The sequence below is a fragment of the Cnephaeus nilssonii genome (assembly GCF_951640355.1).
Source record: "Cnephaeus nilssonii genome assembly, chromosome: 13".
In the NCBI taxonomy this organism is placed as follows: domain Eukaryota; kingdom Metazoa; phylum Chordata; class Mammalia; order Chiroptera; family Vespertilionidae; genus Cnephaeus; species Cnephaeus nilssonii.
The window spans coordinates 6,575,314-6,708,273 of record NC_137084.1 but is presented as its reverse complement, the minus strand read 5'-3'; the positions used below and the strand labels follow the sequence as shown (position 1 = coordinate 6,708,273).

Sequence of the window (132,960 nt, the reverse complement as noted above, 5' to 3'; positions counted from 1 at the left end):
TTGAGCTTAGACAGGTGGTGACTCAGGGCCAGGCCACTGGGGAATGGGTTGATAGGGTGCAGGCCTGGAGGCCAGGAGAGTGATGAGGAGGTGGCCACCTAGAGTCCAGACAAGAGGACGCTGATGGTGGGCCCCAGCTGATCCCGACCTCCCTCACTTCCTGCCCAGTCGGACCTCTTCCAGGATGATCTGTACCCTGACACGGCAGGGCCCGAGGCGGCCCTGGAGGCGGAGGAGTGGGTGAGCGGGCGGGATGCAGACCCCATCCTCATCTCCCTGCGGGAGGCCTACGTGCCCAGCAAACATCGGGACCTGAAGGTCAGCCGGCGCAACGTGCTATCTGACAGCCGGCCTGCCGCGGCCCCTGGCTCCACTCGCCCGGGGGCCTCCATACCTGCAGCCTCCACCAATACAGCCGCCCCCAGCAGCAGCCTCGCCGGAGCTGGGGTATGTGCTGGGCGGTCTGGGTGGTGTTGGGAAGCCCCGGTGTGCTGTGTGTGCCTGAACCATTTGCTGTTTATCTCTGAGCCTCAGGCCCCTCCCTGCCTGGTAATGATTGAGGGAGGGCTACAGCTCTGTGACCCCTGACCCCCCCCCCCCCCATGTCCCTGCAGGAGGCTGGTAAGCTGGAGGAGGTGATGCAGGAGCTGCGGGCACTCAGAGCACTGGTCAAGGAGCAAGGGGAGCGGATTGGCCGCCTGGAGGAGCAGCTGGGCCGCATGGAGAATGGGGACGCATAGGACCACAGGCCACAGGCCCGACGGATGCCATTCCCACCTCACCTCCTCCTCCTCTACCCCCTCCTCACTCAGCCTCTGCTATCAGGTCTCACTGCTGGCTGGCTGTCCCCTGCCCCCTGCTCAGGGCCTCTGGGGCAGGTTCAAGGGCCAGTCCACACCCTGACCCATCCTGTGGCCCAGGCTGGAGCTGCCTGGCTTTTGTCATTGTTACTGTGGAGGATTTTTGTACCAACACAAGCTTATACTCTGAGGGACCATCTCCCCACTCCTACCCAGCCCCCGCTCCCTCCTTGGAGGAGTAGGAGGGATGGGCTCTATATTTTCATTCCAAATAAAATTCTCTTTCTAAAAGCCAGTTTGCCATTCTGCTGCAGGTGGGGCTGGGAGAAGAAAAGGGGACAGATGAGGCCGCAGGGATCATCAACCTGAGAGAGGTCTGGGGGCCGTGAGCATCCCCCACCGTCAGCTTCCCTGAATTCTTCCCTGAAGACTGAGGCAGAAGACATGTGGGAACCTTTAGGGCCATATCCGGCTGAGCTGGCTGCCCACTTCCTCTTGGAGGCCTGGTCACAGGCCCCACAGCCCAGCCCGGCCCAGCGAGAGGCCTGTGAGGGTCAGGGTGGTCCCAAGAGGCTCAAGGGGCCTGTGGCGGAGAGGGCTGGGTGGGGTCTCGTGGGCAGGAAGCGGAAGCGTCAAGTAACCCCTAGCTGCAGCTGAGCGCGCGAGCTCACTTCTCACTCGGTACAGCTGGAGCTAGAGGTGGGCACCCAGCGCTGAGAAGCCTGCGGACCCATGGTGAGCGTTGGAGCCCGCTGGGTCCTTGGGTGGGGGTGACAGGAGGTCAGAGGGAGTTAAGGAAGGATTCCCCCCGTGGGGCTAAAAGCAACCGGTCCCGGCAGAGCACAGAACAGAGAGCCTGGACAGGTGTGGGGCAGAAGCTGAGCCTTTCTCTCCCTTCGCCTCAGAGCTGGGCCTCCCTGGGACTCAGGTTGTGACCCAGACCTGCTTAAAGACCCCCCGAGACCCTCCCCTGCTCTGCTGGTGAGCCTGCCCGGGAGGGAGTCTTGTTTGTACCTCTGCACCCTTCCCCCCAACACCCCCACCTGCCTTGTTCCAACCGCAGGCTTCCTCTGGCAGCTGCACCCGCCTCCCCCAGCCTCTGAGGCCCCCAGGGCAGAAAGTTAAACTGAACGGAAATGCTGTAGCTGGGGCAGTAGCAGAGCTGGGGGGAGAGGAGTCTCAGGGACCCCCTTTCTGGGACCTGGCCAAGTGGACAGTAAACAATTGCCTTGGGACTGGTTCCTCCATCCCAGGCCTCAGGAAAAGCCAGCCCCAATACCAACCTGCAGGCTCCCTCCCACCCCCACCCCTGCCCACCCGGCAGTCTGACAGTCTGCCATTTATTGAGCACCTACTATGTGCCAGGAATTTTTTAGGTGCTTGAGCCAGAAAGATCCCCGTCTTCCTGCAGTTAATTCTGGTGTGTGTGTGTGGGGGGGGGGGGGGGGGGGGGGGAGATAAACCTAATAAACAAGTAGCATTCCCATTGCGCTAGGAGTAGGGGTGGGTAGTGGATCTGGGCTGGGCTGCAGGGATGAGGGCAGGGTGGTGATCCAGGTCAGGTGAGGCCTCACTGAGGTTCTCAGAGCTAAGGTGAGGCGAGCCATGTGGCCGGCAGGAAGGGGAGGAGGGACGGGACATTCCGGCAGAGTCCGCCCTCTGAGCCCCCCACAGAGCAGGCTTATAAGGTGCAGTGGGAGGGAGGTGGACAGGTCTCACAGGGCAAGAGCCTCGTTGACCAAGCAAGGACTTGGGCTTTTCTGCTCCACTGTCCCCTTTTTGCCCAAAAGGCAACCGAGGACCCAGTCACCCAGCCTGCCCATGGCCTGGTGATGAGCCCTGCCTGTCTCCCCACAGGACCTGCCCTGTGCCCTCGGGCTTGGGACGCTGCTGGCCCTGCCAGGGGTCCTGGGCTCCGGTGGCAGTGCCAAGGACACCGTGGGCTCCAGCTCTGTCACTGTGGTCCTGCTGCTGCTGCTGCTCCTTCTGCTGGCCACCGGCCTGGCCCTGGCCTGGCGCCGCCTCAGCCGGGACTCCGGAGGCTACTACCACCCGGCCCGCCTGGGAGCTGCGCTGTGGGGCCGCACCCGCCGCTTGCTCTGGGCCAGTCCACCAGGCCGCTGGCTCCGGGCCCGGGCGGAGCTGGAGTCACCAGATGAGGACCCAGAGCAGCGGGAGGACGAGCAGGACGAGGAAGACTACAGCCTTGGTGGTGGCCCGGAGAAGGCCAAGCCCCAGGAAGAGGAGCAGCGGTGTGGAGAGCAGCACAGCCCACAGCGCGGCCCAGGGCCCGCACAGGAAGCACGCGGCCGTGACACGGGCGACACTGAAGGGGGCCTGGGCCTCAGCTCCAAGGAGCTGCAAGGCTCAGCCGGCAGCGCCGAGGCCCTGCTGAGCGACCTGCACGCCTTTGCTGGCAGCGCCGCCTGGGACGACAGCGCTGGGGCAGCTGGGGGCAAGGGCCTCCACGTCACCGCACTGTAGGGGCCAGCCCCGGGGTCACATCCCGGTCGCTGCGCCTCTGCTTCCCCAGCTGCCCTGACTGGAGACTGCCTGCCCTGGGCCCCACTGTCACCGCCACACGGAGAGCCTCAGACTGCCACTCCGCCCCTGTTTGTCCCCAAGGCTGCGCCTCTCTGCCCCTCCAGGAAGGGCACTCATCCCTGGGCCCGGAGCCGCCCTCTGAAATAAAGTCCTCCAGCCCTTGGCCCTGCGGTGACCCTTCTGTCCCTGAGCAGACGCTCCTCTGGCACGACCTTGCCCACTCCTGCCCCCAGACGGCCGAAGGAAGAGCCAGGTCGGTGCCATGATCTGATCCTTTATTTCTGCAAGCACACAGCTCAGCGGCTCATGATTCGGGGGCATGGCCACTCCCAACAGAGACACGCTCTCACACACACTCACTCCTGTACCCCAGTGTCCCCTGGGGTCCTTCTTGGCCTGCAGGGAGGAGCCTCAGTAGCTGGCTTCATCCCTGCCCACCCTCCTAGTGCCCAGGGTGCCCACGGCCCCTCTTGGACTTCTTTTTCCCTGAGGGGGGTCGGATGGGGAGGGGGACAGTGCTCGAGGGTGGTGGTGGCGGCGGTGGTGGCAGGAGAGGAGGTAGAGGGGGCTCCATGGGCTCTGGTGGGCCGGGGCTGGGCCGGAACCCCTCAAAGGGTGAGAACGTCAGGGGGCTGCAGGGGAAACCAAGGCAGAGTCAGCGCCTCCTGGCACCAGGGCAGGAGGGCTGACTTCCCCACCTGCCTGGGCACATAGGCTGAGAGGGCAAGTTCCCCCCAGGCAGCCCCTGCCACAGGTGTCCCCGAGGTGGGTGGGAAGCTGAGGCTAATGCTGGCTAAGAGCCTCAGCCAGGGCAGCCCTGGGCTTGAGGGCAGAGCCACAGCTCGAACTGGCCTCCTGGCCCAGCCTAGGCTCCCCTCTGCCCTGAGTACCTGATGGGGGTCCGGGGGCTGCTGTTGAGGCGCCTGGGGGAGCGCAGCTTGGGCTGGAAGGAGAAGCCCTCCTTGATGCTGTCCAGGACGGAGGGCGCCACGTACGTGAAGCCCTGGGGGCAGAGGCAGGGCAGGCGATGCTCAGCAGCCACTGCTCCTCAGCCAATCCCGCCCGGGTCCCCAGAACCTGCAGGCCGCCCAGACCATACCAGGAAGGCCTGGTTGGCGCTCTCACTGAGGGCCGTGTCGTCTGGACTGTCCACTGGTGTCTGCCGCGTGAAGTGGGTGTCAAACTGGCTCACGTCCTCTTCTGACTGCTGTGGGCAGACCCGAGTGGGGAGGGGTCAAGGGGTGTCCAAAATGGGGGTCCTCCACCCACCCCTGGGCCCATGGGACCACCACTCACCAGACTGGGCCTGAAAGGGGGGTCCACACGGCGGGCCAGGAGATCGTCCCAATTAATGTGCCGGAAAAAGGGGTGCCTCTGTGGGTAGAGCGCCCCCAAACATGCCAACAGTTCCCCCCCCTTGGCTCTCTCAGTAACTCTCTCTGCCCTCCAGCACCCCCCCTTATGGTGGTTCCAGACCCACCTGTACATCAGCAGCGTCCCCTGGGCCGCCCCCCATCCGTTGGCTGGGATTCCGCTTCAGAAACTAGAGGCCAGGACAGAGGGTGAGGGTCTGGGACAGAGGTAGTGCTCGGTGTCCCCGTGTTCCCAGGAGCTGGCTGGGGAGGGGACGGAGTGGAGAGGAGGGAGGAGTGGGCGGAGACGGCCTCTGGAGTGTGGTCTCTGCCTCCTGACGCTCAGACTTCCAAGGTTTGGCCCAATGGCCCCTTCTCCACGAAGCCTTTACAAAGGCCCATGGTTGCTGGCATCACCCCGGGTGCTTTGGTGGGGACCCAACTGCAAATCTGCGTGAGGGCCTACCCGGCCCTGTGCCCCTGGCCGCCTTTTCAATGGAAGAGCGGCTAGCTCATCACGAACGGTTTGCAAATTAGGACGAGGGACTTGGGGTCAGCAGCTGCTCTGCGTCAGAGCTAAGCCCCAAGCTCAGTGTCTGGGACCGCAAAGTGGGGCTCCTCCGTCCCAAAGGCGCCCTGCACAGCTGCAGTGTCTGGCTCCCCACGACCCAGAGGCACTCCGGAGCCCACGCAGGGCCTGGGAAAGGAGACGGGCCGGACCAAGGGCAGGCGGGAGCCCACCTTTTTGACGAGGTCCCGGGCATCCGGGGTGAGGTAAGGGGGCAGCGTCAGCTTCCCTTTGATGATCTTGTCCATGGTTTTCTTCCGATTCTCTGCAGTGAAGGGTGGCTGGAGGGCAGGAGGGGGAGAGGAGCCTTGTGGGCCTCCCTCCGGGCCCTGCCCCCGCCCCGGAGAGGGACCTCCTCCTGCCCTCCCTCCTGCCCTCCCGAGGAGGCTGGACTTGCCGATCCAGTGAGCATGTCGTACATCAGGGCCCCCAGGCTCCACCAGTCCACCGCCCGGTTGTGGCCGCTGCGCACCAGAATCTCAGGGGCCCTGGAAGCCGGGTAGAACCGTCAGTTGTGCCAGGCCCTTCCTGGCTGTCCTCCCGACCCTGGGCCTCGCCAGCTGCCCCTTACATGTACTCAATGGTGCCACAGAAGGTGTGGGTGACGACACCCTCGTGAATGGACTCCTTGCAGAGCCCGAAGTCCGTCAGTTTGATGTGGCCTGAGGAGGCATGTTGGAGGAGTGGTCAGGGCCCCAGGCCCCCCCACGGGCTCCTCAGCCCTCCCCGCAGGTTCTGACCGGTGGATACGACTGCACACGCGCACCCTGGATGTTAAGCATGATGTTCTCGGGTTTGAGGTCCCGGTAGATGATGCCTTGGGAGTGGAGGTGGCCCAGGGCCAGTGTGATCTCTGCCAGGTAGAAACTGCAGACACGGGACAGGGTGGGGGCAAGAGTGACGTGGGGAAGGCAGGCCCTCGCGCTCCCTGGAGCCCCAGGAGAGGCAGGAAGGAGCACCCACCAGGCCGTGTCTTCCAGGAAGATGCCCTCTCGCTCCAAGTGTGTGAAGAGCTCGCCGCCTGCGACACAAACACGTCAGCAGCTGTGTGCTGGGGCCCAGCTCCTTTGCTCTCCGAGTCTTGGTTTCTTCTTGGGGGAGTGGGGCTCACAATTCCCGCCCTACCTGCCTCACAGAGCTGCCGTGGGGTTCAATTCAATTCAGCAAACATCTACCGACGCCTACTCGGTGCCTGGCCCTGTGCTGGGTGAAGCTGGGGACAGAGATAAGAGACCCAGCCATTGCCCTCAGGATGCTCAGTCTAACGGGAGAAGACATGCCAGACGGAGGCGACAGCTCTGAGAGCTTAACCCCAAAATACCTCACAGAGGAGACAAAGGAGGACAAAATCGATCCCCAGGTGAGGGGACAGGAAGGCATGGCAGCAGTGGGACTTAAAGGGGACGCCGAGATGGCGCTCAGGGGCTGGAGCTCACAGGGCTCCTCGGTGCAGATGGGGTCGGGGGAAAGCAGGCCTGGACCGCTCCATGGCGAACAGGAGGCCCCAGGAGAGGCCAGGCCAAGCTCAGGCTGTATCCGGGCAGTTACAGGGAACCATGAATTCTGAGGAGTGTAGGGAACAATGCCAGGCTCTGAGGCGACGACCCTGGGAGTTAATGGAGGAGACACTAGGAGAGGCTGAGCCGGAGAAAGACACAACTGTGCCCACCCCGTGCCCCTGGGAGAGTGGAGAGGATGGAGGTCATGGCAGAGAATGGCCTAACTGGCTCCGGGACCTGACTGGATGCAGGACACACAGGAGGAAGGAACAGGACATGAAGGGACAGTGGAAATGGAGAACAGCCCTCTAGACTTCTACACAAATCCCACATTCCCATCCACCCCCAACACAGGCGAGGGACACAACAGGCATTCGATAGATGTTTGCTGAATGAATGAATGAACGAACAAACGAACGAATAAAGGGATGGACAGAGACTGACAGATGGGTGTGGGGGCCCCCTAGCTGTCCTACACACCACAGCTCTCCAGGCTTCCCTCAGACCCCCAGACCTCCCTGTGCTGGTTCCTGGGCCCGGCCCATGCCCTCGCCGGGCCCCCTCATACCACTGAGGCACTCGAGGATGAGGTAGAGTTTGCCACCAGTCTGGAAGGCATAGGCCAGTTCCACAATGAAGGGGTGTTTCACCGACTCCAGAATGTTTCGTTCAGCCCGTGTGTGTGCCGTGTCCTTGGCGTTGCGCACAATTTTGGCCTGGAGAGGCAGGAGTCGGTTAGAAGGTGGGTGCCTGGGGCTCCTTCGGTCCCTCCAGCCATTATCCTTCAGCCACCCTCTCTCAACCTCTAGCATTTTCTCAACCTCAGCACTGCCGACACCTTGGGCAGGCAGCTCCTTGGTGTGGGGGGCTGCCTTGTGCACTGCAGGATATTTAGCAGCGTCCCTGGTCTCTACCCACTGGGTACCATTAGCACCCTCTCTAGTCATGATTCCAAAATGTGTTCAGGCATTGCCAAATGTCCCCTGGGGGGCAAGACTGCCCACGGTCGAGAATTAATGCCCAAACAACACCCAGTCATGTGCTACATACTGACATTTCAGTCAACAACAAAGCACATCTATGATGGTGGTCCCATAGAGCATAATGAAGCTAAAAATTCCTATCTCCTAGCGACGAGGTAAAGTCCTAACACAACCCATTCCCCGAATGTTTGTGGTGATGCTGGTGTAAACAGACCCACTGTGCTGCCAGGTATATAAGAGTATAGCACTGCCCTGGCTGGTTTGGCTTGTTGGTTAGAGCATCGGCCCGAGGACTGAAGGGTCGTGGGTTCGATTCCCAGTCAAGGGCACGTGCCTCGGTTGAAGCCTCAATTCCTGGGTCTGGCTGGGGCATGTACAGGAGGCAACCAATCTATGCATCTCTCTCACATCGGTGTTTCTCTCCCTCCCTCCCTCCCTCCCTCCCTCCCTCCCTCCCTCCCTCCCTCTTTCACTCTGTCTAAAAATCAATGGAGAAATATCCTCTGGTGAGGATTTAAAAAAATATGGTACCCACAATTATGTAGAGTACATATTTGCGAACAATAATAAATGACTATGTTACTGACTTATGTATGTGCTATATACTATACTTTTTCTATTTTAGAGGGTGCTCTTTCTACTTATAAAAAAGTTTGCCATACAACAGTCTGCCCTGCGACACCGCAGCAGCCTCATACATCTCGTTTACGGCATCTTTGGATTGCATCACTTTCTCATGTGTTTGACTGAATCTTGTGCTGTTTTGTACAGTAATGTGCTGTACAGGCGGGTAGCCCAGGAGCGACAGGCTCTGCCATCTTGTCTGGCGTGCAGCCAGTGAGACCGTCTAGGTTTGTGTAAGTGCACTCTGTGATGTTCCTACGACAATGGGATTGCCTAACACTGCATTGCTCAGAATGTACGCCCTCATTAGGTGGGGCATGACTGTGATCACAACTGACAACAGACCAGCAAACGCCCAAGGCAGGGCCTGTCTCCTCCATCATGTTCCCTGCTGTCCTCCCCAAACCTAGCGCAGCACGTCGGGAATGGCAGGTGTGTTGGCTGAACGAATAACTCACCTTCCTCAGGACCTTCATGGCATAGATTTTGCCCAAGTTGGTGCCCTGCACCTTTCGCACCTGGAACACCTGTAGGGCAGGGAAGACAGGATCAACTTCCCTCTCTACACCCTATCTTCAAAAGGCCCCACCCCACCGCCAAAAAACGCCCCACCCTGGCCCTGACCGGTTTGGCTCAGTGGATAGAGCGTCGGCCTTCGAACTGAAGGGTCCCGGGTTCGATTCCGGTCAAGGGCATGTACCTTGGTTGTGGGCACATCCCCAATAGGAGGTGTGCAGGAGGCAGCTGATCGATATTTCTCTCTCATCAATGTTTCTAACGCTCTATTCCTCTCTGTAAAATATCAATAAAATATATATTTTTAAAAAAACACGCCCCACCCTGAAGCACGGGGACCCAGAGGCTGGTGCCCACCTCAGGGCGGGGCAGTAAAGATTTCAAGTCCGATTCTAAAAGGATTTTCCCTTCCACCCTTTATGCTTCTACCTCCGAGTTCTGTGGGAGGCTCCGATTTACAAGCCTCGCTTGTTGGACCCTTTGCTGCGAAGCCTGTGAGGAAGGAGGTGGGGCCAGTACCTTGCCATAGCCCCCCTTGCCCAGCACACGCAGCAGCTCAAAGCAGTGGGGCCCAATGCGCTCGGGGCCGGGGTTCACACTGGTCTCCGTCAGCTCCACCTCCTCGTAGTGCCCCACGGGCCTGTGGACACAGGAGGGCGATGGGGGCAAGGCTCCATACTCCCCAGGTTCCCTGTCCCAGGCCCTCCTCCCCCAACACGACCATCACTCACTCCAGGCCAGCCGCCCTCAAGTCGGCGAGGGGACACGCGTCCTGTGAGAAACCGAGGGGTCAGAGGCAAGGGAGGTGCCAGGATTCCGCCCCCACACGCTGGGCTGCTTGGCCCAGGAGAGGAAGGGGACAGGAAGGGGAGCTGGCAGGTGACGGGCCAGGACTGGGAGGACAGGATGAGAGCAGAGAAAAGGGAGGATCGGGGGTGGGTCCTGGAAGGCAGGTCGGGGTGACGGCGGGGAAGGAGCTAACAGGGGCCGGGATCTGAGAAAGATCGGGGTCTGCAGGAGCGGAGTCCACTCATGGGGGGAGCCGGGGCGATCCCATCGCCTGGTGCTGCGATCGGCTCTGGGATCCAGCCGCGCCCGGGAGGACCACTCACCGCAGGGCTGAACTCTGGCTCGCCCTCGCCCTCGCTGCCTTCCTCCGTCTCCAGGTCCAGGTCAAACACGGCCGCCATGGCGGCGCCGGCCCCGCGGGCCCCTCGGCGCGTACCCGCCGCGCAGTGACTGACAGCCCGGGCCGGGCCTCCACGTTATCTCTCGGCGACGTCGACGGCGGCCGCGCGCGCCGATAACGCAACACATCTCCCTCCCAGGAGTCGGCCGCTTTGCCCTAGCGAGGAGAAAATATGGCGTCCGTCGCAAGGCCTCTCGGGAATTGTAGTTCCAGGTTACCAGGATGCCAAAACCTGCGGAACCCTCTGTCGAAACCTTCCGTCTTCCCAGCACAGCTCTCCGGGAGAGGCACCGGGCCGGGCGGCCTGGGAGGCGCCCATCTTGGCTCTTAGAGAGTTTGAATGGGGCGGAGCCGGACGCGCATACAGGTGTGAGTGTAAATAAATGCAATTCCCAGCCCTGTTGAGCCTTTCGCTGCCAGGCGGGCTGGGTGGCGATTGGGCAGGTCACGTCTTCTCTCTGTTCGCCCCTGAAAGGGAGGCGGCTGCATCAGTGTCTCCCTAACGTGCCTCCGTACCTCCGTGTTCTGTCTCCGTGCCTCCGTGTTCCAGGACCCTGCAGGTCAGAGCATTTACTCGGTGACTGCTCCGTGCCCAACTTACTGCCAGGCTTTGTTGCCAGGTTCCTGCCAGAAAGGACTTGTGTCTCATTCATCCACCTGTAAATATAGGCTTGTGTTGGAATTTGCTCCGCTGCCAATTTAAGCACATTTTGTAATCCGGCTACCTGATATGGAATAGGCGCTTAATAAAACTTTGTTAAATGAATGAGTGAGCGAATGCATGAACGAACGAACACACCAAACCTGGTCTGTGACTTTAGATTTGGGCATGCACTCTTATTGGATGGGGCTCTGTGGGGGTGAATTGGACCAGATGAGGGCTGGGTGAGTAGATTTAAACTCGGATATACAGATCTCAGGGGTCTCCGTGCTGGAGGAGGGTCATCTGGTTGGATGTGACCCTGTGGGTGTAATCCCACCCTCAGGAGGCCCTCAAGTTTGGGTGCTGGTGCGGATTCTCCTGGCAGGCTCCCACAAAGGTCCACCCAAAAGCCTGGCCAGTGTGGCGGGTATCCTTCGCTCCAGATATTACAGGTACCCCCTAGCCACCCCTCACTTCTCCCTTCCCCATAGAGCTGAGCCTGAGCGATGCTGTCCAAGTCGCAAGAACCTATCGCAGACCCTGGACCTTTAGGTAGTCCTTAAGCCTTTATTTGGGGAGGGATGCTTGTGGAGCTGTCCATAGCTCCTATGCTGAGCACACAGGAGTTCTTACAGCAGTCTCCCCTGAGTTAAGGAGTGAGACTCCTCTGCCAATGCTAGTTAGGTGTACCAGAGCCAAAGCACCTAAGCATGGTGAAGATACATGATGCATGAGGGGCTATTCACATGTGCCAGGGCCACATATGAATCAGGGCAGGGAGGTTAGCAAGGCCTCGAAACTGAGTGGGCATGTAAGACAGTAAAAGCAGGAACCTGGACCCTACACCCATCCCTCAACATTCCACCCGCTGTGATATGACCTTCAGGCCATGGATTTTCCTCTTTGAGCCTCTTTCCTCGTCTAACGGGTCAATCATGTCTACCGGGAGGGGAGATGGTAACTGCTGACCTCAGGCCACCTGCTCAGGTCAGATGAGGCAGGTGCAGCCTTGCCTGAAGTTGTCAGCAGGCTCTACAACTGTCCTGGAATTCGTTAAGTGAGAGGGTGAGAGTAAGAGGACAGGGTGTTTAGTCTCAGGTTTTGTTGGGATTTGCCCAAGGCCAGGGCCTGCCAGGTTCTCTCCTGTAGATGGCAGGAGGACAGAGATGCGTGGAGGGGTGGCAGGCTGGGCTAGGTTTGGGCACACTCCCACCTCCCTGGGGGTGGTGTGTGTGTGTGTGTGTGTGTGTGTGTGTGTGTGCATGCACGCACACGCAGCTGTTGTCCCTTCTCCATGGCAAGAGTCCGGGGGCAGCTGTGGCCTGGACTGGGCCTTTGGGAGGGCAAGAGGGCCCAACGGCCCCCCAGTTGCTATCTTTTATGGCCCTTAATCCCAGGAGGCCTTGGTGTCAAAATGGCCGCCACTCTGGAATGGACTTGAGGCCTAGGAGTGGGCCAGGCCAGGGCTGGGACAGGGCTAGGGGTAGAGAGGCAGGGAGAGTATCAGGAAGCTGAAGGCAGCACCGCACCCCTCCAGCACTCTGGCCCTGCCCCCTGACACCAGTGCTATTTGAAGTGGGACAGGAAGTGGGCAACGGGGTAGTGGGGCCCATCGATGCCCAGGCCCTGGCAGAGTCCCAGCAGGCGGAGGCGGGCCTCGGCGGGGCTGGGCCCAGCGCAGGCCACGCTGCAGTAGGGCTCCTCATACTCGCCGGGCACCTGGGCCTCCTCTAAAGATGTAAACTGATTGAAGCGCACCAGGCCCCGGTCGTGAAGAGCCTGCAGAGCCTCCTGGCTGGCAGTGGAACGCAGCACCTGCAGGTGCTGGGACACTAGGCCAGTGACACCCACCAGGTAGCCACTGGCCCGTGGGTGCGGGGGCACGGCAGGTCGCAGGCCACAGGCCACCATAGCAGCAGCCAGCAGCAGGTCCACACCGTAGAGCTCCAGGATCCAGTCTCGAAGGTAGAAGCCACCCATGCGGGGGTTGATCTCGATGAGCCGAGGCCCGGCCCCAGTCAGCTTGAGCTCTACGTTGAAAACCCCATCCAGCAGCCCGCAGCCCAGGCAGCAGCGGAAGGCTGCCTGCACCAGCTGCGCCGCCTGCTCCGGAGCCAGCCCGCTGGGCATGCAGGCCGCCGTCTCAGTGAAGCCAGGCAGCCGCGTGGGGCCATTGTCAGAGACAAAGGCAGCCAGCAGCTTCCCACGGAACAGCACCAGGTCCACGTCGTGCTCAGTGCCCTCGATGAACTCCATCAGCAGCATGGAGTTGCCCCAGCCCAGCCCAATGCCCGGGTGGTCGGCCTCACCCTGTAGGTCACGGGCGATGCGTGAAAAGTGCTGGTGGCACTGCAGCGCATCCTCCACCAGCCGCACGCCCACTGCGCCCGCTCCGAACTCCAGCTTCATGACCCCGGGCAGGGGCACCTGGCGGACAGCCCTCTCCACGTCAGCCTCACTCTCCAGGGGGCAGCAAGGCACAGCGTGGAGGGAGGGCGAGGGCCAGGGCGGGCCTTGGCATCGCAGCAGGTGCAGCTGGGTGCGGCTCTTCTGCTTGGCCAGGCGCATGGCAGCCGGGGGGCTGCAGGGCAGCCCCAGCTCCTGGCAGAGCAAGGCTGTGAGCACCAGGCAGTCATCCCAGTAGGAGAAGCAGCCATCCAGCTGCAGGCCACGTGCCCGCACCAACTCCGCCAGCAGCCGCGCATTCTCCTCATCCCTCCGGTGCTCCGTCACGTCGAAGTGGATGAAGGTCTGCACCAGCTGGGATGCGAAGTGGTTGGGGTCTGACTCCACCAGGTGCAGCTGCAGAAACCACAGGAGGGCAACACACTCAGATCAGCCCGTGCTGGCCGCTGAGGAAGCAGAATGGAGCCCAGAAGGTGGCCTTGGCCCTCAAGGGAGACGGGTTTACCGACATTAGGTGCTCGAGAAATACTCGTGGATGACTGAGTAAACGGGAGGTGCAGAGGTGGGGCATGTAACCCAGCCTGGGGTGTGGGGAGAGACAGCACCCTAGAAGGGGCAGTGCTTAAGCTGGGAGCCAAGTAGGAGCCACCAGGGAAAGAGGGCTGTAGGAGGGGAGGGCGGAGGGGTGGGGTGCAGAGGGAAACCACCAGGTCTGGGGCTCGGACAGGGGGTCTGGTGTCTGGGCGTTACGCTCTTGGTCATCATTTATCCAATGTGTTCTGACACGGGGAGGTACGCACAGAAGAACCCAGTGGGCCCCACGCCTCCAAAGCTCACCGCCCGCTGGGGGAACAGACAGAGCAGCTGGAAGCCAGGGCAGAGCCGCCCTGAAGAGGGCAGGGAGGGTGGCTGTCTGCACGGTAACTGTGAGGAGTGCAGAGGCGTTCCAGGGGCACGTGTGTGCGAGGCAGGGAACGCGGAGGCACAGGAATGGCGGGGGGAGGGGGAGTACTGTACTGAGGGAGAGGGGACAGGAGGCCACTGTGGTGAGGGAGACTGGGACCAGGAAGAGCCTGGATATTTGGCCTCCGTTTTCTATCTGTTCAATGCGGGTAAGAATGTCCATTCTGCCTGCCTGGCTCCAGATTCTGTAAGGAGGCCACTTCTGTGAACTTGACTCGGGATCTGTAAGCTGCTCCCCGGCACCCTCCTGGTGCCCTAGGGGTTCCAGCTCAAAGGAAGCACCTGGCCTTTCTGCGGGATAGGCCCAGGCTCCTTAGCCCCGCATTCAGAGCCCGGGCCTGGCACTAATCCTGAACGCTCCCCCGCGCCTCCAGCCTGTCTGCCCTCCGCTCCGCCCAGAACTGCGGGGACAGAGCCGGCCGACCTATGAAACAGGAGTCGCGGTTTGATTCCGGCTCAGGGCACATGCCCGGGTTGCGGGCTCGGTCCCCAGTAGGGGGCGTGCAGGAGGCAGCCGATCAATGATTCTCATCACTGATGCTTCTCTCTTTCTCTCTCTCTCCCTCTCCCTTCCTCTCAGAAATCAATAAAAATAATAATAAAAACTGCGGGGTGCGGGGACAGAACTGGGCTAGACTTCTAACCCGGGCCAGGCGGCTGGCTCGGCCCCTAGGACTGGGGTCCAGCGCCCCAGAGAGATCGCGGGGCGCAGACACCGCCCCTAAGGCTGGCCCGCCCCCAGACCCGCCCACCCTTGCTTCGGGCCCGCCTCCACCACGCAGACCCCCGGCCTGAGCCCGGCTCCGCCCCGCGCCCCGCCCACCTTGAGCCCGTAGTCGCGCGCCGCCTCCCACACGAACTTCTTGCTGACACTGCCCCCGCCGACCACCAGCAGCTGCTTGCCCTCCATCAGGCAGCGCGCCGAGCGCCGCAGCATGGTCTCCACCAGCGGTGCGGCTGCCACCGCCTCCTCGGTCGCCGGCCCCGAGCGCGGGGCAGCCCAGAGCCCCTCGAGCGCACCGCACGCCTCCAGGCACAGGCCGCTGTTCAGCTCCAGAGCCACCGGGGTGAGCGCGCCACCCGCCACCGTCAGCGCGAAGTCCACGCCTGGGCCGGGTGCGGGGCGCGGGCTCAGCGCGGACCGCCCTCGGGCCGTGCCCCTCCCCGCCGATGTCCCCAGCCTCCGGCCCGGGCCGCCGCACTCACCGAGGAAGTCCGTGCCGGCCAGGCGCCCGCCGCGCTGCTCAACGCTCAAACCGGCTTCCAGGGCCAGCACAGCGGCCAGCGCAGCCTCGGCGGCCGTCTTGACGCTCCGCCGCACGGCCGCCACCTGAGCCGCCTCACCCAGGCCGCACTGGGCCAGCGCCACCTCCAGCGTGCGCGGCAGAGAGTTCTGGTGCCGGAGAGGCCGGTTCCCGCGGCCCACCGCGCACACCACCTGGGCAGGCTGTGGCTCAGGGACTGGCCCAGGAGGAGTCCTCCCAGGACACCCCACCCCATCCCCCCCCCTGCACCCTCCTCCCCCGTGAATGCTGCCCCCTGTGCCAAGATCCAGGCCAGACCCCTCGGGACATCCAAGAAGCCCAGTTCTCCGAAGTGACTTGCATTGCACAAACCACCTCCACAGCCACTGCCCAGCTGGTCCCTAGACCCCTGGGGGATTCCACTCGGGTTTCCATCCCAGCTGGGGTCTCTGCTCCCTGAGGGCTCCAAGCATGCTGGGCCCTAGCTCCTGCAGCCCTGGGACCTGTGCCACCCTGGTGTGCCCCAGCCCAGGAACTCCCTGAGGACAGGACTTAGCCTCTCCCTCTCAGCTTGGCCCAGAGCTGTACACCCAGGCGGGTCCCCAAGCCTTCCTGAGCTCCCCAGCTTGGAGGCCCCTCCTAAGGGCTCCAGGCACTGGAGGTTTGTCAGGGACCTGGGTCGGCCTCTCCTGTGGGCAAGAGCTCCTGGGGAAGAGGACTCAGCCCCACGCTCTGCGCGCAGCATGGGGATCAGTCAAGGCTCCTGATGTGGGAGGGGTGCAGGCAGGGTGGGAGGGGCGGGAAAAAGGGCCAGACCCAGGAGTCCTCCCAGAGGCAACCAAGGTCCCCCTCAAAGGTTTTGTCCTCTTGCCCTAGCTGGTGTGGCTCAGTTGGTTGGAGCGTTGTCCCAAACACCAAAAGGTGGTGGGTTTAATTCCTGGTCAGGGCACATATCCAGGTTGTGGATTCGATCCCCCAGTTGGGGTATGTGCAGGAGGCAACTGATTGATGTTTCCTCTCTCTCACATGGATGTTTCTCTCTCCCTTCCTCTCTAAAATCAATAAAAACATTAAAATGTTATAAAAAAATAAACATCTATAAAAATATATTTTTTAAAAGATTTTGTCCTCTCTGCCCAGGGGCCCTCATCAGCTCAGTGGGGCTAGACTGGGGTGCGGCAGCAGGGTCATGACCTAAACCTGGGCCACCCTCACCTTGCTCAGCAGGGGCCTGTCACCCTGTGTCCGGCACACCACAGCACAGATCCGCATAGCCAGCTCCGGACCTGGCGGGGGGTTTCCTGGGGGAAGACGGTGAGGCCTGAGCCCAGCACAGCAGCCAGGAGACCGAGCCAAGCTCCCACCCCTGGCCGGCTCAGGCGGCTCTCACCTGGGGAGGGCAGCCGGGCAGGTGGGCACACAGCCTCCACCAGGACACTCTCCTCCTCCTCCAGTTTCTCCAGCAATGCCACCACTGTGTCCGCCACTGTGCCCACCTCGGCTCGTGGGTGCAGACGTAGTGCCTGCTGCCCCCGCCAGCGCCAGCTGCTGAGCTTGATGGCCACCTGCAACCACAGAAAGGGGCAGGGGCTTCCTCACCACCCACGCGCCTGCGGGAGGAGATGTCACACCATAGGAGCCCATGAGTAAACTGAGACAGAAGGCAGAGGGTTGCCGCAGCAATGGGGCGGCAACAGGACACAAAGTCGGGGGTAGCTTCCCAGCAGGACTTGGTCCCATCCTGTGGCATCTACACGGACCTCCCGGGCAGGAGCCTGTTACCTGCAGGGCATCACCCAGGGCCTCCGAGTGCAGAAAGGCCCCCACTTCCTCCTTCACCAGCGTCTCCTGGCCCTCTCTGCCACTCAGCTCCACCAGCCGCAGCCCCGGGCCGCCAGCCCCTCCCCGAAGCAGCGCGGGCGGCTTGTAGGCGAAAGCCAGGGTAGCTGGCACAGCCACGCCACCTCGCTGGGCCAGCAAGAGCCTTGTCAGCAGCCGGTCCTCCAGCAGCCGGGCCAGCTCTGCTGAGGCTCCTGTAGGGCAGGTGAGGTCGCGAGCGAGCTCAGCTGCTTCCCTCCCCTGGCCGGGCCCCGGTCCCAGGCCCACCAGGAAGTAGGTGGCTTGGCGCTGGGGGACAAAGTCATCCAGGAAGCTCAGGCCCCCCGGATGGAAGCTCACTGCCTTGGAAACCAGCAGGGCCGCCTCTCCCGGCCGCCCTGGTGCCGGCACCTTTGTCAGCCACGCAGGGGACAGGCAAAGCAGCATGTTTCCTGTGGGCAGATGGGGAGAGCCGCTGGTCAGGGAAGGCTTCCTGTCCCATGCCCTCCTCCGCCAGCCCGGGCCCTGGGCCGTGGGGGCAGCTGGTCCCAGAACCCACCCCCGCTGTGAGCATGGCAGCTGGCACCCTGGAACGCTGGCAGTTGCCAGGGTTGGCGGGTATTTTGGGATGTGGCTGGGCCAGGGCAGGGCTGCCCTTTCTGTAGGAGGGGGTGGGGGAACTTGGGTGCGCACTCACCGGGACTCTGGACCCCACCCTCCAGCAGCACAGACAGAAAGGTGCTGGGGGATCCCAGAATGCACAGGGTCACCTCTGCCCCAGGGCAGCCTCGAGGGAAGAGAACACGCCAAGCTCACCAGGGGCTCCCTGCTTGTCTTTCTGCCCCCCTTTCCTGACCCCCGTGGCCCTTCTGGGTGTGGAAGAGAAGAGTTAAAGGGACCGAGGGGAAGCTAGAGAGGGAAGAGGAAGCTCTGCCCACCCCCACCCTGGGAGGCTAGCTCCCTTCTCTCTGCAGCTGGTCTAGAAGGCGCTGGAAGTTGGGTGACCAGAGACCTTGGCTCTGGCCTGAGCTCTGCCACTGACTTTCGTGGGACCCTTGGCCCCTGTGCAGGGGGGAGGAGGAGCCTCTGCACCTCGTTTTCCAGTCTGTACCACGCAGCCGAGGCTGGTTCTTCCTGCATTTTACAGCTTTGGGGGCCACGTGATATGTAAAATAGATAACGCAGGGAAGGAGGCTGGGGTCCCCACTGCTAGCTGCCTCCACTGCAGCTCCCAAGACAAGACACTTCCCTGGAAGCTGTGGCTCCAGAGACCATGGGTTGTGAATTCCGGGGCGGGATCCTCTGGGGGTGGAGGGAAGCTAGGTCTCTGACTTGACTGGTGCCAGAGGCCCGTGGAAACAATGCCTGCCTGCCTGCCTGCCCGAAATTGGCCCGGGCTTCAGACCTAGTCACAGCCTGGGGGAAGGGACTGACCTAGACAGGGATGGAAGCAGGCTGGGCTACGGACACCTCCCTCACCCCAGGGGTTCCCCTCCGTGGAGCCCTTGGGCACCTGTGCGGGGCACCTGGCTGCGGTCCTGGGTCTCCGGAAGGCCAGCTTGCTGCAGGCAGCTCTGCAGGAGGCTGTAGTAGTAGGCAGTCCAGGCCCGGGCCTCTGCCCCTTCGGGGGAGCCCTTGCAGTCCAGGCCCACGTCGAGGCGCCAGGAGCCAGGGAAGTAGTCTGGGGGTGGCAGGCCCGAGCCTCCTCCCCATGGGCCCTCCTTGTCCTCCAGGCCCTTGCAGCCCAGGAGGCAGTCCCACTTGGGACTCAGCTGATCCGAGGAGAGCTGGAGGGGGGGGGGGGGGGCACGAAAAGTGGTGGGTGTTGGGCGGGGTGAGCAAGGGGCGCATTAAGTCACTCAAGAGTGACTTAACCTTGGGTTACATTCAGGGCAGACCCCGTCCCAAGAACCGGGAGAGGATGAGGTTGGATTGGGGAATGAAGACCAGGAATGTGTAGGTGGGAATGCTTTGCAGACTGTACGTGCAGTGCCCGCCCCCCCCCGGCGGGGGGGCAGGGAGGGTGCTGCTGGCTGGACCACGCTTCCCCCACCCCACCCCCGCCAGGGCTTGGCCTAGCTTGGTTCACAGGGGCAGGGGGTTTTGTCTGTTTTGTTCTTCACTGCAGCCCTGGCACTAAAACAGTGCCTGACACGCTGGCTGCTCAGTGAATGTTTGTTGACAGAGCAAGTGAGCAGAATAGCCCAGCAATCATTCTTGGCTGCTGGTTTCCCTGGGCCTCCGTGACCCATCCACCTTCACGGAGCTCTGCCGAGACCTGGATTTATAGGTGAATCTGTTCCTTGCCGCCCCCAGGTCGGCCTCGAAGACTTCCTGTAAGCCCACCCCTAGGCTAGGTGTGGGGAGGGGAGAAGCCCCTCCTTTCAGGGCTGAGCCGCGGAAATGCTGTTTTTGGACGAAGTCTTACATCCTTGACTCCCACATGGGGCTGCTCAGAGGCTTCGCGCAAACACAGTGGGCCTCTCCTCCAGGGACCAGCTGGGCCACCTGGGCCAAGTCATGAGATTTCTTTGGACCATGTGGGCGCTAGGCGCCTGTCCTGTCCCACCCTTGGGTGCTGAGGAACCTTGGACCAAAAGCATCACCTCGGTGACGGGGGGACAGTGTGTTGCACGCGGCCAGGAGGGCAGAGGTCTGGGTCCCAGCTCACCCCGTCAGTGCCAAACTCTGAGCCTCATGCCCTCCCTTAGAAGGCGAACTCCCTGAGAGCCTAGACGGGGTTCACCATCACATCCCCCAAACCTAGAATGGTGCCAGGTGCCTGGGAGGTGCTCAGTAAATGTTGCAGAATGAATGGATGCCAAAGGAGACCAGCAGTGCCCACCTGCCAGGGCTGATGGGGAGGGGAGAGAGCCTGACACGCAGTAGCTGCTGGTCCCGGGACACAGGACGGGGAGGCGGGGGCATGTGCTGCGGAGGGGCCTGGGCCTGGGGGAGAAGCGGCCCTCCGGGCCCTCTGTCTGGGGGGGGGGGGGGGCTTGGGCCTTGGGGGAGGGCCCAGAGGGGACTCACCATCTTACAGGTGGAGAGAGGCTGGGAGCCTGAGGGAGACGGAAGGGAGAGAGACAGGACAGGGAGTCAGGGCCGCCTCTCCTCCCACAGCCCAGCCCCTAACAGTCGTGGGGGGGGGGGGGGGAGAGGTGGACCCCGCAGCGCTTCTCTCTTGTCCCTGCCAGGAGGTGCCCGAGCCTGACCCACCCCCACCCCCACCCCCAACCCCCAACCCCACCCCGAAGAGGCGGAGGGATTTTTGCCGCCCTGACCCCGGGACCGTGCCGCGGGGCTCACACATCACCCAGGGGCGTGTGAGCTCCTGCCCGGCGGCGCCGGGGGCCAGGCCCTCAGCCGGTCCCTTGGGGGCGCGCGCGGGTCGTGCGGCGGGTCCGCTGGGGGGCGGGGGCGCGGGCGCTCCAGGTCCCGGTGCCGCAGCCCCTGCCCCAAGGCGCTCCTCCCTGGCTTTCCCGGGCGCGGGCAGGAGCCGGGGTACCTGGTGGGGTGGGCGGCAGAGGTTCGGCGGGACTCGGCGGGGGTCGAGGACCAGATGGCGCTCGGCGAGGGCACGTTGGCGACGGCGCGGGGCTGAGACAGCAGCGCTTTATATAGAGGCGCCCGGGGCATGCCCAGTGCGGGAGGGGCGGCGCGGGCCCAACGGCCACCCCCGCTGCGCGGCCCGCCCCAGCCCGCCGCCCGCCCGCCCGCCGGGAAGCCTGGGGCAGGCTGGGTCCCTGGGATGGGAGGACGGAGGGCCGGGGAGAGCCCGACAGGGAGCACACGGCATCCTCAGAGACACAGGCCGGACCAGGGCGCCAGACCGGTGGCCAGGGACCGCCAGCGAGGGTGCCCGACATGGGCTGTGGCAAAGACAAGACAGCGATGAGGACAGGGACGCAGAGAGGACGTCCCCTAACGGAAGAGAAGGCTAGAGGAGCGGGGGGAGGTGGGGGAGCAGAGCCAACAGAGACTGGCACCAGGGCTGCCCTTGGGGCACCCAGTCCCCAGCTCTGTCCCTGGACGGTGTCCTCAGCCAGCAGCTCGGTCCCGCCACGGGCACTCTCCCAGAGACCCTCTCGGTCCCTGTGCACGGGGCCCGCCGCACCGCTCCCAGCCCCTGCCAGCGTGGTGACCGCTCAGTAAGGTGTCCCCACAAGGGCAGTCCCAGTTCCCTGGGACGCCCTCTGCCCTACTGGGGGCCAGAGGGAAGGGGGTGCCAGGCTGGGGGAGCGCCAGTGAGTGTGAGCCCCGGAAGAGGGTCATCTACAGGACCTGCCCTGCCCATCAACACCCAGGCCAGCTGACACCCACAGCCTCCCCGAGACACACACCCTCACACCCAGGCGCACCCACAGAAGCACACCCCGAGATCTGGCTCACAGCCAGAGACTCACACCCTCTACTCAAGTGTCAGTGTGCCCTAGCAGGCGGGGTCCAATCCTAGTTCCAGCGTGGGACCTGGGCACCTCCCCTTTCTGGTCTGAACCCCACTTACCTCCTGCCTAAGATGGGGCTAGATCCCGCCTCACCGGGCTGTTCCGGACGGGCACGTGCCAGCGCCCAGCACATGTAGGCTATGGCTACAATTCCTCACCTCACCCCCCAACCTCAGACCCCCTCCCTGGTGACCCCCGGGCTGTCCCCAGGTGCCTCCTGGGCTGGGGAGGGTCCTGAGGGGCCCGTGGCCCTTGGTGGGACAGAGTTGGCAGTTTGGGGTCCTTTCCAAGTGTATACAGAGCCGCCTATGAGGACCCACCCGTCTACCACTGGGGGACCTGGAGGGGAGGAGTGACCTAAACAGGGTCCCCCCGCCCGGCCCACATCCCCCACACAGCACTCCAGGGCTGGCTGCTGGGAGGCTCCCAGGCTCCCGGAACGAGGTGCCATGGCAGCGGGAGGGGGGCACGGAAGTCATTGAGGAGCAGGAGCTTGACCCTTAACAAGTGTCGCCAACCAGCAATTCAACTGAGTCCGTTTCAAAGCTCTTACTGGCTTTGTTCAATGGTTCATAAACGGGCAGTCACCAGTCCAGCAGACAGACAGCCGAGGAGCTGCCCACAATGCAAGACTCTGGGATAATTTAAAGATAAGAATAACCAAGTCCTGACAAGGAAGGACACAGTGTTGTGGGCCTGATTAGAATCTCCGATGGACCTGAACGAGGGGGTGGGGCAGGGCTGGGGGAGGGGTGGGGAGGCCTGGCCTTCCCTGTCCCAGCCTCCCAGAGGCTCAGCATGTCCCAGCTTGGCCCAAATTACAGCTAATCGCCCCTTTACCACCACCCCCCCCCCAAAAAAAAAAAAGAAAGACTATGGGCAGAGGAGGTCTGAGCGAGGAAGTTTTCTAGGCAAAGAGCGGGTTGGGTAGTGCAAGGTGGGTTATTGCATTCCTTCCGTGGAGGGTGGGGTCCAGCCAGTGCGGACCAGGCGGTTCCTGAGGGACTGGCTAAAGATGCCGTTTCTGGGAGAACTGAAGCTGTCGGTCAGTCTGGTTCGGTGACAACGTGTGGCTTAGCGTAAGTGACTTCATTCGGGACCTGTTGCCTGTTTTTAACCAAGCTCTGCAGCATCTGCAGACTTTTCTCATCCTCTGATGGGAATCACAGGGCACCCTGTCACAGGAGCGGGCACGGGGTGTCTGGCAGAAGGTAGGCGCTCTGTAGCAGGGACAGCAAGCGTTTCTTGACCTTGTCCCAGGCGCTGCGTAGAGGGCCTTTGTGTCGCATCTCCCGTAACCCTGGGAGTAGCAGTTGCGAATCTCTGCCTTTTACAGATGCGGAAAGTGGAGCTCAGAGAGGCGGTGGTGCTTGCCCAGGGCCACACAGCTGGTGAGTGGGTAGCTGGGCTCTTCCCTCTGCCCGAGTGCGCGCATCCGTGCACAGAGAGCCGCGTGGTTCTGTGCCCACTCCCAGCCCGCCCTGGCTAGGCACCGCTGAGGTGGCATTTGCCTGGTGGATGCAGGGAGGAAAGTCAGGGGCAAGCAGCGCAGGCCCAGGGCGCGGGGATTGGAGGCCAGCAGGCTGGCAGGCAGTTAGGACTAGGGCTAGGGACGGCCGACCACCACTCCATCTAAGCAGGACTCCAGGCCGCTTTCCCCTCTACTCCCCCCTCCTGCCACGCACACCCTCCTCCTCCCACCCTGCCGGGAGGGTGCCCAGGGGAAAGGGCAGCAGGACAGGGATGGGCACCCAGCGAAGTAAGCGTGCACCGGAACCAGCCCCGTTGTCCTGACGATGGCTCTTGTCCCAGGCACCCACGGGGGCAATTAACGAGTGTGGGAGGGGTTTCCATGGTGGCAGTCCCAGGGGCTGCAGCAAGGCTTCCGGAGGGGACGAGGGCCGGCGGGACCTTTCTCCTTTGTCCTGGGCACACTAGGCCTTTGTTCCCGCCCGGATCACGTGTGGGGTGCAAACTTGGGTTAGAGCCCCCCCACCCTGGGTCCTGAGCCAGACTTTGGGGGGGAGGCAGAATAGGGGAGAAGCCCCACTTCTGGGCCCAGCACCCACTTGGGGAGCCCTCCTCCCACAGGTGCTACCTGCCCCGAAGAGGCTGAGCAAGACGCGCTCACCATTGGGCCCTGTTGCTGGTAAACACCTTCCAGCAGCCAATGGGCAGCCGCGGTGTGTCTGGTGGCACTAGGAGGGGCGGGGCTGTGGGAAGGGAGGGGCAAGAGGGCAGCTGGTCTAGGGTTGGGGGTGGAGGACATTTGATCCAACTCCGGCCAGGCTTCTGCTAAATCAGACTTTATTCCAGGCCTCCCCAGGAGTCCTTTGGGGTTCCCCTGGCCCAGCAGGCTACCCTGACCCCCATGCTCCTTCAGCATCACTTCTGTGCTTGCAAGGAGACAGCTCTGTGGGGTGATGGTGGGCCTGGGCCCCCAAACCCCAGTCTGTGACCTTCCTTCATCCTGTGCCTGGCACAGTCCGTGTGAGGAATGAGTGAAGAAAACAAGTTGAAGTCGGTTTAGCTAAGCTGACTCAGAACGGAGTCTCTCATCAAGCTGCCATAGAGCGTTCATGGGGAAAGTACTTTATTTTACTTTAATGAGCCTGAGGATTTAAACTTCTGAACTCCTCCGTTGTGCGTCAATGCCCGGAGATTCCTGGAGATAGGACTTATGGAAAATGAAGAACATAGGAAAGAATGTCCGCCCGTCGACTGCCTGACGTCGGAAGATCGCTTCTCCGGCCAGCGCAGGGATGGCTTTCCACAGAGCTCTCACCTCTTCTGCATCCCGACACCACGTGTTGCCCAGTCACGTTTGGGGTTTGCAAACACTAAGAACTTTGAATAAATCTTAATCATTTATTTCTAGCCAATGCCTCCTGGTCCATTTGCTGCCCTTGTTTGACACTGAGAAGGCAGCTGAGCCACTAAATCCCAGCGAGAAAGTGCGGTGCCCATTTGTGAGGCTGGCATCAGCCAATCGGGTCGTTGAGGTTGGGGGACACTGAGTCCATGGTACCCTGAGAAGTGGGACCTTCAGAATCGGGTGTCCAGGAAGGAGGTGGAGCTTCGATGGGACCTGGGGGGGCCCTCAATAGGGGGGCCCTTGGACCGCGTCAGGAGCCCGTGGAAAGTCTTGCCTCGGGTCTGGGGCTTGCGCCGCGGTGGCCTGGGCTCGTCTGGGGGCTGCACGACGATGCGGGGCACCTCAGGCCTGGCGCCTCCCCGCGCCCGGGCCAGCTGCTGGGCCTCAAAGATGGCTCGGGCCCCCGCCAGGCGCGCCTTTGGCCGAGGAGGTGGCCCGGAAGTCGACTCTGGCAGCTGGGCCAGCTGGGCCTTGAGCTCCCGCTGCAGGTCCTGCTCAGACAGGGCCACGCTGTGCACCTGTGGGGAGCAGTTGGTAGTGAGTTTGCCTGGCCTGCAGGAAGGCAGGAAGCCGCGAGGTCCCCATAGGGCGGGCAGTACACAGCCCCAGGAAGTGGCTGAGGGCTGAGGGGCTGGCAGTCTCACTGAGGGAGTCATAGCAAGCCACTTGAGGCCTGGGGTTTTCAGGTTCTCTGTGCTCGGAGGGCAGGAACTAACCACTGGTTCTCACTATGACTTCGGCTCTGGGGCTCAGTTCCCTGACTGTGCAGCAGGGGAGGGTGGGCAGGGGGCACCCACCTGGGACATGAAGACCTCCTCCTGCAGTTGGGCAGGGGGGATGGCTCGAAGGGCACCGAGTGTCTCCAGGAGCCCCGGGCAGGCCTGGCGCTGTTCTGTGGTGCCCAGCGCCAGGCGCACCAGCGTCAGCCCCACACGGAACAGCACCTTCACACCTGCAGACCAGGCTCACTCAGTGGGGCCAGCCCGCCCCTCCTGAACCTGCACGTGAAGCTGCCCTCTCCCCAGATTCCTTCCACCCCCACCCCCCAACCCTACACAACCCAGGCCAGGAGCAAGGACGAAGAGGAGGGGTGCAATTTGGGGTCACTGGTGAGTATGTCTCAGCAGCCACAGATGCTCCCGGGCAGAGCACCTGCCAGGAGCCGGCGGCGGGGGGTGGGGGGGTGGGGGTCGGGGACTGACAACCTCGCACAGAGCCTTCTCTCTGTCTGGGTCTCAGCTCTGTGTTCCTACGAGGCTGGGCCGGGCAGAGTTCCCATTAAGGCCCTTCCAGCTTGCTCTGGTTCCAGAGAGATTCTGGCCAGAGCTGCTCCTCCCTAAGCCGAGAGCACGGTGCACATGTGTGTGCACACACACGCGTGGACACGGGTGTGACCGTGGGCTGTCCCAGAATCCTCAGACTCCCTTCCAGGCAGCCTCGGGTCTGCTAAGGAGAGCGCTCAGACCAGCACGGCTTAGCGGTAACTGTGACTCTAAAGGGTGACAGTGACTATGACGTCATCCTTATGAAAGGGAGCCACGGAGGGCTTGTCCTCAATGGGGAAGAAGGAGAGCTCAGCTACATGCCCTGGAGGTCTGAGGTGGAGGGGAGTGGCCCATAGATGGCGCCTTGGAACCACGGCCAGAGTGTAAGCCAGCCTGGAGCCAAACGGGCACACGGCAGGTGTTCCGTAAAAGCACTGATGAATTTCTACCATTTTTTAGGTGCGACTGCTGGACAGCCCAGGTGGAACAGAATGCAGGCAGGTGACTGAGGGGAGAAGGGAGGCCGAGCCCCAAAGACCTGGAGTCCGGTTCGGCTCTGCCCTGACTCCCCCACTCTTGGCCTGGCCCAGGCACCCACCCCTCTCCACGCCCACACCCCCCAAGTCATCTGTAGCCTGGGCCCTGTGAACAGTGTCCTGCCTGCGTAACTATATTAATTAAAAGTAATAAATAATTAAAAAGTACAATAAAAATTTTTTTAAATTTAAAAAATAGCCCAGCTGGCGTGGCTCAGTGGTTGAGCATCAACCTAAGAACCAGGAGGTCACAGTTCAATTCCCAGTCAGGGCACATGCCCAGGTTGTGGGCTCGATCCCCAGTGTGGGGCGTGCAGGAGGCAGCCGATCCATGATCCTCTCTCATCATTGATGTTTCTATCTCTCCCTCTCCCTTCCTCTCTGAAATCAATAATAAAAATATATTTAAAAATAAACAAAAATTGGGTTACATGAGCCTTCCATCCCCACCCCCAGAATGTCGGTCCCCTCATTCAGGTGTCCCCAGTGTACAGGTGAGCGTACACCAAGTAGGCACTTGGGCTCCAGGGTGAGGGCCTCTACCGTTGGCCATGTCCCCACTGTGCCAGCCCCCGAGCCCTTGCACGGCTCTGATCTCCGCAGCTCCTGCCCCATCTACCTACAGGGAGCCTCCCTGGCCCAGCCTTCCCCCCCCCCCCCCCCGCGGGGCTGCCCTCCCTGTAGTGGTATCACCGCACAGGCAGGGGCTACCCTTCACTGCGCTGCGAGTGTGGCCTGGGGCTGGGGGGTTTCCCCAGAGCTGCCAGGGCACCATCCCCTCAGCACCCCCGGGCACCCAGACCCAGGGCCAGGACTGGCAATGGCGGGCGGGCAGAGCAGAGCTGGCGGGTTCATTCCTTGCGCACCGAGCACCCAAGGCTGTAGCCCTGGCCCCACCACCCGCCTGGCAGTCCCCACTCACCCTCACTGAGGAAGGCGTCCCAGACACGCAGCACCGTGGGGAAGGGCAGGGAGCGGGCAAAGAGGCACAGGAACCACTCGGGCAGGTAGAGCAGGGGCCCGACGCCCACCTGCTGCAGGTGCTTGTGCACGCGCGGGAGCAGCCGCCGCAGCAGGGCCATGAACACCTCGGCGTCCAGCCTCACGGCCTCCTGCAGCCATGCGCATCAGGACCTCCGCTCCCCTCCCCAGACCCCCCCCGCCTGCCCGCCCCTCTGCGGTGCCCTCTGCCCATTCAGCCTCTCACCATGTGGGGCCCATAGTAGCCGGGCAGGTAAAGCTCGCAGATCTGCACCAGGCACCAGAAGGCCTCCTGAGGACAGAGCCAGGCCGTGAGTGCCCACCACAAAGCGGACCGCAGGGCGGGGGACAGGGGTGCAGGGGAGGCCCTGGACACCATCTGTGGTGACTCAATCCAGAAGCCTGAGCTCAGTGCTGAGGGGCTTTTACCAAAAGCCTTCCCATGCCCAGACAGAGAGCTACCCATGATTTGGTCACAGAGCTCAGGGTGTTGAATTTGAGGGTCACAGGGTTGGGGCTCACTGGTCAAGGGTTGGGGGCTCAGAGTTCAAGTACTGGGTTCTTGGAGTCATTGGGTCAGCGATCATGTTTGCAAGGTTCAGAACCAGGAGTCGTGCCCTAGCTGGTCTGACTCAGTGGTTAGAGTGTCGGCCCGCAGACCGAAGGGTCCCGGGTTCGATTCCAGTCAAGGGCACGTCCCTCAGTTGCACGCTCAGTCCCCGGCCCTGGTCGGGGCACTTGCAGGAGGAACTAATCGATGTGTCTCTCACATCGATGTTTCTCTCTCTCTGTCTCTCCTCCTGCCTTTCATTCTCTAAAAAATCAATGGGACAAATATCCTCAGGTGAGGATTAACAAAAAACAAACAACAGCAAAAGAACTGGGAGTCATGAGGTCAAGGTAGCAACATCCAGGCTCCTAGATCCCTGAGCAAGGTTCCTGGAGTCAAGGTTGTTGGGCTTGAAGGTCACTGAGGTTGGCAGTAATGAGGCCCTGGATCACTAGGACAGGATCTGGGAGGCAAGGATCCCAGGTCCCTGAGGTCAGAGTACCTGGGGTTAGGAAGTCATGGGTCCAGGGCCCAGGACTACAAGGTCCCAGGGTCACAGGGGTTGGGGATCAAGGGTCCCAAGTACATGAATTCAGAGTCCCTTGGGTTGGGGACAAGGTGAGTGGGGTTGCGGGGTCAGGGTCTTGGGTCCCTAGCGCAGGCGCAGGGTCCAGGGCACTCACCTCCGGGGGCAGATGCATGAGCAGCACAGCAGCCACAGGGCCCTGGGCCTGGCAGTAGCCCTGTTCCGGCCGATACAGGGTGTAGGCCTTGAGTACCTGCAGGAGCCCCTGCTGCCTGTGCCAGAAGACCCCGTTAGGCATCCCTTCCCCAGCCTTTGGCAGCCTCTGCCCAGGCCTCACCACCCTGGCTTTGCTGGATCCCTTGAGATGCAAAGACCTAACGCTGGAGGAGCAGGGGGGAGGGGGCGGGTGGCTACACCAAATGACTGGGGTTGTGAGGCTGGGATCCCTGGGCATCACTGGCCTCATACCCGTGACCCTGGGGTGACACAAACATCTCGTGCAGAGGGAACTGGCGGTGCAGGTCCCTGCTGATGGTCTCCATCCACTGGGGATCTCCTGGGGCCTCAGCCAGTTCCTGTGGGTGGGCAGGAAGTGGATGTGAGGCTCAGAGTGGCGAGGGGCTCTGGGAAGGGGAACAGGACCCCTGCCAACTCCTTTACCTGGTAAGTGTCAGGGCTGTTCTCCTGATGCACGTGAGCCCCGCACAGCAGGGGCCAGCACCGGGCACGCAGGGCCGAGGGGATGCCCTTCCGGCACTGCATCTTTACCTGTGGGGGAGGCCACGGGACCCCAGTAGGCTAGCCCCCCCCCCCCCCCCCCCGCCCCAGCCTCCCCTGCTCCTCTTAGCAGGCACCAAACACAGCCTGTCAGCGGGCAAGGGCCACTTGGGGGTGGCAGGGAGAAAAGGCAGGAGGTGCGGGACACAGGAGGGGTCCATGCTGCCTGGGCCTGGACCAAGGCAAAGGGTGATGAGCCAAGGCGGCCGGGTGGGCCCCTGTCCCTCTCACCTTCTTGTACCGGCGAGACATGGTTTTCTCCCAGTGTGACGTCATCTCCACCCACTTCATCTCCCTCTGGCGGATAAGATCTGCGGGAGGGTGACCTGGCCTGGGAGCACATGCCACAGACATGTAGATGCAGGGCAGCTGTTACCTGGAGCCTGCATCTGGCACTCTCATGCAACCTGTGTAGCCACGGGGGAGTTGACCTGTCACCCAGGAGTTGCCAGTAGTTGTTATGGGGACAGGAAAGGATGTGGCTGTGATGTGGGCAGAAGCAGGAAAGACTAAAGGGGGTGTGTAGGTGTGTGTTGGGGAGGGGCTGGTTGGCTGTCCCCAGCATAGGGGCACAGACAACTCACAGCAGAAGCTGAGTAGACAGAACCCTGAACTAGAAGCCAGGAGTCCCAGAGTTTGAGTCTGGTTTTGTCTCTGAGCTGCTGTGTGACCTCAGGCAAGTTCCTTTGTGTCTCTGGGCTTATTATCCTATCTATATATTGGAAAAGGGGAAGTGTGGGGGAATAGGTGTGGGTTTCTATGATTTAGATTTGGGATTCTTGGTCCAGAGATTAAAAGGGGAAGAATTTTTGGCTCCAAGGGTGGGTGCAAACCCTCGGAGATTGGGTGTAAAAGAGGCATACTTGGCCCTAGCTGGTTTGGCTCAGTGGATAGAGTGTTGGCCTGCGGACTGAAGGGCCCCGGGTTCGATTCCAGTCAAGGGCACATGCCCAGGTTGTGGGCTCTGTCCCCAGTGAGGGGTGTGCAGGAGGCAGACAATGATCCTCTCTCATCATTGATGTTTCTATCTCTCCCTCCCTCTCTGAAAGCAATAAAAATATTTTTTTAAAAAGAGGCCTTCTTGGACATATCACCCAGCCCTGCCATCCTTAGGATTCCACCTGGAGCCTGAGGAGTGACACTGGTTGAATCCCCAGACCCTCCCAGGACCCTTGAGGTTGGGCCTCACTCTAGAAGTCAGCCCTTAGCCCCCATCTTCAATTCATGCATCCTCCCTCCCCCCTCCCCCCCACCCCGCTTCCTTCCCCACTTACCCTGGCTCTGCTGAGCTGCCCCCAATGAAGCCATAGCGGTCAGCCTGGCGATATGGGCCCGGCCCACTCAGCTCCGAGTCGGAACCCAAAGAGCTGGAGTCATCCTGCACCAGGTCCTCACCCAGGGCCTGGGCCATGCTGTCGCAGACCCTCACTGTAACGAACAGGCTGCAAGATGTGGGGAAAGCCAGTGTGAGCGGCAGTTCCTGGCCGGTCTGGGGCCCGGGCTCCCATGCAGCCAGTCCCCAGCGCAGAACCTGGCTGCGAGTGTGGGGAGGAGGTTTCAGGGTATCTCACCAAGCCCCTCTAGCCCCTTCTTCTGGAGGGGTAGGCCCTGAAGTGGCAGAAAAGCCAGGCCTCTGTACAGAGACCCAGCCCCAGGCCCAGCCCCAGCTTACCTTCCTGCTGCACCTCACCTCCTCCTCTCACTTCCTCCTCAGCCACAGCTTCAGCAACTCACTGGGGGGCCCCTCCCCAGTGTGTGTGTTTGGGGGGGTCACCTCTTCCTCTCTGAGGCTCTTCCTGTCTACCCCAGTGTCCCTGGGCCGTCGGCTCCTCCCTCCACCCCTTGGGCAGGCCTGGGTTCCTTTGCTGGCTGTGATGGGGCCAGGCTTGCCAGAGGGAGAGAGACCAGGCTTCCTCTAGTTTTGAGGAGACTAGCATGTAAAACACTCAATTCAGTGTGCCAGTGAGGATTATGGTTTATTTAATGTTTGCTCCTTACAAAGTAATACTTTTAAAAATCTATATATTTTTTTTATTGATTTCAGAGAGGAAGGGAGGAGAGCTAGAAACATCAATGGTGAGAGAATCATTGATCGGCTGCCTCCTGCACGCCCCACACTGGGGATAGAGCCCGCAAGCCAGGCATGTGCCCTGACTCGGAATGGAACTGTGATGTCCTGGTTCATAGGTGGACGCTAAACCACTGAGCATGATGGCCCGGCCCAAGTAATACGTTTAACGTGCACACATGCAGCATTATTATGCTACACAATAGGCAATGATGGGGCTTATAAATAAATGTTAATTTAGGTCGCAACACAGACAGTGGGACCCAAAACGGGCTCGGAGTTCTGGTCGGCCGCCTAGGGGGCCAGAGACTCAGGAGACAGAGGTCGGTCCTCAGGGAATGTGAGACCAGCCCCTCGCTCTCTCTGAGTCTCAGTTTCCTTTTCTGCACTTGAAGGACTTAATCCACAGCGTTTGGGAAACAATTATCAACGCGCTCACACCGTATGGGAAGGACTGTTTAGCTTCTGAGAGAGAAAAACAACTTCCAAGGTACTTCCGGTCGCACGGCCTCGGAAAGGGGCTGGGTCATTCCCAGCAGGGGCGGAACCAGCCGCAACCTCGCCCCACAAAGCCCCGCCCCGCGGCCGGGCCCCGCCCCAGACAACCGGCCCCGCCCCGTCTCCGAAGCCCCGCCCCCGGGCGCCACGGCCGCTGCGCGAGGGTCCAGCGGAGGCGCTATGGAGCTGGGGCCGCGGGCCGGGGAGCGAGCGGGGCGGGGCGGGGCGGGCCCGGGAGGGCGGAAGGAGCTCCAGGCCGGAAGGAGGCCGCGGAGGGCGGGAGGCAGGAGCGGGCCCGGAGCTGCTGGGCCGGAGCGGCAGAGCCGCCATGTCCGACAGTGAGAAGCTCAACCTGGACTCTATCATCGGGCGCCTGCTGGAAGGTTGGCTGGGGGCGGGGGAGGTCGGCTCCCACTGCGCCCTGACCCCCGGCCCGGCCCGGAAGTGGCGCGCGGGAGCGCCTGCCCCTCCCAGGGCCGCTGAGACGGGCGGGGACGGGCCGCGAGGTCCCACGGCCGCAGCCACCCCCCCACTCGCGACGCGCTTGGGGGATCTGGGGCTGCTGGGGCACGGGGGGGCGCACGGGTTGGCCTGGTCTTTTGGAGTGAGGGAGAAACCTAGACAGCCCTCCCCCCCCCCCAGGGTCCTGCGCTGAGGGGTTTGGAGTGGCAGCACCTGCGCACAGCAGTCCCTTCGAGAGCCTTGTGGGTAGTTGGGAGGCCACCTCGTGTCCTGGGAGGCGCAGCAGCACCATCTGTCCGGGGCAAGGAGGGGCCCAGGAGGCCCTGGTGCCCCAGAAGTGCCCTTGGGGCACCCGTGTCGCCCACCCTCCTCCTGTCTCGGGGACCAGGGTCCTGACGCCCATTCTGCCTCCAGTGCAGGGCTCGCGGCCTGGGAAGAATGTACAGCTGACAGAGAATGAGATCCGTGGCCTGTGCCTCAAATCCCGGGAGATTTTCCTGAGCCAGCCCATCCTTCTGGAGCTGGAGGCACCCCTCAAGATCTGCGGTGAGACTCCTGCCCAGGCCCCTTTGTTTCCTGAAGGCGGCACTGGCCCCCCAAATCCCTGGATCCTTCTTATCTTGAGCCCAACCCTGGCCCTGGGTTCAAGTCTAGACCCTGCGCCAGTGCTGATCTGGTTCCCTGGGTCACAGGTGACATCCATGGCCAGTACTACGACCTCCTGCGGCTGTTTGAATACGGGGGCTTCCCTCCAGAGAGCAACTACCTCTTCCTGGGGGACTATGTAGACCGGGGCAAGCAGTCGCTGGAGACCATCTGCCTGCTGCTGGCCTATAAGATCAAGTACCCCGAGAACTTCTTCCTGCTCCGTGGGAACCACGAGTGTGCCAGCATCAACCGCATCTACGGCTTCTACGATGAGTGTGAGTAGCTTCGTGCCTGGGGCTGCCCAAGGCCCGAAGAGCTCTCCCTGCTATTCAGTTGGCCTGGTGGTAGGGGTATCCATGTCTGGCAGAGCCCTGCTCTCCTGCCATGGGGTCTGGCACTCAACAGGGGTCTGGTGAATTGTTGCTGACCGAAGGGTGTCCACATTCTAATGCAGAGCCCTGTCTGGTGACACTCCCTCTAGAACAGTGGTTCTCAACCTTTCTAATGCCGCGACCCTTTAATACAGTTCCTCATGTTGTGGTGACCCCTAACCATAAAATTATTTTCGTTGCTACTTCATAACTGTAATTTTGCTACTGTTATAAATCGTAATGTAAATATCTGTGTTTTCCGATGGTCTTAGGCTCTACAGCAGCGGTTCGCATAAGACCATCGGAAAACACAGATGTCCTACTTAAGCACTTAGGACACCTATTTGGACTGGACTCTGCTGGCCAGAAGCTGAGATAAAACAGACCCTGTCTTGGCCTGGTCCTGCTCATAGGGTGGGGGTGCATGCTAACCCCAACATTGTTCCCGATTGGAACTTTGGGGTTCCGTGGAGTCAGCTACTGTAGAATTCCCCCTAGAAGGCCGGTAGGCAGTGTGCGTGCGGTGGGGGTTCCCTTATCTTCCATGCTCTTCTCCGAGCTGTGTCTGGGAGGCCCTGGAGGCCTGCTCACGAGCCGTCTCCTTCCCCTGGGCAGGCAAGAGGCGCTACAACATTAAACTGTGGAAAACGTTCACCGACTGCTTCAACTGCCTGCCCATTGCAGCCATCGTTGACGAGAAGATCTTCTGCTGCCATGGAGGTGAGGGCGGCTCTGGGGCACCTGCCGAGGGAGTTCATGGGAAGAAAGAACCCGGGGGGCCATGGGAAGAAGCTGTCGGCGAGAGGACTTGTTCCTGGTCGCCTGGAACAGCTCTCCCTGGGGCCTGGGCTTGGATGTCGCTTATTGCAGGAGGTTTCCCTGCTCCTTGGTTTGGGGCTGCACTCTCCCCTGTTGTGGCCTCGGCGTTATGCGTGGAATTTGCTTGCTCCTTTCTCTAGGGAGCTCTGCGCTCCTAGAAGGCAGGGACTTAAAAGAGGCCGAAGGTAATGGGTTGTCTGCCTGGGCTCCCAGAAATCCAGGCCAGGGGGTAGCGGTGGAGTGTGCGCGTGCGCAAAAGCTGATTGGCCAGGGCTTTTCGGGGGGGGGTGGGGGGATGAGGGGAAGCATCCTTGTTTTGAGGCCTGAGGAAGTGATGTGCCACCTGTGTCCTCCAGGTCTGTCCCCCGACCTCCAGTCCATGGAGCAGATTCGGCGTATCATGCGGCCCACAGATGTGCCTGACCAGGGGCTGTTATGTGACCTGCTGTGGTCTGACCCTGACAAGGACGTGCAGGGCTGGGGCGAGAACGACCGTGGTGTCTCCTTTACCTTTGGGGCTGAGGTGGTGGCCAAGTTCCTACACAAGCACGACTTGGACCTCATCTGCCGGGCACACCAGGTGGGCTGGCAGCTCTGGTCCAGGTGGGAGAGGGCCCTGGGCCGCCAGCACCTGCTTAACTATCTGCCCCATCCTCGTCCAGGTGGTGGAAGATGGCTATGAGTTCTTTGCCAAGCGGCAGCTGGTGACACTCTTCTCAGCTCCCAACTACTGTGGCGAGTTTGATAACGCTGGCGCCATGATGAGTGTGGACGAGACGCTCATGTGCTCCTTCCAGGTGGGGATGGGGAAGGAAGGGGCTGGTGGCCCCCTGGCTCAGCCCCATGAGCCTGACCAGTGTGGTCTCTTTCAGATCCTCAAGCCCGCCGACAAGAACAAGGGGAAATATGGGCAGTTCAGTGGCCTGAACCCTGGTGGCCGGCCCATCACCCCACCCCGTAACTCCGCCAAAGCCAAGAAGTAGCCTCCACGTGCCCGCCCTCTGCCCTAGATGGTGGATTGTACAGAAACCACACAGCGTGGGGGGTCATGCAGACTTCCTCGGCCTGCTGTCACAGGGAACATGGAGCCTTGATGTATTTTTCCTTTTTTTAATGAATCAATAGCAGTGTCCAAGCCCCCAGGGCTCCCTCTGCCTGTGCCTCGGTGGCTGTGAGCAGGATCCTGGGGCTGAGGCTGCAGCTCAGGGCAAAGCAGGGCCAGGTTGTGGGTCTCCAGCCTTGCTTGGCCTCAGGGCTGGCAGCCGGATCCTGGGCAACCCATCTGGTCTCTTGAATAAAGGTCAAAGCTGGATTCTTGCCCTGGCCTGTCTCCCTTGTCCCAAACAGTGGGCCTGGCACTCTTTCGCCCAGAGCCACTTGCGAGGGCTGGCTTGCTGGGCATGGGGCCCCAGCCACACGTTAAGGTCCACAGGGTCTCCTAGAATTCTCAGCAAGAGCCAAAAAATATTGAAAAAGCAAGAACAGTCAGCCAGCCATCAGACATCCCAGAGATGTGCCCAGATTTGGAAGAGGGACAAGTCATGATTATCAGAAAAAGTTGATCAACGGGCCAGCAGCCCCACTGTGATTTCTTAAGGAAGCTAGGTGTCCAGCCTTGGCCACAAGGTTGGAATAAGGTATGGGACCTCCTCTACCAGGTGGACCTCCCCTCGAAACAGACATGATTGATTGGGGGCCAGTTACCAATAGCTCCCTGAGGTCATGGGGCATGGGGATGCAGCAGGACCCGCCAGCTCAGCTCCAGCCCACCTTTACCAACCACCAGGGTAGAGACAGGTCCCTGGCTGGCGCTGAGGTGGGAGGCTGTGGCTTCATCCAGTCCAGGGCCTCTGGGCACAGATGAGGTTCTCAGTTCAGCCTTCACCCTCACTGTCTTCAGCCAACACAGGGCTGGGGCCCAGGGGGGAGTGTGCAGGGGCCAGGATGGAGCCAAAGAACAGTGAGCGGAACTGGAAGAATAGGAAGCCGAGTGAGTTGTGGAGGCTGCTCCCTCCTGGCATCCCATCCTCTGCCTCACTTCCAGCTCCTACCTTCTTGGGTGGGGGGGTCCCAGGCACTGTACTCTGCTCAGCCTCAGCCTCAGCTTCATCTTCCTCTTCGGAGTTGCAGGGGCGCTGGAGGCCAGGTGAGAGGGAGATGGAGGGGAGCGTTCTTGAGCTCTCACTGCCCACAGTGGTTTCCATGGCGATCATGTAAGAGTCAATGTCGTCACTGGCAAAGTCATCCAGCTGGGGGGTGCTGCAGGTAAAGATGACGTCAGTGAGAAACAGGAACAGAGCCCACCTTGGAGGGCAGGGGTGGGGTGGGGTGGGGGCCTTGTAACCACTGGTGATCTAGTTTTATTACTTCCTTATTTGGTTGGAGGAGAGAGGATACGAGGGTTAAGTGGCGGCTTCCTGGAGGGGCTGGGCCTGGAGTCTTTTGATCAGAGTTCAGATGGGCCTGAGGGAGGCATCCTGGGGGCCAGTTTAGCTCAGCTGGGGGCGGGGAATAGTAAGTCCGGTGAGCTGGGCCACTTTGGGCCCAATATCTCACCTTCCCGAGGGATAGGAGCTGGAGAGCATGAGGGCCCAGGGACCTGCTGGGCCAGGGGCCAGACCAAACTTCCTCTGCTTAAACTATACTGGTCCCATCCTCCCCAACCCACCTGCCCTCCCAGCCACCTGCTTTTCACCCCAGACAGTCCCTAGCCTCCAGCAACCCCCTTTCCCTCCTAGTCTGGGAGGAAGCTCAGTGGGGAGGTCTCAGCCAGAGAAGGAAGCTAGCCTGACCTTGGGGACACTTCCCCTGGGTGGGAGGGATCTCTGAGCACAGCTGACCAGGAAGGCTGAGCCTCTGAGGCTGGAAGCACTGTAGGGGCTGGGGCCTTACAGGAAATGTCTGTGTGGAGGAGGTACGGAAGCTGGAAGCAGCAGGCTCAGGCCAGGGTGCTCAGAGCCACTCGGGAGGGTGGGCCCGTGGGAACCCTCACCTGTGAGCCTGGCGCTGAGGCGCTGGCCGGCAGGGCTCTGGGAAGTGCAGGTCCTGGGAGTTTGGGGTTGGCTCCGAGAGTGTAGCCAGAACAAAGTGGCCATCCAGCAGAGAGTCCTTAATGGCAAAGATGGCTGGCCTGGGCAGATGATGGGTCGCAGACAAGGTAAGGGCCCTTTGGCTCCTGGCACCCCAGAGCCCTCCCCTCCCTGTCCTGAAGCTGGGAATTACCTGCCGGGAGCATCGAAGTGAATGCTAAGAGATAAGTTTGCTGACTCTGCGAAGCTCAGGAGCCCCTGGGAGGAGAGAGCAGAGCAGTGAGGCCTTGGACAGGACAGGGAGGATGGGATGGTGAGGGTATGGGGGGAACCTCACCCGGAATTCTTTGAGGCAGAAAGTGATGGCCACCCCTTCTTCGGCCTGCAGCTGCTGGAAATCCTCCTGCCCGATGCTTATCTCAGTCACCATGGCTTTGATGGTGCTGTCTGTGGGGGCAGGAACAAGAGGAACCTGGGCCCATGGGTCCTAGCTCCTCCCACCCCATCACTCCCTATCCCAGGCCCAGTCCAGCTCCCTCACCTGCCTCCTCCTCCTGGTAGCTCCGCAGGATGACCCTGCGACCATGGCCAATGCCCAGCGTCACTTCAGCCAGTGCAGGGGGGAAGGGCAGAACAGCCTCCCCCAGAACCCTGTGAGGAGGGCAGAGCATGACACCTAAGGCTGGGCCCTACCCAGTGGTTTTGCTCTCAGGACCTGAGGCAGGACAGTGACACACGCACCAGTATGGGAGGGGGATTGCCATGGGCCAGGCTAGCATGCCCCAGGGAGGAGGACAGGGTGAGCAAGACATGGTTCCTGCCCCATCAAAAGCTCCCAGGCTGTCATGGAGCAAACCCACTGTGAGGGACAGGACGGACAAGAGAGGAGCCCAGAGAAGGCGGCAGGAAGGATGGGCTATACCAGGCAGGCAACACCTGTCCATCAGGGGTGGGAAACCACACCCATCCATCCTTATCACTCGGCCTTCAGAAAACCCTACATTCTTGCTTTTTAGGGATACATGGTAATAAATAGTTACAAATGAAATAATATTTAGAATTAGCCTCAAGACAGTTGGGACAGGAGCTGGCATCTTTTATATGTATTTAAAATGGTAAGAAAAAGAAAAAATTACTCATTAGAAAAGAGAGAAATAGCCTCAAAATCCAATCCAGAGGTGACAGCTTTCCCTTTCTCTATCCAAAGGAGACCTGAGCAGTGCTATGAACAGAACTCAGAAACCATATAGTCAGGACCCAAAGGGACCTTCAAGGTACCATGACCTATGGCTACCAAAAGACATGAACAAGACCTTGGGCTGCTTGAATGCCAAGAGCATCCAGCATGGGCGGGAGGGAGCTACCCCTCTGCACTGGTCTTCACCAGGGACCTGGGCCTCCACTGCAGGCCCCACCTCCCAGCCCCTGGGTGCTCCGATCGCCCAGATGGTTCCAGCTCCAGAGCTGCTTGTTTAGGCAGTCCTAGACCACAACCTCCCCACCCAGCCTCCTGCCTGACCTGAGGACTCAAGGCTAAGGTCAGGGTAGGTAGGAAGAGAGGCTGCCCTTGAGTGGGGAGCACCCCAGAAGGATGACCCCAGAAGGGTTTTGAGCCCTGAACTACAAAGCTTGATGACAGACTTTCAAGGCTGCTCAGGCCAGAGACCTACTCTCCAGAAGGCTGACAGGCCAGAAGACAAGCTGAACCCTTGGAGTGAGGATATAGGCTCCTGAAGACAGTGAGGAGCCTACCGCAAGAGAGCCCCTGTGCCTCCTCCGCTCCGCCTCTTAAAGAGACAAGAACCTGAGGGCACACTGGGCGGGGTGACTGCTGAGCTTCACAGAAACCCTGTAGGAAAAATGGTAGAGGGGCCTCCTTAAATTGACCCTTGAGGCCCCAAAGAAGGAAGACGGAGACCTAGGGCTCAGGTTTCGGGAAAGTGGTATACTTACTTTGCTGGGGCGCGGAGCAGATGGGGGCACGAGGCTGGGTCGAAGACAGCCTGCAGGGACTCACAGTCCTGGAAGGACAGGTTGTGAGTCTTTCTCACCCCTGGACGGGCAGACAGAGTCTCAGGACCTCGCCAACCTCCACCCCCACACCCCCCAGGACCCCCCTTGCTGGCCAGCTGCCCACTCACCGTATTTGCAGTGCAGCTGCACCACCAGGCGGCTGCTCCTGCCATTCACGGAGATGCAGCATTTCTCCACTGTCTTCTCCAGCATCACTAGCGAGCGGAAGACTGACAGGAACGACTAAGCGGGGCAAACACATCAGGCCAACATGCACCTCCAACCACCAGTTCGCACGTCCCCTGTAGGCCCTAGCGCATCATGTGCTCAGGACTGTCACACCAGGAAGGGAGCTCCCACAACGTATCGGTCACTGACACACTTCTAGGCCTTTGTTCATGCTGCTCCCTGTCTGGAATGCTTTGCAAGACCTGCTTGAATGTCACCTCTCTCTCCAGGTCCCTGGTAGGGTTGACCACCCTCTCCTCATCTGCCACTCCCCTCTGCAGATGTCTTCACTGTGCCCCTCGCTGCACTGTGCACTGGGCTGCCCTGCACACACCTCTCCCCAGTCCGCATCCACTGAGCGCCCAGAGCAGCCGCACAGCTGCTGGGGGCTCCTGGGGGGGGGGGGGCAGTGCCACTGCTGAGGGAAGGACCTCACCTTCATCAGGATCTTACAGTGCAGTGGGTCCTGACCAGGGCTGGCCGCCTGGTACAGCTGGAAGAAGAGCGGGGCAAAGAGGAAGCAGGCATAGGCAGAGCGGGAGGAATTCACGGTCCGGAGAGAGAGCTGGGCAAGGAAAAGCAGGGAGAGGAACGCCGTCAGGGCAGTGGCAGGCCAATCCCTCTGGCCGGCTCTTGCTCACACTCCTGCCCTAATGCCCTGCACCTCCACCATCACCTGGTGAAATCCTGACCCCTTCCAGTCATCGGATACCTTCCCCATGAAGCCTCCCCAGCACTGGCCTCAGCACTGCTCCCACCAAGGGCCTCACACCAACACACTGCGCCTTTCCCCCATCACCCCCACCGGCCACCTGGCACTTCAGGGAGAGCAGTTCTCAATTCACACACAGGCCTGGGGAGACGACAGGGCCCAAACGGATGCCCAGCACCAGGGGTTGGAAACAAACTCCGCTGACAAATCTGTCACGGGCATCCTGCCTGGTGGAGGCGAGACTCAAGCCCCGGTCAGGGCTCCCTGTTGGAATCCCACCCAGTCCCATACCGCAGCTCCTCACCCCGTCTTCCAGGGGCTCCAGGTAGAGCTCTTCCCCGATACGGGACAGAGAGTGGACGGCCTTGCCGAGCACTGCGTGGGGAGGAGAGAATCAGGGGTTAGGCTGGAGCCTCGGGCAGTCCCACGTCCCCCCCCCCCCGCCCACCTCGGGCAGTCCCCACTCACCCTTCACGTTGCCGCCTGTGACCAGACACTTCATGCTGCCCCCTGCACCGAGGCCGGGCCTGGCCTGCGACCGGGCTGAGACTGGCGGCTTACCCCGCTCCCCCAGCGTGGCTGGCCCGGATTACCTTCGCGCGCACCACCCTGACAGCCCCGCCCCGCTTCTTCATTGGTCCACACACCCGGGCCTCCGTCACGTGAGGAAAACGTTTGCCAACTCCACTATCACGTGACGGAGCCCATTGGGGGCAGGTCACGTGAGCCGGGAGCGCCTGGTGCCCAGCTAGTTCGTTTTCTCCCGCAGGCGCGCGGCTGTGCCACCGAGCGCGAGGAACCCGGAGGACGCGGCCCCAGGGTGCTCGGTGCGGGAGGAGGCCGCTTGAGTCACCAATTTCGGTGTCTGTCGGGGATACGGGGTCGAAGCGAGACCGTCCGCACCCAATCCGGGCCGGAGACTAGGGTACAAGCTGCAACCACCAGCACTGAAGAAAGATGGAAGCAATTGCGGCCGGATCCCCACGTGCGAAGTGGCTGTTCCTTCTGGCTTCGAGGGTCTTTCACTGATTGTCGAACATAAGATTCTCGGGCAGAAAGGGCTGGCCGGGTGTACCTCGCCGGGGAAAGCGAGAAGAAAGGCTCCGCGTGTGAGGGTTTACCCCGGGGGAGGGAAGTGGGTCTTTGAGCGTCGCAGCGGGGCGGTGGCTGCCCAATGACAAGGCGCACTGAAGCACTGGGGACGTTTTACGGCGGTAGAATCGTACTTACGTGGCCGTTTAAAACAACAACAACAACGCAAAACCCGGACTGTGCAAAAGGAAGCGTTTCGTCAGCCAGGGGTGTCTGCCTGGCCCTGGGCGTCAGTCCCCTGTGTGCTGTGGGAGGAAGTCCTGGGCGGGGCTTGCTGACCTCTGGCAACACCAAGGCTCTCGGGTGCTCTGTAGGGCCCGGCGTCGCGGTGTTCTTTAGGGCAGCCTGGCCTTGCCCCTCTGCTGCTGTCTGCAGCGAGGATACCTTTGCCTGCGGACCCCTTGCCCTCCAACCCCTAACCTGCAATTGTGGACCCCACTTTGTTTCCCCTTCTCCTTGCCTTCATCTCCCCTCCCTCACTGGGCTCTCCGGGAGGTTATTCTTTCCTCCCAGAGGGTCAGTAAATGGCACCACCTCTGTGCAGGCATTTAGGTAAGTAAGCATGGAGTCATCCTTGACCCCACCTTCCCCTCACCCCACATACTACAATTTTTTGGCAAGTCCTGAGTCTACCTCCCAAACAGATGACAACTTCAACCGTCCTCTTCCATCTCCAGAGCCATCATCCTGGCTAAGGACATCATCGTTTCTCATCTGACTCGGAGTTCTGAGTCTCTCTGCCTCATCCAGTCCACTCTCCATACAGCACCAAGGTGACCTTCCTAAAATGTCAATCATGTCACACTTCCCCCTTGTTTAGACCCTCCAGTGGTTTCTAACGACTACACTTCCCATAAAACCCACACTTTTTACCCAAACCTCGGGAGCCGGCCCAGCCTCTTTGGCCTTCCTGCGCAGCCCATCAGTTCTCTGAGCATCACATCCTTTTCCGTCTTGGGATCTGCACAGGCTATTCCTACCACTGGGGCTGCTCTTCTCCCTTCTCACATGCCTGCTCCTTTTCCTGGGGCTCAGCTTCAAGCAATAGGCCTCCGACCCCTCCCCCATGTCTCCCTTCTCTCTAGCTAAGCCCTTGCTCTGCTTTAGTCACAGCACTTAGCACAACTCAACATTATTGCACACGTGTGTGCATTTGTTCAACGGCCATCTTCACCACTAGTATGTCAGCTCCTGAGCACAGGGACCATGTCTGTTTTGTTTGTTGCTGTATCTATCCCTGTGCCTCACACAGGGCCTGGCCCTCAGTAGAGGGTAAAAATGTGTTCAGTGGATAAATGTGTGATCCAAATGACTGCCTCCAAGTCACTACATTTCTCATAGAATCCACACCCCTTACCCCAAACCTGCCCAGCCTCTTCACCTGTCTCTGGCTCATAGCCCCACCCTTCCCTGGACAAGAGCTGCCCCCGACCCTGTTCTGTCAGAAGAACAAAAGAACCTAGCACATGCCGAAACCGGTTTGGCTCAGTGGATAGAGCGTCGGCCTGTGGACTCAAGGGTCCCAGGTTCGATTCCGGTCAAGGGCATGTACCTTGGTTGCGGGCACATCCCCAGTAGGGGGTGTGCAAGAGGCAGCTGATCAATGTTTCTCTCTCATCGATGTTTCTAACTCTCTATCCCTCTCTCTTCCTCTCTGTAAAAAATCAATAAAATATATATATTAAAAAAAAAGAACCTAGCACAGCTATTCTCTTCCTTAACCTTTCCTCCCCCTCCTGGACGTCCCTCTCCTCCACCCCAGTGTAAGTCAGCGGAGCCTCACAGCTTCTCCACCTCACCTCTGCCCCACACCATTCATTACCTGAGCAGCCCACTGGAACAGGAGGTAGACACCAAAGCCCTCGGAAGGCCAGGAAAGGAAGCTGTGATTATGCAGTCTTGTCTGCCCTGACCCCTAGGTCTGTGGAGTCTTATGGCCTTGAGGTCTTTGGAGCAAGGCCCTGGGGAGAGGGAGACAGACTCTTTAGGACTTTCTCTCTCTCTCTCTCTCTCTCTCTCTCTCTCTCTCTCTCTCTCTCTCTCACACACACACACACACACACACGCCTGTCAAAAGTCGGACTCTGCCCTTCTGAAGGGCTCAGACAACAGAAAGGAGGCTAGAGCAGGAGTCAGGAGGCCTGGGTTTCTAGTCTGTGCTTCAACACGTGACTTTGTGTAAGTCCTTCCCTGGCTCTGCGGCTGTTGGTGGCATGGGATGCTCACTGCGGTGCCCCGGCTTCCCTCTGCCCCTCATCTGGCCATAGCTCCGGAGAGGAGCTGTCATTGGCTGTCTTTTTATTTCTGTTAATCCTCACCCGAGGATAGTTTTTCCATTGATTTTTAGAGAGAGTGGACATCCATTGGTTGCCTCCCGTATGCGTCCTGACCCGGCTGGAGATTGAACCTGCAACCCAGGTAGGTGCCTTTGACTGGAAATCAAACCTGAAACCCTTCTGTGCTCGGGCTGACACTCTAACCACTGAGAACACCAGCCAGGGCTCTTTAATATATATATATATATGGCCCGCGGCAGTGCAGCGGCAGGGAAGGCCAGCTTCCGCGGAGTTTGTGCCTGGGTTTCTCAGGCTCCCGCCTCCTCATGTGCACAAAAGGGGCTAGGGGACCGACTGGGTCAGTGTGCCAAGGACGTCTAGTCTCAGAGGGAAAGTAGACACCAGTCCAACTAGGGTCGCAACGATAAAAAGGGGAAGTGGCCACAGCAGGTCCTATCTGGTGGTGAGTGGCTGTCATGATCTCTATAGCACCGCTCTACAGTGGCGTACACAACTGGACCAGTTCTGACCGGATTCGCATGTGCGGTATCAACGAGGAGAGAGAGAAAGGGAGAGGGGGAGAGAGAGAGATAGAAACATCCATAATGAGAGAGAATAATTGATCGGCTGCCACCTGCACGCCCCACACTGGAGATCAAGCCCGCAACAGGGGAATGTGCGCTGACTGGGAATCAAACCATGACTTCCTGGTTCAAAGGTCGACACTCAACCACTGAACCACATCGGCGGGACTGTGGCTTAACTTTTAAAGTTATGTTTGGGAAGCCTGTCCAGCTTCATCAGATATAGTGATGGCTGCAGGGACAGTGGGCAGGGGCTTTCTCCTGGCCCCAGGTGGCTGACTCTAGTGAAACCTCCATATATATAAAATTGATTTTTAGAGAGGAAGGGAAAGAGAGAAAAAAAAATAATGTGAGATAGAAACATTGATTGGCTGCCTCCCTACCAGGGATCAAACCTGCAACCTGGATCTGTGCCCTGACTGGTGAGCTTGTGGTCCATGGGATGAGGCTCAACCAACAGCCACGCCGGCCTGGGCTGTAATTGGCTGTCTGGCTTCCCCAGGCAGTGGGGCCAGAAGGGGGCTCTCCAGGCTGTAGTTGGCACAGCCAACAAAACCTCTCCGGTCCAGAAGGGCGGGTTTACAGGGGGCATGAGAGCCTCAGCACTGTCAGGAACCCTTTGTGTTGGGCAGCAGTGACTATAGGGGCCCAGAGACAGTGTGGGATCTGTGCCAGAATCAGGAGGCCTGGGGGGACCTCCAGTCCTACTCACAACTTCAAGCAAGACTCCTCTGGGCCTCAGTTTCCCCTTGATAAAAATGAGGGGATTGGATGAGATGCTCTCTCAGAACCCTTTCAAACCCTAGATTCTTAGTCTTCACCATACCCACTTGTGACCTCCCACAAGTGCGTATGTGGGGCGGCGGGGGGGGGGGGGGGGGGGCGGGGATAGGGGACAGAAGAAGGTGATTACCATTGCAAACTTTTTTCTTAATCCTCACCTGAGGATATTTTTTCCATTGATTTCTAGAGAGCATGGAAGGGGGAGAGAGAGAGAAACATCGATGGGAGAGAGACGTATCGATTGGCTGCCTCCTGCCAGGGCCAGGGAACCTGTAACCCAAGATACATGCCAGGAATCAACCCCTCGACCCTTCGGTCCTAGGGCCAATGCTCTAACCACTGACCAAACTGGCCAGGGCCCATTTCAAACTTTAAAAATAATCATCTGTCGGGAAATTTCAGTTCAACCACTACTTCTCACCCAACTGGTTAGGTTTGAAGTTGCAGGAATCCCCAGAGCTCAGTAATTCATTTAATACAGAAACACATTTCTAAGTTCAGGAACGAGACTACAGGATACAAATCCCTGTTGTCCTGGGCTTCCACTGTCCTGGAGAGGACAGACGAAAGGGAACACTGTGCCAAGGCTCTGATGAGATCCAAACGTGCAGTTATGCTGGGATGACCAAGGGGGCGAGGCAGCTCTGAGCTGCTGGCAGGGCACTGCTTGCCCACCTGTAACTGTTGGTGGTCCACCAGGTGCCAGTGGTGCCTGTAGGCAAGCCCTGTCCAGGCCTTTCTCATTCCCCAGCATTTCTCCCAGCAATTAGAGCAAGCTCAGCACATGTCGGGGGCTTACGCATATATTGAATGACTGAAGAGCAAAACATTCAAAGTGGTTACAAGATTTGAACTCGGGTTGTCTATTGAGGTGGACAATGGGATTCTAGGCACTAGCCTGCCTAGATCTGAATCCTGGCTTCATCACTTTTAGGTTGTGTGCAAATGGACACATTGCCAATATTCTCCGAGCCTCAGTTTACTCATCTGTAAATTGGGGGAAGGAAAGGGCTGTTGTGAGGAATAACTTAGTGTTTACACGGCTCTTAGCACGCACTGTCAGTTTTACTATGATGATGATTGCTGTGTCCCACTACCTCCATCTTGCGTGTGTCCTCACAGGATTCTAGGGTCAGAACCAAGAACGAAATCAATCCTCCTTAGGGAGGAATCCCCACGAGGAAGCAGGGAGGAAAGCCCCCCAGAGAAACACTGCAAGGAAAGGCCAGAGGCCAGGGACTGGGAAGAACTCGCAGGACTCCGGTGGGGCGGAGGTCAGCCCCAGGGAGAAGGTGTGGGGAGGCTGTGGCTGTTGCCCTGTGCTGGCCCCTCGATGCCTTCTGCCTCGTGAGGGGAAGGGAAGTCCTCTGTCTTCCTAAGCTGCCAGAGGCCGACACGAGGCCGTGGCTGTGCCACATGCCAGGCACGGTGCACAGACAAGACCAGGTCTCTCCAGTCTGCAGGGCAGGAGGTGGAGGGGAGATGGGAGGGAATTTTCTAAACCCACAGCGGCGAAGGGAAGGGGGAAGCATAGGCTTGTTCACCAAAACCTGGCACGCCGGAATTACAGGCCCCCTTGGAGCACAAGTGAGGTAAGTTTAGGACAAATCAAAGACAGCGTGCTTCACCCAGCAGGGGAGGACACCGATGGAACTCATTACCCCAAGATGTGGTCTCGGCTGGGAATGTAAATAGCTTCACAAAAGGTTTAGATAAATCTGTGGACGACAGCTCCATTCATGGGCAGAGGGGAAGGAAGCTGGGGCCTGCTGGCCTGTGGGGGAAGCCTCAGGGCGGGACCTGGCCTCCCTAAGAGCAGCTCAAGGGGCCCGGGTCAAAGGCAGGCTTCAGGCCACAGGAACCCCAGGTGGCAGCATCAGTGTTCTGGCAGGCTAGAGCCCCGTCTGAATCCCGGGTTCTTTCCTCAACCCCCAACACTTGCTGTCTGGGGAGATATGCGCACCACCAGCTCTGGGGAGTCCTGACCGGGTTGTCCCCTAAAGGGACCAGCAGAGGGAGACAGACACCGTGTCCAGTCCCAGCTCCCAGCACAGAGTTGGGCTACTCCGCCTGTAGGGCAGGCAAGCACCCCTGGGGCCCAGCTCTGTGCCTAAGCCAGCTAGGCACCCGAGGAGGGAGGGGCTGAGATGGCCTTACTGCAGTGGGGGGTAAGGGGGAGAGACTAGGAAACTGGGGGCAGGGTGGGAAGGAGGGCACTAATTAAGAGCAGAGTGGCTCTGGAGCCATCTTGCCTCTGTCCCAGGAGACCCAGAGCCCAGGCTGGCAGGCATGGGTCTCTATAGTTCCAAACTGTTCCATGGGTACACACAGGAGCTTCTGCGAGCTCCTCCCCAGCCCCAGCAAGGTCCCAGGCCAGGTGTGGCCTTCCCTTTCTGCCACTCAGATTCCCCAGCCCCTCTGGACGTCCTTCCTGACATCTCCGTCCTGGCCTTTCTGTGCTCCACAGCCCTTTAGAAACCTGAAGTTCTTCAGCACCTGTCTCATTTAACCAATTCTGTAGCAGGCTGAAACTGACATGCACAGAGCACTCTGCTGAGGACCTGTGGTCCTCAGAAAGGTGCCTTGGGGGCCAGTAGGAGTGAGGGGGCTCCTCAGAGATCCAAACTACCCACATCTTGCAGACAGATGACCTGAAAGCTCAGAATGGGGCGGGCACCCAGCACAGGATCAATTGGCTCCTCTCAACCCTTCCGAGCTAGCTCACTGTGCCCTCACTATTGCCCCTCCCACTCCACCCTCCTTAACACATTGAACCCCTACCAGAGGCTGTCTGGGGTGCAAATTAAAATGCTCAGGAATCATTTATCATTGGAGAGTTGAGCAACAGCCCAATTCTAGAACTCTCCAGAGTTCTGTGTCTGTGCCCTGTGTGGGGAGTCAGAGTGGGGGTGATGGGGACAGGCTTCAGGAAGGCAGAATCAAAAGGACAGAAAAGGCACAGACATAGGGGGGTAGTGGCATCATTAGTGGAAGCAGGAGGATAGGGCGTGAGGGGGAGATAACAGTAATATTTAATCTTATTGAGTGATAAGTGCCAGAGATTGACTTGTATTAACTGGATCAGCCCTTATTCTGAGGAAAGTACTATTATCATCACCCCTGTTTTATGCAGGAGAAAACAGATGTGCAGGGATCAAGTGATTTGCCCAAAGTCACACAGCTAGTAAAGCTGGAGTGGTCACCCTCAACTGTGTCATTCTCCCAATAGTGCAGGCACTTGGGATGGAGGCACTGGGGGTGGGACTCCCATCACTGCTTCACTGGGATGGCCCCAGGGAGGTGCTGTCTGTCCTCTGACCCCCAGGGTCCCTGAGAAGCCCAGACATTCTGGAGAAAGTCCTGAGAAGCCTCAAGGAGGGTGGCTGGTGAGGAGGGAGGGGACAGAGCAGGAGGAGCCGGCAGTGACTCAGCAGGGCAGGATAAGGATCTTCCAGCCCAGGGAGAGGTAACCCCACTCCTTTGCCAGGGGAGACGGAGTCACGGAGCCCGAGGCATGGGTTGGCCAGGGCAATGGAACATCCTGGAAGAATGGGGGGGGGGGGTTTCTGACAAGCAAGGGAGGAGTTGAGCATGGGGGTATCCCTTCTGCCCCTGCCCATCTCACACACCTGTCACCCAGACATCCTTGCAGATCAGTAGAGCCCAGGCAAGGCAGGGAGTGGCCCGCAGCAAAGCCTGGTTCCTCTTAGCTTCACATGGAGGCAGTGGGTGTGGTGTCCTCCGGGAGGCCTGAGCTGGTCCAGGTGTGGGTGGGGGCACAGGGCAGGGTAGGGCCCTTGCTGAGATGGGAGGAGGCCCAGGGGTTTCCGCTGACATCAGGGCCAGCTCAGGGTGAGACAGGGCCCGCTGGGCTCTTGCCCGCTGGAGGGAAAGGGAAGTGCCCACCCCTGCTGCCTTTTCTCACCATCTGCCCTCAGTGGCCCCCAGGCCTGCACATTCACCCTGGAGTGTTCACACGTGGTGGTGAAGAGGAGCAGAGGAGCACTCTCCCAGGGATGGATCCCTGGGGGCCTTGTCTGGCCCTAGTTAGTAGCCCAGAAGGGGCCTCTCAGCCTACTTAGCCCCTCCCTTTGCAGGCCATATAGTCTGGCCCTCAGGAAGCACAGGGACATCCTGGTCCTGGTCCTGCAGGTGGGGGTTCTCTAACTCCCAGTTCAGTGCTCAGTCCTAATTCAAGCTCACTGCTCCTAGAATCTACAATTCCAGCTGAGGGCACGGTGCCTCTCCCTGTCCCAGGAGGTGATGTGGGGTGACAGCCTAGCATCACAGTCCATTCTTGTCAGTAGTGGGTGGTGGGCAAGAGAGTGGGGACTCTGTCCCTAGGAACGGCTTAGTGTCCTGAAGAGACTAGGCACCCCGGTTAGCTACCTCATGGCCAGGGCACTGGCAAGCCCTGGTGTTTCTGGAGCTGCTCAGCACCCAGCCTCTCCTTTCCAGAGTCCCTCCCAGGTTTGATTCTGGGAGAGAGAGTTAAAAGGGCTCCCGTCCTGGTTCTACTACTTGCGTGACCTTAGACAGGTGACTTCATCTTACCAAGCCTGTTTCCTCACATATAAATGGGGAAATAACAGTTCCCGTTTTACAGGGTTATTGTAAGAATGAGATGGCCCTGGCCATCCATTGTGGCTCAGTTGGTTGGAGTGTTGTCCTGTGCACCGGAAGGTTGTGGGTTGGATTCCTGGTCAGGGTACATAGCTAGGTTGTGGGTTCAATCTCCAATCAGGGTGCAACTGATCAATGCGTCTCTCTTTTTAAAAATTTATTTATTTTTGTAGAAACAAGTGCTCTATTTTTTGCATTCATGGTTTATTTATTTATTTAATGCTCATCCAAGGATATTTTTCCATTGATTTTTAGAAAGAGAAGAAGGGAGGGAGAGAGAAACATTGATTGGTTGCCTCCTGCACAGGGATTGCCTGCAACTGAGGTACATGCCCTTGACTGGAATTAAACTGGGACCCTTCAGTCCCTGGGCTGACACTCTATCCACTGAGCCACACTGGCTAGGGCCAATGTATCACTATTACATCAATGTTTCGTTTCCTCTCTCTCTCTCTCTCTCTTTTTCTCTCGCTCCCCCTACCTCTCCTACCTGCACACAGGTCAGTCTCCACCCCATAGCCTCTTAGGGTTCCTCTCTGTGTCCCTGGCACTTGTCATGGCGTAGGCACTCAGGGAAGTTTAGTGAACAAATGAATGAATTAGTGGATGTCCTTACTCACCTCTGTGGGCTTCTCTACCACCATCTCCTGCTCACCCCTCAGAAGGGCATCAGACCAGAAGCCTCCCTGGTTTAGGAATCCAGGACACCCAGAGGCCAGTGTCCCTACAGTGCCAATCCTTTAGCTGCCTGGGACATGGTGTTGTTGGGGCATCTGGAGAGCCTTCCCTGGGGATACCAGTTATGGGGGAAGGTGGGAGGGAGAAGTGGGAATCTAGCTCATCCATAAGCCAACACCGGCTCACCCCCATCACTTTGGAGGGCAGCTCAGTCATCACCTGGTGCCAGCCCTGCCCCCTGCCCAGCCACACCCCTTGGAGCCTTACCTGCTACCCCACTGTGAATGGTAAGGCTTGGAGCCTAGAAGGCCAGAGAGGGCAGCAAAGCAGTGTCTGCCTCCTCAGCTCACTGACACTCCCACCACCCTGTGGGGGAGTTGGTGGGAGGTGGTCCTATCCCATTCCACAGAGAGGTGATGGGCTTGTCCCAGGGCCACAATGACCAATTGGAAGCCCAGCATTCTGACTCCCAGCCTGGCCCTCTGCCTCTAGGAGCCTTATACCTCTGCCCGGGGGTACCTCGGGACCCTACCTGTGGTTGCCACTGCCCCTCCTGCCATCCGGTCACATTCCTACCCTTCCCAGAGCTCTCCCTCTTCCCAGAGCTCTCCTCCCTCACCGTCCTCTGATCTCCGAGGGGTTAATGGGTGTCTCTGGTCACAGGACTGTGACATTCTTAAAGGCAGGGTAGGTTTTCCTCTTTCCTTGTCTTTTATGGGACCTAGAACCCAGCGGGGGCTCAGGAAATGCCTGCACAACACACCAAGGATCTGGAACTCAGGTGTGTGTGTGTGGGGGGGGGGGGGGTGTCTCCTCTAACCTCTGTCCTGCCCCCAGCAGCAATGAACAGGAAGAGCCACAGGGGAGCAGGAACCTTCCGGAGGTCCCCAGCTGGAAATCAGAGGGCAGCCACCTGTGCCCTGCCTCCCACAGAAACCCTGGAGGTGCCATTCCTACTCTGCCTCTCCTTCCTTCCTTCGAGTTCCAACAGCCCACTCCCATTTGGGATCTGGTAGAATAAAGGCATAGTCTTTATTCCAGCCCCCACCCCAACCCAACTGGCAGCTCCTAGCCTGCTGCCTTTGCCCAGACATGGCAGAGGGGCACAGGCCGCTTGGGGATGGAGCTGATTTTCCCTGTGGCAGTAGAGAAGAGGGGGAGGGGAGAGGCTTGCCCCCCATTCCTCCATTCTCCCCCCCCCCCAACACAGAGAGGGGAGAGGGCAGGGATACAAGTCCAGACAAGAGGCAGAGGCAGATGGGACTTCCTCAGCTCGTGGGGTCACAGTATCAAGCCCAGGGGCTGTGTGTAAAGCCAATTGTGCCTGCACCCACCTGGCCTGGTCCTCATTTGAGAGTTGAAGCCCTTGGTTCCTTTGAACCAATGCTTTCTAGACTCTTGAGGTGAATATTTGCGGGAGGGGGGGACTAGGGAGGGAGGCAACATGGTAAATTCCCCCTCAACTACAGAGTCTGTTCCTCTTCCTCCTTGGGCTCCTGCTCCTCCCCTCCTTCCCACTCCCACCCATTTATTTGCCTTTGTGTCTCCTCTTTCCTGTTCTGTCCCTTCCCTTCTCCCCCTCCTCTTCCCTCAGCCCCCACCCTCCTCCTTCAGCTCCCCTCTCCCCCTTTTTCTCCTGGCCCCCTCCTCCTCTCCCTCGGTGGGGCTGCTTTCTCCCTGACTCAGCAAGGTGCTTTATAAGGTGCTGAGGGGGCTCAGCCAAATCCAAACCACATTGTCTGTGCAGACGCTCTCCACAAGGAGCCGGCTGCAAACCAGGGAGGACTTGAGCGGTTCCCCTCTCCTTCTCCCCTCCCCTCCAGGGCTCCCTCCCTCTGACAGGGTGGCTGCTAGGGGACCTCCTGGCTGGCCTCAGTGCCAGTCACCCACTGGGCATCTGCCTTCTTGACCTTGGCATGGGCATCAAAGATCGTTGGGCTCACAGGCCAAGAATGTCATTGAAACTTCAGTGTTCAGGCTGGGGGTGGGGGGGTGGCGGGCGGGGGAAGAGGGAGGCCCTGAGCACTTTTCAAAAGGGCCCCTCTAAGGCAGATGCCCTAGAGCCCATCAGAGCTGCTGCTGATCCCCTAGAAAGTCCCCTGCCCCCAACTCCAGGCTAGCTCCCCTTTCCCAGTTCTTTTTCTTGTTTAGGAAAAAAAGAAAAAGAAAGAAAGAAGAGGGGAAAAAAAACTCAACAACAAAGTCTGTCCCACTCCAGTGAGGTAATTGAAAACAAACTTCTCCCCCACCCCCCCATCCCCCCCACCCCAGTTCTCCAAGTGCAGAAGGGGAAGAGCGGCCCTGGGAACCCAGTGCTGGTCAGGACATACCGCCTGCTCTGACCCACAGGCTGGAGGGGCTGTGGCAGGGCTGGCAGAGCATCCACCTTTCTGGGGGCACCAGGAAAGGAGTGGGGAGCGTGGGCTCTGATGCTGCTCCAGAGAGAGGAATCACTGTCCAGGTCTGGCCCACCACTGCCTCTATCCCTTTGAAACAACAAATAAACAACAACAAAAGCAACGAATTACTAAATGATTTTATTGCTGGTCTGGTCCTAGAGCTCTCAAAGCCATGGAGATCAAATAACTGTCCCCCAAGAAAAGTCAAGAAGTGGAGATTCCTGCAGGACCCCAGATGAGGGAGAGCTGTTTTCTCTGCACGCTTCCTAGCAGACCTGTGTAGAGCGAGGAAGACCCTCCAGGGAGGGTCTAGGCTTATGGGTCCCCTGGGTATCCCAGCCAGCAAGTCCCAACCCAGGCCTGAGGGAAGGAAGGAGAAAGAGCACTCCACAGCCAAATCGCCCCTACCCCACCACCGGAAAAACCAACAACCCCAAACCCCAAAGGCAGGAGGAAGCCAAATGTCTTTATGGGGAAGCATTTCACAAATGGGGTCGTCCATTGCCTTGAATTAGAACATTCTCGCTGAGTCACCCATGAAGCCCTGGTGTTGAAACTGGTCCGGGTGCCTCGTGTTGATTAATGAATTACAAATCCCCCACCCATGTGTACTCTCCTGGCCACTGGGAAGAATGAAGAACCTTGTGAACTTGCGGGGAAAGCACTGGCCAAGTGGGCCTGTGGTGCCCTCTCCCACCCCCGCAGGGGGCATTGTGAACCGGTTAGTCACCTGCCCCGGCCAGGCGCCTCGCTTAGCCCCAGCGTTTGGAAATGGGACAGGCGTCGGGACAATAGGCAAGGGGGGCGGTCAGCCCAGACAAAGGGCAGCAGGAAAAACACCATCACTTGCTTGGAGGCCAGCTCGCTGGCATTTGGGAGAATGTGTCATTGCATTTACTGTGTGTGTGTGGGGGGGGGGAGGGGGGCGGTAAGCTTAAAGATGAGAAGGCAGAGGTAGGGTGAGCGTGGGACCCAGGGACCCACGCGGACAGGGAGCGGCGCCCCAGGCAGACGCGGAGGGCGAGGAAAAGGAGCGGGCGGCTCCCTGCCTGAGCTCTCAAAGTTTGCACACCGACTGATGCCCTTCCCGCCCCCTCCCCCAGGAGGCCCAGGGTGGTACCACCGCAGCCTCGCCTCACCTCACCCCCCCTCGGTGTCGTGGGAGGGAGAGGAGCCCCAGAAGCCCTCCCTTCCCTCCTCCCCCCACCCCAGGGAGGGCCGCTACAATTTGTGGTTACAGCTTTACACGTCAGAAAAAAAAAAAGTTTGCAGAATGTCCCACACTGAAAAAAAAAAAAATCCGAAACCGAGCGAAAAAAACCTGCGAGTGGGCCTGGCGGATGGGATTATTAAAGCTTCGCTGGAGCCGCGGCTCGCCCTCCCACTCCGCCAGCCTCCGGGAGAGGAGCCTCGCCCGGCCGGCCCGGCCCCCAGCCCCATGGACCTCCGAGCAGGTAGGAGCCAGGCGTCCGAGGCCCCGGCCCCCGCCTCCGCCCAGGAGCCTCGAGATCCGGTTCCATCCTTCCCCCGGGAGCCCGAAGCCGGGAGCCTGGACCTGCCCCCGCCAGCAGGGCTCGGGCCGGTGGAGGCAAAGCTGGGCGCCCTCGAGAGCGGCCCGGCGGGACGCGGCATTCCTGGAGTCCGCTCCGCGGGGCCAGGAGGTGGCCGGGAGCGCGGCGGGGAGTCCCGGCGACCCGCAGCCCTGGGGAGGCGGCCACCAGGAACCCCAGCCAGGCGGGGTCCCGCCAATCCCGACGGACGAGCCCCGCGCAAAAGTCGGGGAGAGCGAGTCCGAGGCGGGAGCGGGGCTGCGGGAGGGAGACGCGGCGCGCGGGGTGGTGGGGGCCGGAGAGGAAGAGGGAGGGGAGGGGAGGGAGACGGAGGGGAGCCCGGGGCCGGGCCAGCGGGAGGCGAGGGAGGCCGACACCTCGGGCCGTGCCGCTCTCCCTCCCCGGCCCGGCGGGAGGAGAGGGCGGGAAGGAGGGCGGGCGAGAGGGGAGAAGAGGCGGAGAGCAGAGCCCGGCCGGGCCGGGCCGCGGGCCGGACTCGCGGCTTCCTAGCTGCGCGCCGCGCGGCCGGAGCCCACCATGCTGCCCGCGGCCGAGAGCCGGCGGCAGGTAGGGGCCGGCGGTGGGGGCGGCGGCCGCGAGCCCTCCGCACCGCCCGCCTCGGCCTGGGAGTGATTAGTGCAGGGGGGGCGGGTGCAGCCCGGCCGGACGGGGCAGGAAAAAGTCCGTCACCCTCCGGGGAGCGGCGGGAGCGGCCGCTGGGCGCTGGCGGCCCGCGGGAGGGCGGGCGGACGGATCGGGGAGTTGACGCGCGGGAAGGGGCAGCGGCCCGGCTGAGCACGGAGCCCCGAACCTGCCCCCGCCCCCGCCGACGGGAAGGGAGCACCGGGCGGGAGCGGGCCGGGGGCGGGGCCGGGGGCGCCGGGGCCACACAAGGGGAAGGCGTCGCCGCCGCAGCCGCCGCGGGGAGAGGGCCCGGAGCGAGGGGTCACGCCGAGGGGGGAGGGCCAGGAGCGGCCGCCGCCACACCGTTCCCGGGCCGAGGCCCCCAAGGGAAACCCCGCGTCCCTCGAGCCTCGCAGAGTCCCCGACCTCTGCCCTCCCACCTTCCTTGTCTGCTGTCCAGAAGTCCCCCCCAGAGACCTCCCGTCCCGGAGGATCCCGTCCCAGCTTTCTCCTGCGCCCGGCCTGACCCTCCCGTAGCGGTAGGAGGGGCTGCCCGGAGCCGGAGCCGGAGCCGGGCGAGCAGGCAGTCCCCGGCGGCTGGGGCAATCCGAGCCCTTTAGAGAGGCTGCAGGGGGGGGGGGGGGGGGGGAACTGGACACACGCCTCTGTCAGGCGCTCTCTAACCCGGACGGACACCTCCGTCTTCCAGGGTCCCCGCAGACCCCTCCTGGGCTCCCAAGCACACAATGCCCCTTCCGTGGGACAGAGGCACATCCCCCTGACTGACCAGACCTGCCTCCACCACTGGCTCAGGCACACTCACTGCGCCGGAGCCAGGAGCTCAACCAGATGGGAAAGGGCACCAGGCAGTGGAGGCAGCAACTGTCACCCAGCTGCCCCATAGCCTCCTCTCCCTCTGCCCCTCACAGCCCGCACCCCTGCCAGTCACACTTCTGCACACCACCCTGCCACACCAGCTAGGCTACTAGTGACACTTCACATTCCTCCCCACAATCCCACCTGCTTGTTCACGCCGGGGCTCCTGCCGGATCCCTCAGAGCCCCTCCCAGGCCTTTTGGATAACAACACCCTTTGAAACTCACCCACACACTTACCCCTACTATTTCCTAACTTCTTCCCCTGCCTCGCTAAAGCCGGTGGCCCAGCTTCCCTGGCCTCCGCTCTCTCTCTCCCCCCCCCCGCCCCCCCCCCCCCCAGCACACTCAGGGTCCTTTTGCAGCACAATCCAGAACCCTCTCACTCCAAGGAAAGCCCAACTCCTGTGTCCACATGGACTTCACAAGGCAAGGCAGCTGGCCTGCCTGGCTGCTTCTTTCCCAGGCCTCAGTTTCTTGTCATTTAGGTGGGAGAGAAGGGCAGGGAGCGGGCTGTTGAAGAGGACAGCAGAGACAGAGCCCCACGTGGTTCTGGTGAGGAACTTTAACATTCATGGTGCAACCCCTCACTGAAGCCCCATTACCTGATGGGTTGCTGGCAAAGCGAGGTCTCCTGACTTCTGGGGGCCCATGTGTACTCACTCACTAAGCCGCCTCTCAGCAGCCTGGGGGACAGGAACCAAGGAGAGGATGGAGGGAGGGGAGGCCAGGCAGCCAAGAGGACAGGAAAGTCCGGCTGTGTCTGTGGGCCTTTCCCTGGGAAGGCAGGATGGGAAGCTCCCCCATGGACCCTTTCTTACAGTCTCAGTGCCTGGATCTCATGCCACAGTGGACACATCACCCCCTAAACTGCTTCATTCCCCTAATTCCCCTCAACAGACCCTTCCAAAGTCACCAGGATGCTTTCCTGATCTGGCCTCAGGGCAGGCCTTTTCCTTCTGGCTCCCACATTTCGCCCAACACTCTGGAGCTTGGCGATGCCTCCCTGGCTCCTATGCATTCAGCTGATAGCTCTTAGCCACCAGTTCCAGGAGCAGTCTCCCAGCTGACTTGTCCTACTCACCCTGACCATCCTGGCACACCTGTACTGCCGAGCCCCACACCCTCAGTGAGTGGAGTGAGGTCAGCCTGGGGGATACAGGCTACAGACTGAGGGGCAGCTGGCCAAAGACATGCACACACAGGTGTGCCTGTCTGTGCAGCCGGGTCAGGGTGGCCATGCGCTTGCAGTCTGAGGTGTGCATGTGAGTGTTCATAAGGGGGGCCTCGGTTCCCAGAGCCCAGGGATCTGGATGGAATTAGGGGCCGGCCCAGGCGGGGGCCGGATGGGGGGGGTGAGGGGGCTGCAGCAGGAAACGTGAGCTGCACTCATTAGCTCCTCACGTGCTCAGCCGGATTTATAAACACAGGGGAAGACGGGATGTAAACAATCAGTGGGCAGCAGCCAGAGCCAGAGCTGGGGCGGGAGCTGGTCGGGTGCCAGGACTGGGAGATGGGGCCCAGGACACAGCCCTTAGAGGCCAGGTCCACCTGCACACCATGAACTTGGAGAGGAGGATCAATGAGGGCTCCAGGATGCCCACTGCACGCTCCCTCCTAGGGACACAGGCAAGCTGCAAGCTACTTACAACTAAATCACAGGTTGTCTCTGCCCCAGATGCTTTTGCTGCCTGAGATACAGGAACATTGTGCCCGGAGTGGAAGCTGTCATGACAGAGGGTAGAGCCCTGTCCTGTCCCCTTTCTCCTCTCCTAGCCTCTTTTCCCTCTGGGTTTCTGAGTCTCCTTCCCTCTTTCTGGTTCTCTCTATGGGTCAGTCAGTTGGATCCTTCTGCTCTCTCCCTTGCACACACCCCCCCACACCCACCCACACTGCAGTGACAGTTACCTCAGAACTGAAATATTCCTGGAAACACCGGCCTTGTCTGGTTAATTTCATGAGCCGTTTTTCTGCCCAGATGACTTAGCTCTTGTTTATCCAAAGGCTTCTCCCCCACTCCCCCTGCTGTCCCTGTGTAGGGAGCCAGTGCTCCCCAGGGATGTCCCACAGGGCCCAGAAGAGGAGGGGAAAAATAAGTCCCATAGCTGAGTTCCTGACTACCCACCCCCCCAATGGGATAAGCAGAGCCCTGCCCCAGAACTCTTGTCTAGCAGGGCTGCCCAAAGCAGGGTGGGGTAAAGAGGCAAGCCCAGCTCCCAATTCCTGCTTCAGCCAGGACCCTCAGCATTGCCACTAACTGCCAGCCAGGCCAGACTCAATCCTGAAAGCTACCTCAAGGCTGAAAGGGCCACTGCCCACCTCAGCGGGTCTCTACCTCCAAAACTAACCCCACCTGTACCAGCAGGATCTTGGGAGTGACTCAGTCAGACATCCAGGCTAAGAGTAGCCCAAGGCTTCATGCAGAGGAGAAGGCCTGGAGTTGTCTTGGGATGTGAAGAACAGGGACTAGAAAGGAATTCACAGTCAGCAAGAGCTCAGATGGAAAGAAAGAATAAGGAAAGGAACGTTGAGGAGGGAATGCACAGGCTGGAGATGGGGGAAGAGCGAAAAGAGAGCCTGTCTCCTCAGGGAGCAGTTATGTGCCTGACCCTCCTCTCTGTCCTAAAACACATGCCTGTGGGTACGGGTGTGTGTGTGTGTGTGCGCGCGCGCACGCGCGCACACACACACTCAGACCAAGAGCCCTTCACCAAAAGGGCAGGTCCCTGAGACTAGCAGTATCCCTACTCCCATGCTCCATCAGTAAAGCCAGTCAGTCACACATCTGAAAGTCAAGATTGACCAGTTGGCATGGCTCAGTGATTGTCAACCTCTGAACCAGGAAGTCATGATTCAATTCCCAGTTTGGGCACATGCCCGGGTTGCAGGCTCGATTCCCACTTGGGGCATGCAGGAGACAGCCAATTGATGGTTCTCTCTCATTTCTCTCTCTCAACCCTTCCTCTCTGAAATCAACATATATAAAGACTGACCAGTTGGGGACACTGCAGAAGTCCCCACCTGATCCTTACACTCTGTGAGAGACATTCTATACAATTTGAATCCTAAACCCTTCCAAGTTTTACCCTCTCTAAAACCCTGACCCAGCATTATGACTAACTGTAAACTTAACCTAGTCTTAACTCAAACCTATCTTAACTCTAAGTGCAGTCAAATTGTTAAACCCATGTCCAAATTATTTTTATCAAAAGAACATATGTCATTGCAGAAAATGTGAAAGTATAAAATATAAATTAGAAGGAAAAAACCACTCATGGTCTCACATCTATCCAAGCTCAAAATCCACTAGCAATATTCTTAGTGACATGTCATGCATCACCCTATCTGAAAATCTGAATCAACACATTCATAAACCTTAGTCCCAGCCAACCCTCTGCCTGTCCAAACCTAACCACATCCCCCAGCTGGACTCAAACCTCAACCACACTCACTCAGCCAAATCCCAATAAATTAACCTGAAACTTTAAAAGTAACCCAGTCCTTAAAGCTAACCTAGCCCAATGCCAATTATAGTCTTACCCTATCCTAACCTTAATTGCTTTACCCAGTTCCAATGCCCATTGAATCCTGACCAAGTGTTCTTGATTTTGGACCTCACCTAAAAGCTGGGAAAATCATGTTTCCCAACCACCTATGTCGGTTCTCACAGCACTGACCCCTAGCCTCTGGCATTCTCGGATGTCCAGACTCTCCAGCACCATCAGCTGACAGACCCAATTCATCGAATACATCATTCTCTCTCTTCCTCTCCCTTCCTCTCCCCCCGCCCCACCTCCACTGCAGACTGATTGAAAGCCTCATGCAGCTTAACCTTTTCCCTATCTAAAACCCTAGATAAGAATGGAGCACACTTCCCTGAGAGTGAACATTAACTCTCCTTTAATCTAACCCCATCCTACATTTCCACACCAAGGAGCATATCCTAGAATGTCCCCACCACTGACCGCATGAGCCAGACCTGTGTCCTTCAGCCTGACCCTGGTGGTCTAACCCTAAACCTTGCCTCCTATAGCTTGACTGGGACTTGTTAGTTCCGGGAGGGCGGGGGGGGGGGCGGGGGGACAGAGGAGGGAGGAGACAGCCTCTCAGCTGGCAGCTGTGATGTGTGCTGTTTCCCACCTCAACCCCTTGGCTCCCCGCAAGCTGCAGTGGGACTAGAGGCTGGGAGAGGAGGCTGAGGTACACCTGGAACTCAGGAACACCGATTCCTGTCCCTAGGCCTGGCCCTCCTTGTACACATACCTACATGGTGGCACATACAGTGACTGTTAGCTGACCCACAAATATACTCTCCAATATCTACTGGTATAATGTATAACATACATGCCTACACACACACACACACACACACACACACACACACACGAGCAAACGCTTTCTGGGGCCAGGAATGCTCCCCTCCTCCATCCCCCCTCCCTCCCCCCCCCGCCCCCGCCTCCCATCTGGCGTCCCACCCCTCCCTCCCAGCCCAAGGTGGGGACAGACACCTGAGGGGCTGCCAGCTGCTTCCTCTACCAGGCCAGGCCCACCCTCATGCTTCTTGCCCATCCTGTCCACAGGGGACTCGTGGGGGATGCTAGCTTGCCTGTGCACCGTGCTCTGGCACCTCCCTGCAGTGCCAGCCCTCAATCGCACAGGGGACCCAGGGCCTGGTCCCTCCATCCAGAAAACCTATGACCTCACCCGCTACCTGGAGCACCAACTCCGCAGCTTGGCTGGGACCTATGTGAGTATTAGGGGTAGCTTTAGGGGTCTGGGAACTGGGCAAAGAATGAGAAGAGGAGTTGGAAGAGAATGGTGGAGGGGTCCTGATGAATGTGGGGTGATGAAGAGGGGACCTTTAGCTCCAAGCAGTCTCCATGTCTGGCCTATCTCTTGCCCTTCCCTCTAGGGTGCCCCTTCCTCCCCATCCCTGGCCCCAGGACTAGGCATGTGGGCAGGCCTCGCACCCGCCTTGGCCCATTGCCCCACTGGCTGACTGCCCAGCCGCCCGCCTCCCCCTGGGGGCCAGGGAAGTCTCCTCTGTTTACACCGTGTTGTGGTGTCTCTTGCAAGGGTGGGGCTGGGTGGGGATGGAGGGGCCCCACCTCCCATGCCTATGTTCCAGCTCGCCTCTGCCCCAGACCTGGGGCCCTGCTGCTCTGGACCCATGGGCCTTCCTTCTGTCTGCCTCTCCCATCCTAGATGGGCCTCCTAGGGGGGACTTGTGGGAAGGGGCTGCAGGGAGCCCAGGCCAGCAGTGGCAGGGGGCTCAGGGTGTGGATTGAAGTTCTGCCATACGAATTTGGGGGCAGTCCAGAGGTGTTTGGAGAGCCCAGGAGAGGAGGAAGGAGGGTCAGAGTTAGCGAGGACCACGGGAACCGGCCCCCTCTTCCCGTGTTCCTCCTCTACATCCCAGACCCTACTTTGGAGCCAGGGAAAGAAAGGGGAGGAGGGTGGCGGGGGAGCTGGCTCCAGCCCCGGGATACACCGAGGAAATTAGTTTGTCTCTGTGCTTGTCAGCGTGTGAACCTCCCCCTGGGCCCTTGCCTATTCCAGGCCTCGCCCCTCTCTTCTCCCTTTCTCTCCCCGCTGAGCTGTCTCCCTCAGCCCTTTCCCTGGGCCCCAGGCTTCTCCCCCGGGGGTTGGCAAGGCTGTCCTTTTCCCTGCACTGACTTCCATACCCTTCCTCCAGCCCAGCTCTTGAGGCTGCCTCAGTTTCTTCCTTCTGCAGATCTGCTTCTCTGGGCTGAGCCCTTCCTTGGAGGTTAGTGTGTGCCTCTGTCCTCAGCCCTTCAGCTGGTGGCCCTGGGCAAATGGAGCTCTGATGCCCGCAGGCCCCTCTCCCTTTCGACCTGCTTTTCCCGTCCAGAAAACCTTTGCTTGACTCTGCTACCCCCTCTAGTTCCCGACCCTTTCTCTCTCCTGGCTTTCCCTGCCAAATTTTTCGAAGGAGTGGTCTACACCCTCTGCCTCCACTTCCTCTCCACCCACTCGCGCTTTAACCCCCTGCAATCTGGCTTCCAGGCCACTGAAGCGTTCTCTCCAAGGTTGTCAGGCACCTCCTTCTTGCCAAACCCAACAGTATTTCCTAAGGCTCATTCTCCTTGCTCTGTTTTACAGCCACACTGTGAGCACTGCTGCCTTCTTGAACTCTTCTTGGCTCTGCGCTCTCGGTCCACCTTCTACCTCTGCAGCCTGGCCTCCTGGGTCCCCAGGGCTCCTCCTCCTCCTCTGCCCTGCCTCCCCGCGGGCCCTCTCCAGAGACTTGCACACACAGCCGATCAGCGAGTCCTCCCTGAGTATCTGCTGCTCAATTTTTCTCATTCTGCACCTCTCCATAGGAGAGCTCAGTACCCTCACTGCTTCAACTGTCATCTCCATGCAAACGACATCCATGGAGAAACTTAGGGTTGGCCTATGAACAGAGAGATCTAGCGTGGAGATGGGGCCAATGTCAGGGGACACAGGAAATAGAAGCTCTGGGGACAGGTATCTCCTGGTGGTGGCAAGCTGGCTGCTTTGCCCTCCTCCTTCCCCATCGCCCTCTCCTTTCCACAGCTGAACTACCTGGGCCCCCCTTTCAACGAGCCTGACTTCAACCCACCTCGGCTGGGGGCAGAGACTCTACCCAGGGCCACTGTCAACTTGGAAGTTTGGCGAAGCCTCAATGACAAACTGCGGCTGACCCAGAACTACGAGGCCTACAGCCACCTTCTGTGCCACTTGCGGGGCCTCAACCGCCAGGCTGCTGCAGCTGAGCTGCGCCGAAGCCTGGCCCACTTCTGTACCAGCCTCCAGGGCCTGCTGGGCAGCATTGCGGGTGTCATGGCAGCTCTGGGCTACCCGCTGCCCCAGCCTCTGCCCGGGACTGAGCCCACCTGGGCCCCTGGCCCTGCCCACAGTGACTTCCTCCAAAAGATGGATGACTTCTGGCTGTTGAAGGAGCTGCAGACCTGGCTGTGGCGCTCAGCCAAGGACTTCAACCGGCTCAAGAAGAAGATGCAGCCTCCAGCAGCTGCAGTCACCCTGCACCTGGGGACCCATGGCTTCTAATCTTTGACCTTTACCACCTCCTCTTTCCCCTTCCCTTTCCAACCCTGCTCCCACGCTGGGAGGGAGAAACCTGTGTGCCAACACTTGTTGAGCCAGGAGACAGAAGCTGTGAGCCTCTGGCCCTTCCCAGACTTGGAAGAGGGCATGATGCAATAAGACTCATCCCCTCCCTACTTCCCAAAGTTCTGCAGGTCTGGGGAAGAGGTGCAATAGGCCCCATCCCATTTCCACAGGAAGTAATGCTCCAGGGAGCCCGAAGTGGTTCGGCTTGGTGTAAAGGCTCTCTCAGCCTCCTGCTTCCTGCCAACCACTTGCCAGTGCCCAACCAGCCCCTTAAGCGGCACTTGCAGGAAGCATGCCTGTAGGGCAGGGAGGGGGCCACCGCAGCATGTGCCTTTCTGGGGTGAAGCCCTTTGCTGCCTCACTCTCCTTAGATGGGTGTTGCTCCCCTACCCCAATTAACTCCATACATTCAATTCAGGAAACAAGCACAGTGGCAAGTCCAAACAGGAAGAGATGGTATTAAAAATGGAAGAGGTGAGGTCTGCATTGGCGGTAATACTGAAAGCAGAGGGACAGGCACAGACTGGACCCTGGGGTCACCAAGGCACTTGTGGCACAGGGTGGCAACCAAAGGACCTTGTCTTGAATTTTCTTGCCAGCATCATGGTGCCTCCTCTCTGCCCCCTTTTCCAGGGTATCTGTGGGTTGCCCAGCCTGGGGAGGGCAACCATAGCCACAGCCACAGGATTTCCTGAAAGTTTACATTGCAGTAGCATTTCGGGGTGTATGGGGCAGCTCCCCCAGGCCCTGCACCCCAGCCCCAACCACTCATGACTCTGTTTGTTGTATTAATATTTATTTATTTGGAGATGTTATTTATTAGATTATATTTATTGCAAATTTTCTATTCTTGTATTAACAAATAAAATGCTTGCCCCAGAAGCATCTCTGCTTGGCACTGCCCCTCCTGGCTCTCATTACTGGTTCTCCTGGCCCTCCCCCTCCCCCGGCTCCCATGGCTGCTAGGAGAGCCGGGGGCCCAAAGGTTAACTCAGGAGATGCACAGAGCTTGGGAAAGAGGCTCTCCCATGCTGTCGGGAAGATGTGTACACAGCAGACTTCACTCCAGCTCCCTCCATCAACGCCATATCCCTTTAGTCCTCCCAGAAGCCTTCTTATCTGTCACTTCCTTCCTTCTCCCCGCCTGTGCTCAGTCCGCCTCACCTCTCTGGATTACTTTAACGGTCTCAGAGGTATGTCTCTTGGAAAAACAGTTTAGCTGTTCCTTCGGTGCTCTTTCCAGGTAGTCAGCCCATGCATTCGGTCCTCAGTTTCCCCAGAACCTCCCCTGTGGCTGCCTTTGGGCTCCTCCTCCCCAGCAGTGACCCTCGCTTTCTCATTGCCCCTCATCTACTAGGGAGGGCGATAGACCACAGCCACGTCATGATGCTCAGCTGTGACTACTCCTTTCCAATGCAAGACAGATTAGTGGGAAAGGGAAAAATTCATATTGGACTGCAAGTTAATAGGAGAGATGCTGTTTAAGGGGTGGCTTAAGTTCAAATTCCAGTTTCATAACCTATGAGCTAAATGACCTTGGACAAATCATTTAAAGCTCTCTATTCCCCAGTTTCCCCATCTGTAAAACGGGAATATTAAATACAGCAGCAGCGATTAGTAAAACAGATTACTTGTGGCATATAGCGTGTCATAACAACCTAGTGAAGAGCCACTGGATAAATTAATGGGCTAACTGCTCCCAGGTAAATACATGGCTATTTTACAAGGGCCTCCTGGAGACAGTACCCTAAGCGAAGAAAGTAACAAGTGATGGTGATGTCAATCAGTTGACAAATATTTTTTTTATTTCAGAGACGAAGAGAGAGGGACAGAAACATCAATGATGAGAGAGAATTGGCTCATCATTAATCGGCTGCCTCCTGCTCACCCCCTACTGGGGATTGAGCCTGCAACCCGGGCATGTGCCCTGATCAGGAATCAAACCTTGACCTCCTGGTTCATAAGTAGACGCTCAACCACTGAACCACACTGGCCAGGCAGTTGACAAATATTTTAAAGACATTACCTGGTTATCAGTGTGCTACTTGGTGTAGGAGACAAGAAAGAAGCCCTTATGGAGCCTGTAATCAATCTATTTGGGAGGAGAAGACCAGCTACCTGAAACGATAAGGAACAAAAGCATACATGTGTCGTATGCACTGGGCGGTCCCCACAAGGGCATGAACCACTGGAAAGGGAGAGGCCAGGGCTATTGGACTTGTGTGTGGGTGGGGCAAGCCAGGCTCTGCTGAATGTCCCTGAGTCACCTGGCCCAACTTGGAGGGAACATGCCCACCCTGCGGGGTCCGGGCTCTTCAGGGAGAGAAATCTGCCCGGGCATGGCCCTGCCTCCTGCCTAGCAAGACAGAAAGGAGAGGGCATCTGGGCTGTCTCCATGCAGGGGCAAAATGAGTAGCAGCTGTTACATGTAAGGCACCAAGCAAAGGGCTGTACAGAATACAGGGGGGAGAGAGGGATGTCCCACACTGCTGTACTGTGAGCTTTTGCGGGACAGATTCTGAGTCTTCCCCACCTGTCTATCCCAGCACCCAGCTCAAGCTCCAGCCTAAAGATGGCGATCAATTAGTGTGTTGAACAAAACGACTTGTTACTTCCTTCCCTCCTCACAAACGCTAGAATCCAAGGTAGAATTTGATTAAGTTTAGAAAGACCCAGGGAAAATACTATGGACATCAAGGAAGAAGCAATTGACCCCAGTTGGGTGAGGACTCTGCTAGTCTGTGAGCTCTAGAAGGGAGGCAAGGACTGTCTGAGATCACTGTGTATCTCCAGTGCCTTGCACACAGTAAGCACTTTTGCATCAGTATAGAAGGTGGGATTTGACACCATTCTTGAAGGATGGGCAAGGCAAGGGATAGATAAGTGTGTCCATCTCCCTTTTAAGCAGGTCGAATCTTGAAGGCAGGCTCTGTAATCTATTCATCTTTGCATTCCTACAGGGTTTTAGCACAATGCCGAGCACAGATTAAAGTTCTCCATAATTTGATTTAAAGTGTGTCCAGACAATAATGTGCTAAAAGTCAAGAGAGGAGAGTTTTAAGGAAGCTGCTGATCGACAGTGTCAGATGCCCAGAAGAACTGAGAGAATATGGGCAAAATCCACTGGCATTGGTAATGTCAGGCAGTCTTTGGTGACCCGTGCAAAAGCAGTTAAGAGGCAGATACCAAACCGTGAGATTAAAGAAGGAGATGATAAGAAAGTAGAAGGGGTAAATATATTCCCTCAGAAGTTAGGTGGCAAAGGAATATCTAGAGATGGTAGCAGAAGCATGGAAGGTTTTTTGTTTGGTTGGCTTGTTTGCTGTTTTTTTTTATATATATATTTTATTGATTTTTTACAGAGAGGAAGGGAGAGGGATAGAAAGCCAGAAACATCGATGAGAGAGAAACATCGACCAGCTGCCTCCTGCACACCCTCTACCGGGGATGTGCTCGCAACCAAGGTACATGCCCTTGACCGGAATCAAACCTGGGACCTTTCAGTCCGCAGGCCGACGCTCTATCCACTGAGCCAAACCGGTTTCGGCTGTTTGCTGTTGTTTTTTAAACAGAAGAGATCTAAACATGCCATTGCTGCATGAGGAGTGGCAGTGGAAGAATGGGAGAGACTTGGGGAATGGAATCACAGACAAGCACAGGAGAATCAAAAGGGTTGCTGGGCAGCCACAAGGAACCAGGTAACATCAGCAAACACAGCTCTGTTGTCATCAACCCACTTGGCATGGATTGTGACATTCCCTAGCAAGCGAGAGATGCCCAGAGGTAGGGACAGAGTGGAGAAAGGGCATTCCCCAAAGCTGAGGACTGGCAAGGCAGGAATGGCAGTGAATCATGGGGCAGTGAGTATGTGGGACTCTAGAAGGTGAGAAATTGTACGGTTGAGTGGCTGTGTGCCTTGCAGAGCACAGTGCAGGCAGGTAAGTAGCAACGGGAAATGGGACGAGTGACTGGGAGGAGAAGGGTGGACGAGGGCTGGAGTTCACGCCAGCTAAGGATGCAGAGGGTGCGTACACCCTAGGAGCAGGGTGCGGGAGGTGGACACAGAGGAGAACCCAGTCATAGAGGACATTTCATAGTTTGAGTTTTTGAACTTCCTTCCAAATAGCTCCCTACTGATGGTGTTGGCAGTGGGAGCCCCTCCTTTGGGTTTTGGTACTATAGGTCAAGGGGCAGGTAGCTCCTGGTAAATGGCATGTTATCAGGCTTTTCTGTGAGTGAGTTTGTCATTCTCCATCCACAGCTGTTTCAGGAGAGGTGGTGAGTTATTGGTTATCCTAGGTTTAACCTCTTAAGTATGGTCTTATAGTCAGGGGCCCAGGTATCCAGAGGTCAACCTAAGAACTTGGAATACCTGAAGCCCTGCAGTGTCATGGAGGAAGGGTGTTGTCTCTAGAAGCCATCTGTTCCCAGGAAGCCTAGGGAAAGTGAGAGGGTGGGGAGAGAAGGCCCTTCTCCCTGTCTTCTCCAGATATTACAGAGTGGATTAGAAATCTCATTTTCATCTAACACCCCTGTGTTTAAGATGGAGAACTGTCATATGGGGGAGGGGCAACTTCCAGGGGCATAGGAGTGGGTTCAGAAGAGGCTCGGACGCAGGGTGGCAAAAAGAGTAGTCACACCCTGCCAGTTGCCCACTTTTGCAAAGACTGACCCAACATCCAGGACTTAGGACCTCCTCAGTAAATTAGGAGACTCATTCAAGCACTCATCTGACACACACACACTCACACACTCACCCACTTGCCAGAGCCACCCCAAATGGGGAAGGGCCAAGGGAGGCCCTTGTTCTCCTTAACCTAGAGGGCAACGGCCAGTGACGCAGGCCTGGCTGAATGCTCTGATGGGTGGCTTCCTCTCAGCCCCTCCTTCTTGGAGCCACAATTGTCCCTGCCTTTGTCACTTCAATTCCTGAGCTCTCTGACTCAGCCTGGTTCCCCCAATTTCCCAATAGTGGACAAAGCCCTTGTCAGTGGGGTGGGGGCTAGGCAGTAAGAAAATACTGTGAGCTTTAGAACCAGAAATCCAGCCCTTTCCTCATCTCAACCTTCAGGGTCCCTCAGCCTCCATTCAGAGGTGTCCTCTAGGCCCCTCTCAAACTTGCCCTGCTCTCCAAAGCCCGGCTGATGGGGTGGAAATGAACGAGGACTTTCCTCCCAGCTGGACAAAGTCTGACACCTGGTGGTCACGGTGAGGAATGGCCAGAAGGGCCCCTTTTCAAATCTCCCCAGAACACTACAAGGAAGGATGGCCAAGGTAAAAAGGGAGGTGGTGAAAGGAGGTTTGGAGGGGGTGGTTGGACAGGACAAAAGAGACATCCAGTGGCAGGAAAACCCAGACCCAGGGAATCTTTGCCTTCTACCAGGCTCCCACCCCTTAAGCCCACTAGGCCAGAGAACCTGGAAGAGCTTGAGGTGGGATGTCTGGGAGGGTCGTGAGGGACTAGGAGGAGCTGCCTGAAAGAATTTTGGCCCACAGGGTGGGGAATGGGGCCCAGGGTGTATGAGTATGTGGGGGCTCTGGGTGGGTGGCAGAGCCTGAGGGCCTGAGGAAGGGGTGTGCTGGGGAGAGGGAAGGAGAGCGGGCGACGCCCCACAGCCCATTGGGCCCCAGGCAGCTGCTTCCCTCCCTCCCTCCACCTGCCCCCACCTTCCTAGCTCTAGCTGGCTTTCCCCACAAGCTCCATCATGAGCTGGGGGAAGGGAAGGGGCTCTTAGGGTGCATGCGCAGTGCTGAGGCCCCCCATCCCGCCTCATTGTCTGAGCTAAGCCAGGTTTAATCCCCTTCCCCTTGGAGCAGTCAGCGGTGGGCCTCAGCCCTCAGGACGGTTCTGAGCTTCTGTTCCAGTTCTTTTCTCTCCTTTTCTTTTTAGTTCCCCCGACTTTGGTCCTGACTATGAAGCAAGGGTCTTGAGTATTCCCAGGCCAAAGTACAAAGGTCACTCCTGCTAGTCCCATCACCAACCTTTGGGGGTTAGAACTGACACAGGAACTTAGGCCTTGGTCTCAGGAAATTCCCCAAAGGAAGAGAATTTAGCCTCCAACTCAGACCTCTGGCCTGGCCTTCTAGCCTGAAGCCTGAACTGTGACAGGCCCCAGACAGTAGCTTTGGGGATGGGCCAGGAGGCTGCCTGAATAGGGCAGGGGTTCAAGGAAGAAAGGTGATGGGGAGCAGACAAGGTTGGGGAAGTAAAGAAGGGAAGGTGAAGGTCCGGTCTAGTTGCCAGCACACCTTAAGGAGCCAGATGCCAAGTAAAGGAAAGATGCAAATTGGACAGAGATGGTTCTACACCCCTGGGTGCCAACTCCCTCAAACCTTGGGAGCTCTATCCCATTGCTATCTGACCAGGAGAGGAGGGCAACGCTGCCAGTGGAGAGTTCCTGCAAGCCAGTCTGAGGGTGCCCACACTAGACCTGACTGCCCTGACTCCTTTTTGGTAATGGGTGAAGCTGAAGGCCAAGGGAGACATCTTCCAGACTGGGCGAGAGAGGCTAGCAGGGCCTGGGCCAGGCAGAGCTGGGGCAGCTGGCAGGGACGATCCAGACAGTGTCCACAGGGCAGGTCAGGGTGCCAGAGGGGAGAGGGAACAGGCTCTGCGGCAGTAGGAGCCACTGTGGCCGCCCAGTGGCACACCCCATTTCACGCTCCCTGGGCGGTGGCAGGGCCTCACGGCTATCAGCTTTCAGGGGTGGGAGGGACCAGGAATGAGGAGGGATCTGCCCCACCCATGGCTCCCTACTCCCTTAGGGCTTTGTGGGCTTAGGAGTTGGGTGCCATACACCTCTGGCAATGCCCCCTGGGGAGGGGGTCGTCAGCCCCACAGAGCTGGACACCATCATTCCTCCATAGAGTAGAGTACTCAGTGCCTGACTGGACCCCACACCTAAACCCTCTGTAGGCCTGGTGGAGAGGGCCTCCCTGCTTCCCTCCCAACACAGCAGGGCCCCTCAATGTGGGCCCCACTTAGTCCATAATGCAGACGGGGGATTAGATCAGGCCCAGCCCACACAATAAAGCAGGGAAGGGCCCTGCAGCTCTGTTCAGTGCGCCACGAGCTCTCACTTCTGGACCCAGACCTCCTCAAGGAAGTAGATGGGGAGAGCCAGCGGGAGGAGGCCCCTGAGACCTGCCTGCTCCTCTCCTCCCCTTCAGTGGTCCACCCTCTAGTGTTCTCACTGTGCCCCCCTCCCTCCTGTCGCAGGGCAGCAGACTCCAGAGCAGTGGAAGAAGGGGAAGGCAGTGCCCTGCGTAGGCCCTTGTACCCCTGAAGGGAAGAACTAGAGGGGATCTCTAGAGGGTGATTAGAGCAGGGCTGGTCCCTGTGCCGATTCCCAGACTCCCACTGGCCAGCACTTCTGCCTGCTGCCAGGAAGCTGGTGAGGGGGAGGCGGGTGTAGGGGTGAGTCAGCGATGACAGGAGCCCAGGGACAAAGGTCATGGGTGGAGAATTGAGAGGCACTGTTTATTCAGCTTGCCTCCTCCAGGAGGTCTTCCAGTGCTAAGCCAGCCCCGTGACCCACCCTTCCCCCCTCTCCTGTTTGTTAGAAATGTTATCCTTGCACGGACAACTTGTGAGTCCCCTCTGCCTGCCCCTATAGCCTGTGAGCTCCAGGGGAGCACAGAGGGGCTATGGTTTAACTGGGGCCCCGCAATGTCTGTGACTATCAGTACTTCCTACTTTCAAGAACCATTTTACATCAGTTTTAGTTGAGGGAATCTGTGGGAAAGTGCTTAGGACAGTGTTTGGCACACTGTAAGTGCCATGTAAGTGTTAGGTTTATTGTTGGTATTTTCTGCTCACACATTCACATTAGTGTGATACAGACATGGCAGACTGTGCTATGAAGAACTGGGGATCCAAACACACTCTGGCCTCCAGCTCAGTGTGGAATCTTCCTGACTAGTAGGGCCAGCAGGGACAGGCTGTGGGACCCCAGGAGAGCCGATAAGGCAGACGCTTGCTTGGACTAAGGGTGGGCAGTATCTTTGGGCGCAGACTGTGAGAAAGGAGCTTTCCAAATCCATGGGCTTCTCCAGCCAGCTCTCCTGGGGCCAGTGGGGGTGGGGTGGGAGCAGGGAAGAGGGCTGGATTAGCCCAAACTCTCTTCGGACCTCCAGACCTGCCCCCACAACATTCTGTGGGCCAAAGGGGGGGGGGTGGAGTGGAAGGCTCCAGCTGGGCCCTGGGGAGTTACAAACCTGCCACGGGGATTAGTGAGGCTGAAAAGAACATTTGCCTAGGAAGGGAAAACGGGAAGTGAGAGTCTGAGGATAACGCTCTGTAAGTCCCCCGAGACCCACTGCGGGCCAATGGGGGGGCGCAGGAGGAGGTGGTGCAGTCTGGGGCATTTTGACAGGTCCCCCACCCCAGCCTCACCCCTTCTCCCCTAGAACACAGCTGCTGCAGCTGCCCCGCCCCGTGCCTGCGCCGTCTGCCATTGGCTGGAGTCGGGCCACGCCTCTCCGAGGCGGCCTGCCATTGGCTTAGGTCTTTGATGTTTGCGTGCTTGAGGGCTAGGGGAGAGACGTCATTCCCTGGAACCTGCGGACTTCCTCTCTGCTTGTCTGGTCCTTCTGTCTGCCGGTTGCTGGTCCCAGGCTCGCTCTCTGGCCCAGCCCTCTGTCACTCTCTCTCTCTCTCAGCAGCTGTCTCTCTCGTGCCCGCTGGCCTGTCTCTCCCCTTCCCTGCAGTCGCCTTCTTCTCCGCCTGCCTGGGTGGCCGCCATGGGCCGGAAGCGGCTCATCACTGACTCCTACCCAGCAGTGAAGAGAAGGGAGGGCCCCGCTGGACACAGCAAGGGGGAGCTGGCAACAGAGCTAGGTCTTTGGGGTGTGGGGAGGGCGGAGGAGTGGACACGGAGGGACATGGGACGTGGGCGGATGTGGGCAATGCAAGGGGAAGTGAAGTATGTCCTCTACTTCCTACACCAGGCCTGGCAGCAGAAGACAGAGGCAGAGGGGTGGTGAGGGCTGAGCAGCGGTGGGACAGCTGTGAGGGGAGGGGCAGAGAACCAGCCCTGCAGGGTACAGTCCTGGGCAGGCCTGAGGAGCAGCTTGTCATTGCAGAGGAAGAGATCCAGCCCCTGAGCGTGGATGAAGTGGAGCTGGAGCTGCTGAGGCACTTTGACCTGGCCTGGCAGTATGGGCCCTGCACAGGTGAGGACCCCCAAAGGCCCCAGAAGCACATGTTGGAACCAGTCCTATCACCCACATATCTCTGAAGCAACCCAAGCCCCTGCCTGATCCTTTTGGGCACTGTCTCCTGCGACTGGGGAGTACAGAGGTCCCTCCACAGCCCTCCACACACATTCTGTAGCCTGGACTCTGCCCTGTCCACCATGAGGCCCCACTGTCTTCTTCCCACCCTGGCAGGGATCACAAGGCTGCAGCGCTGGCATCGGGCTGAGCAGATGGGCTTGGAGCCTCCCCCAGAAGTGTATCAGGTGCTACAAACCCACCCCGGAGATCCCCGCTTCCAGTTCAGGTCAGAGACAGGCCAGGGAGGGCTTTCAGGGGAGCCAGAGTCTTCTCCAGGCACCACCAGCCTGCTGGCCCTGGGTGGGGGCTGCCCTGACCTGAGGGAGAAATGGATGCTGGCTTGGGAGTCCTTGCTGAGCAAGCAAGAAAGTTCTACAAGGTGCCTGGCTAAGGAGGGCAGAGGTTGCTTTAATAATTCTTTTTAAAAATATATTTTTTAATTGATTTCAGAGAGGAAGGGAGAGAGAGAGAGAGAAAAACATCAATGATGAGAGAGAATCATTGATTGGCAGCCTCCTGCACGTCCCCTACTGGGGATCGAGCCCGCAACCCGGGCATGTGGCCTTGATCGGAATCGAACCCAGGACCCATCAGTCCGAAGGCTGATGCTCTATCCACTGAGCCAAACCAGCTAGGGCACTTTAATGATTCGTATCTCTGAGATAATGGTGGGGGAGGGGTATACCCAGGGCCCAAGGTACTATCTATTTAGTACCAAGGGGATGGCCAAGGACTACAGGCCTGGTGCTGGTGAAATCAGATCCAGGGACTTAATGACTCTCTCTGGTTTCTCTTCCCCCTTTGCACAGTCTCTGGCATCTCTATCCCCTTTGAGGTCCCACCTAAGGTCTCCTGCCCGCTACCCAAGAACCTCAGGACACAAGCAAGAGCCAGTAACTGCCTCTCAGCTCAGCTCTGCTGTGGAGAACATTGCAGGAAGGAGTCTTGCAGGGAAGGAAAGAGACTGACTCTGGAAGTCTCCGCGCTCAGCCCTCCATCTAACCAGCAGAGCCCCTCTGAGAGCCGAGGAGCACTTCCTGCATTGGTGGTGGTCTCTGAGGACAAGGACCTGGACATGACCATTCTGATACCTGCCACACACCTTCCTGACCTAAACACTGTGATCCTGGGGGTGCTGTAGCAATTTAGGCACAGTCTTGGCAGAACTGACTTAAGCAGATGCACTCCCTGCCTAGGGCTAGGAATCTGAGGATAGAACTGGCTAAGCTTACAGGGCAAGGGGTTCACTAATGCTTATCAATAAATAGCACAGCCTGGCACCCTAACCTCCCGTCCCTTAATGTGGCTCTACTTGTGTTGGCATCATCTAGCAAGTTGATAGGTGGGAGACAGCTAGCACCAGGCTTTTTTTTTACAAGGGGCATGTACCTCCTTCCACTGCCTAACAGGCCTGAGAGAGAGGAAAGACACCTAGAAGACCAACGGACAAGTCCTCACAAGAGCTTAGCGGCCTCCGGTGCCCCCTGGTGGTGCACAGGGGAAGTACTCTTTAGTCACCTGCATTGACCAGCCAGAGAAAACCTGTAAGACCGGCCACCTAGCCTGTGCAGTGTTCTCCGCCTCCGGAAAACGGGTCCTTTGTCAGAGGAACATCCATGGGGCCGACCCATGGCTTATAAAGTCCAGACAGATTTATACATGGGGGGTTCCAAGCAGGGTTGGGGGAGGGTTTCAACCCACAGGAGCTCCTCAGAGATGGCCATCGTGTGAGGGGCTTTGGTAGGGAACTGGACAGTGTTGGGGATAGAAGAGAACTGGCTGGAGCCAGAAACAACGTTTAAGGGACCCTGGGACAGTATCACGTGGAGAATGTAATCAGTACTCCTCACATGGTGTCACCTTCATTTGCTGTGTCAGCCCTCCATCCTGGGGCAGACAGAGATAGCACTAGGGACTCCTTGGAAACAGGCCTAGAGAACGACCAAATCGTCTTTTTAGCCCCCATTTTATTGAGCACTGATCATGGAGAAGAGGGTTTGCAGCAAAGGAAGCTGAGGAGTGGCAAGACTGGAGAAAAATAAGGAGGGGGTAGGGAAGTGATGGCGAACCTATGACACGCGTGTCAGCACTGACATGCGTAGCCATTTCTGATGACACGCGGCCGCTGAGGCGGCCGCATGCTGAGGATGAAACATTTGCTGCTCCTGAGGATGAAACATTTGCGAAATAATGTTTTTTCCTCAAAGTGACACACTACCCGAGTTATGCTCAGTTTTTTGGCGAAGTTTGACACACCAAGCTCAAAAGGTTGCCCATCACTGGGGTAGGGTCTAGGAGGCCTGGGCAGAAGGTGCTTCAAGGTCTCATTTGGTAAAAGAAGCCTGGGAGCAGCATGCTGGACTGTGATACAGAGGTAGCTGGAGATAAGCAGTTTCCATGAAGTAATGAGGATAGGAGTGTGCCTGGGGCAGGCTCAGAGGGGATGTCAGAAATGCAAACAGGGAGTATGCCAACTCTTTCATGACTTTTTGACTATAAAGAGAGCAGGGAAATAGAGTAGTAACTAGAAGGGATGTGGGGCCAAGAGAGGGTTTTTATTGATTGTTTTGTCTTTTGTTTTAGATAGAGTGATATTACAGCATAGTTACATGGTAAATAGAGTGATCCAATTGGGAGGGACACTGGGCAGTTTATGAGTGAGGTTTTTGTGAAGGTGAGAAGGGCCAGGAAGAGGATGGCCTTAGATAGGAACACACTGTGGCAGGAAAGGAGGCAGAGGATGTGAGACTACACACAGGAGGGGGGTACAGTTGGGAGTGGGAACATTTGAGAATCAGATGTTTGCTGAGAGCCTGGCACGCTGGGAGGGGTCTGATGTTTACTAAGTGCCATCATGTCATCTATTGTGCTGAATGCTGCACATACTCAATCTAGTTAACTCGTTAGAACAACTTCATTAGGGTAAGTATTCATGTTTTACAGGTAAGGAAACTGAGGCTGACAGGAAAAGTGACTTGCTTAATCAGTAAAGCCCAGGGTCCAATTCACACCAGTTCTGTCTTCCCACTCATTTACTCTGCACCTGCACTCTACCCGCACCTGAGCTCCAGGTACTTAGGATGGTGTTGAAGGGATCAGACCTACCCATGTAGAAAGCTGAAAAATCAACGTAATATACAAGTGCTACCATGGGGCAAATAGGAGTGGAATAGATACGAATTCTCAGGAAGCCAAGGCCACCACCTGTTAAAGTGACCCTCACTGCAAGGGTCCCAGCACAAGGACTGCCACCTGTGCTGCACTGGAATTACCCCTGCCTTACCTCATCCACACTAGCCCCTTCTACTCAGACCCGCTTCTCAGACCTTCTCACTGCAGAATGAATACAGGCTCCCCACTAGGGCTGGGGGGCGGCCCAAGACCCCTTCGCTCTGAATATTCTTAGTAGTTGTGTGTTTGATCTTAAAAACCTTTGGTCAATTTCGCATTCTACTCCGTGATACATCTGGACATAAAAATGAATAAACTTACTTATCAAGTAAAATGAGCCCTCCAGAAAGATGCACCATGTGTGGCCTATGGCTGGCTTCATATACCCTGCCACGCCACCACCACTACCCAGGCCAGGCTGAGCAGCACGCACGGCAGGCAGAAAGCACCAAACAAACAAGCGTTTACCGGAAGGAAATGGGAGATAAGGGCCCTTGCAGGGTGAGTGAGAGTCAGCCAGCTGATGGAGAGTCTGGACTGAGCAAAGGCAACTATGAGAGGTGGACGTGTGCACCCGGGGAGAGGTGTGCAGACCACAGCATGTGCTCTGTACAGATCAGCGCAATAAAAAGTTAGCACTTCAGTGCTTATTATGCATCCAGCATTGTTCTAAATGCCTTTAATCCTCACTATAACCCTAGAAATGATTGTAAAATTTTTATAAAGTGATTTTAAAGAAAAAACTCAGGCACACGGAGAGGTTAAGTACTTACCCAGGGTCATTCAGCATGTCAGTGTCGAGAATAAGATATGATCCCAGAGTCCAGCTTCAGAGACTCCACTCATACCATGTGGAATAATGCCAGTGAGATGGGTTGAGACCAAATACAGGGGCTTGAGCTTGAGGAGTTTGGACTTATCTATGGTGATGAGAGCTCTTGAAGGTTTTTGAGCAGGAGAGAGAGAAGATACAATCATTCTGGAGAATCTGTCTGGCCAGATATGAAAGAAAGACTAAAAGGGAAGGAGGAAGAAACTACAGCCAGGAAGACCAAGTGAGAAGCCCTTAGGTATTCAAGGCATAGGCACTGAGACCCTGCATTAGTGGACAGAATGGAAAGAGAGAGAGAAAATATGTGCAGGTGAATTTCAAATGCTGTCACATGACAGTTGTGAACTTGACACTGTGGGAACTCAGACTTCCTGACGATGGCCCTTTACCCAAGGACAAGTACTAGTAGGTCCTGCAAGTCCTACCCTTGATGTCATGCTTTTTCTCTGTCCTGCCTTCCTTAAGAAGAGTTCAGGATTCCTCTTTTGCTCCCAGTGGTAACCTGGTTATATTTTATTATCTCACATTACATTGCTACAGCAATACATTTCATTGTCTCCACTGCTAGAGAGTATTTTATCCTTGTCTGTGTGTACCTAGCACAGGGTCAGCTACATAACAAGCACTCAGGCTTCACTCCTACCTCCTATTTGGTCTGTTGGTCTTGTCCAGCCTGTGAGAATCATTTATGTACCAATAGTGAAGGCAAGTCCTAAACTCTAGTGAAATCTGGCCTCTAAGTCAGTTCTCCTGGGGGTTATTTGGACTTCGTAGCTGGAGCCATTTTTCCCTAGTACCTTCTCAGCAAGGAGGGCATCAAAGCTGTCAACTTCAGAAGCAGGCTCCTTTTCATTTCCTGTTCCGGAACCTGTGGTCCCACTGGGCCAGTCTGCTGAGTGCTCACCTGAGGTCCTCTCAGATGCAGAGTAGACACAATCATCATATCCAGCATGCAGAGGGCCATCCAGCCCACTTCTTGACATGCTTTCTGAACCATGGCTGCCCACTCCCCTACTATTATAGTCCCACAATGATGGGGTGTAAACTGGTACAACTCCAAGGGTGTCAATTTATCAATATTTACCAAAATTACAAATGCAGGTATCCCTTTCAGTCCATATCTAGAAATTTATCCTACAGATACACTTGTGTGTGCGTACAAGAACATATATACGGTTATTTATTATAGCACTGTTTGCTATAAATAGCCTAAATGTCTATCTATCAGGAAACAGTAAAATAAGCTATAGCACACAATGGAAACTGTACTGTGAAAAAGTTCAAGGAAACTCTTTAAGTATTGGTATAGGTAGAATGATCTCTAAAATATATAGTTAAGTGGAGGAAAAAGGATTTATAAAAAGTATGAATTTTGAAGTATATTACCTACCTAATCAGTGAGGGGAAAAAGTCTTACCATGTCCATTTAATATATTTAACAAATATTAAAAATAATATGGGACCTGGTTGGGTACCTCAGTTGGTTAGAGCATTGTCCTGATACACCAAGGTTGCAGGTTCAATCTCTGGTCAGGGCACATACAAGAATCAACCAATGAATGCATAAATAAGTGGAACAACAAAATGATCTCCCTCTCTCCCTCTCTCTCTCTCTCTCTCTCTCTCTCTCTCTCTCTCTCTCTCTCTGTCTCTCTCTCAAATCAACAAATAAGATTTTTTTAAAAGGAAAGAATTTGCCCTAACTGGTTTGGCTCAGGGGCTAGAGCATCAGCCTGCGGACTCAAGGATCCCGGGTTCAATTCCAGTCAAGGGCATGTGCCTTGGTTGCGGGCACACACCCAGTGGAGGGTATGCGGGGGGCAGCTGATCGATGTTTCTCTCTCATCAATGTTTCTAACTCTCTATCCCTCTCCCTTCCTCTCTGTAAAAAATGAATAAAATATATATTTTTAAAAATAAAAGAATTTGCCCAGCCGGCATGGCTCAGTGGTTCAGCATTGACCTATGAACCAGGAGGTCACAGGTTTAATTCCCGGCCTGGGCACATGCCTGGGTTGTGGGCCCGATCCTCAGTAGGGGGTGTGCAGGAGGCAGCTGATCAATGATTCTCCCTCATCATTGATGTGTCCTATCTCTCTCTCCCTCTCCCTTCTTCTCTTTGAAATCAATAAAAATATATATTTTTAAAAAGGAAGCAATTTCACTAGGGTAATAGGGTTATTATGGCATGTATTGCAATGGTTTTGTGGATGTCCCTGGACTCACAATGCTGTACTCTTTTCACAACATTCCACTGGGAGAGAAGTATCTTCTACCTGCCCTTAGCGGGGGTCCTGGCAGTAGGAAGGTCCAGAACTTGCTCTCTCTAGAAAGCCCAACTCCTCTTTTTATTTTTTAAACTACTACTTTCCCCCCCACCACAACTACTCAGCTCTGCCACTGCAGTGTGAAATCAGCCATTGACAATATGTAAACAAGTAGGTAGGCATATCTGGCCCACTGTGGGCAAGATTTGGGCAGGCTATAGTTTGCCAACCCCAGCTCTAGGTCATGGCCTTTCTGGTCTCAGCCCAATACCCAGAGTACCAATGAAGTGTTTCCATTCTGGCTAGGCCAGAACTCAAATTCTCCCAGCACTGTGTAATCTCTAGCATATCCATTCCATTTCCAAATCCATAGCAGCAACTTTCTGCCAGGTCTCACAGAGTCTCACTCTATACATATTCAGCCCAGTCTTTAGCTAAGGACCCATAGAGAACCTACTTATGGGCTTATGGGTATTCTGCCCTCTACTCAGCTGCCACCTCTCTGACACCCTGTCCTGAAATTTCTAGCTGTTTTAGCAACCCTCAACTCTGTGCTCTGTCCTATCAGCTCAGCAGAACTGTTGTGCTCTTCATGGGCTTCACCTCTGTGCTGTGGTCAGCAAATTGTCCTCAGGCAAAGGTTCAGGGGCCAGGATTAATGTGGGGCTCACTGCAAGTGTTTTCCTTCTCTCAGTACTCACATCCTGTTTAATGTTCAGAGCCTAATAATAGTTGCCCTATTTATATTTCCAAGTTTTATAGTTGTTTATAATGGGAAGGCTCTGACATGGTCTAAAGCAGAGTCATAGAATCCAATGTTTAAAAATAAAATTTATTCTCTGTCCATTGACAAAGCCTAAAAGCAATAAAACCTTAGTAGCAACAAGTATACCTAGAACCTAAATCTCAGTTTCTAAATATCTTTCCCCACATAAAGAAACTAGAGATCTTTGGACAAATGGCTGATTCCATATTCAGGACCGGGAAAATCCAATGTGCTTCTGGAACATCATGTTGTGCAACAAAGTGCTCAAAACAACATGACAGAAGGACTTGGGGCCAGCTTGAAGGAGCTCTCATTGGCCAAATGTAAGAAAATTTGAGCATCTAAAACAATAATTATGGTAATAGCTTATAATACACTGAATTAAAAAGAGTACCTTAATCTATAGTGATACTAAAAAGAGATCAAGAGAATATTCTTCTTTACTAAAGAATAATACTGTATTACATTAAATGCATACTAAATGTAGAAAGAATGTTATAATTTTAAAAACACAATGAGATAAATAATTTAGGCAAAGATCATTACTTGAGGCTGAAACTAACAATTGACAGATTGTTGAAGACAGGATATTCACAGGGTCTCAATTTATCACCCAACAGATTACTTATGACTACAAAGGGAAAAGGGTTCCTTGAAATGGAGAGATCTAGATATACCATCTTTTTTTTTTTTTTATCACAAGTTGCCAACAGCACTTTATTTTAAAAATATGGAACGCTTCACGAATTTGCGTGTCATCCTTGCGCAGGGGCCATGCTAATCTTCTCTGTATTGTTCCAATTTTAGTATATGTGCTGCCGAAGCGAGCACGCATATACCATCTTAACCAAGAATGCAAATTCGGCAGCAACAATAATGGGATAAAGCAATAGTAAATGACTAAAGTAATACAACAGAAAGAACATGTCACATGTAGTATTTTTACAAAAGGTTTAACCTAAATCTAATTGTGAGGGAATATTTAAATGAGTCAAAAACAATCAAATATAAGTGGAGATATATTTTACAATACAACAAGCTTGGAATCTTCAAAAAAGGCAGGACTATTCTAGACTAAAGAAGAACTAAGAGACATGATAACCAAATTCATCCTGCGATCCCTGATTGGGTCCTGAATCAAAATTTTTAAAGAAGCTGTAATGGAAATTTTAGGGATATTTGGAGAAATGTAATTATGGTCTGTAGTCTAGATAATAATATTGCATCACTGTGAAATTTCTTGGTCGCTATGGAAAATAGTTTGGCAATTCCTCAGAAAGTTAAACATAGACTTACCATATGATCTAGCAGTTCCACTTTTAGTTCATACCCAAAAGAACTGAAAGCAGGCACTCAAAAAGATGCTTCCATACCAGGTTCACAGAAGCATTATGCACAATAGCAAAAAGGTGGAAACAAGTGTCTATCAACAGATGAATGGCTAAACAAAATGTCACATACACCTACAATAGAATATTATTCAGCCTTAAAAAGGAATGCAATTCTGATATATGCTACATGTATGAACATAGATCAGTGATGGCGAACCTATGACACGCGTGTCAACACTGACACGCGTAGCCATTTCTGATGACACGCGGCCGCTGAGGCGGCCGCATGCCAAGGATGAAACATTTGCTGCTCCTGAGGATGAAACATTTGCGAAATAACGTTTTTTCCTCAAAGTGACACACTACCCGAGTTATGCTCAGTTTTTTGGCGAAGTTTGACACACCAAGCTCAAAAGGTTGCCCATCACTGATGTAAAATGATACAATACTACAAAAGGTAATCTAGTCATGATGTTCTGGATAGTCTGAAGGATGTAAGCAACTAGGAGGCTATTACAATGGCCTAGGCATGGGAGCAGGGACTTGGGCTAGGAGAAGTGGGAATAAAAGGCAACTGTGTGTTTTTTGTTGTTGTTGATCCTCACCCGAGTTTATTTTTCCACTGATTTTTAGAGTGGAAAGGAGAGGGAGAGACAGGGAGAGAGAAACATTGATGTGAGAGAGACACATTGAATAGTTGCCTCCTGCACGCACCCCAACTGGGGCCGGAGCCTGCAACCAAAGTATGTGCCCTTGACCGGAATAGAACCTGGGCCCCTTCCCTTCAGTCCACAGGCTGATGTTCAATCCACTAAACCGAACCGGCTAGGAGGCAACTGTTTTGTGAAGGATCATCGGAAGTTGATAAATGATTAAATGAGAGCTATCACCCTGAGGTTTACACCTGAGTGTAGAAGAACAGAGGAAATGGGAAAGTCAGCAGGAGAGGATAGTCTGCAGCTCAAGACTCAGAACGAGGAACTGTAAGCAAAAGAAATGGGTTTAGTTTTATCCCAGCCTTCCTGTCAAATGGATCCAAGGTCCAATTTTAAACGGAATTCTCTTTCTGAGGACAGCTTCTCCATCAGACCAGCCTCGCCTTGGCCCCACAATCCACCCCAGGGACTAGCAGACTCTTACAGGTGCCTCCAGTCCTTCTTTGGTACTGTCTCTTCAACCTGGTTCCTTACCACTTAGCCCGCATGTAGTTCTACCTGCCATAGCCTCCTCTCTTATCTGAGAAGAATCAGAGGTATCTGCCCAGGAACACCAGTCCTGCAGCATGCAGGCCAAGACGGGCACTCCTAAGGAGCTCAGCTGCAGGTAGGCCAGGGGCGGAGGGAGAGGGGGAACAAATAAAAGAGCAGGGCTGAGGGGGAGGGGGAGGCTTCAGCAGGATGGTGGGTGGGGCAGCAGGGACTGCCTGCAGCAGATCTGGCAGCAGGGAGAGCATCTGGCCTTGTTCTCCCCGGCCTCACCCACCACATGGGATAGCCAGCAGTACTGGGGTGGGGATCTCTGCTTACCAGCTCAGGCATCCCACTGACCCAGAATAATTCCATCTGTTGCCTCAAACCATTTATTCTATTCTCATGGCACTTAGCCTCCCTCTTCCAGATTCCCATTTCTGTGTAGAAAATAAGAGCTTGAGGTTGGCAGGAGTGCGGACAGTCTGATGAGGCAGCGTTCAGCCTAGCACAGGACCATTTGGGACACTGAGATCATCAGATTGTGGACAGGGCTGGAGGAGGCATCTAGCTGAGCCAACAGTGAGAGTGAAAGCTGTGGAGAAGGTCTCTTGAGGCCTTCATCAGATGGGAGTCAGTCCACCAGACCAAGAGATAAGCTGCACGGCAGTGTGTGCTACCCGAGGAGACGGGCAGCTGCTGTCCTGGGCACACCTACCCAGCTCCAAGCCTTCTCGGGTCACATGAAGACCATGTATATGACTTATAATCAGCTCTGTCTCCTCACGCCAACCTCCAGGGGCATCCTCCTTCACTTAGCCTGCTGCCCACCCCGACAATTACATCTAGCTTGAGTTAGGCCAGCATGTGGGGCCTTGCTTTGGTTTGGGCTTGTTCTGCATGCCAGTCTCTGCCACACCCACCTCCCCACCTTTACCTCTGAGGCTCACTGAGCTGCTGCCAGGGGTGTCAATGGGGTGTGTGTGGGGGGGTGGCATTCCCTATCCTGGCCAGGGAACCCCACTGGGCAAATTTTGTCAACTTGCCTCCCTATTCAGTGGGAGAATAGCTTTTGTATTCTTGGTCCTCTAGCCCAGATACAGAAACCCCTAAAGTGTCCAGCTACCCAGGTGGCCACCTGGGAGCGGACAAACCTGGCAGAGTACGGGGAGCAGCACCAGCTCTCTGAAGGGACCTGCTGCCATGGGAACACGTCAGTGTCCAGCAAGAGCGTGAGGGTGAGAGACTCTGGTCAAATACGTCTTATGTCAGAGGGAAGCTGGGCTGGCTGGAGAACTGAGGAAAATGGGCAGGAAATGCTGGCTGAAAAGGGAAGGAAGGAGAGTCTTGGTCTAAGTTCAGGTTAGCCAAGGACTGTGGCCGCTCCAGCAGGCAGATACACCCCTTCAGGGACAGCTGAGGCAATGGAGAAATCACTGGTTTCAATGCCACCATTTGGCTCTTTGACTTATAACCTAAGAACTCAGATTCCTCAGATGGAAAAGTAAAAGTTGTAATACAAGACTTTCTAGCTGTTGTAAATTGTAAAGGATCATCATGCCCCTGAAGTAGGCTGACGTAGGCCTCCATGGCAGGCCCTGAGCCGCTGTAACCTCCTCTCAAGAGGCAGGTCCAGAGTTAAGGCTTCACACGGCACTTAGCAACCCAGGAATCTTGACATACCTGGCAGGCACTTACTTGCAGCCAGTGGAGTGGGAGCAAACTGGAGAAAAAGAGCAGGGCTCCAGGGGGGAGAGCACAGACTGTCAGGAAGGTGGTGTAACAGCTCACCTGGGGTTGCATCGCCAGGAAAAGGAGCTTTTGTGGCTCCTAGAAGTCCTGCGCCTCCCCACATCTAGGAAGAAAATCGGCAGTCAGGTGTGCCCCATCCCTTCCTTGGTTGTACCCACTTAACCTCTTCCTACATTCCTCGTTCTGAAAATACTGCATCCTCTGTGAGCCTAAATAGGAAAGGAGACATCTAAGGAAGGTTTTTCCTGTCCTCAAGACATTCTCACCCTGGCCAGTTTGGTTCAGTGGATACTGTATTGGCCTGTGGACCGAAGGATCCCGGGTTCAGTTCTGGTCAAGGGCACATGCCCGGGTTGTGGGTTCAATTCCCAATGGAGCGGGGAGGGGCGTGCAGGAGGCAGCCAATCAGTGATTATCATCATTGATGTTTCTCTCTCTCTTCCTTCCTCTCTGAAGTTAATAGTAATAATAATAATAATAATAATAATAATAATAATAATAAAGACATTCTCCTTTCCATCTTCTCTCTTTGCCCTCCTCCAGCGACATCTCCACCCCAGGTCCTAAAGTATTTCTCCCCTCGCTGAGGTCATTGGACAGTGTCTCTGAGTGGTGTTCTGTTTCAGTACTAGCTCCTGGCTAGCTCCTAGGTTCACCCTAGGTAGGACTTGAAGAAGGGCTGAACCCAGAAGTCAGCCTGAAGATGGTGCTGCTAAAGCCAACTTCATTCCTTTGCAATAGCTGCAGGTCTCAGCAATCTGTTGGCATGGTGAACAGAGTTTCCCACTCCAGGCAGGTCACGGATGGCGGGGGGGGGATGTCTCTGGGGAGGAGTGAGCCACAGAAAAAGAAGAGCCAAGGAAAGACGCAGATGCCATAAGAGCCAGAGGAAAAGCCATCAGTAGTCCTGAAGACTGCTTCGTGACCCCGTGCTGCGGTTCCTCCCCTTGTGGTGTGCAGCTCCTTTCCAGGGAAAGAGGCTCACAAACCCTCCTACCCGTTCACAAGACCCTGTTCACTCTGTTCAGTACAGTTGGCTGGTACTGTACTAACTATGCCAACAATATGGCCCTCGCCCCATGATCATCTGCCTGCTCACATTCTTCCCTTAGAAGAGTGACTGTCAGAGGGCATGTGAGCCTACCAGAAGGGCCTCTGGGTAGCAGAGACCACATCTTGGTTCCTATTGGCAGGAAACTCGTAACCCCCGTTTCTTCACTAATATTTACCGTGTGCTCTCCATGTACCAAGCTGGGAATAAAATACTGACCCAAACCCAGTCCTTGCCTTCTAGAAGCTCACCATGTAATTAGGGTTATGGACATTTCTCCTCCAGGTCTCAGGGCTATAGGGAGGGTGCCCAGAGTATCTTTTCTTTCTTTCTTTCTTCCTTCCTTCCTTCCTTTCTTTCTTTCTTTCTTTCTTTCTTTCTTTCTTTCTTTCTTTCTTTCTTTCTAAAATATATTTTGATTCTTCACAGAGAGGAAGGGAGAGGGATAGAGAGTTAGAAACATCGATGAGAGAGAAACATCGATCAGCTGCCTCCTGCACACCTCCTACTGGGGATGTGCCCGCATCCAAGGTACATGCCCTTGACCGGAATCGAACCTGGGACCCTTGAGTCCGCAGGCCGACGCTCTATCCACTGAGCCAAACCGGCTAGGGCCCCAGAGTATCTTTTCCCTACTTGTTGACATATTCACATTTTCCACATCCTTCAAGGCCCGGCTCGAATGCTGGCTCTTCCTTGATCATACAGCCGCTGAGCAGTGGTCTTTCCTGCCTCTGAATGTTCACAGCACAGGCACTTGTATCTCTCTCATGACACATCATGAGAGGCACGTGTACTAGAAGTGTTTGTAGGCATAGCTGGTCTTCTCTACTAGACTCCACGTTTCTTAGCGCAAAGATGGTCTTATACATCTTTGTACCCCTCAGGGTACCCCACACAGCTCCAGGAACCTAAGAAGCGCTCAAAAAATAGTCCCACTTCCTTCCACATAAGGATGCCTGTTGGGTGAGTGAAGGCTTGTCTGTGGAGCATTTGGGAGTTCCCAGATTTTAAAAAACATTTTTATCGCTAATTTAAAACTCTTTGGTAGGATTTTTACCAACTACCACAAAGCTTGAACTCCATGCAGATAGCACAGGATTCTTACGTGCTTCTTTGCAACTGTGTGTATCCAGTCTTACGTAATTTTGTTATACTGTTATACGAGGATTATCGTTCAGCATCCAGCTGTTTCTGCGTCATGCTATGGAAGTGCTGACATCCTGCGTGGGTGTTAAGGGAAAGGGCCTTCTGCACGCGTGGCCTTGGCTCTGCACCTCCCCAGGTGCTGCGGGGAATGTTAAAACCCAGGCCGCCCTGAAGGGAGGAGACTCCCCAGTCAGGAGCTCCCCACTTCACCTGGCGTGAGAAGACTCAGGCTTCCCCATTAGAAACGGCCTACAAAACCCTCCTGCCTAGAAAGACGGATTTGCCCGCATATAAAGAAATGGCTCAAAAAAATTAGGAAAAGGTCTCACGGTGGCTAAGGAACGGTGTTTTGTGTGTGTGTGTGTGTGTGTGTGTGTGTGTGTGTGTGTGTGTTTTGGGGGGGGGGGGTTAAGGAACTTTTTAAAAGGTATCAGAAATGATGGCTGGGTCTTGGAATGGCGCTTACTCTCTACAGTCCGCCGGCTAAACTTACACATGAAATGTCTCATTTAATTTTCAAAAACCTGAGGAAGTGCTATTGTTACCCCCAGTTTTGCAAAGGAGGAAAGCGAGGCTCAGGAGATAGAATAACTAACTGCGCCCAAAGTCACAATACCCAGGTTTTCCTGCCTAGACCCTGAGCTGAGATCCTTGCTCAAACCATCCAGTTCCCATTCTTTCTTCCTGAACTTGGCGTGCAATGAGGGACAATGGTCCTGTATCTGCTAGAAGCGACCCTAGGGGTCCATCTGCTTCAACCTCCTTACTTCAGAGAGAAGGAAACTTGGACTCAGTGATAAAGGGGCTTGTCCCTCGGGCCACAGAGCCGGGCCTGCTGTGCACCGGCGTTGAAACGTGCACTGGAATCCCAGCCCAAGGCGCGGGTGGGGGTGGGGGTGGGGGGTCTGAAGGCAGAAGTGAGCCCCGCGTCCTGGGCCCATCACAGACAGAGCCGGATCCAACCCCGGGCGCGCCAGGTGCCGGGCCCTGCGTTACCTGCAATTCATTCACCTGCGGCGCCAACTACCCCGCGCCCCGGGAATTCCTGTCAGCGGCGCACAGGCCCTCGGCCAGGGGTGACCAGACGCTGACACGGAGTCGGGCTTCCCCTCGCCGGACCCCTTCGCCTCAGAACGCGGAGGCCCTCGAGCGCGCGGACGGAGGACCCCAAGGAGAATTGGGGAGCGCCAGTCCGGGAAGCAGGGCTGCCTGGCCTCCTCCCCGCAAGCCCCCTCCTTTCCCCCCTCAACTGGCTGCAGACCTGGTCTAACGCCGGAGCACCTGAGGGGGAGCGACAGCTTGGCGCTCCACAGTCCAGTTGCCCGGCCTTTGAGGGGCGAGGTTCCCATGGAAACCAGAGGAGGCTCTTGGCGCCTGCGCCAACGCGCTAGGCACTCTGGGAAACGTAGTTCCAGGACTGTCCCACCGGGGGGCCGAGAGGAACTAACGCAAGATGGCGCCCGAGCGTAGCGGGCGGTTCAGAGTCGCTGGGTTTGCGGGCCCTGGCGCCGCGGGCGTAGGAGAGGCCGCGGAGGCCTGAACGGCAGTTTCTCTTGGCAGCCGCGCCTCTGAGGTGTCTGGGATGCGGGGTGCAGAGATGGGGCGCGTTCTCTTCGGCGCGTTCAGTTTTGACTTTGGAAAACGTGTCCTGACGAGGGGCCGCCCTGGCTCCGGGCCTGTCCTAGCCTGGGCTGAGCCGAGCCCAGCCCGGCGGAGGGAGAACGTTCTGAAGGTGGGAGCTGGCCCAGGAGGAAGCGACTGTCCGAGGGACGTTAGCTCACAAGTGTTCAAGTCCGGGCTGGGCGACAGCGGCTGCTCCTGAGAGGCTCCTGTATCAGGTGGGAGTTGAACTGGGACTCCGGGAGCAGAGGTCGTCCTGATCCTCCCTACCCTACCGCCCCTTCTTCCCCAGAGCTCCCAGCGCTTCCGACCCGGCCGCCTTGGGCTTAGCTGCGAGCTCAGTGCAGGGACTGCGGGGAACCGCCCTCTGGTCTGAGATCTAGAAACCCAGGATCTGATTGAGGCTCAGTCACAGACTCGGTTACTTCTCCGGGCCTCCGTTTCCTGACTTGTAAAACAGTGGTAATTATACAGCTTGCCCTTTCTTCTCTGGGAGTGTTGCAAGGCTCATATGAGATGACATTGAGGTGTAGGCTGAACAGTCCATTCGCTGTATATTGGTGCAACTTCTTGGGAGGAAATTAGGCAATGCCTTTCAAAATTAAAAATGCACGTAGCCGTTGCTTCAGCAATTTTAGAAATATGCCCCATAGAGTTAGAGGCCATGTGTGCACAAGAAAGTATGGATAAGAGTACTACTTGGAATGGAAAAAACCAACAACTTAAATGTTCATCATTTAAGTTCACTTAAGTAAATGATGGGTTCCATCAAATAGAATGTGTGGTTATCCTATATAATAAAAGGCTAGTATGCAAATTGACCAAACAGCAGACAGTCGCTATGATGCTCACTGAACGCAGGAGCTGCCCCCTGGTGGTCAGTGTGCTCCCATAGGGGGAGCACCGCTCAGCCAGAAGCTGGGCTCATGGCTGGCGAGCGCAGCAGTGGTGGCGGTGGTGGCAGCACTAAGGATGTCCAACTGACAGCTTAGGCCCACTCCCTGCGCCAGCCAAAGCCGTCAGACATCCGCTGAGGGCTCCCAGACTGTGAGAGGGTGCAGGCGGGGCTGAGGGACGCCGCCCCCCCCCAAGTGCACGAATTTCATGCACCAGGCCTCTAGTTTTAAATAAGACAGAGCAGCAGCTCCTTTTGCTCAAATAAATGCTTTTTATTCTTTAAAAAATAAATAAAAATAAGGCAGAGCTTTTTATACTGGTGCGCAACTCTTTGTGATATGAAATTTTTTTCTAAGTGAGAATAGTATGTTACTATACTACAATTTATATTTTTAAAAAGAATACACAGATATATTTGATGACATAAGCATGGAATATCTTTGGAGCGTCTCAAGAAGCTGGTAACAGTGGTTGCCTGTGAAAGATTGAAGGATAGGATCTGAGGGACACTTTTAATTTTATGTCTTTTTTTTTAAACTACTTTTTGCCCCTTTAACAATTTGTGAGTTTGCATATAGAGAGTTTTTAATCATTTGTCTGCATTTTTTATGCAGTTTCCAGTTTTTGTTCCCCTGTGTGCTGAACTCTTACTTCTCAAGAGTCCTCCATAGACTCTAGTGGGCCCACAGCTCTGAGTTCACAACTGGACCTTCCTGACACTGTCCCTTCCACCTGCCCCCAGCCTCGGGCTGCTGAAAGGGGAATGTGGGTGAGATTCATGGGTGGCTATAGGGGGACACGCAGTCCCTAGTGTTTGTTCAGCAGGGTGGACCAGCTAAGTGAATCAAGAATCAGAACTAACTTCTCTGTACCCCACCGTATGACCTTTGGCATGACAACCACAGACAGGAACAGATGATTCTTCTAGAGAGCTGAATTTAGAGGCTGAATTCTGTCAGTGCATAATGACATGTATTGTTAAAATATCAAAGTGGGAGGGGTGCTTAGGGATTTCCTGGTCTCATCCCTTTGTTTTATAGAAAGAAACAGAGACTTAAGGTGAAGTAACTTATAAGTGGTAAAGCCGAGGTTAGAACCCAAGCCTCTTGCCCCTCAGTACTCTAGGATTAGTGCACCAGGTTATGGGTAAGAGACTCATTCTTAAAACTGAGCATCAGGCCCTAGCTGGTTTGGCTCAGTTGGTAGATCATCAGCCTGCAGACTGAAGGGTCCCGGGTTTGATTCCAGTCGAGGGCACATGCCCAGGGTGCAGGCTCCATTGCCTGTAGGGGGTGTGCAGGAGGCAGCTGATCAATGATTCTCATCATTGATGTTTCTATCTCTCTCTCCCTTGCCCTTCCTCTCTGAAATCAATAAAAAAAAATATTTTAAAAAACAAAACAAAACTGGGCATCAGGTCTCAAATCAATGAAAACATTTGGTGCCAGCTCTACTGAGGCTTGCTTTGAGGGAAGGAGTTGCATACCCACCCACCCACCCACCCCCAACCAAAGTAGTGTGGCATAGGACAGAGAATGTGATCTTGGCAAGAGGGGCTACCAGTGACAACGATGGAGCCACTTTCTCTTCTTGAACGCTACAATTAAGCAGAAGGAACCCCTAGGCTAAGGGGAAGGCCCATCAAGGGTGGCTTGGAAAATCAGACTCTCTTTATGTAGCAGGAAAAGGGTTCTCAGGGCCCAACGTGTGCTCAAGAACTAGCATCAGGTGTCCAAAAGGAGCCTTAATTTTTGGAGCAGGCTTGGTCCTGTCCAGGCAGGTGCTGGCAGCCTCCACTTCCTCATGAGTAACTCCCTTCAGCTGTCCCAACAGAGCCAGCACCTACTGCCCAATGTAGACTTGTTCCCCTGCCCACCCACCTGAGGGGGCGTGGGCCGCGAACGTTTACCTGGGCCCTGCCCTAGGAGATGAGGGAGACAGCACTGGCCTCCCTCCTTTTCCATCTTCCTCCCACCCCACCCCAAACAGGCACATCTCAAGACACCTGGGAATCGTGAGGAGACGGAAGGAGTAAAAAGAGGCCAGACTCCTTGTGTGACCACAGAAGAACTGGACTGACAGTAGATGGCTTCATCATAAAATCAAAAATAATATGAAAATGTTTTTATTTCTAAGTACAAAGTCAGATACTATTAAGACTGGAAAACTGGCCAGAGGCTATGAAGGACAAAAAGAGGACTCTCTTTGGCCTGGTGCCCTGGGTCCCAGGGCCTTGCCATGGGAGGGAGGTGGGTGGTGGGGGGAGGGGTTGGAAGGGGCAGCAGCAAAAGACTGCAGCCGGCTGTAGGGTGTGAGGGAGGCCAACCTGCCGGCCCCATCAGAGGGCCCAGCTCTCTGCTCCTCAGAGCTTCCCAGGACTGGGGACTGAGGACTGAGGTTACTCTAGACCTCTGGAGGCCACTGGTTCTCTGGCCTAGAGGGCCCCAGGAAAGAAGGGGGCAGAGATGAGGCAGACAGGAGTGGGTGCGGGAGGGAGCATGAGGGAGCACTGGGGAACTTTTATTCCATGGCTGCAAGTGTTTCAGGCAGAGGTTGAGAATGCCCCCCCAAAGCACCTTCATTCTCTCTACTATATCCCCAACTGCAGAGCAAGTCTTGAGCCCTTGGACAGGTGGACACGGGTCTGAGATTTAAGGCTGTAGAAGCTGAGGCTGTAGTGAAGGGGGCCTGGAACCTCCTGGGGAGGAGCTAAGAGGAGTGCAGACAAGCTGACAGGAGTGAGGAGTGCTCCTCCCAGGAGCTGTATTCAGGCACCTCTATTAGTGTCTAAGGGGGCATAGGCATGTGTGAGGGCTCAGGCCTCGCCCTCCTCCCCACTGCCATCCACGCTGGCCTGCCTCACCACCTTCCTGAGCCTGGGTGTGGAGGAATAGCCAGCCTCCCTCTGTTCCTGCTCCTGCTTTTGCTCCTGCTCCTGGAAGGCCCGGGTCCGGCTGGCCACCAGGGCGGCGCTGTTGAGAGCAACCACAGACTGGCGGGACTTCAGGGCAGGCCAAGGCCCCTTGCAGACCCGCCTGCCTCCCTTGGCCTTTGAGACCTGAAGAAAGGGCTGTGGAGGGTCTTCATCTGAGTTTTCACTTGAAGAGAAAACCTGGAAGGGTGAAAGTATAAGGAAAAAGAGTCATAGAGCACAGAGCCTGGAAAAGGGTGGGTGCAGAATGTTTGTTGACTGAATACTAAAAAACTGAGCTACTCATGAGTCACATTTCCCTAGGAGGGAAGACCCATCGCAGCCCCACTGCCCTTGCTCCTCAGCCCTCACCTGTCTAAGCTTTCTGGCCCCAGAAGCCCTCCTTAGCTTCTCTGCACCTGCCATGTCATTGAGGCCCCTACTTCCTCATCTTGCCCCCTCTGCCTTTTTTTATTAGAGAGAGAGAGAGAGAGAGAGAGAGAGAGAGAGAGAGATTGATTTGTTGTTCCACTTATTTATGCATTCATTAGTTGATTTTTTTAAAAAAAAATATTTTTTTTACTGATTTCAGAGAGGAAGGAAGAGGGAGAGAGAAAAAAATCAATGATGAGAGAGAATCATTGAATGGCTGCCTCCTGCACACCCCCACTGGGGACAGAGCCCGCAATCCTGGCATGTGCCCTCGACCAGAATCAGACCCGAAACCCTTCAGTCTGCAGGCCGACGCTCTATCCACTGAGCCAAACAGGCTAGGGCATTAGTTGATTCTTGTATGTGTCCTGGGCAGGGATTGAACCCACAACCTTGGAGTGTTGGGACAAGGCTCTAACCAACTGAGCTACCCAGCCAGGGTCCCCCTCTGCCTTTAGACAGTCATTTGTGAAACACATTCCAGGTGCCAGGGCCCTGAGCTGGGTGTGGAGTGAGGACAGACTGCCTGTAGGACCACCCACACCCATCCACCCACCATTCCTTCTTCCCCATTCTTCCCCACCCAGGACTACCTCCTGCAGGAAGGCTCTCCCAAATGTTCCCTCCCTCTGAGATGAGCCCCCTTCCCCCAGCTCAGCCAGGACTTTGCTCGCATCAGCGCTATAACCCCTCTGCTTCTCCTCCTTTAATATGTTGCCTCTCAGATGTGGGAAGGGCTGCCAAGATCATCTTATCTACCCCCATCGAGGGTCAGCAGTCAGTGGTCTAGCTCCTGGCCTGGGGAGGATGCTTACTGCACAGCTGGGCAGCCCTGCCCTTAGGAAGCAAATCCTTTTGCCAGGCTGAGAGCTGCCTGCAGCCTCCAGCCGGGGCTCACTCCCACGGAGCCCCCTGGATGCCTTGGTCCCACGACTGCTCTCCAGCCCCCATGGACGCAGCACTCACCTGCCCTCTTTAGGCCTCCTCCGCTGCTCTGAGGAGACCAGAGAGAACTGCCCAGGGTATGGTCCCCATGCTCAGGCACCCCTTGCTCGGGGCTGAAAGTGGAGCACCAATCCTGGTCTTTCTCCATCCTCCCGCCACCTGCCCCTCCTCTTGGTCCCAACCCTGCCGCAGCCTGGGCCCCTTCCTTAGCCCAGCCTCACCTCTGGCAGGTCCTCAGCCCCTGAGGCGCTGTCCGGCTCTGAGGGGGGCTCCAGGAGGCTGATGGACCGCATGACCCCACGGAGGTTGATGCGGGGCCTTGGTCCAGGCTCTTCTCTCGGGGATGCCTGGCTTTCCTCCAACCCCATGGCCATCACCTCCCCACTGCCCCCTGGTTCTGGCGGGAACAGTGGGAACGGTGTAGAGACCTCCGGGGCCAGGGACTCCTCTGGGGAGACCCCACCCACTTTCTGCTCCCAGACATGGCTCTGCCGGCTGTGAGGAGATGGCCCTGAGTCAGCTCGGAGTGACCCAGCAGCCATCCCCAGCACCCTGTCCCCTTGTCCTCCACTCTACCTGGCAGTCAGGATGCCCTGGTAGGTGTGCAGCTGGCGCAGGAAGCCTGGGTTGGGGCGGGCGATGGGCCGGAGCTCCTGCACATGGCGCAGAGCCTGCTCCAGGCTCCAACCATACTGCTTCATGGCATAAGCTACCACCGTGGCCGCCGAGCGGCTGACACCCATCTTGCAGTGGACTAGCACTCGGGTGCCCTGCACTCTGTGGAGGCAGGACATGGTTAGCCCCTTCCTGGCCCCTCGCTGTGAGGGCCCTGCAGTATGGGGGAGGGCAGGCAGCGGACAGACTCACAGACCCGCTGCCAGGCAGAGGGGGAAGGAAGCAGCCAGGAGGAGGGCGTGGGAGCTCTTGCCGCTGGGGGTGGGTAGGCAGTGAGGTTGGGGACACCTGACCTTGCGGCCTCCACAAAGCGGTGTGTCTCCTTCCAGTGAGGCAGCAGCTGGGCTGACTCTTCGTCCCAGAGGCGCACATTGTGGTAGGTGAAGCGCTCGGGGTAGAAGTTGTCGATCTCCCGGGCCATGTTCAAGATATGACTGACCCTGCAGCAGGGAGTGCGAGGCAGGCTAACGTGGCCAGGGGCTCCAGGATCACACTGGCCAGGGGACCTAGCGGGCCTGGGTGTTTCTGTTTAGTTCTCGGTTCTGAGTCAGGTGGGGTGGCACAGTTACGATGGGAGGAGGTGATGACTGTAGCCCCGAGCCCATCATTTCACCCCACTGGGCTTGTGTCCCCTCTAGTCCCGGTAGCTGCTGGGCTTGACTGCAACCCTGGGCCTTCTGTTCTTCTCAGAAGTCAGTTTGAGAACAACTGCTGAGCTAGGCTGAGACTGGAGGGTCTGCAGCACTGGGTGATGGGCCCTAACTGGTGGACAAATGATAGGAACTTATGGGAGCCAGCAGCCAGGTCCCCCAGGAGAGGGGCACTTCCACCCCCCTTTACAGTGTGGGAGGGAGAAGAGGGGGCCAGGGAGCCACAGCAAGCCAGCAAGGTGGTGGTTCTGTTCTGGCCCAAGACCATGCTGAGGGGAACGGCCCCAGGCTCGGAGTTGGAAGCTGAGTTAGCAGCTGCTGAGGGGAGTCTGGGGGTTTCTGACCAGGTGGCCCCTTGAGGGGAGGCCAGGCAAGGGGGATGACAGGCCATGGGCAGTCCTGAGGGGGCTCGGAACCCTACCTGTTTCTCTGCAGCTCTTCCAGGTTCGCTGCATTCCACTCCGAGCCCTGTGGACAGGGAGAGAAGCATCATTCTTTCCCCCTCACGCACGCACGGCAGCACGGCACCGGCTGCAGCTGTCCTCACCTCCCGCCCTCACCCTGCAGCTCACCAGGTAGAGGTGGGGGAAGATGCGGGAGGCCCGGTCTCGCTGAGCCATGAGCAGCAGCATCTGGTTATCGATGAAGTCGCGGTACTGCTGGAGAGGGTGACCCAGGCGCAGCTCCAGGGCCTGGCGGATCTGCAGGCAGGAAGGACAGGAGACGTTCCTGATGCCCCACCCTTCCCTCCAGGGCTTCTGGGGACGGTACCGTCCATCTATTCAGAAGAGCTGAGGCCAAGCACCCGGGACTGGCTCAGGACAGGAGCAAAGCTAGGTGGGAAGACTCCAAGGGGAGGAAAACTGGCTCCCAGCTGGAGGGTTCCTCCACCCTATCCGAGCCCCGCGTCCTCCCTGGCCCCGCACCCTGCCCACCTCTTTGGAAGTGATGCTGTCCAGGTCACTGGTGTCCAGTACCTTCCATAGCTCGGCCCGGATTGCCTGCTCCATCTGCTCCTGTTCCGAGGACCTGGGAGCCGAGCCCGTCAGTCCAGGGGCCCTTTCCCTGCTTTGCCATGGCACACCCCCTCCCCCCATTTCCTCCCTTCCCTGTACTGACCTGCCAGGCTCAGCACTGGGAGGCCGCAGAGACTCCAGGTCAGCCATGGCCATCCACTCGTTGAGACAGCTCTGGTCAGAGCTCAGTCTGTCCTGGTAGTGGCTGGCCCAGGTGAGGGCACTGCCCCCTGGCACAAGACCACTGCCTAGAGCCGCCTCACATGCCTGGTGCAATACCTGGAGTGTGGCCCTGGGACAGAAGAGAGGCTGGGTCACACTGTCCTCCCTGCTGCCCCTACCAGGACCCTGCAGCCATCTCTGAGGAGAGGCCAGCTGAGGTTGGACTACCCCAGCTCTTACCACATGGTCTGGATGGAGATCGGCTTGAAGATTCGACTCTGCCCACCAGACGTCACACTGAAGCCCCTGAGGGAGAGCAGGTAGGGGTGGAACCCCACTCCAGGCCCTGGGACAGAGCCCCTGAGAGGCGTACCCACTAGCCACCTCATGAGGCTGGTCCTCAGAATATGTACACATTTGAGCTTCAAAACAAGCCCCTCTTGCCAGATATGGGGCAGCTGAGGCCCAGAGAAGTTAGGTGACTTGCCCAGGATCACACAGTAAATCTGAGGTCGAGCTGAGAGTAGGCCCAGGCTCAGACACCCAGCCTGGAGTTCTGCAGCAGCTCCCCAGTGCCCCACCTCTCCATCATATACCACACACCCTCTGCCTCTCCTCTCTCCTTTCCCCGCCCTCCAGTTGCCATCTCTTACCCATCTCCATCGAGGTACACCTGGGTGTCACTCCAGAGAGGCAAGACCAGGCCCAGGGTGCAGCTGTAGGAGCTGGCAGGACACAGAGGGAAAGCCATTGTTCCCCAGCACCTCACTTCCTTGCCCCCTCCCTTCCTCGCCCTGCTCCCACCTGCTATCAGGGAAGTCCACTCCCAGGAGGACTGTCTCATCCTGGCTCACACGGTCTCTTGTGGAAACTACCAGCAGGTAGCGGAGCCGAGGAGGTCGTGCTGCCTCCAGCTGGGCTGCCTGGGGGAGGTGGGAAGACAGAATCCCAAGGTCACAGTGGCCCCGAGGACCCTGCCCCCCTCACCAGGACACACACCTGGGCCTAGAGCAGACCTGCTGCCTGCTCCCTCCACACCATCCCCTTCTTCCCAGACAGCAGATCAGTGGTTACATTCCAGGGGTTCCCAACTTTTGAATTTTATGGTCTAATAAAATGTTTTAAAAGATTTTCCTTAAAGGGTGTATGTGTGGAAAAAAGGGGAGAATGAACCTCACAAAGATTGCCCATTTTTTATTTTTGCCTGGGAAGGAGGTTTAAAATAAACCCTTTCGCTTGCCATTACCATCATTTCATTCAAGAAATGTTTCTTACCAAAGAAATAGGAAGGACACAATCTCACAATAAAAGATGGTGTTTCCGTGGAGTAAATTCAGCTCTACAAGACTGACTGCACCTTCTTTTTCTCCTTTTGCTGCAGTGAGATGTCCCACAGGCATCCGGGGACTAGTCCTCGCGCTCCCACCGGTGTCCCACCCCCCACGGGCCCCTCCAGCACACCAGCTCCTGGTGGGTGCTCAGCAGGCTCCCTGAGCACCGGTCCATCATGGGCAACTCACACTGTTAGGAAGGTCTTGCTGTGGTTGCCCAGAAACCCGTCCCTGTGTAATCCCCGCTCTTGGGCCTAACCGGGCCCTACAGGCTCGTGCAGAACAAACCTCCCGGTCCTTTCCCAGCCCTTCAGGCACCTGAAGATAGGACCTCTCCCTGTTAAACAACCCAGTTGTCAGGGTTTGGGCAAACCCTTCACTCCCCAGGGTGCCCCCTGCCCTCACACCACTGCTCCCCAGAGACACACACTGGCTCCATTCTGCCCTCCCCTCCTCCCACCCCAGGGATGACTCTTCCCCCTCCCAGAGGGCCCTCACCAGGCGAATGTCGTCCTGCGGCCTCAGCAGCTCCACCATGAGGTGGAGGTGCTGACTCTGCTCCTGCTTCTGGGGGCTCTGGGGCCCGTGCCCATTGTCTGTCTGGTCCCCGGGGAGCTGCTCTTCACCCGAGGGTTCCTCCGAGGGCTGAGGGCTGGGCTCAGCTGCATCTCCTCTGTCCCCTCCGTCCTGCAGCCCCAGGACAGCCCCATGGAGCACTGCGAAGCTCTGCCTGGCAGGGCAGGGGAAACCGTTTTGGCCGGTTGTACCTCTTAGGACAGAGGCCCATCAGAATCCCCGGGAGGGCCCGTTAAAACAGGTGTTGGCCCCATCTGCATCGAGTCAGCAGGTATGGAGTGTGGAGACCTGAGAATGTGAATTTCCAGCGAGCGCCCAGTGATTGGCCACCCCACTCTGAGCATTGCTCCCTTTTTCTTTCCGCCTGCCTAACTCAAAGGGCACTGTACGCTGGATGGGGACCCAGGAGTCCTCAGGTCCTGCAGTCCCATCTTGCCCTTTGGCTTGTGGCCACTGGCCTGAGCCAAGGCCTAGCCTAATGGGTGAAGGAACCCCAAATGATCAGGGGAAAGATGAAAGCAAAGGCAGCCAGGTCGGAGCACGAGCCAGCCATGCCCACTGGCAACACTGCCCCACATAGCCCGTGGTTGGCTTTGCTGCGAGCCCTCCAGGATGGCCGTGGCTAGTGCCCATACAGACTAGGCGCTCCATCAGCATCAGTCCCCTGCGCTCCGGATGGGGGTATCTGTGCTGGGGGGAGGTGCTCACCTTCGCTGGAGCCGGCTTCTCCGCTTGGAGGCCTGGTCCTGCTGGGAAAGCAGCAGACCCCAGGGCAGAGTTAGGGGATGCTGGGGTGGGGGGAATTGCCCCCCCCCCCAACCCTATGGGGAGTGGAACCAGAAAAGGTGCCAGATACTCTCCCCACCCCAGTCTACACCCCACCGGAGGCACTGGGGGAGTCCAGCCCGGGTCCAGGTAGGGCAGCAGCGGGGTAAAGGTGGGTGGGGTGCTAGAGTTTACCCCACGAAGCGGGTAGGGCCTCCACGGGCTGGTCTGGAGCACAGAGCTCCGCGCCTTGCCTTGGTCAAAGTTCCTGGGAGCCTCAAGGCCCCCCACCTCCGCTGAGACCCAGGGTCCTCCTCCCCGCACCTCCGCTGAGACCCAGGGTCCTCCTCCCCGCACCTCCGCTGAGACCCAGGGTCCTCCTCCGCACACCTCCAGCCTGGAAGGGAGGCTGCCCGTAGGCAGGACGCGCTCCCCGGGCCCGGCTGGCAGCCAACTACGTGGGCAGGACCACAGCAAAGCCAGACTCACCGAGGGCCCCACCGGCGTGGAGTAGCCGCTGGCCGGGGGCGAGCGGCTCACTGTGACCAGAGCCATGGGGTCAGGCGGGAGGCACCTGGGCCGGCACTGGGCACAGAGCCCTCCCACAGCCACACGGACAGTCCCTGCCCAGCAGGACCAGGAAGGAGAGAACAGAGCCACCCGGGCCTGGCACCTCCTCGGGGGCGGCCCTTAAAGGGCCAGACACCCGTCCAGCCCGGCCTGCGTAGCCGGCACCGCAGGGCCGCCGCCCCACCCCGCCCCTCCGGCCTCCTCGGGTTCTGCCCGCCTCGTCCCCGCCTCCCCAACACGTTGGAGGCGGAGCCGGGGGCGGAGCGCAGGTGAGGAGGCCCGCGACCCGCGGAGAACGGGAGGTTTGGTCCCTCCTCCCAGGAAGCACCCCAACCCCAGTCCTCCCTGCCCCGCCCAGTCAGGTCACCTGGACTCTGCTTTGGGCCTCAAAGGTTCTGTTACCTAGCAAAGGTGGGTCCTAGGGAAGGCAGGACCGGGGGAACACAGGTCTTAGAGAGGATCAGACACAGCGGGTCTTAAGTTGGGGGGGCACCCCAAACCTATTTCTCCATGCTGGTTGACCCTTATGCTCCCACTCTGCGTGAATCACTGGAGACATGCTCGCCGGGGATCCTCAGGGCCACCTTGGAGGTGAGCAGGGTGGGGCTGAGCAGGTCCGCAGAGGGAAGTCACTTGCCCAAAACACTTCCTTAGACTGGGCCAGAGTCAGAGCAGGAACCCAGGCCTGGGGGGCAGGGGGCTGTAAGTAGTCTGAAGGCTCCGTGTCGCCCCCTCCTGACAGGAGCAGGAGTGGGTTCTGGGAAAGCCAGACTGGGTGGCAGGAGGAACCTGGGTCTTCGGTAGGTGGCACAGGCTCAGGGGAATTTTTATGAAGCACCTACTTGACACATGCTGGCTCCTTTTACCCTCCCAACCGGCAGCCCTGGCGGGGTAGCAAGTGGTCTCATTTTACAGCTGGGGAAACTGAGGCTCAGAGAGGCTAAGGGGGCCGTGGCCAACATTTGAACCCAGGTCTGACGCCATCACCCATAGTGTCTCCCCTCAGCTTCCACCCAACTGAGCAGAGCAAGCCTGCCGCTGAAGGTCTCTTTATTTCCATCTTGGTCTCCAATGCAAGCCCATCCCCAGGGCTCCAGGCCCCAGACTCAGCAGCAGACAGTTTATAAATAAATAAGTTACAAAAGCGGGTCGGGGGGGTGGCCTGGACAGCCCGCCCAGGGGCTGGGCAATCGGTGCTCAGTGTTCCGTGAGCGAGAGCCGCAGGATCCGCTGTAAGTCTTCCTCCTCCTGCTGCCCTCGCCGTTCCCGCTCCTCCTGTTCCCGTGAGGACAACTCCAGGGCCAGACGAAGCTGCTCCTCAAAGCTTGGGGGGGTCGGGGCCAGGGGGGTCCTGTGAGGGGACCCCGGGCCCCTGGGCTCTGTGGACATCTGCAGGCTTTCCTGGAGGGCCCTTCAAGGAAAGGTGTGAGCGGGAGAGCAGACAGGTGAGCACCAAGGCTGCGGGAGGAGGCCGAGGGCTGGGACACGGCTTTGAAGGACAAGGACAAGGACAGGGTGGCTGGGTCCTGGGAGATCAGAGCGAAGAGACAAGGTGGGGCCTGTCTTCCCGTCCCACATGCCGCCTTCGGTGCTGGGGAGTGATGCTAATGGAAGGTGACCCTGGGACAAGCACCTCCCTGCTACCCACCTCCACCAGCCAAGGACCTCATGGCCCTGAGGTAGGGCAGGGCTGAGACGTGGACCTAGGAGGTCCCAGAGGACTCACCGCTCCAGCTGAAGCTGTTCCTCATAGGCCATGGCTCGGGGAGGAGGGTGGGTGCCAGGCCTGGTGTTGGTCAGGGCTTCCCAGACAGTCACCTGCAGCAGCCAGAGCCCAGGGCTGTCATCTCTGCCACCCCTGCCCATAGCCAGGCCCCGCCCTGCCCGCACCCCACCTGCTCCGCCTCTGTGCCGGCCTCGAGCAGGCTCTGCTGGATGGCGAACTGCAGCAGGTCGTCGTCCTCGTCGCGGAGGGGCTCGCTGCGCTCTGCGCCCAGCACGCTGTACCCCTCAGGCACCTCGAACACCGAGGGGTCCACCTCGCATGGGAAAGGGCTCCCTGGGGGGACAGAGGGGCCACACTCAGCCCCCAGGACTCAAACACCAGCAAGTCATGCGGCCCCCTCCCTCCACAGCAGTACCTGAAGCGGGGACGGCAGAGCCAGGGGCTGGCACCCACACCGAGCTCAGAGGCTCGTCACAGCCGCACAGGTTGCTGAAGGTGATGCGGGCATTGAGCACATGGAAAAGGGGAATCTCTGTGAGGAGACAGCCAAGCCTGAGCCACTGTGGCCACACACCCACCTGTGCCTGGCCCCTGGGGCCACATCCACCCCTCTCCCTGGAGCTGCCTGAGGCCTCCCTGCTGCCCCGCCACCCTCTCACCAATCTTGACTGGGAAGCCAGGTGGCAGGCGCAGGGTGATGAAGTCCCGCAGCTTGGCAAAGTGAGCGTTGCTGATGGCCATCAGGTCAATGATGGGTGTCACCTGGTCACCCAGGGAGAGCGGGTGCTCCTCGCTCAGCCACAGTGTTGCCTTGAATCTGCCCGGCCAACCGCAGGACGTGGGTCAAGGAACCTCTGGTGGCCCCTCTCCTAAAGCCCACCCACTCCGGACACCTGCCTTTCCTCTGGCCTTCTGCCTGGCCTGGGTTCCCTCTTCTCTCTGCAGCTGCCCCTGCCTGCTTCCCCCAGGAGCTTGTGATCTTCTGGTCCTATGGCCTGAGCCGCCCCCAGACCCTGGGCCCAGGCTGGAGCCTATGGTAGTTTGTGCCAGCTCAACTCGTCCAGATGAGGGCAAGGCTGGGCTGCTGGCTTCAGTCTGAGCCTGGTCTACAGCCCTGACCACCTCCTCGGCCCACAGCGGGCCAGCACAGCCACAGGTCAGGACTGCGGGGTTCAGATGCGCTGGGTGGCTGAGAGAGGCTCCTGGGACAGTGCTGGGCCCATCATAAGCTCCACGTCACGGCTCATCAGACCCTCCCAGTGCCCAAGTGTGACTTCTCAGTTACTGAGAGGCCAGACTCCGGGAGAGGAAGATCGTTCCTTGGGCCACGAAGCCAGGAGGTGGTAGAGCTGTGGGCCCTTCCCACTCTGCTCCAAAGCTGGCCCCCAGCAAGCGCCATCACATTTCACAGAAACCCATACATGGGTGGTGTTGCCCGCTCATTCATTTGCTCGTTCACCAAAGAAGAGTGGCCAGTCCTCTGGGCCAAGCCCCGAGCAGGATGCTGAGAGAGTGGATCCCTCCTCTGGCAGGCCCATGTGTGACCGGAGTCTGTTAGAGCTCAGGGGAACCAGGCAGGGTCCCTGTCATTGACGGGAGTCCCAACTAGTCCCGGGCCTCACCTCTGTACTTTGCTGGACATCTCGATGGGGCGGCCGATGTTCCGTGACTCCAGGCGGAAGTTGGGGTCAAAGTATTCATCGGGGGAAATGGCTGTGGGGTTGGTGGGGCTGGCTGCCTGCTGCACAGGAACCTGGTGGGCCCCAGGACCCCGCTTAGCGCTCAGGACAGCACCTGCCTGGCCCTGCCCAGTGGTCCCAGCCCCTGCCCCCAGCCCTGGCTCACCCCATTGTGGGAGGAGTGCTGCTGGGCCATCCCGAGGAAGGACTGGAACGGAGTCTTCCCCCCTAAGGAGAAGGGTGGGAGCCCATGAAGGGACTTTAGGCCACTGACCCCAGGCTGCCCCCACCCACCATCCACCCTGGGAGCCTCCTGTCAAGTGGAAGACTGAGCGGACGGGAGTGGCGTGACCCCTCAGCTTGTCCCAGATACTCTGGCCCCCCTGGACCAGGGTGACCCCACCACATGGTGTGACTGGGCAGCAGCAGGCGCACCTGGGTTTACCTTTGCTCCTCGACTTGTCCTGATCAGAGAGGTGCTCTGTGCGTGTGCGTGTCACCAGCTCCACGTTGATGGCACTGTATACCTGGGGAGCGGGGTGACAGGGGGAGCTGGGGACTCAGAGCCTGTTCCCCACACTCAGCCTCACCAGCACGGGACCCAAGTCCTGTCCCCAGGCACAGATGAGAGCTCGCTCCCCACAGTGGAGGAGATGGCAGGGTCTAAACCCTGGGAAGTCACTAATGACGGGAAAATGGTCTGCTTTCATCTCAGTGACTTGGGTGGGGGGCGATCCCAGTGTCAGTAGGCGCTGGGGGGTTGGGCCCCATTGAGTTCCCAGGGCCGCACAGGGCTCCCAGCCCACAGGCTCCTCTGTCTCTCCCTCCAGGTGGTGGGCGAGGAGAAGGAGTGGAGTCCTGGGCCTTGTCCTACCCCAGCCCCCACCACTAGCCTCTCCTGCCTTGGCCTCGTAGCCGCTAACGGTTTCCATCTTCTCAGACCGCCAGCCCCAGATACCACACTTGTTCCTGAAACAGACCAAACAGGAGTTCGTGAGGCCCTGCACCCCCCAACCCTGGCCAAAGCCTTCCCTTCCTAAGACTCCCTCCAATCAGCCTTCTCACTGTGAAACATGCAGGGACCTGGAGGAGGATGCCTGGACAGCTGGGACGACTGAACAAGGACTGGGGACTAGAACGTGCTGAGGCATTATTGTTAACTTCGTTAGGTATGATGATAGTGCTGGGCTGGGTTTGAAAACATCCTTGTGTGTTAGAGTCACGTGCAAAGGCATTTACTGTTGAAATGATGTGCCATCTGGGATGTACTTCAAAACAGTCCAGGAAAAAAGAAAAAAGGTGAGGAAGGATAGATTCAACAAGACGGGCAAAATGTTTAGTAAATGTTGAATTTGGGAGATGAGCATATCATACTTTTCTCTCTTCTTTCATAAATATTTGAAATTTTCCATAATAAAAAGTTGAAAATAAAAGTATATCTGATTCAACAATAATAGTTGGAGACTTCAATATCTCCCTTTCAATAATGGAGAGAATGAGTAGGCAGAAGGTCAACAAGGAAATAGAAGACTTGAACAACACCATCAACTAGACTTACAGACTTCCTTAGAACACTCCACCCAACAACAGAACACACATTCTTCTGAAGTGCACGTAGAATAGTCTTCAGGACAGACCATATGCTAGGCCATAAAAGAAGCCGCAATAAAACTTAAAGGACAGATATCACACAGTGTGTGTCCTCCAATCACAATGGAATGAAACTAGAATTCAATAACAGAAAAAAGATTCGGGAAACTCACAAATATATGGAAAGCAAACAACACACTCCTAAATAACCAAAGGATTAAAGAATAAATCAAAAGGGAAATCAGAAAATACTTTGAGATGAATGGAAATGAGAACACAACATATCAAAACTTATGGGACACAGTTAAAGTAGAGCTTAGAGGGAAATTCTTAACTGTAAATGATTATATTAAGAAAGAAGAGCCCTGACGGGTTTGGCTCAGTGGATAGAGCATCAGCCTGTGGACTGAAGGGTCCCGGGTTCGATTCCGGCCAAGGGCATGTACCTTGGTTGCGGGCACATCCCCAGTCGGGGGTGTGCAGGAGGCAGCTGATCGATGTTTCTCTCTCATCGATGTTTCTAACTCTCTATCCCTCTCCCTTCCTCTCTGTAAAAAATCAATAAAATATATATTAAAAAAGAAAGAAAGAAAGAAGAAATCTCAAATCAATAATCTAACCTTCCATATTAAGATACTGGGGAAAGAGCCCAGTAAACCCACAACAGGCAGACGGAAGGAAATAATAAACATTACAGTGAAAATTAATGAAATATAGAATAGAAAAACAATAGAGAAAGTAAACCAAAAGAGAGTTCTTTGAAAAGGTCAACAAAATTGACAAACCTTTAGCTAGATTGGCCAAGAAAACAGACAAGACTCAAATTACTCAAATCAGAAATAAAAAAGGGGCCACTGTTACTGACATTACAGAAGTAAGGATTATAAAAGTATACAAATGAATAATTATTCCCAAACAAATTATATAATTTAGATGAAATGGACAAATCCTAAAGGGACAAAAACTATCAAAACAAATTTTTAAAGAATCTAATAGACTTGTAACAAGTAAAGAGATTGAAGTGGCAGTACAATAACTGCCCACAGAAAAGCCCAGGCCCCGATGGCTTCACTAGTGAATTCCCACCAAACATTTAAAGAATTAATACCGCCTGGCTGGCGTAGCTCAGTGGCTGAGCGTCTGTCTATAAACCAGGAGGCTACGGTTCAATCCCCCGGTTGTGGGCTTGATCCCCAGTGTGGGCCCTGCAGAGGGCAGTCAATCAATGATTCTCTCTTATCATTGATGTTTCTAGCTCTCTTTCCCTCTCCCTTCCTCTCTGAAATCACCTGAGGATATTTTTCCATTGATTTTTTAGAGAGAGTGGAAGACAGAGAAACATCGATGTGAGAGAAACACATCGATTGGTTGCCTCCTGCATGCTTCCTGACCAGGGCCCAGGCCAGGGAGGATCCTGCAACTGAGGTACGTGCCCTTGACCGGAATCAAACCCAGGACCCTTCAGTCTGCAGGCTGACACTCTATCCACTGAGCCAAACCGGCTAGGTAACACTGCCTAACTTATCCTATGAGGAATTGCCCAGATACTAAAACCAGACAAAGACATCACAAGAAAAAAACTACAGACCAATATTCTTTATTAATATGAATATAAAATACTAGCCAACCAAATCTAGCAACATATGAAAAGAATCATACACCATGACCAAGTGGACTGTACCAAAGGATACAAGGTTGATTCAACATCTAAAAGTCAATTGATGTAACATATATCAATAGAATTTTTTAAAGTTACATGATCATACCAATAGACACAGAAAAAAAGCATCTGACAAAATTCAAACACTTTCATAATAAAAAAACATTTAACAAAGTAGAAATAAAAGGAAACTTCCTCAACTTGATAAAGGGCACCCACAACTAACATCACTCTTAACGGTGAAAGACTGAATACTTTTCCCCCAACGTCAGAAACAGGACAAAGATGTCTGCTCCTGCCACTTCTATTCAACATTTCACTGGAGATTCTAGTCAAAGCAATTACACAAGAAAAAGAAATTAAAAAAACAAAACAGGTTGGATAAAAAGAAGTAATACTATCTCTATTAAATGATGACATGATCTTACATATAAAAATCATAAGAAATCCACTAAAAGTCCATTACAACTAAAAAATGAGTTCTTTGAGACGAGCAAGGTTGCAGGATACATGATCAATACACAAGGATCAACTGTATTTTTATATATTTGCAATGAACAATTTAAAAAGGTAACAAAGAAAACAATTTCAGTCACAACAGCATAAAAAAGAATAAAATACTTAAAAAATAAATTTATCAAAAGAAGTGTAAAAGGTATACAGTTGATCCTTGAACAAGGTGGGGGTTAGTGGTGCCTACTCCCATGCAACTGCAAATCTGTATAACTTCTGACTCCCCCCAAAATTAACTACGGTTGGCCCTTTGCATCCATGGAGTCAACCAACTGCGGCTGGGAATTCACAGTTGTGAAACATTGGTTGAAATTCAAATCAGAATCCCATCTGACTTCTTTGTAGAAACTAACAAGCTGAATTGGGAATTCATATGAAATTACAAGGGAATCAGAATACCCAAAATAATCCTGAGAAAGAAGAACAAAGTCAGACTCACACTTTCCAATTTTAAAACTTACTACCAAGCAATATCAATTAAGACAGGGTGGCACTGGAACAAAGACACACATATATATATCAGTGGGATAGTGTAGAGCAGGGGTCCTCAAACTTTTTAAACAGGGGGCCAGTTCACTGTCCCTCAGACCGTTGGAGGGCCGGACTATAGTTTAAAAAAAACTATGAACAAGTTCCTATGCACACTGCACATATCTTATTTTGAAGTAAAAAAACAAAATGACAAAAACACCCGCATGTGGCCCGCAGGCCGTAGTTTGAGGATGCCTGGTGTAGAGGGTCCAGAAATAGACCCATACATCTATGGTCAACTGATTTTCCACAGGGATGTCACACCATTCAATGGGGGGAAATAACAGTCTTTTTAGCAAATCGTGCTGGTACAACTGAATAGTCACAGGCAAAAGAATGGAGCTGAACCCACCATATATAAATATTAACTCAAAATGGATCAAAGACCTTAATGTAAGAGCAAAAACTATAAAACTTTAAAAAGAAAATATAGGGGAAAATCTTCATGACTTTGGTTGGATTTGGCAAAGTATTGTTTGATATGAAACTAAAAGTACAAGCAAAAAAAACAAACAACAATAGGTAAATTGGACTTCATAAAAATTAAAAACTTTTGTGCTTCACCCTGGCCGGTGTGGCTCCGCTGGGGGTCATCCTGTGCAACGAAGGGTTGCTGGTTCAATTCCCAGTCGGGGCAAATGACCAGGTTCCAGGCTCAATCCCCGGTGGGGGGCGTACAGGAGGCAGCCAATTGATGTTGCACTCACACATCAATGTTTCTCTTCCTTCCTCTCTCTCTAAAAATCAATAAACTATTCTTTAAAAACAAACAAACAGCCCTGGTTGGTTTGGCTCAGTGGATAGAGCGTCACGTCGGCCTGTGGACTGAAGGGTCCTGGGTTCAAATCTGGTCAAGGGCACATGCCCAGGTTTTGGGCTCGATCCCCAGTAGAGGCATGCAGGAGGCAGCCAATCAATGGTACTCTGTCATCATTGATGCTGCTCTCTCTCTCTCCATCTCCCTTCCTCTCTGAAATATATTTCAAAAAATAATAAATAAATAAATAAATAAATAAATAAATAATAAAAGAAAAATGCTGCCTCTAATACCATCTTAATATGTTTTTTAAAATAAAAACAAACAAATATAAAACTTTTGTGCTTCAAAGTACACCATCAAGAAAGTGAAAAGAACCCACAGGATAGGAGAAAATATTTGCAAATCATGTATCAGATAAGGGACTTACCTAGTATATCTAGAATTTATAAAAAGAACTCTCACAACTAAATAATAAAAAGATAACCCAATTTTGCAAAGAATCTGAAGGGACACTTCTCCAAAGAAGATATACAAATGGCCAAAAAGCACATGAAATGATGCTCAACACCATTAGTCATTAGGGAAATGCAAATCAAACCACAGTGAGATACTACTTCACACCCAATAGGATGGTTATAATCCAAAAATAAGTAAGTGAACAGTAAGTGTTAAGTGAGGATGTGGAGCAATTAGAATCCTCGTACACCACTGGCAGGAATAGAAAATGCTAGTCCCTCTGGTAAATAGCCTGGCACTTCTCCAATTACACATCCAGTTACCACATGACCCAGCAATTCTACTCCTAGGTATATACCCAACGAAAATGAAAACATATGTCCATACAAACATTTGTGCACTACTCTTTATAGCAGCATTTTTCATAAGAGCCAAAAGGTAGAAATAATCAGAATGTCAATGGACAAATGATTAAACAAAATGTGGTATATTCACACAACCTATTCAGCCATAAAAAATAATGATGCAGCTTCATGCTACCAACTTGGATGAACCTTGAAGACATTATGCTACATGAAAGAAGCCAGTTACAAAAGACTACATCTTGCCCTCGCTGGTTTGGCTCAGTGGACTGAGCGTCAGCCTGCGGACTGAAGGGTCCCAGGTTCAATTCCGGTCAAGGGCAGATGCCAGGGTTGTGGGCTCGGTCCCCAGTGTGGGGCGTGCAGGAGGCAGCTGATTGATGATTCTCTCTCATCATTGATGTTTCTCTCTCTCCCTCTGCCTTTCTCTCTGAAGTCAATAAAAATTTATTTTTTTTAAAAAGAAAAAGACAACATATCATAGGAAATGTCCAGAATAGGCAAATCTATAAAGATTAGTAGTTGCTTAGCGCTGGGGGAGGGAATAAGGGGATGGAAGTTCATAGGTAAAAGATACAGGGTTTCTTTCTGAGATGATAAAATGTCCTAAAATTAACTGTGGTGATGGCTGCATATCTGTGAATGCACCAGAAACCATTGAATTGTTGTACACTTGAAATAGATGAGCTGGATGGTATATGAAAATTATATCTCAATGAAACGGCTTGGTTTTTCTTTTAGGTGTTTCTGAAGTCTGTTGTTGGAAGTGGGGCATATGTTGTCACAGAAATACACTCTGGCTGGAAGGGTCAAGTTCCCAGGCTGCCCACGAAGGCCTCTGGCCCAGACACAGTTCTACTACTGAGGAGCCAACTTTGGTGCAAACAGCTGTCCTGAACCACAGCCCAAATCCTTGTTGTTATGGGAAAATATGCGAGGTTAGGAGTCAAGAAACTGGGGACACCCTGACCTAGCCTCTTCCCCAGGAAGGCAGCTGCCAGTATAGACAGACAGGTGCAGGCTTGGAGGTTGCCACAGGATGCTTAGGTGGCCAATCTTCGGGGGACACTGGGCCTGCAGTGACCACCCCCCCTCATCTGAGCAGCCTCTGCAAGTGGCTCAGCCTCCCAGAGACCCGCACCAGGAGCCTCAAGGGCACCGCCCGCAGTGCGGCCAGACCCCAACTAACCTCTCAAAAGCCACATTCCGAGTGTCCAGGTGGGTGGAGACGATAGGAGAGGTGAGGCGACTGGCCACATGCTCCTCACTGGGCCGCATGGCGGCCAGCAGCACCTCTGGCTCAGGCGGGGCCAGCCCCAGCGTCTCCGTGTGGACCACCTGCCGGTCATGGTCCACTTCCATCACCAGGGCCCCTGCCTCTGCCAGCCAGTGGATGTAAGAGGAGTAAATCAGTGCCAGGCCCGAGGCAGTGGATGGGGACCCATCATGATGCCCTCAGCCACCTGCTGCTAAGTGGGTGTGGCCTCAGCCCTGGGTCCCCTCCGCCCCAAACCTCCATTTCCACCTCTGGAGAGTGGGAAGAAAGGACAGCATGGTCTTCACAAGCCACAGGAGAGTCTCTGGAGCCCGCGGCGAGTCTCCCAGAGCTCACCCTGGCCCTTGAAGATGAAGCTCCTCCGGCCACGCTGCCAGGTCATGTGCTCGAAGCCCAGGAGACTGGTGTCCACCCGGAGGCTCTCACCCCGCTTCCATACACGGTACACGTCACTCGGGCACATCTTGGACACGAGGGGCACTGCAGGGGGCACAGAGGTCACCAGGGTTCTTTCCCTAAGGTCCCACCCAGGCCCCTTGGAGCCGAGCAGTCCCCACTCACCCCAGCTGGTAAACTCCCACTTCATCTCCACGTAGAAATCGGGGGCCTGAGATAGATCAGAGCGCCGGTCAGGGCCCTGCCTAGTTCTGGGGGCCAGTGGGCCTGGGCCGCTCCTTGTCTGCAGCCCCGTTCTGGGAGCCGAGCCCCTCAGCAAGTCCTGATGCATTGGCATGGCCCTGTATGCCCCCATCACAACCATCCCCCCCCCCCCAGGAAAGGGTGGGCCAAGGGGTGCCCTAAAAAGGCCGTCAGCAATCAAACTATAAGATCTGAGGGCCAGTCTCAACCTGGCTGCTGGCGTGCTGGGGGGGGGGGGGGGGGGGCCCGAGGGAGCTCCTGACTGTTCTGAATCCCAGAATCCTCATCTGTAAACGGAGCACAAGGACTCCCTCTGGGCCTGCCCCTGGGATGGGGGGAAGGAGGTAGTGTGCTCTCTCAACCCCCCACCTCCCCGGGTGCTTTGAGAAGGGTGGACAGGTATTCCAGAAGTGCAGGCCGCATCCTAGAGTTGGATGAAATCCTCCCTCCAGAAAACCTGCCTTCACCAGGGAGCCCACGGTCTAAAGCTCTGTTGAGATTTCTGGCACTAGGAGACCCTTAGTGCCGGTAAGAGCTTTCCTTCCAGAAGACCCACTCTTGTCCCTGTGGGCCTGTGCGCCTCTCTTTCCTCCGTGACCCCGGGCTGGGGTCATCAGAGAGGGACTTCGGGGGTGAGGGCATGTACTGGAGAGTGGGAGTGGCTGGGGAGAGGTCAATGGGGGAAAAAGGAGACATCTATAATACTTTAAACAATAAAGAATTTAAATTAAAAATAATAATCAGAGATATCGATAGACAGACACACAAAAAAGCGGGGGGGGGGGGGAAGTATTAGGAAAGCATGCTGCACAAGCTGGGTGCCCTTCCAAGGCCAGGCCAGGCATGGGTGACCAGGGTGACCACCACGCAGTCCGTCAGCCCCCTGCCACGGCTCCCCACCCCTCTTACTGGCCACACCTCTGTGCCCGCTGTACCTGGCGGAGTTTGTTGAGCAATTCCGGAATGCCAGCCAGCCTCTGCCTGGCCCTCTGGTAGTCCCGATACTGGAGCACCACTTGCACCATCTCAGGGTCCCCAGTGCTGACTGCCTCCTGCAGGACTGGGGTCACCAAGCTGCTGAAGGGTGCTCTCTTGATGGCCCCAGGTCTGGTTACTCACCCACCCCAAGTCACCCTCAAGGAAGCCCGCTTGCCCTCTGCAGTACCTGCCCAGCCCTGACAGCTCTCTTTGCCCACGTTGGCATTGTGTCGAAGGAGGACTCTCACAGACTCCAGGTTCCCCAGGGAAACGGCCAGCTCCAGGGGGGTGCGCCCCCGGGGGTCCTCCTGCTCGATGTCATGCTGGGGGAGGTGGGACACTCAGCACAGGGCAAGGAAAGCGAGGCAGAGGCCAGACGACCACTGGGCTGAACAGAGTTGGAAGCCCCCATGGGAAATGAGGCGGACAGGCGGTGGAGATGGCAGGGGGCGCACCTAGTTGGCCCTGCAGGGAGGGGCAGGGGCAGGTGGGAAGGGCCTGCCCGCCTCTCCGGTGCTTTGCCAGGGACAGAGCTGGGGGCCCAATGGTGGGGCCTGGCCAGGCAGAGGTAGAGCTGCGGCTGACAAGAGTTTGGACCGGCCTGGGGACCAGGACCGGGCTGCTCCTTCTCAGCCTGGCTCTGGGGTGGCGTGGCGAGAGATCAGGGGCTGGGTGCAGTGTGAAGCGGGGAGATGGGCGAGGCTCAAGCGAGAGGGACAGGTCACCTGGGCTTCCACCGGCCCGGGGAGGGGGAGCAGGGAGGCGGCTGCGGGGACGGGAGGCCTCCAGGATGGAGGCCACGGCTTTGGGTGCGGAGCCCCGAGGACGGCCCCGGGTGCCCGGCGGGCCTCACCTGGCGGCTGTGCAGCGCGGCCTCCAGTTCGCGGTGCCGGTTCGCCCAGACGAGCCGGTGCAGCGGGAAGGTGGGGCCCGGGCCGGCCATGCTGGGCCTCAGCGCCGCATCCCGGGCGGGCGGGCGGGCGGGCGTGGCGAGGGCGGCCCGGCACTGCCTCTGCTTGGAGCCTGGCGCGGCCCCCTCGCCCCGCGTCCTCACAGCGCCCCAGCTACACCCGCCGCAGCCCCCGAACCCCGCGCCTCCGCGGCAGAGGCGGCAGCGGCGGCGCAGGTGGCGGGGAGGGCGGGCCGGGGGCGGGGCTGCGCCGGGTCGGGGCGGGGCGTCGGACCGCGCGCCCCTCGCCACCTGCAGCTATGGCAACCGCAGCCGGGCCCGCGTGCGCGGAGGTCTGGCGGCCGCGCTGCCCGGCCTCGGTGGCAAGAACGCGCGCCAGGGAGAAGCCAGGCGCGGCCTCTGCGGAAAGAGGGTCTGCGGAGGGCGGTCCGGAAGGCGGGGCCTGGCGACGGCTCCGTCCGCGGCCTGCAGGGGGCGCTCCAGCCCAGCGTAGACCCCGCCTTGCGGGTCCCGCAGGGGAAGGAGGGGGACCGGGGGTAGGGCGTCTCGGCGAGGGGCGGGGACTGGGACCCCGGGACGTGCGCGCGCAGCGGGCTGCCTTTCTGCTACGCGTGGGTTATCGCATTTCTCCAGCGGTCCTGCTGGCCCCGTCCCCCTTCCTTCCCCTGCCCGCCTCCCGCCCTCCCACCCCGGCCACTGTGTGATGGCCAGCTCAGCGTGAAGCAGGGAGCCTGGCGCGGTCCCCTCGCCTCGCGAGGGACCTGGGCCCGTGTCTGGTGGTGGCTGCACCACAGGACTGGGTCCAGCCCTGCAGGAGGCCCCCAGGGCCCCGGAGTCAGGATCAGGGGCACTGGGGGTGGGGAGGGCAGTCCTGGCCAGCTCTGACCTCTCCTGGTGGAGGACTGTCCACGGTGAACGGCTTTGACCCACCGCGTGGATCCCTTTGGCAGAGGCTGCCCTTCGTTGCCAGTGTCAGGAGAGGAAGGAGAGTTTCGAAATCAGAGCCGGCCCCTCCACCCACATCGGAACCAAGGTGCAGGCCTCCTGGCCTTAGCCTGGCGTCTGGCCCTGGTCTTGTTGGGTGATGAGGCAGCCACCAGATCTGGCCACCTTCACCCTCTTCCCGCAGGCCTGCTGTGCTCCCTGGCTGTCCTGACTCCGAATGGCACCATAGGCCTCCCCAGGTGCCATCTTGAACTCCCATCTCTTTCTCACCCCCAAGCCCTGCCCGTTACTGATGGTCCATGTTCTTCCCATTGGGCCTGTTGGCATCTCTTCCAGATCCAACCTCCACCACGGCCATTATGGCATCGCTTCCCTGGACAGAAGCAGCCCTAAGCGGTCTGCCTGCCTCCCATCCTCTGCCTCCCTCCACTCATCCTGCACATGGTAATCAGTGACCTGTTCTACAGCTGCTCCCAGCGCCCCAGCCGTCCGCAGCCTATCCAAGTTCAGACTCCACGTCCATTCCCATCTTCGTTCTGTGGCCACTAAGTGCGCACTGGGCTCTGAGCCAGGTTGAGCCTGGCATTCAGGGCCTCCCAGGCCTGGCTCCTTCCCACAGTGCTCCTGCCAGCTGGAGCCACTCCCGACTGCCTGGCCCATCCCTGCATCAGGAACACCCCCACCTCCCCACCTCAATACTGGAGGCCCAGGTCAAAGGCCCTTTTCAAGTCTCAGCCTCCACCCCAGCAGCCTTCCTTCGCCACCTGCCATGCTGTGCTTTGGTCCTGTGCCCCTCAGCCCTGCCCAGCAGAACCTTACATGGGGTGGGCAGCACAGACATCACCCATAGGGGCCTGTGGGGCAGGACTTGGGGAAAAAGAAGTTGACTAGAGTCTGGGGAGTCCCTCAGGCCTCACCGACTGCTGCTAGGGGTGCCGCACAAGGCCAGAGGGGAGGCCAAGGGCCCGGAGGCTCACTGTGGCCCCGAGGGCGGAGGTGCTTGTCTGTCCATGACGCTACCCTCGGCTCTGTGCCTGGCGGCTGGAGTCAGTCAGTCCAAATGGGACACCAAGAAGCGAAATTCAGATACCTCCTCCTGCTTCCCGGGGCGGGGGGCGGAGACCCTCTCTGCTCCCCCAGGGTGGGAGCAAGAGGGGATGGGTGGGGTGGGGGAGGGGAAGGGGAGGCTCCTGCCCCACCCTGGGAGGGCTTGGGCCTGGGCAGGCTGGCCCTGGATGCCTGCCATGGTGGTGGAGGGGACCTGGCACCACCACGACCCTCTCCCCTCACGCCTCAGCCCAAGGGTGGCTGCAAACGATCATGGGGCACAAAAGAGTCTGACACAGCCCAAGTCAGGCACCATTTTTTTATAAAAACGCATAATCTCATTTTTTTCACTTTAAAATCACATTCAAAAATCGGCAAAGAAACGCCCCAGGGAGTGAGCAGATGGGAGGGGAGGGTGAGCCAACCCAGCCGCTGGGGAGAACGCGCGACACCACACACGGCAGCGCGACTGGCACGAGGGGGCATGCGGCGGGTGAGGTGGCGCCCTGTGGGTGGTGGCACTGACAGGACATGGGGCTGGGGCTGGACAGCCCATGGGGCACACTGACGATCCCGGGGTGGCGAGGGCTGGCCCAACTGGCCCCTCTCGCTGTGCAGCCCAGCCCACCCAGGTGGCCCCTGTGGTCCTGGGCAGACAAGGCCTTGCCCAGGCCAGAGTGATGGCGAGGGCGAGGCCCCGGTAAGGATGGGGGCCAGGCCAGTGTGGCACAGCCCACAGTTGCCTTTCTGTGGTCCCTGAGCCTGGGGGCTCGGGGTGGGAGGAAGAGCGGGGCTGCGGTGACAGCAGCAGCACCTGCTGCCAACGCCACCGTCCTGGCCAAGCCGCACCGTGTCCAGGGAAGGTGGGAACGGAGGCAGCCAGTGACACCGGGACTCCTCCCAAGTGAGGGGGCAGGAGTCCAGATCACTGTGGGCGGCGCTGGGGTCAGGGAGACCATGGGCTCCTCCTCACCAACTGGCTGGAGGCAGGACAGTGCAGGGCTGTCTCTCTGTCGCAGGAGGGGCCGAAGTGGAAAAATTCAGGTAGTATTCCTGTGCTGTGGCCTCCCCTGGGGTGGAGGACGCCGAGCCACCCCACTGTGCTGTTGGCACAGAGCATAGCCCACAGAGCCTGAGGCGGCACCACCCCCAGGGAGGGGCGGGGGCTGCTGGGGCTGCTGCTCTCCCCTCCACAGGAAGACGCTGGGAGCAGGTAATCCCGGGGCTTCAGGGCTGACAGGTGGCTGGACAGTGGCTGGGTTGGTGGCAGCAGGAGCCAAGGCAAGCGGGCCCCTCCCTGGGGGCTGGGGCCACAGGAAATCACAATAATTACAAAATAAAACCTTTTCCGCTTTGCGGGAAAACAAATAATAAAAATTCGACAAAATAAATTAGAGGTTTATAAAAGGCGGGCGGGCGGGCGGGGGGTCAGAGGCCGTTGGCACTGCCGCGCTGGACCAGCGGCACCTTGCTCAGCTCCACCACGGGCGAGCGGGCCTTGTTCTTCATCTTGGGCACCCGCTGCACCAGCTGCTGGGCCTCACGGTAGGCGTCACGCAGCTCCTTCTTCCACTGCACCAGCTCCGGGTCACTCTGCATATGCCCGGGGGTCCGTCAGGCGGGGCCTGGGTGCCCGAAGGCCACGCAGTCCCCACGCAGTCCCCACACAGTCCCCACACAGTCCCCTCTGCCTGCCGGGCCCCCACACCCCACTCACGTCGCACTGCAGGACGAACTGTTTACCACCGCGGATCTTGAGAAGGAGGCACTTTCGCTCCTTGATCTGCGTTTCTTCCACTGACTGGATCTCTTCCATGGTCAGCAGGCTCTGCTGCAGGGCAGGGAGGGACGGGAGGGGCAGTGAGGGTACAGGACAGGCCCAGCCAGCCCTGGCCCCAGCCCCAGCCCCTGGCCCCCATCCTTACCGGGGCCTCGCCCTCACCCCGCCACTCAAGCCGGTTGGGGAACAGGTAGAAGTACCGCCGCTGCCACTGAGTCAGGAAGGGGTTGCCCATCTTGGACATGTAGCCGTGCATGATGCAGTCCTTGCCCAGGGCGTAGTCTGTCGTAAGAGAGGGAGAGGCCCCGCCCGGTTTGGAATCCTGGTTCGGCTGCTCTCTGGCAGTGACCTTGGCTGGGTTCCTGAACCCCAAGCCTGTTTCTCATCTATAAAGCGGGCAGTGGGTACCCACGGCAGCCACCGACCCTCACCTTCCTCGTGGCCCAGCTGCTTGTTTTTGGTTTTCTTGCGGGTCTCTAGCCGGTCTGTCTCGGCATTGATGGTGTCAAAGACAGTCTCTGCCACCTCCTGCTGCCACCGCTCGGAGATGGTGAGGGGGAAGTTGCGGTAGAGTTCCTGGTCGCTGTCCAGTAACTGCGCCGTGGGGACAAGGCAGGGGCATCCATCACCACGGGCATGCCCACCCCAAGGGACCAGGGCACGGTGGTCTGGTCCACCCGCAGGGACATGTGGGGCCCACAGCTGACAGGGCCGGCCAAAGGGTCTCACAGGGGCAGAGAAGGGATGCGGATGCCCCGGGCTGGGCTCAGGTACACGGCCAGGCAAGGCCCAGTACCTTGATTCCTTTTGTGTCTTCCTCATCAAAGGAGCCAATGTCGAAGGCATCGGCAGCGTTCACCTCCCCTCGGGGGGGGATCAGCGGGGGCGGGTACTGTGGCAGAACGAGGGCCGGGCGTGAGCACGGGGCAGGGACGGCAGCGCACCACCGGCCCTGGCCCTGCTGTTACCTTCTGCAAGAAGACCATCTGCCAGTCCAGCGAGCGGAAGAAGGGACTCTCCTTCACCTCCTGGGCCCTGTGGGGAGACGCGGGTCATCCGGGCTACGTCCGGGGGTGGGGCAGGTGGCCCCAACCAACTCCTGGTTCAGCCACTTTCTGGCTCTCCGACCTTGGGCAAGTTCCTTAAACCTGAACCTATTTCCTCATCTCTAGTGGGGAGAACAGCAGTTCCCACGTCTCGTAGGGTTGTTGTAAGTTTTAATATTGTAAATCTTGCAACATCATGCCTGGCACTTAGTAAATGTTTAATAAACATAAAAAGCTGCTGTCATCATCATCATCTGATATCACCGTCTTTGTTACAAGGGCCCCTCCGGAAGCCAGTCCCCAGCCAGCTCCAGCAGCTGCAACCCGGAGGATACTGGACTCAGAGCTGGCTGTGCCCCAACCTCCTGTGAGTTCCTCAAAGGAGGCTGGTTCCAGTGAGGGGACACAGCCCTGTCCTCAGGGGGGCACAGGCAGAGGCCCAGCAGCCCACTGCAGAGGCCTGGACACCGCAGCAAGCCGAGTGCTCAGGGCCTTGCTGGGAGGCAAGACCTGGGACAGTGGCCCTGGTCCCGGCACTCACCCTCGGCCCAGGCAGCCCAGTCTCCGGTGGACATCCCTCTGCAGTAGCCCCTCCAGCAAGGAACGGAGCTCGGGGGAGAAGGAGTCGGGCAGCTCCACAGCCTGCAGAAGAGTGAGATGTCAGCGGCGGCCACAGAAGAGCCCCCGGCTCCCAACAGAGCGAGAAACGGGCCCAGCTTCCTTACTCCCCCGACCCCAGCGGGCATGTTTGCTCTGACAATACAGGGAAGAAGCCTACAGGGCAGGAGGTCAGAGTGGGGATGAGTGGCCCAAGGTCGTTGCTGGTGAGAACCAAGAGTCCATGACCCTGATACCATGAGACTCCAACCCCACTGTGGCCCCATGGACTCCACACAGCATCCCTGGGCTGGAACCCCACACTCACCATTGTCAATGTCATGCGGTCAATCTCATGCTTGTCTTTGGTCTTGTGCTGCCGGAAGGGACTGTGCCTGGGCAGGAAAGGACAAAGGCCAAAGTCACAGAACAGGAATGGGGAGACCGAGGCAGGTAGCATCCCTGGTCCTCATCCAAAGCCAGGATGATGCCATACCTAACACCCAGGTAGCTGTGGCTCCTCCCCCAGCCTCCTACCTGGACCAGGGAAGAGCTGCTCTGTCCGGTCCCACCCACCCCTGTGGGACGCCCCACTCACCCCCGCAGCAGCTTGAAGAGCATGCAGCCCAGGGAGAACCAGTCCGCACTGCTGTCGTAGGCCACGCCCTTCTGCAGCACCTCGGGGGCCATGTAGCCATGGGTGCCCCTGTGGGAGCAGAGGCCATGAGCGGGGTTGGCGGAGGGTTTGGGAGGGCGGGTGCGGGCTGGGCACTCACACACTCGGGGGCCATGTAGCCATGGGTGCCCCTGTGGGAGCAGAGGCCATGAGCGGGGTTGGCGGAGGGTTTGGGAGGGCGGGTGCGGGCTGGGCACTCACACACTCGGGGGCCATGTAGCCATGGGTGCCCCTGAGGGAGCAGAGGCCATGAGCAGGGTTGGCGGAGGGTTTGGGAGGGCGGGTGCGGGCTGGGCACTCACACACTCGGGGGCCATGTAGCCATGGGTGCCCCTGTGGGAGCAGAGGCCATGAGCGGGGTTGGCGGAGGGTTTGGGAGGGCGGGTGCGGGCTGGGCACTCACACACTGGCGTGGGGCTTCTTCTTGGAGAAGTCGCAGGCCAGGCCCAGGTCTGAGATGCGCACGTGGCCGTGCTCGTCCAGCAGGATGTTGGCCGGCTGCGGAGGAATCCCGGTGAGCTGCCCCTGCAGCTCAGGACAGGGCCCAGCCAGGCAAGGTGCCAGCTGGGTCGCTGCCTTCACTCTAAAGGGTTATGGGTGTCCAGGGACCAGGCCCTGGGCAGGGTCTTCACCTCCCCTCCTCAATCACAATCTGAATCCAGAAAATGGCGTGGTGGGCGGGAGGGCACAGCGGGGAGGAGCCGGCTGCCCTGTCCCGGGCACCCCACTCCCATGGCCTGGTGGGCCAGGTGCACCGAGAGGAGGGACAGGCCGGCGGCTCACCTTCAGGTCCCTGTAGACGACGAAGCGGTTGTGCATGTGCTCCAGGCCCAGGATGATCTCGGCCGCATAAAAGCGCATGTCAGCCTCGGAGAAGACCCCGTGCTGGGACAGGTGGTAGTGCAGGTCCCCGCCTGAGGGAGGACGTGCTCAGCTCCCTGTCCCCGGCCCCCGGCCCAGCCCCCTGGTCCACCTGGGGCCGGGCCCCGCACTCACCGTTCATGAGATCTAGGATGAAGCTGAGTTTGTCTGGCGTGTGGAATGCGTAGGACATGCAGACGATGAACGGGCAGTCCTGGGAGGGGACAGGACAGGAAGTCAGCAGAAGCCGCCCAAAGGTCCCAGAGCCAAAGGCTGCTTGGTGGCCAGCCCACCTGGCCACCCGCTCACCCCGGTGCTGACGAGGGACAGCATGATGCGCTCGTTCAGGGCCAGGGTCTCCCCCTGCTTCATCTTGATGCGCTTCTTGTCCAGACACTTCATGGCGTACCTGCGGGGACGGGGTCACGAGTCAGCCCAGAGGCGCTGTAGTGCAGAGTCCAGGCTGCTCTGGGGCCCAGGATCGGGGTGGGGGAGTCCTCAGAGCCCTTTTGGGGAATTCTGGACACCACAATAAGCTTATGACGCACAGAGACACAGAGAGGGCTAGAGAAAGTGCTGATGGGTTGGAGGCTCAGGGTGTAAGAATGTGGAGAGAGACAGTGGCATGGAGTGACTAACAAGCCTATGTCCCCTTGCAGAGACCTGCCCATTAAGGACCCTGTCACCTGGCTCCTGGGACCCTGATGCCCCCACAGCTCTCCCATGGACACCCATGCCTTTAGGGCACCCCCAGGGGCCCTCCCTTCCCTCGAGTGTGCTAACATCTTGCCCGTGTCGGCCTTCCGGCACCCATAGACCTCGCCGAAGCCTCCTCGGCCAATGATGCGGTGCACGCTGAAGTCGTTCATGGTCAGCTGCAGGGGCGGCAACAACTGGGGTCACTGCAGGCTGCCTGGGCCCCTTGCCCGTGGCCACCCCACATGCTTACCTGCCTTGAGCCACCCCCATGGGGAACCTGGCGCTGAACCCACAGCCACCACACCAGAGGTTGGCAGACTCCCTGACCTGCCTAGCCCTGGACAAGCCCTGGGGCCCAGCCCCCACACCCACCCAGCCCACTCACGTGAATGTTGAGCTCCACATTCTTCCACTGGCAAAACCGAGTGAATTTATCGCTGTAAGAGAAGAACCTGGGCTCAGGCAAACCTCAGAAAGTAAATGGGATGATGCCAGGCGGGAGCCTGCCCCACCCCACTGCCATTCCCTGGAGTCCTGAGCCTCAGTGCCCTCTTCTGGAACTGCCCAGGAATAGTGCCATCCCGAGCGGGGCCTCTACCCGGAACACCGGCCTGAGCGGGGCCTGGCCACCTACACGCAGGTTCCTGCTGCTCCTTTCTTGGTTAGAAAGGAGGTTGTCCAGCCTTAGATTTCCTGCCACCAGATCGCTGACAATGCTGCGTGCCTCCAGCGACACAGCACTCCCTCCCTGGGAGGCCCCCCCTCCATGGCTACTCCTTACATCAAGCTGAAATCTGCCTACAGTTCCCACCCACCAGGTGGGCTCTGGCCATGAGGGTGGGGGCTGGGGCAGTGTGTCCTCTCGTGTCTACCCGAACCATCCCCCATGCTTCTCAGTCCAGACAGGCCCCGCAGGGTGCTAAACAGTCCGTGGCAGGGAAGGGCTCACAGGAGGTCCCATGGTCCCCGGAGAACTACCTGGGACAGGCTTGGGGCTGAGAAGGATGGCAGGAGTGTGGGGCAGGCAATGACCTTGAGGAGTCTCTTCACTGGGGTGTAGACGGGCTCAGGCACCCCCTGCCCAGGGCCCAAAGCAGGCTGGCTTCTCTCCACGCCATCCACACCCTGCTCAGGACAGCCTCTTCCTCCCTCTCCGCTCCTCTCCTGCATGCACCCCCTCTCACCTCTCAATGAATTTCTGGAACACGTCCCCTCGGAGGTTCTGACAAATCTCTTCGATGTACGGCTAAGGGAGGAAGGCAGAGGTTGGCGACTGTGCCAGAGTGGGAGCTGATCAGGCTCCCTGACCTGGCCGAGGTGACCCTGGCCTGGCCGGGAGGCAGTGGGGAAGAGGTCAGCACACACCTGGAAGAGATCTGGAGGCACCTGCCTCTTCACCAGGTGGCCCTGGACATGCTCGGTGGCACTTTTCGAGAAGGGCTGGGGAAGACAGAGATGGCTGTGAACTCTCCGCGGGGCCCTTTCATCCCTTCCCAATGCCCAGGTCACTCCGGGCCCGCAGGCAGGTCCGGGCACTCACGTGCGAGCAGGCCAGCAGCTCCTTCATGATGTAGGTGTCGAAGATCTCTCGGCTGCAGGCCAGGCGCTCCTCCTCCGTCTCCAGCTTCTCGTATTTCTTGATCTAGAGGATAAGACCCCCCAGGGTAACCTTTGGCTCAGGGAGCCTGGAGGCACCCAGCATCTTGTAAATTCAGCAAAAGCAGCCCAACCTCGTCCCCTCTCCCAGGCAGCACAGGGCCAGCCTCACCTCCTCGTAGAACTCCACTAAGGGCCTGGCCTCCTCCAGGTGTTTCAGGCAGAAGTCTCGAAAGAGCAGGTACCCTGAAAGCAAGCGTCAGGTCACACTGAGCCACACCATCTCAGAGGCCTTCCCACCATGGGGGTGGTGTGGGCTCGGGGCTCCCTGGGCAGAACAGGGCAAGGAGGTGGCAGAGGTGGTCTCTGCCAGGCAGTGGCTGGGCAAGATGGCCCTGAAGGCTGCAGCCAATGGAAGATTCTTGGATTCGGGGTCAGGGCACTGCATTCTACCCTCTCAGGATCTCCTCCTCAGATGGTGGCTGGAAAGTGACTGGCACGTTGGTGAGGCACAGGCCGGGGGCTGGCTCTGGCACCTGGGCCCCTGCCCTCTCACTGCAGTCTAGGGACCTGCACCTCCTCCCAGTGTGACACCCGCCCCGGGGCAGCTGTGCCAGTGCAGTGAGATTCAGCGGCGGCATGGGGGAGCAAGCAGCCTCTGAGGGCCACCTGCTCCCCTAGACCTTTAACCCTCCGGCATCTGCTGATTCCCACAGCAGCCCTGACACACAGCATACAGGGAGGGGAGGTCCAACTGGGGAAACTCAGGCTCAGGGAGGTCTGTCAGGCAGGTGTTACGTGGCAGGCATGAGAGGCTCATCTACCTAGCGGCAGGTCCTGTGAAGGACAGGTTGGGGAGTCGGGCCTCAAAGGGCATGGGCCACGGGGGGGAAGAGGTGAGATGGGCTATGGCAAGGACTCACAGGAGGCCCCAGACAGGCCAGGTCTCACCCTCCCAGGGAGCAGGGGCCTGAGGCCTGGCCTCAGAGCACCTTGGAGGGCAAAGGAGAAGTACGCGTGGCCCCTGCACCCTCCAGCCCAACCTGGGCGAGCATCTTGCACTTGGGAGCTTTCTATGCTTCTTGGGGGCACAGTCCCCACTGCCGAGGCACCTCTTCCAGAGCGTGCAGACTCACTTCTTGTCGGGAGGCCTGGCTCATCAGTATTGTGCCTTTGAATAACTCGGGGGGCTTTCACTGGCACTATCACTTCCGGTCCTCCCACAGGTGGGGCTCCTGCGTTGTAGGTCCCAGGTGAGGACACCAGCAGGCTCAGAGAGGTAAAGCAATGTGCCCAAGGTCACATAGCACAGGCAAGGGTACCCAAGCTGTGTGCTTCCTTACGAGCTGGCTCCCAACCTGACCTCAAAGCCTGATCCCACCAGGCCAGGCTACTCCCATTTCAGAGCTGAGACCCTGTTCTCCGAAGCCCCATCCGAGCGGTGTGACTGAGCCTGCCTCCCTGAGGCCCGCCTGACCTGCCCTAAGGCCAGGTCCCCACTCTGAGAGCACAGGCGCTGGGAGAGGAGGAACCGAGGGCCAGGCCAGAGCAGGTTGCTCACAAAGAGGGCCCATGGGGGCGGGGTGGGCCGACCACAGCGAGGCAGGCGCCACAGGAAGAGCCCCGCCCCTTCCTGTCAGTTCTACCAACTGCCCGGAGCAGCTGTGCCTGCGCCAAGGGGAAGCTGCAACTCTCAAAAACAAAAACCCCAAAGGAGGAACTTCCCCGGCGGCCCTGGAAGACTGCTGGGCCCCCACCCCTTCACAGGGCTCCCTGGGCCAACAGCCAGGGGCTGGGAGGCACAGCGGGTCACAGCTCTGCTGTCACCCAGGGGCTCCCTGGCTGCCCTGCCCCAGTGGAGGGGAGGCCAAACCCGGGGCGCCAGCCTCAGGGTCTTTCTGTCCCCACACCCCAGTCCTGGGGGCTGGCGGAGCCCCCACTGTACTCACCCAGTTTCTGGGAGAAGATCTTCTCGAAGGTCACCTCACCCCGGTCCTCCAGGTACTTCTGCATGACGCTGCGGATGCTGAGAGACAGAGGGGCCGTGGTGACCTGGGGCCCCTAGGACGCCTGTCAGCAGAGGGCACTGCTGGTGGGCGTCACTGCTCCCTCTAGGAAGGTCACACCAGAGGGACCTGAGGAAGCCTGTGCCTGCCCCCTACGGCTCTGTCCCCCAAAGCTAGGGTGGCCAGAAGGTGGCTGCTGGGAAGTCTGGTCCCAGCACTGCCTTGTGCTGGCTTTGGGGTCTTGGCCAACTAGCAGCAGATGATGGGTAACCAAAAGGTGGCCTGTCCCCTCAATGGAACGCATACTGCTCAGCCACAGAAGAACCAGCAGGACACACATACACGTTACGACATGATGGGCCTTGAAAGCATTCTAAGTGAAAAAAGATAATCATAAAAGACCACGCATACGACTCCATTGATATGAAATGCCAAGAACAGACAAATCTACGGAGACAGAAAGCAGATTAGTGGTTGCCAAGGGCTGGGGAAGGGAAGGGGGGTGACTGCTAAGGGCATGGGGTCTCTTTTGGGGGTGACGGAAATGTTCTGGAATTAGCTAGTGGTGAGGGTTGCACAACATAGTGAATGTACTAAAACCCACTCAACTGTACGCTAAAATGATAATTTAAAAAAAATATTTTTATTGATTTTTAGAGAGAGGAAGGGAGAAGGAGAGAAACATAGACTCGAGAGGGAAGCATCGATCAGCTGCCTCTTGCACCCCGCCACCAGGGATTGAGCATGCAACCCGGGCACGTGCCCTGACTCGAATCGAACCAGCAACCTTTAGGTGCACAGGATGATGGCCAACCAACTGGCCAGGGCTAAAATGGTAAATTTATGTTATTTGAATTATATTTCGATTTTTTAAAATGGTGAAAAAAAAGAAAAGCCACGCCTCGGTTCCCATGTCCCTGATACCTGTCCCTGGGCTGCAGCAGGGGAGGGGGGGCCACTCTGACACAGAAGCCAACCCCGCGCTCTGCCCGTTCCTCTCACCCCCACATCAAGCACTGTCTGGGACCGCGACGCTGCACTGTGCTTCAAGCCGCAGACACCCCATCTGTCCCCCCACTCCTGGGCCACTTGCGTCCATCCTGCAGCCTGCCTGTCACGACGGCCGCTGGTCATGTCTGGCCCTCGCTAGCCCAGGATCCCGAGGAGCACGGCTCGCTGCCCGAACTGAGGGCCGTGCTGGCAGTCGCACCTAAGGCCAGGCAAGGCGCAGGTGACCCTTAGGATCCGTGGGGCCACCAGCAGGCCGCTAATGAAGAGACCGCAGCTGGTAAGGACTCGGACGGGAAAGCCCAGGCGGTGCCCTCCCCTCTGTGTCCTTCTCAGAGCTCAGCACAGGGCCCTGGCCACCGGGGCCTGCTGTACATCACCTGCTGGAAGGCAAGGTGCCATGCACCCCTCCCAGGACACAAGCCTGGTTCTGGGACATTAGACAGAGTGTGACAAAGCCTGAGTGGGACCCAGCCAGTTCCAGGAGACTCAGAAAGGGAAGAGTGCTCTAGGCCAGTGGTCGGCAAACTGCGGCTCGTGAGCCACATGCGGCTCTCGAGCCGCGGTTTGCTGCTCTGTCGACTAATGAGTTTGCCGACCACTGCTCTCGGCCTTCGGGACAGGCTGTGTGGAGAAGGCGGAACTTCAGTGGGTTCCTCAAGCGCAAACAGGATGTGAACAGGTGGTGAAGCCCAGGGCAGGTGGGTGGGCTGAGGACAGACAGGGGAAGGCCAGGCCAGGGATGAGCAAGAAGGACCCTTAAAAAGCTCGGTCAAGGGTAGGGAGTGAGCAGAGAGACTCCGCTGGGGGCACCCACTGGAGGAAGCCCAGGTATCTGATGACGGGGCCAGGAAGGAGGGAAAGAAATAGGGCGGGGAGAAGGCTCAGGCCGTCGGACGGATGGAAGAAGGGTTGACAAGGCCGGTGCACGGAGGACCCTGCTCAGCCTCTGGGCCTGGGCTCGAAGGAAGGGGACTCCTGCCCTTTTCCACTCAGCGTTTTCCTTCTGAGATGGTCTGGGTAGAAGCCCAGGCCCCAGCCTTCCTAGGCCTTGGCTCATGGTCAATCCACTCAAGGAAAAGTCATGCAAGAGAACACAGGAGCACGCAGAGCTGACGGGAGCACGCAGAGCTGACGGGAGCACGCAGAGCTGACGGGAGCACGCAGAGCTTGGAACCTCCTGTTCAGACACTGGGACAGCTGGGGTGGGGGGTGGGGATGCTGGGGCCGAGTGCAGCGGGAAGGGCCCAGGCGAGGCAGCAAAGGCTCGGCGGGGTGGCGAGACCAGGCAGCCAGGAGGTAGGGGCATGAGCCCGGAACTCCGCAATGGCCAGGTGCCTGGATTTCTCCCGTGAGAGGGACCAGGAAGGCGGGCCCTCGTTCTCTGCCCTGGGCTCCTCAGTCTGCACCCCATTCCTGCGGCAGGGGATGAGAGAAAGCAATCGGGGGAAAACAAATGGAAAAAATGTCCTCCTCCTTGGAGGTGGACACCGAGATGGTGGTCAGGTGTGCTCAGGTGAGTGTCCGGACAGGTGATGCAGACGGCACACAGGATGACCAGCCTGTCGGGCTGACCCCAACAGGGCCCCTGCGATGGTCACCGGGAAGCCCCCCTGAGCCCCAAACTCCCTTTATGAGAACCAGCAAGCCTGGCGCTGGTTCAGTGAAGGAGACGACACGGGAATGCCCACAGGGAGCCGTCCTGCCACGTGACTCGACGGCCCTGCAGAGCAGCTGAGAACCGGACACCCAGGCCCCACCGGGAGTCACACTCTCTAAGAGGGCCGGCCGGCCCACCGGAGAGGACAGGCCGCAGGCAGAGCCTGCCCGGCCCCGCGCTGTCACCTCGGCCCAGGCACAGCAGAAAGCGCCCGGCTCCGAGCTGCCTCGGCGGCCAGACCCGCCCTCCCCCCAGAAGCCGGCATGGGAGGCCGCAGCATTCTTCCCGGCCCACAGCACTTCACTTTCTTCCTTAAAAAGAAAAAAATGTTTCCTAAATAAAACAAACACGGCCCCCAACCAAACACAAGGTCAAACTCGGGCAGAGCCCTCGAATGGAAGGCCCCCAAAGCGACAGCATTGGGGTTTCCTGTCCACTCCCACGGGGCCGGCTGAAGGAGCCGGCAGGTCACAGAAACGTGTCACGGGGGCCACTCCCGCCAGGGTGGCACAGGAGGTGGTGATGGCCGCCTGGGCTGGGTCACCTTTGTGTCCAACACCCGCTCCTGATCCTGGAGGAGCCTGAAGTGGCGGGAGCCAGAGCAGCATTCCCGCCCCTGCCCAAGTCAACAACCCCAACATCCAGGAGCACGTGGCTCCCACATCACCTCTGGGCTGTCAAGTGCCTGCATCTTTCCTGCCAGAATTTCCCTGAGGCTCCCAACCAAGGGGCGCCCAGGTCTGGGTTCCAAATGGCTCTCCCCGCCTCCCTCCCCAGAGGCCAGGCCAAGTCACCAACTCTAAATGTCCAGTTTCCTCATTTGTAAAATGAGGATGTCAACAAAATGCTGAACTGTCACCACAGCACTGGCCATTTAAAAGGCCTGAGAGGCCCTGGCCGGTGCGGCTCAGTTCACTGGGCGTCGTCCCCTGCACTGAAAGGTTGCTGGTTCAATTCCCAGGCAGGGGACATGCCTGGGTTACAGGCTCCATCTCCAGTAAGGGCAGAAGGCGGGGGGGGGGGGGGGGGGAATGCAGGAGGCAGCCCATCGTGTTTCTCTCTCAAAAGTAATAAAAATATAAATAAATAAATAAATAAATAAATAAATAGCTGGCTCCTACAGCCCGCACCTCCTTCTAAAATATTTTTTATTGATTTTTTTTTTTTTTTTTTTTTTTTACAGAGAGAAAGGGACAGGGCTAGAGTTAGAAACATTGATGAGAGAGACACATCAACCAGCTGCCTCCTGCACACTCCTTACTGGGGATGTGCCCACAACCAAGATACATGCCCCTGACCGGAATCGAACCTGGGATCTTTCAGTCCTCAGGCTGACACTCTATCCGCTGAGCCAAACCGGTCAGGGCTGCACCTCCTTCTAGACGGTGACCATAAGCTGCAGTCCGGTTCGGGTCTCTGCCCCACACCTGCCATGTTCTCGGAGGCTGAGGCCCGTGGCCAGGCGCCTCCTAACAGGTGAGCCTGACCAGGAGCCCGGTGTGAGCAGGAGCGTGGCTGCCACGCCACTCTGCTCACAGATCAGCCTCACTCCCTCGTGCTGCTCCGCCTGGGGGCCTCGGGCAGAGCCCAACACCTGCCCTGCCCAAGCATTGGGGGCCCCTCAGCAAGAGGCCCACATCACCATGGCAGGGAGCTGCTGGCCTGGTTGCGTGGCACTGCCACCTGCCGCCAGGGCTGCCCACACCGGCTCCAGCTGCTCCAAGGAGCAGGTCCAGTCTGATACGGCATGAGGGGGCGGACGGGGGGTGGGGAGGGGAGAACACTTCCTCCCTCTCAGCCCAGAGTCAGGGTTGGGGTGACAGAACAGCAGGCAGGGAGGGGGTGAGAACTTCCGGAACCTTCTGGCACCACGTGGCTCACAGGAAGAGCAGAGGCCCTCGCTCTGTGGCGCAGTGGCCCGGCAAGTTGGTCTGGACCCTCATTAGTGACGCCTACAGGGCCACAGACGGTAGCTTCTGTGGACTGGGAGGGACGGCAGGGGTCAGGGGCAAACACACTCTGATGGTGAGGAAATCAAGGCTGAAAGCAGCTGAGCAGAGTCCCACACGCGTTAGTGGCAAGAGAACCTCCAACCCTCTCTGAGGAAGGGGCTCCCACCAGCGGGAGCCCCCCCTTAACCTCTGTGGAAGAGCGGGGTGCAGGGTCCTGGTTGCCTTCTCTGCCAGTGACTGCGGGCAGCAGGCGGCATCTCCCCTGGGAACCCATCAAGCTGGCAGGCACCTGGCCGGCCAGGGACCACAGTTCCCGTGCCCCTGTGTGACAGGGTGACAGAGCTTTGAAATCCCAGGACAATGCAAGCTGGCACGGGGGCCAGGGACTGGCGGGTCCAGTGCAGCCACACCGGAACCGGTCTGGGAGGTGACCGTTAACAAGCCAGCAGAGCGGAGGCTAAGGCACTCCCCTGTGGCATTTCCAGGAAACCTGGCACCGCGGTGGCAGCGGCAGGAGAAGTCCCCTGGGGCTTCTTATTAATATTTCTCAATGACGCTCCCTCGGGCTGGCAATGTCCTCAGAGATCGAGGACGGGGCACATATGCAACGGGAAAGACCAACTGAATCGGCCAGCTGCGCAGCAAGCCCTGGCCGGGGAAGGGAAAAGGATGCCCGCTGGGCACCACACACACAAGCTCACTGCAAATGTCTGCAGCAGCCCGGGTCCCCAAGGGCACAGTGGCCACAAAGTGGCTCCCTGTGGGATGTGCAGGAAGAGGCACTCTGGCGGCCTTGTCACATGTCACGGCTTCTACACAAATATGACACGAGCACCACACCCTGCAATTCACTGCCATCGCGTCAGAATGCAGCAAGAACAAACTTCCAGGGCGCTGTGCCCTGAGGTTCCCGGGGGAGGGGGGGCTGTCCCCCTCCCCGAACCCAGGATGGCTCCAGAATCAGAGAGAACTGTCTCCTCAGAGAATAAAGCTGCTCACACGTTAACACCAGAAGCGCCCCCTCCCGCCCCCCGCCCCGAAACCCGGGTCCTCCGCCGGTCTTAGAAAAAGCTGCTGCTCAACACCTCAGCTTTAGTATCTCCTGTGGAAACAGCGCAGCAATAACTGAGTGACTCCATCTCTGTAATGAGCGAGCGGAGGACTCGGTCCCTCGGGGCCACAGGAGAGTGGGGCGTGGCCACAGGAAGAAAGGGCAGGTGTGATGGAGGCTGTGCATCCCCCAAAGACTGCTGGGTTCGTGGCTTCTGTTTGGTCCCAGGCAGGAGCATCATGTCCAGGAAGCACTGGCCATCTGCAGAGCGGACCCGGGCGCCTGCTGCGGGTGGAGGCACGCCGGCTGCGGGGTGCCTACACCCCACGTTACTGGGAACTTACCACTGGGAACTGATGGTGCATTAATAGGATACAGTACTCCTGGGTGGACAGAGCCCAGAATCCCCTGCACGGATTCCAGCCTGTGGCTCATGTTCCCTCAGATTCCTCGGTAAACAGGCAGGCGAGCAACTTCATGGCAAAAATGTGAAACCCAGTGACCGGGAAAGGAGGACAGATGGGAAAAGACGGGCCAGAGACCTGTTCCCGGGGAACAAGGGGCTTCAGAGGCCCAGAGGGAGTGACTGCTACTGGAGTGGAAAGTTCTGGATGAGGAATAAAGGCTGGTGGTGAAGAAGTGGAGGGAGGAGGAGGAGGGGAGAAAACCTTCCCCTGCACCCCATCCCCCACAAATCGAGGGCAGGAAGTTCTGGAGGCTAAGAGTGGTGGGTCCGGGAGACAGGGAAACCAGGAGAGGGACAGGAAGAAGGAAATCCACGGTGGGGGAGGGACCAGGAAGGAGCGAGAAAACGGGAGGCTGCAAGAGGCACCGGCTTTGACAACCTCCTGCTGGGGCTGCCACTGTCACCGGGGAGGGCAGGGGTACCTCCGGGGACGGCCCAAGACGGCTCCAAGGCAGGAGCCCAGAGATTAATTACACAAGGCCTCCATGGTCATATTAAGCAAATGACAGTAATTACAGAGCTGCTGCCGCTGCTGGAAAGGGAGACGCAGCTCCTTCGGAGAGAGGAACGGACCCCGGACCCTGAAAGGTCACACTGTTCATCGTTTCGCCGAGGCAGAAACTGAGGCAGGCTCGGCCAGGATAAGGGGGGAACGGGTACTGCAGCAGGGTTAGAAGCCGAGTCTCCCCTCTTCCAGCTGCACAAGGCTACGTCCTTCGGCGAGAAAGTGGAGAAATGGGTCTGTTTCCTTGGATTCTACAGAGTGACAGAGGGGAGGCCCCTGTGCCAACTCCAAGTGGCCTTGTGCCCAACAGCTCCAGTTCCCCAACGCTGAGACGACAGACCCCCTGCCCAGCCAAGCCACAACCTGGGCACCAGCGCAGGGAGCCCACCCGAGGTGGGAGCAACTCCAATGGCACCTTGTCATGGGAAGAGCCACAGCCTTTCTTCTGGACCCGGACCTGTGTGTGGGGACGCTGTGACCCCAGACATGGCACTGCCTACTCCAGGCACCAGCTTTGCCAGGGCAGCCGATGGGGAGCGGGCTGGGCCTAGTGAACCAGGACGGCTGACGGTGCTCCCAGGCCACCCCCCAGCCCCACGGCTCCCTGGAGGAGGGGTGCCGGCTGGCATGTCCCACAAAACACGGATGGGTGGGAGCAGAGCTGTAGAGGGGTGTGTGGAGAAACCACAGCAGGGAGGAGCACGTGGGAGCCCAGGGGCCTGAGTTCAGGTTCCAGGTCCCCTGTAACCAAGGCTCCTCCTCCCTCCGAGTCTTAGTTGCTTCAACTATTAAATGGGAGAATCCCAGAACACCACCTGCTGTGCCTGCTTCCCACAGTCATGAAGAGGATAAAATGGAGTACAAAGCACTTTGCTAACTGGGAAATGCCAGACAAAGATATAGTCATAATGACCTTCCCGGGCAGGAGGCATCTGGCCCACTGGGTGTGGGAAGGAAGCACGAAGCAAAGGCGGGTGTGCTCTCATGCAGGAGGCCTGCGCTCCGAGGCGCAGCCCAGGGCCGCTCCGGCCCTGCCCTGGCCGCGGCTCACCCATGGCCACTGCTCAGAGCCTCTAGCCCCTCTCACAGATGTGGGCAACCTGCCTGGCAGTGTGCTGCCAGATGGTGACCCTGGACAAGAACCCAGGACACCTGGCTCTCGGTCGCCTGCTGTTTGCCATCCTGGTTTTGGACATGGCACAGTGCTCACAGCGCTTGTGCAGCTACTACACGCAAGGCGTGGCCTTGTCAACTTCACGGTTGGTTTTTGGATCAATTAAGATGACAGATGTCAAAATAAATAATAAATTATTATAATTTCCACCATTATTCCCGTCACCGCCATCCCCACCACAGATGGTAAAGGGGCCCGGGAAAGAGGAACATCGCGTTTCCCCGGGTGCTAACACCTGCAGAGCCAACCCAAGGTGGGGCCCCATCAGGAGCAATGCATTCTGGGGAGAGATTACCCAAAAGCAGAGCATTCCAGAAAAGGCCCCGCCTCACCATTTGCACAACTCCAACGTGCAGGAGGGTCTTGGGGTCTTGGCCACCAAGGAGAGCCGTTGCAAGCCCCAGAGGCTGACTCCCCCATTTCCTCCCTCATGGCTTTGTCATTTCTGAACTCCTTTTTGTTCTAACTGTCACTGCTCCCCGGACAGCCCCCAGCTGACAGTCAGTCTGGTTCCTGTTTTGAGAAATCTGATTGCAAATGTCTAGAAAAAAGGGCCCTAACGGCCTTTTCAACCTGCAGACCCATTTTCCTCTCCCAGGCCTGGTGCTCAGTCAATCCGAAACCCAGCGAGCAGGGCCCTGAGGAGGACGCCAGGGACGGCAGCCTGGCACCCCTAGCAGCTTTCGGCCCCGCTTCACAGACTCAGGACACGGCAGTCACAGCCTTATTTCACACCATCCACATTTCACAGATGAGGAAACCGAGGCCCAGAAACCAGAAGGGTCTTGCCCAAAGTCACATGATAACACCACGACAGCCAGGACAGGCCCAGGCTCCTGGGCTGGCAGTACCCAGCATGCCCCCTCTCTCAGGCCGGTATGGAGGAGGTGCTGGGACTGGCCTCGCCAGGTAATTCGAGGAATGGTCGTGGGCACACGGCTCTCACAGATTCAGAATGGCCAGGTCCTGGCTCAGGCCAGCGCAGTGGAAGAAATGTGGAACTAGAAGCCGGAAGCCCTGATCTGGTGGCAGGCACCACCCTGGATTACCTGGGACACTAGGCAGGCACTCAGCTTCCCCACCTGTTCCATGGGGCCCAAACCACACCCGTTCTACCTGCCCAAGGCTGGCCATCAGGCTCAAACAATGAAAAAAACACTCCAGAAGCCATAAAAAGCCTCAGCTACCGTCCGTATCCTGTGTACTTCTGCGCTCACATCCTCACGCACAGTTTAAACTTTGATGCCAGGTGCAATGGCATCAGTTGTCTCACAGAGAGGTGGCAGCCGTGGTCCAGCTGCTGCAGGGGTGCCGGGATGTCCCCCAGCAAACAGCACTGCAGGGCACCATATGCAGGGCCCCCCGGAGGAGGAATGTAGGGGAAAGGGGCAGTGGGTGTCCCCTCCACCGGGATGGGGCACACACCACACCCTGCTCCCCACCACCCGGACCCCAAAGCACTCTCCAACCCCATCCCCAGCCAGGGACCCACCAGACGGCGGGGAAGACTTTTGCCGCCCCCAAACCTCACACCAGTGTTGACCATCAGGGGCCGAGAGCGGAGGCAGAGAAACCCCCAGGGGAGATGGGCTGGGAGGAGGGCCGCCAAGGGATGGGTCCCCGAGTCAGGCCAGGTAGAGGGTGGGAGGCAGCGGAGGGGACGGCGGAAGGGACCCAGCGCCGCCCGGAGGAGGATGGAGGGGGCTCGGGCTCCAGTGGGAGAAGGCAGAGCCGAGGGCCGGGCAGAGGCCGCGCGGGGCCGGGCACTGAGCCGGTCGGGGAGCCCCCGCGGCTGGGGAGCCCTGGCGTGGGGCGCTCCGGGTTCAGGTGCCCGGGGCTGGGCACGGGCTCGGGTCGGGGCTGCGGACCCGGAGCGGCGCCGGGCAGGGGTCGCGGGGCAGCGCCGGCGTCCGGGCGGCGGGGCCTCACCTGGGCTCGGGCAGCAGGATCTTCTTGCTGGCGCGCGCGGCCGGCGTGGCCTTGCTCTTCTCCATGGCCATCAGGTAGCTCACGTCGGCCAGCACCGCCTCCAGGTCCGCCATCTTGGCGGTGGCGGCGGCCTCTCCCGCCGCTCGGCTCCGCTCCGCTCGGCTCGGCGCGCTCGGCCCGGCCCGGCCGCTCCGTCGGCCTCGGGCGCCGCCGCCCGCCCGGCCCCGCTCGGCGCCCGCGGCTCCGCTCGCCGCGGCTCACACGCGGCGCCGCCCCATGGCGCCGGCTCGGGCCCGGCCCCGGCTCGCTCCGCTCCCGCCGGGACTGCAGTCGGGCCGCCGCCGCCGCCGCCGCCGCCGCCCGCGCCCCGGAGCCGCCGCCGCCTCCGGCCCCGCCTGCCGCGCACAGCGCCAGCGAGCCCGCGAGGGGCCGGGCGGCCGGCGGCGCCCCCTGCAGGCCGCGCGGGCTGCGCCCAGCTTGACCCCCGCGGCCACCCAGACCCCGTCTCAGAAGCCGGCGGCCCCGACCCGGGTGGGAGCCACCACCCTGACCCCAGACCTGGAGCACAACAGAAGAAAACGCTGGACCCAGACCCTGACGCCCAAGCCGACCTCAAGTCGGATCCCAGACTCTGCAAGACCACGTCCCTGCCCCGAGACCGGCACTTCCGAACATGGACCCTGATCTTGGACGCAGTCCATGACCTGACACCAGACCTGGATCACATTGTGACCCGAGCCTCCGAACGGGACACCAGACCCAGACCTTGGACCTAGACCCAGACCTCAGAATCTCACCATGACCTTGGATTACAACCCTGGGTCCCTCAACTCCACACCCAAACCCTGACTGACCCCAGACCCCAGGTCCCCAGCAGGACCCCACAGCTAGATTTTGGATCGTGATCTCAAACACTGATCAAGGGCACAATTTCATACTGGTTGCTGACCCCAACCTTGATTCCAACCCCAAAACCAGACCACTCTCATGAC

General features: G+C 57.6%; 12 protein-coding genes across 21 annotated transcripts in view; 5 read left to right on the top strand and 7 right to left on the bottom strand.

Moving 5' to 3' along the window:
- CORO1B (coronin 1B) overlaps positions 1-1,091 on the top strand; it is a 5,291-nt gene extending 4,200 nt beyond the window's left edge. The window contains exons 10-11 of the mRNA XM_079786910.1: positions 169-447; positions 615-1,091. Coding sequence (XP_079643036.1) covers positions 169-447; positions 615-740 — 405 coding nt within the window. The 3' untranslated portion in view covers positions 741-1,091. The remainder of the gene's footprint in view (positions 1-168; positions 448-614) is intronic.
- A 97-nt stretch (positions 1,092-1,188) lies between these two features.
- PTPRCAP (protein tyrosine phosphatase receptor type C associated protein) lies at positions 1,189-3,620 on the top strand. The gene is made up of 2 exons (XM_079786912.1): positions 1,189-1,535; positions 2,658-3,620. Exons 1-2 carry the CDS (start codon positions 1,533-1,535, stop codon positions 3,282-3,284), a joined length of 630 nt encoding a protein of 209 aa, XP_079643038.1. The 5' UTR covers positions 1,189-1,532; the 3' UTR covers positions 3,285-3,620.
- On the bottom strand, positions 3,603-10,132 carry RPS6KB2 (ribosomal protein S6 kinase B2). Its single transcript, XM_079786911.1, has 15 exons — positions 9,999-10,132; positions 9,618-9,658; positions 9,406-9,526; positions 8,829-8,897; positions 7,332-7,479; positions 6,228-6,285; positions 6,031-6,131; positions 5,836-5,926; positions 5,662-5,752; positions 5,438-5,545; positions 4,825-4,887; positions 4,641-4,718; positions 4,444-4,551; positions 4,235-4,347; positions 3,603-3,976 (listed from the first exon to the last, which is right to left on the bottom strand). Exons 1-15 carry the CDS (start codon positions 10,074-10,076, stop codon positions 3,787-3,789), a joined length of 1,458 nt encoding a protein of 485 aa, XP_079643037.1. The 5' UTR covers positions 10,077-10,132; the 3' UTR covers positions 3,603-3,786.
- A 470-nt stretch (positions 10,133-10,602) lies between these two features.
- Positions 10,603-20,770, bottom strand: CARNS1 (carnosine synthase 1). 6 transcript variants are annotated; one of them, XM_079786907.1, is made up of 10 exons: positions 20,658-20,770; positions 20,183-20,211; positions 18,663-18,936; positions 17,847-17,936; positions 17,114-17,601; positions 16,722-16,896; positions 16,547-16,632; positions 14,911-15,525; positions 12,570-13,520; positions 10,603-10,732 (listed from the first exon to the last, which is right to left on the bottom strand). In XM_079786907.1, exons 2-10 carry the CDS (start codon positions 20,183-20,185, stop codon positions 10,721-10,723), a joined length of 2,694 nt encoding a protein of 897 aa, XP_079643033.1. In that variant the 5' UTR covers positions 20,186-20,211; positions 20,658-20,770; the 3' UTR covers positions 10,603-10,720. The 6 variants fall into 6 exon arrangements, with proteins under 6 accessions (XP_079643033.1, XP_079643032.1, XP_079643030.1 ...); XM_079786906.1 differs by lacking the exon at positions 10,603-10,732 and having other exon boundaries at positions 12,271-13,520; positions 14,911-15,194; positions 15,294-15,525; positions 20,658-20,769; XM_079786904.1 differs by lacking the exon at positions 10,603-10,732 and having other exon boundaries at positions 12,271-13,520.
- Positions 20,771-23,998: 3,228 nt separating this feature from the next.
- Positions 23,999-30,551, bottom strand: TBC1D10C (TBC1 domain family member 10C). The gene is made up of 9 exons (XM_079786880.1): positions 30,382-30,551; positions 29,339-29,438; positions 28,991-29,098; positions 28,799-28,905; positions 28,488-28,602; positions 27,481-27,546; positions 27,196-27,385; positions 25,270-25,424; positions 23,999-24,990 (listed from the first exon to the last, which is right to left on the bottom strand). Exons 1-9 carry the CDS (start codon positions 30,516-30,518, stop codon positions 24,643-24,645), a joined length of 1,326 nt encoding a protein of 441 aa, XP_079643006.1. The 5' UTR covers positions 30,519-30,551; the 3' UTR covers positions 23,999-24,642.
- A 1,364-nt stretch (positions 30,552-31,915) lies between these two features.
- On the top strand, positions 31,916-35,285 carry PPP1CA (protein phosphatase 1 catalytic subunit alpha). Its single transcript, XM_079789305.1, has 7 exons — positions 31,916-32,056; positions 32,550-32,681; positions 32,828-33,058; positions 33,770-33,874; positions 34,330-34,553; positions 34,636-34,770; positions 34,846-35,285. Exons 1-7 carry the CDS (start codon positions 32,002-32,004, stop codon positions 34,954-34,956), a joined length of 993 nt encoding a protein of 330 aa, XP_079645431.1. The 5' UTR covers positions 31,916-32,001; the 3' UTR covers positions 34,957-35,285.
- Positions 35,286-35,424: 139 nt separating this feature from the next.
- On the bottom strand, positions 35,425-40,577 carry RAD9A (RAD9 checkpoint clamp component A). 2 transcript variants are annotated; one of them, XM_079789304.1, is made up of 11 exons: positions 40,424-40,577; positions 40,260-40,330; positions 39,680-39,808; positions 39,144-39,258; positions 38,956-39,055; positions 37,544-37,653; positions 37,340-37,449; positions 37,196-37,260; positions 36,966-37,103; positions 36,025-36,232; positions 35,425-35,943 (listed from the first exon to the last, which is right to left on the bottom strand). In XM_079789304.1, exons 1-11 carry the CDS (start codon positions 40,455-40,457, stop codon positions 35,848-35,850), a joined length of 1,176 nt encoding a protein of 391 aa, XP_079645430.1. In that variant the 5' UTR covers positions 40,458-40,577; the 3' UTR covers positions 35,425-35,847. The 2 variants fall into 2 exon arrangements, with proteins under 2 accessions (XP_079645430.1, XP_079645429.1); XM_079789303.1 differs by having other exon boundaries at positions 35,425-36,232.
- A 13,012-nt stretch (positions 40,578-53,589) lies between these two features.
- CLCF1 (cardiotrophin like cytokine factor 1) lies at positions 53,590-65,887 on the top strand. Of its 3 annotated transcripts, none has more exons than XM_079787395.1 (3): positions 53,590-54,507; positions 60,020-60,186; positions 62,001-65,887. In XM_079787395.1, the coding sequence occupies exons 1-3, from the start codon at positions 53,664-53,666 to the stop codon at positions 62,493-62,495; spliced, it is 1,506 nt and encodes a 501-aa protein (XP_079643521.1). In that variant the 5' UTR covers positions 53,590-53,663; the 3' UTR covers positions 62,496-65,887. The 3 variants fall into 3 exon arrangements, with proteins under 3 accessions (XP_079643521.1, XP_079643522.1, XP_079643523.1); XM_079787396.1 differs by having other exon boundaries at positions 53,591-53,844; XM_079787397.1 differs by lacking the exon at positions 53,590-54,507 and adding an exon at positions 54,569-55,994.
- Positions 65,888-66,112: 225 nt separating this feature from the next.
- POLD4 (DNA polymerase delta 4, accessory subunit) lies at positions 66,113-77,416 on the top strand. Its single transcript, XM_079787201.1, has 4 exons — positions 66,113-71,397; positions 71,643-71,732; positions 71,949-72,060; positions 72,644-77,416. The coding sequence occupies exons 1-4, from the start codon at positions 71,301-71,303 to the stop codon at positions 72,666-72,668; spliced, it is 324 nt and encodes a 107-aa protein (XP_079643327.1). The 5' UTR covers positions 66,113-71,300; the 3' UTR covers positions 72,669-77,416.
- Positions 77,417-89,908: 12,492 nt separating this feature from the next.
- On the bottom strand, positions 89,909-98,033 carry SSH3 (slingshot protein phosphatase 3). Of its 2 annotated transcripts, none has more exons than XM_079789054.1 (14): positions 97,810-98,033; positions 97,264-97,304; positions 96,478-96,709; positions 95,453-95,571; positions 95,302-95,373; positions 94,889-94,954; positions 94,590-94,778; positions 94,406-94,499; positions 94,043-94,171; positions 93,892-93,938; positions 93,114-93,260; positions 92,722-92,922; positions 92,367-92,640; positions 89,909-90,969 (listed from the first exon to the last, which is right to left on the bottom strand). In XM_079789054.1, exons 1-14 carry the CDS (start codon positions 97,873-97,875, stop codon positions 90,673-90,675), a joined length of 1,974 nt encoding a protein of 657 aa, XP_079645180.1. In that variant the 5' UTR covers positions 97,876-98,033; the 3' UTR covers positions 89,909-90,672. The 2 variants fall into 2 exon arrangements, with proteins under 2 accessions (XP_079645180.1, XP_079645181.1); XM_079789055.1 differs by having other exon boundaries at positions 97,264-97,301.
- A 287-nt stretch (positions 98,034-98,320) lies between these two features.
- ANKRD13D (ankyrin repeat domain 13D) lies at positions 98,321-111,146 on the bottom strand. The gene is made up of 15 exons (XM_079789302.1): positions 110,914-111,146; positions 110,248-110,383; positions 110,018-110,142; positions 109,005-109,050; positions 108,780-108,923; positions 108,357-108,546; positions 102,198-102,264; positions 101,741-101,822; positions 101,462-101,523; positions 101,239-101,369; positions 100,276-100,433; positions 100,032-100,148; positions 99,786-99,949; positions 99,617-99,708; positions 98,321-99,301 (listed from the first exon to the last, which is right to left on the bottom strand). Exons 1-15 carry the CDS (start codon positions 111,001-111,003, stop codon positions 99,088-99,090), a joined length of 1,818 nt encoding a protein of 605 aa, XP_079645428.1. The 5' UTR covers positions 111,004-111,146; the 3' UTR covers positions 98,321-99,087.
- A 2,121-nt stretch (positions 111,147-113,267) lies between these two features.
- Positions 113,268-132,231, bottom strand: GRK2 (G protein-coupled receptor kinase 2). The gene is made up of 21 exons (XM_079788133.1): positions 131,969-132,231; positions 122,167-122,243; positions 120,390-120,463; positions 120,162-120,263; positions 119,987-120,061; positions 119,806-119,867; positions 119,007-119,058; positions 118,706-118,797; positions 118,232-118,331; positions 118,058-118,136; positions 117,845-117,975; positions 117,465-117,559; positions 116,984-117,091; positions 116,714-116,780; positions 116,330-116,430; positions 115,711-115,777; positions 115,539-115,634; positions 115,174-115,336; positions 114,888-115,024; positions 114,680-114,793; positions 113,268-114,555 (listed from the first exon to the last, which is right to left on the bottom strand). Exons 1-21 carry the CDS (start codon positions 132,079-132,081, stop codon positions 114,391-114,393), a joined length of 2,070 nt encoding a protein of 689 aa, XP_079644259.1. The 5' UTR covers positions 132,082-132,231; the 3' UTR covers positions 113,268-114,390.
- Positions 132,232-132,960: the final 729 nt, after the last annotated feature.

What these genes read in the sequence shown, in the direction of transcription:
- RPS6KB2 (XM_079786911.1), bottom strand. Translation starts at nt 10,076, where the DNA reads ATGGCGGCCGTGTTTGACCTGGACCTGGAGACGGAGGAAGGCAGCGAG. An exon ending in CCATGAAGGTCCTGAGGAAG is followed by an intron (nt 7,480 to 8,828) that starts GTGAGTTATTCG and finishes CTGCCTCTCCAG; the next exon opens with GCCAAAATTGTGCGCAACGC. An exon ending in CCCGGGACCTCGTCAAAAAG is followed by an intron (nt 4,888 to 5,437) that starts GTGGGCTCCCGC and finishes CCTGGCCTCTAG; the next exon opens with TTTCTGAAGCGGAATCCCAG.
- CARNS1 (XM_079786904.1), bottom strand. An exon ending in CAGCCAGGTGCCCCGCACAG is followed by an intron (nt 17,937 to 18,662) that starts GTGCCCAAGGGC and finishes TCTTCCCTCGAG; the next exon opens with GCTGCCCTGGGGCAGAGGTG. An exon ending in CGCGCGACTACGGGCTCAAG is followed by an intron (nt 13,521 to 14,910) that starts GTGGGCGGGGCG and finishes TGGTTTCTGCAG; the next exon opens with CTGCACCTGGTGGAGTCAGA.
- TBC1D10C (XM_079786880.1), bottom strand. Translation starts at nt 30,518, where the DNA reads ATGGCCCAGGCCCTGGGTGAGGACCTGGTGCAGGATGACTCCAGCTCT. An exon ending in ACAGCCCTGACACTTACCAG is followed by an intron (nt 28,906 to 28,990) that starts GTAAAGGAGTTG and finishes GCCCACCCACAG; the next exon opens with GAACTGGCTGAGGCCCCAGG. An exon ending in GTGTCACCCCAGGGTCACGG is followed by an intron (nt 28,603 to 28,798) that starts GTATGAGGCCAG and finishes CTTCTGGCACAG; the next exon opens with GCAGCAGGGGCTCCTGCAGG.
- PPP1CA (XM_079789305.1), top strand. Translation starts at nt 32,002, where the DNA reads ATGTCCGACAGTGAGAAGCTCAACCTGGACTCTATCATCGGGCGCCTG. An exon ending in CATCGGGCGCCTGCTGGAAG is followed by an intron (nt 32,057 to 32,549) that starts GTTGGCTGGGGG and finishes TTCTGCCTCCAG; the next exon opens with TGCAGGGCTCGCGGCCTGGG. An exon ending in CTACGGCTTCTACGATGAGT is followed by an intron (nt 33,059 to 33,769) that starts GTGAGTAGCTTC and finishes TCCCCTGGGCAG; the next exon opens with GCAAGAGGCGCTACAACATT.
- RAD9A (XM_079789303.1), bottom strand. Translation starts at nt 40,457, where the DNA reads ATGAAGTGTCTGGTCACAGGCGGCAACGTGAAGG. An exon ending in CTGCTCCGCGCCCCAGCAAA is followed by an intron (nt 37,654 to 38,955) that starts GTAAGTATACCA and finishes CCCTCCTCACAG; the next exon opens with GGTTCTGGGGGAGGCTGTTC. An exon ending in CTACCAGGAGGAGGAGGCAG is followed by an intron (nt 37,450 to 37,543) that starts GTGAGGGAGCTG and finishes CTGCCCCCACAG; the next exon opens with ACAGCACCATCAAAGCCATG.
- CLCF1 (XM_079787395.1), top strand. Translation starts at nt 53,664, where the DNA reads ATGTCCCACACTGAAAAAAAAAAAAATCCGAAACCGAGCGAAAAAAAC. An exon ending in CGGCCGAGAGCCGGCGGCAG is followed by an intron (nt 54,508 to 60,019) that starts GTAGGGGCCGGC and finishes TCCTGTCCACAG; the next exon opens with GGGACTCGTGGGGGATGCTA. An exon ending in GCAGCTTGGCTGGGACCTAT is followed by an intron (nt 60,187 to 62,000) that starts GTGAGTATTAGG and finishes TCCTTTCCACAG; the next exon opens with CTGAACTACCTGGGCCCCCC.
- POLD4 (XM_079787201.1), top strand. Translation starts at nt 71,301, where the DNA reads ATGGGCCGGAAGCGGCTCATCACTGACTCCTACCCAGCAGTGAAGAGA. An exon ending in GGAGCTGGCAACAGAGCTAG is followed by an intron (nt 71,398 to 71,642) that starts GTCTTTGGGGTG and finishes TTGTCATTGCAG; the next exon opens with AGGAAGAGATCCAGCCCCTG. An exon ending in GATCCCCGCTTCCAGTTCAG is followed by an intron (nt 72,061 to 72,643) that starts GTCAGAGACAGG and finishes CCCTTTGCACAG; the next exon opens with TCTCTGGCATCTCTATCCCC.
- SSH3 (XM_079789054.1), bottom strand. Translation starts at nt 97,875, where the DNA reads ATGGCTCTGGTCACAGTGAGCCGCTCGCCCCCGGCCAGCGGCTACTCC. An exon ending in CGCAGGACGACATTCGCCTG is followed by an intron (nt 95,572 to 96,477) that starts GTGAGGGCCCTC and finishes CACCTCCCCCAG; the next exon opens with GCAGCCCAGCTGGAGGCAGC. An exon ending in TCTTCCCCCACCTCTACCTG is followed by an intron (nt 93,939 to 94,042) that starts GTGAGCTGCAGG and finishes CCCTGTCCACAG; the next exon opens with GGCTCGGAGTGGAATGCAGC.
- ANKRD13D (XM_079789302.1), bottom strand. Translation starts at nt 111,003, where the DNA reads ATGGCCGGCCCGGGCCCCACCTTCCCGCTGCACCGGCTCGTCTGGGCG. An exon ending in CGGAATGTGGCTTTTGAGAG is followed by an intron (nt 102,265 to 108,356) that starts GTTAGTTGGGGT and finishes GGTCTGTTTCAG; the next exon opens with GAACAAGTGTGGTATCTGGG. An exon ending in AGCACTCCTCCCACAATGGG is followed by an intron (nt 101,370 to 101,461) that starts GTGAGCCAGGGC and finishes GGGGCCCACCAG; the next exon opens with GTTCCTGTGCAGCAGGCAGC.
- GRK2 (XM_079788133.1), bottom strand. Translation starts at nt 132,081, where the DNA reads ATGGCGGACCTGGAGGCGGTGCTGGCCGACGTGAGCTACCTGATGGCC. An exon ending in AAGGCCGACACGGGCAAGAT is followed by an intron (nt 118,332 to 118,705) that starts GTTAGCACACTC and finishes CCGTCCCCGCAG; the next exon opens with GTACGCCATGAAGTGTCTGG. An exon ending in GCAGCTGGGCCACGAGGAAG is followed by an intron (nt 115,025 to 115,173) that starts GTGAGGGTCGGT and finishes CTCTTACGACAG; the next exon opens with ACTACGCCCTGGGCAAGGAC.